The 144,179-nt window shown below is 43.5% G+C and overlaps 1 protein-coding gene across 6 annotated transcripts; it reads left to right on the forward strand.

The window, feature by feature from the left end:
- The first annotated feature begins 8,741 nt into the window (after positions 1–8,741).
- On the forward strand, positions 8,742–96,040 carry LOC123369512. 6 transcript variants are annotated; one of them, XR_006579071.1, is made up of 10 exons: positions 29,569–29,749; positions 33,213–33,261; positions 33,450–33,504; positions 34,333–34,434; positions 36,075–38,262; positions 69,087–69,215; positions 88,660–88,883; positions 89,417–89,488; positions 93,357–93,409; positions 95,470–96,040. XR_006579071.1 is itself a non-coding variant. In XM_045015188.1 (4 exons), exon 4 carries the CDS (start codon positions 36,603–36,605, stop codon positions 37,689–37,691), a length of 1,089 nt encoding a protein of 362 aa, XP_044871123.1. In that variant the 5' UTR covers positions 29,569–29,749; positions 33,213–33,504; positions 34,333–34,434; positions 36,075–36,602; the 3' UTR covers positions 37,692–38,894. The 6 variants fall into 6 exon arrangements, 1 of the variants encoding a protein (XP_044871123.1); XR_006579070.1 differs by lacking the exon at positions 29,569–29,749 and adding an exon at positions 8,742–8,811 and having other exon boundaries at positions 33,213–33,504; XR_006579068.1 differs by having other exon boundaries at positions 33,213–33,504.
- The last annotated feature ends 48,139 nt before the right edge of the window (positions 96,041–144,179 follow it).

Here is a 144,179-nt window from a genome sequence, read left to right on the forward strand (position 1 = left end):
CCCCCTTCATTTTTTCTCACTCCCCCAGTTTTTGTGTCATCTGCAAACTTTATCAATGATGATTGTATGTTTTCTTCCAGATTATTGATCAAAATGTTAAATAACATAAGGCCAAGGCCCAGTCCTTGCAGGACCCCACTGGAACCACTCCCCATATCCCTTGATGAGAATTCCCTGTTTACAATTACATTTTGAGACCTGTCATATTAGCCTGTTTTTAATTCATTTAATGTGTGTTAATTTTATATTGTTCTAGCTTTTTAATCAAAATGTCACATGGTACCCAGTCAAATGCCTTACTGAAGTCTAAGTATATTATGTCAACACTATTACCTTTATCAACCAAACTTGTAATCTTATAAAAATGTTATTTTGACAGGTTCTATTTTCTATGAACTCATATTGATTTGCATGATTTACATTACTGTCCTTTAATTCTTTATTAATCAAGTCTGGTATCCGAAGCTCTATTATCTTGCCTGTTATTAATGTCAAGCTAACAGGGTTATAATTACCCATCCCTTTTTAAAAACTGAAACAACGTTAGCTTTCTTCCAGTCTTCTGGAACTTCCCCAGTTCTCCAAGACCTATCAGAAATCAACAGAAGTGGCACAATGACTTCTTGCTCAGATTTTTTAAAACTATTGGGGGCAAGTTATCTGTACTTGCTGATTTAAAAATGTCTGACTTAAGTGGTTTCTGTTTAACATCCTTCAAAGATACTTGGGGAATGGAAAGATTGTTCTCATCACTAGACAGGGCCGCCCAGAGGGTGGGGCACGTGGGGCAATTTGCCCCAGGCCCCGGGTCCTGCAGGAGCCCCCACAAGAATATAGTATTCTATAGTATTGCAACTTTATGGCCCCCGAAATTGCTTTGCCCCAGGCCCCCTGAATCCTCTGGGCAGCCCTGTCACTAGATTGAGACTATATATCTATTTCCCCCCAGATCCAGAATAGAAATATTTATTGAACACTTCTGCCTTTTCTGCATTATTATTGATAATTTTACCATTTCTATTTAAAAATGGATCAGTCGCATTGTCAGGATTTTATTCTTATTGTCCTTACCTCTACTGGCCAGAGATTTTGCCTTGTGTCCCTTTTCTTTTTTATCATTTTTTTGCAATTCCAGCTTCTGTTTTACATTCATTATTGCCAACTTCCACTTTCCTCCTTAAAAAATTTGTATAGAATCATAGAATCTCAGGGTTGGAAGGGACCTCAGGAGGTTATCTAGTCCAACCCCCTGCTCAAGGCAGGACCAAACCCAACTAAATCATCCCAGCCAGGGCTTTGTCAAGCCTGACCTTAAAAACCTCTAAGGAAGGAGATTCCACTACCTCCCTAGGTAACCCATTCCAGTTCTTCACCACCCTACTAGTGAAAAAGTTTTTCCTAATATCCAACCTAAACCTCCCCCTCTGCAACTTGAGACCATTACTCCTTGTTCTATCATCTTCTACCACTGAGAACAGTCTAGATCCATCCTCTTTGGAACCCCCTTTCAGGTAGTTGAAAGCAGCTATCAAATCCCCCCTTATTCTTCTCTTCTGCAGACTAAACAATCCCAGTTCCCTCAGCCTCTCCTCATAAGTCATGTGCTCCAGCCCCCCAATCATTTTTGTTGCCCTCCGCTGGACTCTCTCCAATTTATCCACATCCTTCTTGTAGTGTGGGGCCCAAAACTGGACACAGTACTCCAAATGAGGCCTCACCAGTGCTGAGTAGAGGGGGATGATCACATCCCTTGATCTGCTGGAAATGCCCCTACTTATACAACCCAAAATGCCATTAGCCTTCTTGGCAACAAGGGCACACTGTTGACTCATATTCAGCTTTTCGTCCACCGTAACCCCTAGGTCCTTTTCTGCAGAACTGCTACCCAGCCATTCGGTCCCTAGTCTGTAGCAGTGCATGGGATTCTTCCGTCCTAAGTGCAGGACTCTGCACTTGTCCTTGTTGAACCTCATCAGATTTCTTTTGGCCCAATCCTCTAATTTGTCTAGGTCCCTCTGTATCCTATCCCTACCCTCCAGCGTATCAACCACTCCTCCCAGTTTTGTGTCATCTGCAAACTTGCTAAGGGTGCAGTCCACACCATCCTCCAGATCGTTAATGAAGATATTGAACAAAACCGGCCCCAGCACCGACCCTTGGGGCACTCCACTTGATACCAGCTGCCATCTAGACATGGAACCATTGATCACTACCCGTTGAGCCCGACCATCTAGCCAGTTTTCTATCCACCTTACCGTCCATTCATCCAGCCCAGACTTCTTTAACTTGCTGGCAAGAATACTGTGGGAGACTGTATCAAAAGCTTTGCTAAAATCCAGAAATAGTACATCCACTGCTTTCCCCTCATCCACAGAGCCGGTTATCTCGTCATAGAAGGCAATTAGGTTAGTCAGGCATGACTTGCCCTTGGTGAATCCATGCTGACTGTTCCTGATCACTTTTCCCTCCTTTAAGTGGTTCAGGATTGATTCCTTGAGGACCTGTTCCATGATTTTTCCAGGGACTGAGGTGAGACTGACTGGCCTGTAGTTCCCTGGATCTTCCTTCTTCCCTTTTTTAAAGATGGGCACTACATTAGCTTTTTTCCAGTCATCCGGGACCTCCCCCGATCGCCATGATTTTTCAAAGATAATGGCCAATGGCTCTGCAATCTCATCGGCCAACTCCTTTAGCACCCTCGGATGCAGCGCATCCGGCCCCATGGACTTGTGCTCGTCCAGCTTTCCTAAATAGCCCCGAACTACTTCTTTCTCCACAGAGAGCTGGTCACCTCCTCCCCATACCGTGCTGCAGAGTGCAGCTGTCTGGGAGCTGACCTTGTCTGTGAAGACAGAGGCAAAAAAAGCATTAAGTACACTAGCTTTCTCCACATCCTCTGTCACTAGGTTCCCTCCCTCATTCAGCAAGGGGCCCACACTTTCCTTGACTTTCTTCCTGTTGCTAACATACCTAAAGAAACCCTTCTTGTTACTCCTAACATCTCCGGCTAGCTGCAACTCCAAGTGTGATTTGGCCTTCCTGATTTCACACCTGCATGCCTGAACAATACTTTTATACTCCTCCCTGGTTATTTGTCCAATCTTCCACTTCTTGTAAGCTGTTCTTTTGTGTTTAAGACGAGCAAGGATTTCACTGTTAAGACAAGCTGGTCGCCTGCCATATTTACTTCTCTTCCTACACATCGGGATGGTTTGTTCCTGCAACCTCAATAAGGTTTCTTTGAAATACAGCCAGCTTTCCTCGACTCCTTTCCCTGTCATGTTATTCTCCCAAGGGACCTTGCCCATCAGTTCCCTGAGGGAGTCAAAGTCTGCTTTTCTGAAGTCCAGGGTCTCTGTTCTACTGCTTTCCCTTTTTCCTTGTGTCAGGATCCTGAACTCGACCATCTCATGGTCACTGCCCCCCAGGTTCCCATCCACTATTGCTTCCTCTACTATTTCTTCCCTGTTTGTGAGCAGCAGGTCAAGAAGAGCTTTTCCCCTAGTTGGTTCCTCCAGCACTTGCACCAGGAAATTGTCCCCTACACTATCCAGAAACTTCCTAGATTGTCTGTGCACTGCTGTATTGCTCTCCCAGCAGATATCGGGGTGATTAGCTGCCTTCACATCCTCTCTAAACCAGGCGGGCCTTCTTTGATTATGGCTTTTGGGGCCTCTAGTAAGGTGTTCTTAAATGATTCTCAATTATCATTCACGTTTTTCTGGTTAAATTCTTCCTCCCATCTGATATGGCTTATAATCAGTTCTCTAAATCCACTAATATAATAGACTGTTTGTTTTTTTCTAGGAGTTCTCATTTATATCTGTTTTATACATTCACAAAGAACCAGGATTATGGACAGAGTATGAAAAAGTTGCTGTGATCTTTCTTGGGATATCTGATGTTTCTGAGCATAACTCTAATTATTCTGTTTCTCTAAAACCAATTCATTAGTTTGTCTACTAGATCCAATTTTTTTATAATGTTCTGGGGCACAGACTAGACTAATTATTCCATATTCTCTTTGATGCCATCATGTAGAAAGCTTAAATAAAAGCAATACTTTGAAAGGGCTAAATTGTTTTTGTTACTAAATGGATTTCTTTGAGACTGGAATTTTTTGTCATTTCTTTTCATTAATAGTAATGTTAATTTCCATGCATGGCTGAGGTATTCTCTTTAAATTCTATTCTGAAAGGCAAAATACATTTCCTCAAGGAAAAAGCTGATAATTATAATTGCAATGAAATGTTCACTTTGCCAGTGAACCCAAGAAAACAGGCAGTAGATCCTTCAAAGTGCTACGCAGGGTGGGCAACAGAATTACTGACCAACCCAATCCCATTGAGAACAAGACTGCTGCATTATCATGATCATGTGCTGAATACGAATGGAAGGGGAATGGAGAGCAAAACCATAGCTCAACCCTGAAGGGGAGAAGGCAAGTGAGAGAAAATGAGGAAATAGGAATAAAGTACATGAGTGCCAGACCCTCAGCTGGTATAAATCAGAATATTTCCATTGAACTGACTAGAGCTATGTTCATTTATGTTAGCTTAGGATCTGGTGCTACACTATAAAATCGAGCATGATTTACTATCTAAAATTACATTAATTTCATTTACCTTGGAGTAAGTGCCTAGTTGTCACGTGACATTACTGATGCACGGTAGGCACATGTTGCAGGAGTGTCAATCAGATGTGTTAAGGTTTCCTATATAACAGTATGTACACTTCCTGATTTCTATCAAGCCTGTGTCTGTTTTCTCTTACTGCATATCTGCATCTCCATAATAATAGAGAACTAATTTTGTAAAGTAATGCAGTGGTAATTTAATGGAAATCATGTGAATCAGTGCAGCACTTACCAGAATTCTGCAAATGGGAGGAGGGAACCACACTGACCCAGAGGAAATCCAAGGGGGAAAAGGAGCCACCAGCCTTTCAGAAGACACTGATAGTAATAAGGTGGGTTCCAGGATCTCAGCATGGAGGCAGATGGAAGGAGTACACAAAATTAAAAAGGAGGTCCCCTTGGCAAATCAGTAAGAGATAATTCATTGCCAACCACTTCAACCAGACCCTGCAGGTCCCAATTCACGTAGTTCACATGAACCATTCTTCAGAATTCATTCAGCTCTGATTACTGCATCAGCACCAAGAAGTGGTGAGCCATGCAAATATATACCAGACTTTTCAAATGCCAAGTTGTTATTCTGTTTGTTTGTTTGTTTGTTTGTGTCAAGGTTAGGATCCATTCTGAGATTATCTGAACCCTTTGCCCTGTTCTTGCTTTAAATTCTCAGTCCTTTTTAAGACCCTCTCTTTGCATAACAGTCCAAATGGCTTGCTTTTTCTTCCAGGCAGTATTTAAATTAACTTGTGGGGATACTTTGTTTCCAAGAAAAAATCAGCATTCTGCCAAGAATGGCTCATTCAAGTCCAACCGCGCCACATGACTGCTGAGGTATACTATTATATGTTAATATGTGCAGTGAGGTCTGCAACAATTTGAAGATTAATTATTTGAGCTATTAATAATGCAAATAACTTGTGTTCTTTCATCATTAATCACTGCTCATCTTCCTGCACATCCTTGGTGGCTGTGCCACGTCCTCTATTTCAAAATAACATTGATAGTGTACGTAGTTTCAGCAAATTAGGACTACTTGGAAACATTGCCAAGTAACTGTCTATAAATCTGAGGCCTCATTCTCTTCTCACTTACACTAGTTTTAGAATTGACTTAAATAGAGTTATTCCTGATTTACACCAATGTAACTGAAGGGAGAACCAGGGCTATCGCCTTTTAATGTCTGATTGACCTGTGGATCTAGACTTTGGAAAGGCCTTATTACAGGGGTCGGCAACCTCTGGCATGTGGCTCACCAGGGTAAGCACCCTGGCGGGCCGGGCCAGTTTGTCTACCTGCCGCATTGGCAGGTTCGGCCGATCACGGATCCCACTGGCCACGGTTCGCTGTTCCAGGCCAATAGGGGCTGTGGGATGCCACGGCCAGCACATCCCTTGGCCCGTAGCGCTTCCCGTTGCCCCCATTGGCCTGGGATGGCGAATCGCGGCCAGTAGGAGCCGCAATCAGCCGAACCCGCCGATGGGGCAGGTAAACAAACTGGCCTGGCCCATCAGGGGGCTTACCTTGGCGAGCCACGTGCCAGAGGTTGCCGACCCCTGCCTTAGTATCACATATGATAGGACTAAAAAAAAATCTCATGTTATCTAGTCTTATTCCATTCTATTTTTGCCTGTGCTGTACAGGACATTTGTGTACCGTAACTCCACTAATGCATTTCTGTATGTTCTACCTCTCCATGGCAGTGGAACAGTGTGTTTCACCCTCAGAGGAGCTCTCTAAACCCCAGATTGTGAAAGGCCATCTGTCATCTGCTCTTAGTCAACTCCCAGATGCTGCCCTTTCCTGAACTGAAGTAATGCGGATATATTTCTTGACACTTTGCTCCTTTGACTCTCCCCACATTTTATATAATGTAGGTCCAGGCTATATTTGAGACCATTTTACTGATCCTTGCCCTAATGTGCATTTTCATTCAGAATCTCACTGTCATTTCTTAGGTCAGCAGATAAATATTTCTTGTTGTGTGGACCTTGGTCTGTGGAACTTTCATCCCTTTCTCTGTCAATCCATTCCCATTTTAAATGAGGCTTTTCTTTTCCAGAGGCGTTTGAAACATGACCATTATTAGTCCCTTACTTACCTTTTTCCCATTTCTATTTAATATTAGAATCTCTTTTTTATTTTATTTAAAAGCACAGCTGAGTGTTTGTACTGTATGTTAAATGTTTTAAAAAGCACACAGTGCCCTGGCTGCAGTTCCACAGCTGTAACTAAGGACAGAACTTGCTCCATTCTATCTTATCAAAAATCCTCACATCTTCCCAGCATAAGCAGTATTAATCATATACAAGTATCACAATGCTTACCGCTAATACCTCTATCATCTTGCTATGCCTGTTAAACAAAATTGGTTGTCTGATGGGATAACGGCATATTGAAAATTTACAGTAGAAAAATCTAAGACCCTGATCCTTCTGGTTTATTGCAGTCATTTCTGTTTGGGTACAGACTGTCTTCTGAGTATCCAGGAAAGCCATAACTACCGTGACAAAGAATCATGCAGTGATGACAAACATAAACAGTGCCATTATCGTCTGATAACATGGCACCATTGTCGAATCATTGAAGAACATAATGTTGCCACAAGTCTGATCTCACAGACGTGCTCTGAGCTCTTATGAAGGGCATTTAGTTAATGGACATCATCACTCACTATTTACCGTGTATTAAAAGTGATCTCCTTAGCCAGGGTTCCAGGCCTATGATTTTCATTCTTAATTTATCAGTCCCAAAGCACTGAAGAAGAAGCCTACAGTCTAGATAGAATAAGACTCGGAGAGTAGATTCAGGCTTATACATCAATGGAAAATTTTTGTTCCTCATTCCAATAGTCATGCTACAAGTACTTATTGTTAAAAATGGCACGTTGCAATAGGGAGATACAGTGCATAAAGATACGATATGGACTATTCACAGATATTCCACATAGTTTCCTTTTAGGCTTTGAAAATATTTATTTACATTTCTAAAATCCCATACCCTGGGGTCATGCACAAATACTACTTGATTTAAACCAAACCAGCCATTCAGAAAGAGTCCTAAACACAATAACAAACTGTCCAAATCACACCAGTTAACTCACAGGTTCCCCCACCACTTTAACCCAGCAATTTATCCTTCCTCACCAGGAAAAAAAAAGGGGAAGACTAAATAGTTCTTGAGGGAAGACATGAAAGTCAAGAGTTTTGGGATCAGGAGAACAAGGTCAGACAGTGAATCCCACAGTTGAGGAAATGCTACTGTGAATGCACTGCCTCCAGAGTCCAGCCACATCTTAATTAAACCAATGGGTGGTATTAGCTTAAGCACCTTAGAGGATCTCTGCTGTATCACATGGGAAGAGAAGTGATCTCAGAAGCAGGTCTAATTAACTGTACATATAAATGGATAGCAATTTATGGCTAGGGGAGCAACCTACCTATGTGTGGAAATATCCAGAAATGTTCAGTGCATCTTTAGTGATAATTTATTTGAATATATACTCCAGCAATTCTTCTTCTTCTAAGTATTTGTTTTTATTCTTATATTGCCTCATATCATGTGTTGTGGAATACAGAATTAGGATTATACTAACAGTCAGGTTACATAATTAGGGGCTGATCTAAAGCTTGTTGAAGGCAATGGAAAGACTTTAATTTACTTAAATGGGCTTTAGATCAGGTCAATAAAGTCCTGATTTTTAATTGCCTTAAGATGATCTACCAGGTACCGTACATTTACAATATTGTTCATTGACCTGGGTGTACTATTAAAACCAAACAATCTGACAAATACAGTCCTCTGTAATCTGACAAATTAGACAGGAAGACACTTATTCAAAATGTGTTTTCAATGACTGTGTATTTCAGACTGTGGGCTGATCGTATTAATTTAGACTATTGCTTCTAACTATTTCTTTGACTACTGACTACTCATTGTTATCTGTGCTGTGCGACTGGTCACCTAAATCATATGGCATTGTTTCTGTTCCCTGACTGGAAGACGGAAAATTTATAAAGAAGAATTTAGCACTTCTGTCATGAAAAGAGAGTATTCTTTTTTTTTGCAGGCGAACATGGGTACTTCCACAAAGACCAGTCATTCCTCTAACATTCAGGAAGGAACACAGGAACAAAGAAATTACTATTTCATACTGGACCAGTGGTCCATCTAATCAGGTATCCTATTTCCAATAGTGAGTGTTATCAGAGGAAGATGCAATGAATCCTATATGGATGATATAGAATGACCACTCCATAGGGGAATTTTCTGAAGCATGACAATTAGTGGTTGGTTTTATGGCTGAAGGAAAAAGGTTCATATCACATTTTTTTTATCCTATCTAATTGAACTGGATTTCCTCCATACTTATGAAGTTGAGAAACAAACTGTTCAAAAACAGGTGCCTAGAGTTTGATTCTCAAGGCTACATTTAGCCATTTAAATAAGTGACTTAGTTTTCAAAAATGCTGTGTGTCTGGATGGAGTACCTTGACTTTTATCTCTTTTGAATGTGTCGCTTTTCCCTTTTTTACTAAATGCTTCCTTGTTCCTATATTTTGAGAAAGTAAATAAAAGTGCATAATTCACCTTTTGTACACTTCTGTTCCATCAGCCTTGTTTTCCCTCTAAATGAAATGTTTCCAGGCTTTCCACCACTTTTCATAATTTTTCCATGTCTGATTATTTTTATTACACATTTCTGGTCACCTTCTTTATCTTTTTTTGAGATAGAAAAAACAGAATTCAATATAGTACTCCCAGTGAGGTTATTCTATCCATTTATAGGATGGTATTATCATACTCTCAGTGTTATCTTCCTCCAGTTATTATGCATTCCCACGTTTTGTTTACTTTTTTGGCTGCCATTGTACATTGACTGGTGTTTTTCTTTTAACTGCCTACAATGGTATGTATTTTCCCTGAATGATTAGTTAATTTAGACCCCAAGTCGTATGAATGAGCAGTGCAGGTTCTTCTTTCTTATGGGCATTTCTTTGCATTTGCCAACAATGCATTTATGTGAACAAAAACTGTTCACGGGACTGCTTGCAGAAGAGTAGACTAAAGGACATGCACATGGTCTAACCATATGGGAATTCAAGCTAAAGTTAATGTATACTGATTCATGGTAGCTAACCAGCTCTAGATTTCCAGCTTAGGGGAAATGCTGTATGAGAACAACAGGCTGTGCAGGCCAGAACTAAGGTACATTGGCATTTCTATCTACTATTGTAAGGCCTGTATGTTTATGGTGCCTAGACAATGCTATCACTGCTATGCATCCCCCAACTCTTCACAGTGCAGACTTACTTTTGACAATCCATGTTACAGAAATTAAAAAAACAAAAATAGAAAACTTATTATAGATAGTAAGATACTTGACAATTATCACCCCCAACTAAGTAAACTCTGTATCTCTTTTCCCTTCCTTCTGATTTTGTATTTTTCCTTTTCGGATTGTAAACCCTTGGCTTTAGCGTATGTTTGTATGACTGCTAACACATTTTGGATGCTAACACAGTATAAACAATTACTGATGATTTGAAAAAAGACTTGGAGAAAATAAATGAAATAGAACTGGAAAAGAAATGGTGAACCATGGTCCTGATTCTGCAATCTGAAGTCAGTGGGTCTTCACATAAATTCAGGAGTCTGCCCACACGCCACCAACTCCAGGATTGAGTTTTTTAAAGGCAAAAATAAGTGAAATTACACTAGCAATGAATTCAGCTCAAAACTTTTCAAAGTATTTTAGAATTTATATTGTTTGACATCTATTGTAAATAGCCAAAACTTTACAAAACACCACACACTTATATTACATTGGTGCTAGATTATCAGTAATAGGTACATATCATGCTGGACATGTGACAGATATGCCAAGATTCCAGGTCAATGTTTCATTGACCATTAGTAATTTGACATGTGGGATATTGTTAACATAAACATTTCCTACTTCTTCAAAGGCAGGCTTGCTATTTTTGATGTTTATTGTAAAGTTTCCCAGGAGATACACTTGAAGTAAAGACTTGAGGGTAAGATTTTCAAGAGTGACTAGTAATTTTTGATCATCAGTTACTGAGCACCCCGATTCAGACACCTTCAAGGAGATTGAGTTTCAGAAAATGCTAAACATCCACCCTTGGGAAACCCAACCCATTTAATTTGTCTCACTAACTGGGCTCACCAAAATTGAGGCATCAAAAATCATTAGTCACTCTTGAAACTCTCAGCCTAAAGGGCTTTGTGAAATAGTGTGGTCATTATCCAACTTTAAATATAAAAATACTCTAATGGTCTGCTGGGTACATTCATGCTAGATCACTTAAAAGAAAATCACATTCTGCTTTTAAATAGTTTTGAGACAACTTGCTAAGCCACAGAAAATGTTGTTTTGTTTTTTACTAAGTAAGCATCAAATCTTGTGCAATCAAAAATGATGCCTCAGAGGATGAAACCTTCTAAAAGTATTAACTTTAAATGAAGCAAGCGTAACTCAATATTTTCTTTTCTATTTAGAGTACACTTCTCATAACTCATGTAGTAATGTTTTGAAGTTAACAAAGCCTTACTCAGTTTGTAGCAAACAGCAGTAAACAAACATTCTGAAACAGTGGTTTGGGAATTGCATTGGGTGTGGGATTTCCATCACAAGGCAATTATGCTAGAAATATACTGAAATACTTGCTCTAATTTACAGATCTCATCATTAACACAGAGCTGCTACATTTTCATTCCACTGTTAAACATTAATTCATGTATTTTAAGATCAGATGGGACCACTATGATCATCTAGACCAGTGTTTCTCAAACTTGGGATGCTGCTTGTGCAGGGAAAGCCCCTGGCAGGCCAAGCCAGTTTGTTTACCTGCCACTTCCGCAGGTCTGGCAGATCGCAGCTCCCATTGGCTGCAGTTCACTGCTCCAGGTCAATGGGAGCTGCTGGAAGTGGCAGCCAGTACGTCCTCAGCCTGTGCCGCTTTCAGCGGCTCCCACTGGCTGCAGTTCACTGCTCCAGGCCAATGGGAGCTGCTGGAAGTGGCGGCCAGTATGTCCCTCGGCCCGCGCTGCTTCCAGCAGCTCCTATTGACCTGGAGCAGCGAATCGTGGCCAGTGGGAGCCACGATCAGCTGGACCTGCGGATGCAGCAGGTAAACAAACCAGCCCACCAGGGGCTTTCCCTACACAAGCGGCATCCCAAGTTTGGGAAACACTGATCTAGACTGACCTTTGGCATAACACAGGGCATAGAGTGTCACTCAGTTTCTGCATCAAACTTCTGTTTGCGTTATAGCATATCTTTTAGAAAGCTATCCTGTCTTAATTTAAATCAGTGGCTCCCCAACTTTTTGCCATCATGACCCCATTTTAATGAAGTCTTTCCTGCTGGGATCCCTGACAGAATGGAGGATGCCATTTTGAAGAACAAAATGGTGTTCTCACCATGACTTCATAGGCACCATACATGCGAGGTCACCCCACATGGAGGAAACCATTTTACTCTGCAAAATGGTGTCATCCACTCACTGTGACCTGATACATATGGTGTGTGTGAGGTCACACCGTGTAGAGATACCATTTTGTAGAGCAAAATGGCATTCTCCATGCATCATGACCTCACATCCACCATACATGCAAGGTCACACTATGCAGAGTAAAATGACATCCTCCACACAATAGAGATCTCTGTGACCTCATCAGCTGATGTCTTGACCCCATTTGGGGCTGCAACCCACAATTTGGGAACTACTGACTTAAACATTGCAAGTGTTGGATAATCTACCAAATACCTAGGCAAGCTGTTTCTAGTCTAGCCTCTCTGTATTCACTAATGACAGTGCGATTAACTATGCAAACACGTCACCCATTTACCACATATTATTATTTAGATAGTGAAGTGCTCCCAAAGTGCAAGATGCTTTCCAAACACAGAGGAAGACAGTTTCTGCCTTAAAGAACCTACTGTCTAAAGCTGTGAATATGCAACTGGATTTGCATGTGCAGATCCCCATGCTTGTACGTGACACCAGTGAGACACTGAATGGGTGCAGAGGTCTGACCCACAGATCATTTTGTGGGATAGGGGAATAAAAAGACTAGCATACAGATTAAGAATGTGGGAAAAGGATGTAAACATACAATCAAGTGCCTAACGTGATGTCTGGATAGTTAACATTTGTTTTTCTTTGATTTAAGAGAATCTCATTAACTTCTCCTCCCTCTAAAAATCAGCACTTACATCCTTCTTCACATATGATCTGCTTTAGGTCCAGTGTCCTTTCCTCACAGCAGAACAATTATTTCATTAAATCAATATTATACATCGAATCCATATGTTAATCTATCCCTTTCTGCATGGAAAGGGGGAAGGTAGAGGAGCTACCTCCACATATTTTTCTTCACTCCCACGGGGAACACTTGGCAGGCATCAATATGCATACATCTGAGTGGATGCATGTTGCATGACCTACCAACTCCCCAGAGAACAATCCCGGAAAGCTACAACAGCTAAGGGGCTGTATGAATTTCCCACTGAGCTTCTTCTATACAGCTGAAACTCCTTAAAAGGGTGGTGAGGCTTCAGGGGTGCCCAGAGATTTCTACAGGAAAAGAAATCAATGGAAGCATGGCTCCTGACAGCCAGGGGCCTGGAGAGAAGGGGGTGTTAGCAGACCATGGAGCTGATTCAGAGGCATAGGGCCTCCACATACATGACAATCTCCCATTGATATCAGTGGTTTAGGATAAAGCCTTTAGTTCCTACCTGTCAAATGCTAGAAGCTGGGAGTGGATGTCAGGGGGTGGATCACTCTGTCATTGTCTGTTCTGCTCCTTCCCTCTGAAGCTTCTACCATGGGCCACTGTCGGAAGATAGGATACCAGGATAAATGGGCCATTGGCCTAACCCAGTATGGTCGTTCTTATGTTCTTATGATATTCATGTGACTTGAGCTTTTAAACTAAGTCCTTCCCATGCAGTCCCCAAAAGAATTTCTCCCTTTCAAAGGGTTCTCTTTACAGACCCAGCCTCCAGACTAATCAGCACTCAGATGCATCTCAGACATGTGAATCAGTACGCAGCCCACCTAATGCACTGTGGCCTCATCCTAAAAGTTGCTCATACTATTCCATCTGCTGCTTAAGGAGGCTGAATATGTCAGCTCCTCCATACAAGAGCACAGAGAGTTGGTAATATCCCCTTTGGCATTATGTAAACAGAATCCTTGCATAAAAATATCCCCTTTTATTACAAGTCATCTCCTTTAAATTTCACCTTTTCCAATTGGCTTTCTTTTTAGTCATAAGGACATTTGTACTTTCTCCATGGAAAGTAGTCACTGGGTTTTGTTCCTCCAGTAGCTGATCAGTGCAGAGGAAAGAGACAGATGAAATAAAGCTCTCATCAAAACCAGGACATGCTTTTCTCTCCAGGGCTTACAGAGATGCTTTCCTGAGACGAAAAAGCCCATGGGAGCCAAAATGCTCCTCTCCCAGAATCTTTTTGAGAGCTCTCATCCCCAGTGATTTCCCTACACCCCCCCTGAATCTTCCCAACACCCCCCCAAGTTTTGTGAGCTAGTTACATACCAATTTAGTGACTGTTTGGAAATCTGAATTTAAACTGAAACATTAATACACACTTTAAAAGCTTATACAGTGTATGGTAAAATATGTCAAGTATCAGAGGGGTAGCCGTGTTAATCTGGATCTGTAAAAGCAGCAGAGAGTCCTGTGGCACCTTATAGACTAACAGACATTTTGCAACATGAGCTTTCGTGGGTGAATACTCACTTCTTCGGATGAAAGTAGTGGAAATTTCCAGGGGCAGGTATATATATGCAAGCAAGAAGCAAGCTAGAGATAACGAGGTTAGTTCAATCAGGGAGGATGAGGCCCTGTTCTAGCAGTAGAGGTGTGAAAACCAAAGGAGGAGAAACTGGTTCTGTAGTTGGCAAGCCATTCACAGCCTCATCCTCCCTGATTGAACTAACCTCGTTATCTCTAGCTTGCTTCTTGCTTGCATATATATATACCTGCCCCTGGAAATTTCCACTACTTGCATCCGAAGAAGTGGGTATTCACCCACGAAAGCTCATGCTGCAAAACGTCTGTTAGTCTATAAGGTGCCACAGGATTCTTTGCTGCTAAAATATGTGTATCTGAAAAAGTATAATATATTTGAAAAGTATGAACATAGACTAGCTTCCTGGCTTCCTTATACAGCTTTTTTTTATGATGTCAGTGCATTCATTTAGTTGATGTTGGCCAACCTAATAATTTCAAATGATGATTTGTAAGCAAAGTCTAAATGAGTTCTCCCTGACAGCTAGTGATGAGCTGGGGGCTAAGGCTTCAGGGCCAGATTATATTTACATTCACACCTAATCTACCTAGGGATACAGCAAACAGAGCTGTGTTGTCCAAGTGATAGATTTTGGCTGGGGTTGGGTTCCAAACCTCTTGAATGTCAGGGAAGGGGGGATGAAATGTTCTTATTGTATGAGTAAAGGGCAGTAGAACTGTACTTAGTCTGTGATGATTTTAAGGCATCAAGAGAGAGGGTGGGGACCTGTCCCTCTCCACTGTTTAAAGACAGAGCTGATTAGGCTCCATAGATAGTCTTTTGTTCTGTTAAGTGACCACTGCAGCTGAAATCACTGACAATCAGGTCTAAGTGCTTAGTCCTGTTGTGGGGACAGTGTTCCTGTGGGGACAGTGTTTTTGTGTAAGAGACAGCCCAGACTGCACTAGCAGCAAGTTTCCCGCACTGAGAGCTCAGCTGAAATCACTGAGAAATGGTGGAACCTCAAGAGACCAACTCTCAGAGGTCACAGTGGCAGGTGACAGCAGAAGGTGACTGTGCAGGGCCATTGGCAACAGAGTGGTGGAGTGAACGGTGGCACAACAAACAGCCGTGGCCAGAGCAAACTGTGCCTTTTTGTCCCTCACCTGGAAGGTGTACTCACGTGAAAGCACCTCTGAACTCTGAGTCTCCACTGACCAAGGACAACACCGGTGAGTGGAGTGCGGTGGAGGGAAAAGTGAGGGGCATGTTAAATAAACATTTGTTTGCTGGACTATATTTTAGTCACTTTGCTCCAGAATGCTGGATTTGTGACTGGGAATGGAAACTTATATAAATATGTTTCCCAGTAAGCCAAGTTTTTTAAAATGCAGTATTTGCCAAGGTTGTTATCTCACATTGTTGCTATCTTGGGAGGTCATTATGTTGGGGAGTTTCTGTACTAAACATTTTTATTATAATTAATTTTTACATAAAAATGGTCATACTGGGTCAGACCCATGGTCCATCTAGCCCAGTACCCTGTCTTACAACAGTGGTCAAGGCCAGGTGCCCCAGAGGGAATGAACAGAACAGGGAATCATCAAGTGATCCATCCCCTGTTGCCCATTCCCAGCTTCTGGCAAACAGGCTAGGGACACTCAGAGCATGGCATTGCATCCCTCTCATCCTGGCTAATAGCCACAGATGGACCTGTTCTCCAGGAATTTATCTAGTTCTTTTTAAAATCCTGTTATAGTTTTGGTCTTCACAGCATCCCCTGGCAAAGAGTTCCCTGGGTTGACTTTATATTGTGTGAAGAAATACTTCCTTTTGTTTTTTTAAAATCTGCTGCCTATTAATTTCATTGGGTGACTGCTAGTTCTTGTGTTATGTGAAGGATTAAATAAAATTTCCTTATTCACTTTCTTCACACCAGTCAAGATTTTGTCAACCTCTATCATATCCGCATTAGTCATCTCTTTTCTAAGCTGAAAATCCCCAGTCACTTTAATCTCTCCTCCTGTTTCATACCCCTCATCATTTTAGTTGCCCATCTCTGTACCTTTTCCAATTCCAATATATATTTTTTAGGATGTGTGACCAGATCTACACACACTATTCAAGGTGTGCACGTACCATGGATTTATATAGAGGCAATATGATATTTTCTGTTTTATTATCTATCCCTTTCTTAATGATTCCCAACATTGTTTGCTTTTGTGACTGTTGCTGCACATGGAGTGGATGTTTTCAGAGATCTATCCACAATGACTCCAAGATCTTTTCCTTGAGTGTTAACAGCTAATTCAGATGCCATCATTTTGTATGTATAGTTGAGATTGCTTTCCAATGTGCATTACTTTGCATTTATCAGCATTGACTTTAATTTGCCATTTTGTTGCCCAGTCACCCAGTTTTGTGAGATCCCTTTGTAGATCTTCGCAGTCTGCCTGGGACTTAACTATCTTGAATAATTTTGTATCATCTGCAAATTTTGCCACCTCACTGTTTACCCATTTTTCCAGATGAATATGTTGAATAGGACTGGTCCCAGTAGTGACCCCTCAAGAATACCACTATTTATCTCTCTCCATTCTGAAAACTGATAATTTATTCCTACCCTTTGTTTCCCATCTTTTAACCAGTTACTGATCCATGAGAGTATCTTCCCTCTTACCCCATGATGGCTTACTTTTCAAAAGTCAATTTAAATTAAATACATTTTTTTTTATTATTATTTTTTTTTTTAGAAATCTAGATCTGTTATGTGTTTTGGTGTAACTTGCATTTTCCTTATGTTAAATTTGGATTATCCTAACAAAACATTTACTTTCTTCACTTTCTTCACATCAGTCAAGATTTTATAGACCTTTAGCATATCCCCCCTTAGTCGTCTCTTTTCTAAGCTGAAAATTCCCAGTCATTTTAATTTCTTCTCCTGTTTCATGCCCCTAATCATTTTAGTTGCCCATCTCTGTACTTTTTGCATTTCCAGTATGTCTTTTTTGGGATAGGGTAACCAGATCTGCACACAGTATTCAAGGTGTACATGTGCCATGGATTTATATAGAGGCAATATGATATTTTCTGTCTTATTATCTATCCCTTTCTTAAAAAAGCAAACGTTTCAGAGGAGCAGCCGTGTTAGTCTGTATTGCAAAAAGAACATAAGCTTTTGTGGGCTACATCCGTTGAAGTGGACTGTAGCCCACGAAAGCTTATGCTCAAATACATTTGTTAGTCTCTAAGGTGCCACAAGTGCTCCTGTTCTTTTTAAAAAAGCAAACAGAATGTTGGGAATCACTGACTGCCGCTGCACACTGAGTGGATGTTTTCAGAGAACTATCCACAATGACTGCAAGATTTTTCTTGAGTGTTAACAGCTAATTCAGACTCCTTCATTTTGTATGTACAGTTGAGATTGTTTTCCAATGTACATTACTTTGCATTTATCAACATAAAATTTCATCTGCCATTTTTGTTGCCCAGTCACCCAGTTTTATGAGATCCCTTTGTAATTCTTCGCAGTCTGCCTGAGACTTACCTATCTTGAATAGTTTTGTATCATCTGCAAATTTTGCCACCTCACTGTTTACCCATTTTTCCAGATCATTTATGAATATGTTGAACAGCACTGGTCCCAGTACCGACCCCTCAGGGATACCACTATTTATCTCTCTCCATTCTGAAAACTGATCATTTATTCCTACCCTTTGTTTCCCATCTTTTAACCAGTTACTGATCCATGAGAGGATCTTCCCTCTTACCCCATGATGGCTTACTTTTCAAAAGTCAATTTAAATTAAATAAATTTTTTTTAAATGTATATTTTTTTTAGAAATCTAGACCTGTTATGTGTTTTGCTGTAACTTGCATTATTCTTATGTTAAATTTGCATAATCCTAATGAAACATTTACTTTATTCATATCTCTTTTACATATCTCATTGGTCCTGACACCCCCCCTGTAAATTCGAACACCCCCCCTAATTTAAATTCCTGGGGAAATCACTGCTCATCCCTCTAAAGGCACCATTAGAACAGCTGAGGAAAGAAATCCTATTCCTCCTGTGAGACAAAATGCAGAGCTCTGCGGGAGCATCCTCACCCTGAACTCATTCCCCTTCTCCCTGTTTGAAACCTTGCCCCTGGCCTCCACTGAGAACAAGTGCTGTACCACTGTTTTCCATTTTACATGAATCCCCACGTGCCTGAAATTCAAATACTTTGCTTAAGTGCTTTATTGAATCACGGCCTAAATTAGCAGCAGCACTGAGTGCCCATATGTTTGAGCAGATCAAGTCCTACATGCCCAAGAGAAGTCGAGCTTTGGTAAACAATGCTCTTTTGTATCCTACATTGTTCTCTATCCATTCTTTACTCAAAGTACAAAATAGTGCTGTCAGGAGCTTGAGCCCAGATCCTCAGAGGCATCTACCTCTTGTTGTTTTCAATGTGAGGTAGGCACCTACCTTAGAGAATCTGGGCCTTGGTGACAAACTGAATAATCCTAGTTAGTGAAGGAAGTACTTAGTTCCTGCAGTTCTCTTGAAACCTGGAGATCTTTCCAGATGATATATCTGAAACTTTGATAGTTTTACTTCAGAAATGTATAGCTGAAAATGAAGGAAATAATGAAGATTGAAAAATGGTGGATCAGTAATAATTATAATTGAATGTTGTTCTGTGTTCCTTGCCATGTCTATCTGCTTTGTTAAATGTTCCACATTGGTTTTACAGAGATCCTTAACAAATACTTGTAATTTTGATGCTGAGGAGCTTCCACTACAGATTATTATAGGGTATCCCCCAAACCATGAGATTCATGCTTAACAGAGAATTAAGGGAAAATGAATGAAATTGTTTACTGATGTCCACAGCAATGCCTTGACTATGCCTTTGGAGACAGGATTTTATTCATGAGTTATTTATCTAGATTAAGATTAATATCATCATCATATGGTCCAGAGTAAAATTTTTAGGGTTTCTATAATATCCTGATTTACCTGTTAAACTATGAACCAATGGGGGTACAGATCAAGGTATATCTGTTTATGAAGACCTTTGATTAATCATCTCAGCAGGCTTACAATTTGTTAATTTAAAATGATTGTATCAGGGAAAGACTTCTATGGTATGTTGGTTTTAATTGTTAAAGTGCCCAGTGCTAGGGAAATAGATACTGCTCTGTATTCCTTGTCAAGTCTATCTGTTTTCAGCTTTATTAAATGCACCACATTGGCTTTACAAGGATCCTAAACAAACTGTTTTAATACTGATGCTCAGGAGCATGAACAAATTAATGTAATCAGTTAACGAAGGGACAGAGTTGGAGACTGACATGGCTATATTTCCTTTTTGTGTTCTGTATTCAGCTGGAAGTGGGGGGAAATGAGAGAAATGGTACCATCCAGTGGTTTCCCCAGGAATTGAAATTAGGGGAGGTGTTCGAATTTACAGGGAGGGTGTCAGGACCGATGAGATATATAAAAGAGATATGAATAAAGTAAATATTTTGTTAGGGTGATGCAAATTTAACATAAGGATAATGCAAGTTACACCAAAACATATAACAGGTCTAGATTTCTAAAAACATATAAATTTTTTAAAAAAATGTATTTAATTTAAATTGACTTTTGAAAAGTAAGCCATCATGGGATAAGAGGGAAGTCCTCTCAAGGATCAGTAACTGGTTAAAAGATGGGAAACAAAGGGTAGGAATAAATTATCCGCTTTCAAAATGTAGAGAGATAAATAGTGGTATCCCTGAGGGGTTGTACTGGGACCATTACTGTTCAACATACTCATAAATGATCTGGAAAAATGGGTAAACAGTGAGGTGGCAAAATTTGCAGATGATACAAAACTATTCAAGATAGTTAAGTCCCAGGCAGACTGGGAAGCGTCACAAAGGGATCTCACAAAACTGGGTGACTGGGCAACAAAAATGGCAGATGAAATTCAGTGTTGATCAATGCAAAGTGATGCACATTGGAAAACAATCTCAACTATATATACAAAATGATGGTGTCTAAATTTAGCTGTTAACACTCAAGAAAGAGATCTTGGAGTCATTGTGGATAGTTCTCTGAAAACATCCACTCAATGTGCAGCGGCAGTCAATGAGTCCCAACATTCTGGTTGCTTTTTTAAAAAGAACAGGAGTACTTGTGGCACCTTAGAGACTAACAAATTTATTTGAGCATAAGCTTTCATGGGCCCACTTCATCGGATGCATAGAATGAAACTTATAGTGAGGAGATATATATACATACAGAGAACATGAAAAGGTGGGAGTTGCCCAACCAATTCTAAGAGGTTAATTAATTAAGATGAGCTATTATCAGCAGGAGAAAAAAAACTTCTGTAGTGATAATCAAGATAGCCCATTTAAGACAGTTTGACAAGAAGGTGTGAGGATACGTAACATGGGGAAATAGATTCAATGTGTGTAATAGCTCAGCCATTCCCAGTCTCTATTTAAGCTTAAATTGATTGTATCTAGTTTGCATATTAATTGAAGTTCAGCAGTTTCTAGTTGGAGTCTGTTTTTGAAGCTTTTCTGTTGCAAAATTGCCACCTTTAAATCTGTTACTGAATGGCCAGAGAGGTTGAAGTGTTCTCCTACTGGTTTTTGAATGTTATGATTCCTGATGTCAGGTTTGTGTCCATTTATTCTTTTGTGTAGAGACTGTACTGTTTTGCCAATGTACATGGCAGAGGGGCATTGCTGGCACATGATGGCATATATCACATTGCTAGATGTGCAGGTGAACGAGCCCCTGATGGCATGGCTGATGTGATTAGGTCTATTATGGCGTCACTTGAATAGCTATGTGGACAGAGTTAGCATCGGGCTTTGTTGCAAGGATAGGCTCCTGGGTTAGTCTTTTTGTTCTGTGGTGTGTGGTTGCTTGTGAGTATTTTCTTCAGGTTGGGGGGCTGTCTGTAAGCAAGGGCAGGCCTGTCTCCCAAGATCTATGAGAGTGAAGGATCATCTTTCAGGATAGATTGTAGATCTTTGAGGATGCTCTGGAGAGGTTTTAGTTGGGGGATGAAGTGGCGTTCTGTTACTTTCTTTTTTGGGGGGCCTATTCTGTAGTACGTGACTTCTGGGTACTCTTCTGGCTCTGTCAATCTGTTTTTTCACTTCAGCAGGTGGGTATTGTAGTTTTAAAGAATGATTGATAGAGATCTTGTAGGTGTTTGTCTCTGTCTGAGGGATTGGAGCAAATGCAGTTGTACCTTAGAGCTTGGCTGTAGACAATGGATCGTGTGGTATGTCCTGGATGGAAGCTGTAGGCATGTAGGTAAGTATAGCAGTCAGTAGGTTTCCGATATAGGGTGGTGTTTATGTGACCATCGCTTATTAGCACAGTAGTGCCAAGGAAATGGACCGCTTGTGTGGATTGGTCTAGGCTGAGGCTGATGGTGGGATGGAAATAATTGAAATCATGGTGTAATTCCTCAAGGGCTTCTTTTCCATAGGTCCAGATGATGAAGATGTCATCAATGTAGCACAAGGAGAGTAGGGGCGTTAGGGGATGAGAGCTAAGGAAGCATTGTTCTAAATCAGCCATAAAAATGTTGGCATAATATGGCACCATGCGGGTACCCATAGCAGTGCCACTGACTTGAAGGTATATATTGTCCACAAATGTGAAATAGTTGTGGGTGAGGAGAAAGTCGCAAAGTTTAGCTGCCAGGTTTGGCATGTAACTAGTTCACAAAACTGGGGGGGGGTGTTGGGGAAATTCAGGGGGGGTGAAGGGAAATCCCTGGTGCTGAAGATATTGTCAGTGCAGCCCCGGACTGCCCGTGCACTTGGATGAGGGACCGGAGGGTGGGTAAATGTAAAGCTTGTGAGAGTGGAACCTCAGACAGATCTAAGAACTGTTTGGAGCTCAAAGCGTCAGGGGCTGGAGGTGTGTGTGTTTTGAATCCCAATTTCCAGTTCAGTCCAAGGGGCCTGCTCTGAAGATTGGATCTAGGCCAGCAGGAGGGGGCTGCTGCCCCCCACTGACACTTAGTGGGGTTTTTGGCTGGCCTCCCCCCAGGGGTGAAAGTAACTTAAAGGACTTGCCGGTACTCTGGAATCCTGAGGAGGGGCGTGGCCTCCACTGGAAGAGGTGGAGCCTTTAAATCCCCAGGCCCTTTAAATCAGGATTTAAAGATCCCGGGGCTAGGTAGCAGGGTTGTGGTAGCAGCAGCTGGGAGCCCCAAGCCCTTTAAATCACCCCCTGAACTCCCAACTGCAGAGGTGGCTGGGAGCCCTGAGGTTTGGGGGCAATTTAAATGGGGTGATTTAAAGGGCCTGGGGATGTGGCTGGGGATGAGGGGTTTGGGGTGTGGGAACAGACTCAGGGCTGAGGCAGAGGGTTAGGGTGCAGGGGGACGAGGGCTCTGGCTGGGGCTGGAGATAAGGGATTTGGGGTGTTGGAGAGGCTCAGGGCTAGGACAGAGGGTTGGGGTGCAGGGGGATGAGGGCTCTGGCTGGGGGTGTGGTCTCTGGGGTAGGGCAGGGCTGGGGATGAGTTTGGGGTGCAGGCAGGCTGCCCTGGGACTGGAGTCAGAGAGGAGGACTCCCTCCAGCCCTCTCCTTTCTGGCAGCAGCAAGCTCTGCCCCTTCTCCCCCCTGCCAGCACACTCACTCCCCCACTGTCACTGCACGTGCTCCTAGGGCCCCTCTCAGGTCCAGAAATCCCCCTTGCCTCTGCTGTGGTGGGTTCCAAGCCGGGGGGGGTGTCTGCCATCACATGTGCGCTTCCTACCCGCTGCTGCACCTCACTGTAGCCTCACTGGGGCTGCCCGTTGCCCAGCGTGGGGCAAGAGCAGTGAATGCAGGCAGGGGGGCGGCTGTACTTGTGGAGGGCCCCACTGGAAAATGAAGGGTCCGAGAGGGAAGGGCAGCCTGCCCTGGCAAGAGTGGTGGTGGGGCACTAGGACCTTGCGGCAGCAGTTAATGCAGGCAGGCAGCATGGAGCTGCAGGGGACGAGAAACAAACGCTCTGCTCCGGGACCCAGGGAGGTGCATGGGGGCAGCAAAGGGGGGCCGGAGCACACTCAGGGGAGGCGTGGGGGGCAGCAGGTGGGGCCAGGTGGGAGACCCGGCCCTGAACATTTGTGGAGCTGGGCTCACGGACTCTCAATTTTGCTGGAGCCAGGAGGCGGAGTCAGAGAGGGAGAGAATGCTCCATTTTCTTGCTGGTAGCTACTGCACCTTTTCTTACCGGTCCTCCGTACCAGCCCGTACCGGTTTACTTTCACCTGTGCCTCTCCCAGTACCAAAAGAAAGGGGAATGGATGAAGAGAAATCAGGATCCTGAGACTGACAGTTCCCAGGGCCAAGGGGGAAATGCCAACGCTCCAGGTGAGCCTGACTGACAGGGCAGGCCAGCCAATGAGGGAGCCAGGAGCCCAGGATCCCATCCTCCATGTGAGGGAAGCTGCCTGAGGCGAGCGGGGCAGAGCTAAGGGGAGAGCAGCAGCCAGAGATAGTGGAGCTGGAGCAGCTGGGAGCTGGGGCAGCGCAGACCAGCTGCGCCATCAGGGAGCCAGGGCCAAGCTGCAGCAGGGAGCTGCGGGGCCAGAGCGCCGGTCACGCTGGAGCCAGGTGCGGGGAGTGGCTGAGGAAAGCGAGGGGGGCCCTGGGCAGGGGCCCAGCACAGGGAGTCGCCCCCAGACACGCAGGCCGGACTCGGGGGAGAGGGAATGTGACCCTGACTGGGGGGGTGGGCAATGCTGGGGAGAAGGGCCCGGCTGGCTAGAGCCTGAGGCCTGCGAGGGAGCTGGGAGTGTGAGGAACAGGCTGTCACCTGCCCTCACATCCCAGAGACGCCGGTTGTGGTGCCCCCGAGCCCACAGGGCGGGTACCTTGTTCCCCTTAACCCTCTTCCATTTTTCCTTACAGTTGCTGTTTAATCAATTGTATTTGGTTTGAACTTAATGTGCTTATCAGGGGTCAGGGAAGCGGCCGGTGCAGAGAGAGTACCCCAGAGTGGGGCCACCCCTGAGCACACAAGAATCTCCACTTTCATTTAAAAAATAGTAAATGTCTAGCCCATCAAGCTTCAAAATGTGACCTCCCTAATGGTTCAAAAAGTATAAGGCAAATCAAAAGAATCCCCCAGATAATTTTCAAATCTCATGATTTAGGAGGCCTGACTTGTGATGTTTGAATGTATTGGGTCAGCAGTACTTGCCGATATGTGGCGGGTATGGAAGCACTTATCTTTACAGCCAAGCAAATAATTCATGGGGAATAATTTAGGCTGTGAACCCCTCCCATTTCCTCTTCACAAATTCTCTGTAAAAAGCTTACAGGGTACTCAAATTTATCCCTATTTCAAAAATAATCACGGAGTGAGTTCAATGAATAATTCTTCTTCAGGAATCAGTTTGCTAGTTAAAACTCACAGTGTGTGGACTGGGCACTCGGGTCATATGACTTGACTTCTGTTCCCTGATTGCATGAGCAGAACTCCAAGAAATCTGATTGCTAGTGTGAATGCTCTCCTTTCCTTATTCAGAATATTTTCAGGGAATATAATGTACTATCGAGGAGAGACTGTGTTCCAATGGGCAGAGCACTGGCTGGGCAGTCAGGAAACCTCAGTGCAGTTGCAGTTCTGCTACTGACCTGTTGCATGAACCTGGATGAGTCGCCTCTCTGTACCTCAGTTTCCTCATGTGTTTAATAGTCTACTAACCCATACTGCCCTTTGAAAGGTGCTCTCATAGATTCCAAGGCCGGAATGCTGTATCACACAGGCCAGAAAACTTCCCCAAAATAATTCCTAGAGCAGCTCTTTTAGAAAAACATCCAGTCTTGATTTAAAAGTTGTCAGTGATGGAGAATCCACTATAACCTTTGGTAAATTGTTCCAATGATTAATTACTCTCACCAATATAAATGTATGCCTTATTTCACACAGGCTCTGTTCAAGATGTTTTCTCTCAGCCACAGTCTCCCAGCAAAATGGTGACTGGCTCTCCCCTTGCTCAGGCTCTCTTCCAGGGGCCCAAAGGTGCTGGTGGTTTTGTTTTCTTAGGTGAAAGAATGTGGGGTTGTCTGCCCCTTTCTTTTCTAGTCCATTGAGTCTTGGAAGCTGATTCTTCTAAAGCAGTGGTTGTCAACCAGGGGCATGGGGTACACAGAGGTCTTCTAGGGAGCACATCAACTCCTGTCAATATTTGCCTAGTTTTACAGCAGGCTACATAACAAGCGCTAGCAAAATAAGTAAAGATTAAAATTTCATACAGACAAAAGGAGAAAGTCAGCAATTTGTCAGTAAGAGTGTGCTGTGACACATCTGTATTTTATATCTGATTTTGTAAACAAGTAGTTTCAAAGTGAGGTGAAACTTGGGGGTACACAAGACAAATCAGACTACTGAAAGGGGCACAGTAGACTGAAAAGGTTGAGAGCCACTGTTCTAAAGGATCCCCTCAAAGCAAAGTTTATCCAAGCTGTGAGGAAGGCGACCTGAAGTCTGGTGGTGAAGGCTCCGTGTGTAACCCACACACCTCCTGGGTGTGGTGTCCTGTCCCATCTAGTGGCACCAAGACCACTTAATGAGAGAGTGATTAAAATGAGTCTGCGCTGCAGCCTTTTAGCTCATGCGGTAGAGACTCATGCAGTAAGTTCCAGAGGCCCTAGGTTCAATCCCGTTCCCCACCAACAGGGGTCTGTCAATGTTACAAGTGGGGGCTCATCTGGGATTTCAACCGGAAAGTCTCTGAGCTCAGGACGTGCTTCCTCAACGAGGGGAAGTATGTAACCCACACACCTCCTGGGTGTGGTGTTCTGTCCTATCTAGTGGCACCGAGACCATTTAGAGACAGTTAAATGAGTCTGCTCTACAGCCCTAGCTAGCAACCAGTTGGATATTAGCTCATGCAGTAGAGGGTCATGCACTAAACTCCAAAAATCCCAGGTTTGATCCTGCCTCCTAACAACCAGGGTCTGTCAACATTATACGTGCTCTTCTTCCCCTCCCCCAACTTGTGTTTGCTGAAATGTAAATTGCTCTGTTCACTACCATCTCCTTCCCCTGCTGTCTTGATGACCCTGTTTGCTGCTTATATAAACCCCCATTCCTTTGTTTAGCACAGACCTCTTTAACAGCGTTTGCCTAGGAGGGGCTGTCGGGTTTTCACAAGTAATGTCGTACAGGGGGAACTCATAACTCTCTATGTAATGTTGCATCATGATCTTATTGACCAGAGAGTTGTTAGTTTTCAAATGGTACCTCACAAGGCATATTTTGTACAAAGATTATTACCATCGCATGCCGGGTGTGACTAGAGGGCTGCTTTGGGTCACACATGCTCAGTAGGGCATCTCCAAGGGTGGAGGGCCAATTCCACTCCCAAGTTTAAAAAAAAGGGGGTGCCAACCTGTTTGGCCAGTTCAGCCAGCCCCAGAGAGAGACAGCCATATCGGAAGGGTGCTGAAGATCTCTGCCCTGAGGGCTGATGTTCTCAGGCTTGCTTTGGCTACTTGCAGCAAGCAGATAACTGCCAGGAGAAGGATCCCAGTCTATTCAAAGAACAGGGTGCTTGCTGCTTGGTCAGCTCAGGAGGGTATGAGGACATAAAAGCCAAATAAGCAGCGCGTGCTTTCAATGCATAGGATTAGTGGCCCATGTACCTTTCAGTACTGAAGAAATCTGTATGTTAGATCCTGTTATTTTTCTTTGACCGGTATGTGCTGTATTGCTGTAATGATAAGAGCATGTTTCAATATATGAGGCATCTTAGTTAACCCACAGATTGTCGTCTTATCAACGGAAGAATATTTTTGTTTAGTCTGAGCAGCTTTACTACACTGTGGTGTCTTTCCTCCAAATCAGAGCAACTCAGGGTACTGGCATCCGCACCTGTCCCAATTTGCATATTTGTGTTGTTCTCCACAGGTGGGAGTTCTGCTGTCAGAACAGACTGAATCTGCTCACTATCCCTGCAATACAATGGAATTATTACGGGTACGGGTGTAGTCAAAGTTTGGTGGGTTACACTCAGGCCAGGCCCTTGTCTCTGGCTCTTTAACGGAGCACGGACTCTGCTCTCCCAGGAGCCCTTCTCTGCCTGAACACAGGTTGTTCTTACAGGCCCAGCTCACTAGGTGACATCTACCCTGTCTTTCCATCCAGACTCCAAGGAAAACTGGAGAACTGAGCAGGATTATGACATCACAGGTACCAAGGAGGCTGAACAGCTGTAACATAAGAACGGCCACACTGGGTCAGACCAAAGGTCCATCTAGCCCAGTATCCGGTTTTCCGACAGTGGCCAATGCCAAGTGTTTCAGAGGGAATGAACAGAACAGGGAATCATCAAGTGATCCATCCCCTGTCGCCAATTCCCAGTTTCTGGCAAACAGAACCTAGGGACACTTAGAGCATGGTGTGGCATCTCTGCCCATCTTGGCTAATAGCCATTGATAGACCTATCTTTCATGAAATTATCTAGTTCTTTTTTTAACTCTCTTATAGTCTTGGCCTTCCCAACATCCTCTGGCAAAGAGTTCCCTGGGTTGACTGTGCAGTGTGTGAAGAAATTCTTCCTTTTGTTTCTTTTCGACCTGCTGCCTATTCATTTCATGTGGTGACCCCTAGTTCTTCTGTTATGAGAAGGAGTAAATATCACTTCCTTATTTACTTTTTCCACACCAATCATGATTTTATAGACCTCTATCATATCCCCTGTAGTTTTCTTTTCTAAGATGAAAAGTCCCAGTCTTATTAATGTCTCCTCCTATGCAAGCTGTTCCATACCCCTAATCATTTTTGTTGCCCTTTTCTGAACCTTTTCCAATTCCAAGATATCTTTTTTGAGATGGGGAGACCACATCTGCATGCAGTATTCCTACCCTTTGTTTCCTATGGTTCAGCCAGTTATTGATCCATGAGAGGACCCTTCCTCTTATCCCATGACAGCTTACTTTGCTTAAGAGCCTTTGCTGAGGGACCTTGTCAAAGGCTTTCTGAAAATCCCAGTATGTCAGTGCACTGCAAGGCCTTCAATGACTTTTAAACTTTCCCATGGGGACATCGGAGACTTGGTCCAGTGAACTTGTGTTCAGGCCTAACAAGGACTCAGATGCAACCTGCTGTGAGAAACTCGTTTTAAAAAGGATGCCCCTGTGCCAGCACAGGCCGCAGGTCAAAATGTGTAACTTCAATAACAATGGTGTTGGAAGAGCCCAAAATAACCACTACAGGAATATATTGACTATGACCCCTTACTTCAAATGCACTGTGGCCTAGTGGATAGAGCACTAGATGGAACTCAGAAGACTTAAGTGCTAGTCCTGACTCTGCTACTGTCTTGCTGGGTGACCTTGGGCAAGTCACGGCGCATCTCTGTGCCTCAGTTTCCCATCTCGAAAAGGGGGCTAATGCTACAGACTTCCTTTGTAAAGTGCTTTGAGATCTACTGATTGAACACGTTAGATAAGAGGTAGGGCTCTTTATTATCTTATGATATAGGGTGCTTTTCTTAAAGCGCCCACTGCTGGAGTCAAGTGATTTATTTGAGAATCTCTGCTCTTTATTTTATTTTATTTTATTTGTTAGCCAATTTTAAGCCCTCGTGGTTTCAAAGACAAGCTGAAGAACGTGAATTGAGAGCACCCTAGCGGCTCAGACACCAGAAGGCAAATGAAGTGTTCCCCAGATGAATGTTTTTTGAAGATCTCATTATTTTGAAGTCAATCTCATGATTTTGATGGGGCCCAGCTCAAGGTTTTGGAATTCTTGGGCTGTCGATACCGTGACCGTTTTTCTGCACTCGTAGCACTAGATAATCACTTCAGGACTGCTTCTCACTTCAGGCTGGTAGAGTCTGCCTCAGTCACAGGGGTTTTATGAGTTCCCACAAGTAGGGAAAAATGTCCCTTGCCTAGAGGCTTGAGAGTCATAGAGCTCAGAAAAGACCCAGGGTTTTCCTGGGAAACTTGATGCCCTCTCTCCTGCCTTATTCTGAGCTCAGCAGCTCAGCCCCCTTGGGCAGTTGCCCCAGCCTATCTCCTGATCTAAGTACAGCATTGACACCTCACAGGCTAGAGGGAGATTGCAGGAGGGCAGCCCCATTGTGACCTAGAGACGACATCAGCGCCTGCCTGATGCCAGAGTAGCAACCTGCCCTCAAGTGTAGTCTGGGTACTTGTTGGTGGATTGAGAGTGTCTGTTTTTCTTAGTGCCTGAGCCTGGGGAACTGAGTTCACTCCTCCTCTATCTCAACTCTGCCTCCTGCCTAATGATCCTGAAATTCACGCTGCTCTTTCTTGTCTATTATGCTGTGATAAGGCTCGCCAGATCTGAGGTAAGTGAAACTCCTAGAGAGATGGAAAGGCTGGATTGATGCCAGCTGAATGCAGGAACCAAACATAAGTATTTTTAAATCAACAGGCTCGGATCATCTCCACCCAAGGGTCCTCAAAGAGCTGGAATTTTTTAACATTAATTTTTTAACAAATTTAGGATTCCTGAGGGAATTCCAGAAGGCTGGAAGTGTGCTAATGTTTTGTCAATATTCAAAAAGCTACGGGAGGCTGGCCCGGCTTCTTATAGCCCAGTGAGTCTGAAATAATGGACAAACTGATATGGGATTCAATCAATAAAGAATTAAAGGACGGGAATGTATTGAAAGCAGGTTAACAATATTTTATGGAAAATGGGCCATGTCAAACATAGATGTGACAAACTTAGACTTTTGTAAGGTGTTGTTTTTCATAGATTCCAAGGCAAGATGGGCCCATTGGCATCTTCTAGTCTAACCCTCCTGTCTAGAACAGGCCAAAGAACTTCCCCACAATAATGCCTAGTGCATATCTTTTATTAACATGTCCAATCTTGATTTTAAAAATTGCCAGTGAAGGAGAATCAGTCCACCATGACCTTGGTCAATTGTTCCAATGGTTAATTCCTCTCACTGTTAAAAATGGATGCCTTATTTCCAGTCTGAATTTGTCTAGTTTCAACTTCCAGCCACTGGACCATGTTAGACCTTTCTCTGCTAGATTGAAGAGCCCATTTCTAATTATTTGTTCCCCATGTAGGTATTTATAGACTTTTCCTCAAACCACCCTTAACCTCTTTAAGCGACATTGACTGAGCTCCTAAAGTCTATCACTACAAGGCATGTTTTCTAATCCTTTAATCATTCTTATGGCTCTTCTCTGAACCCTCTGCAATTTATCAACATCCTTCCTGAATGTTAGACACCAGAACTGGACACAGGATTCCAGCAGTGGTTGCACCAGTGCCAAATACAGAGGTAAAATAACCTCTCTCCTCCAACTTGAGATTCCCCTGTTTATGCATACAAGTACCTCAGGACATTTGGATTAAAAATTAGCATTATACAATATCAATGGAGCACGGGTTAAATGGATTGAGAACAGGCTAATGGCTAACTGACAGATCTCAAAAAGTAATTGTCAAAGGGCTCATTGAATGTGGGTGTTTCTAATGGGGCTCTGCAGGGATCAGGACTAGGTCTGATGCTATTCAATATTTTTTCAATGACTTGGAAGTAAATACAAAATTGCTGCTGATAAAAATGTCCCGATGACACGAAGATTGGCAGAATGGTAAATAATGATGAGGACAGGGCAGTCATACAGAGAGTTCTTGAGAGTTTGATTGGCAAATGGGGCCCATTCAAACAAAATGCATTCTCACACAGGCAGCCCAACACAGAGTTATACATCTGGGAACAAGGAGGGCATATTCAGCTTTGGATTTAACGATCTTTAGTTTTGTATCATCTGCAAAACTGGCCACTTCACTGTTTCACCCCTTTTCTAGATCATTTATGAATATGTTGAACAACTCTGGTCCCAGTACAGATCCTTGGGGGACCTTGCTATTTATCTCTCTTCATAAACTCATCATTTATTCCTACCTTTTGTTTCCTATCTTTAAACCAGTTAGTGGTCCATGTGAAGACCTTCCCTCTTATCCCATGACAACTTACTTTGCTTAAGAACCTTCGATGAGGGATCTTGTTAAAGGCTTTCTGAAAGTTCAGGTACACTATATCCACTGGATCGCCCTTGTCCACATGCTTCTTCACCCCTATGACATTACGCCCCATATTCTTCATAGAAATATTGTTCTATGAATATGGCATAACTACGGTATGTTTTATGCAAGATGGGTCATGTGAGATATCATTGGAAAGGTTATGATTTACTGAATGGGATTATCCTATTTGTATGGATGTATCATTTCTGTATCTGAAGTTAGGAATATGGTCTCTGTATCAATTACAAAAGTGCTTGCACCAGGGGAATGCCCCCAAACAGTAGGCAATCAGCCTGAATGGGCCATTAGGAAGGACAATAGGACTTTGAAGATACTAATCCTCCTTCCTGAGCAGTTTCCTGGGATGCAGATTTGACACTGCAGGGTCATGTGATCATGTCACCTCATAGAATCATAGAATCCATAGAATATCGGGGTTGGAAGGGACCTCAGGAGATATCTAGTCCAAGCCCCTGCTCAAAGCAGGACCAATTCCCAACTAAATCATCCCAGCCAGGGCTTTGTCAAGCCTGACCTTAAAAACCTCTAGGGAAGGAGATTCCACCACCTCCCTAGGTAACCCATTCCAGAGCTTCACCACCCTCCTAGTGAAAAAGTTTCTCCAAATATCCAACCTAAACCTCCCCCACTGCAACTTGAGACCATTACTCCTTGTTCTGCCATCTGATACCACTCAGAACAGTCTAGATCCATCCTCTTTGGAACCCCCTTTCAGGTAGTTGAAAGCAGCTATCAAATCCCCTCTCATTCTTCTCTTCTCCAGACTAAACAATCCCAGTTCCTTCAGATGGACATCATTTTGGTCTGGTGGTATTTTTCCACTAAGAGGGACTGGGGGGTCAAAATGGGAGACAAAGGATTCATGTCATAGCCAAATCCTGTTTAAGGCTTGGAAGTGAGTTAATCTAGGTTCTTCTCCACCACCTCCCTGCCCAAAAAGGAAGACTGCTGAAAACATCTGGAGAAATAAAGGAACTAAACTGTGGGGGAGGAGGGCAGGGGCTGAGCCCAGGCAAGAAACATCTAGCCTGTGAAAGGAATACCTGGATATTTAAGCTGCAAGCAGTGCAGTTTACCTTCAAGAAACTTTGCAGCTCCCAGGCAAGTGGATTGAACTCATGCCAAACTGTTGTTGTTGTTTTTTGGTGTAAAACAGCTGCCGTTTAAGGATGATATAGGGGTTATATCAGCACTTGTTTGGGAGGATTTGCATAAGCCATTCATGGCTTCACCCCTCAAGAGTAGCATGGCCATCCCAAATGCATGCAGATCAAACCCTGATATCATGCATTACCTAAATATGTATATAGGAAACACTGTTGTCCAGATGTCGGATTTCTCCCCCAAGGTCTGAATTCCGTGCATGGTATCTGGGGTTAGTTGCATAGCCTGCAATCCTAAAACCTGCAGAGTTTTATCATCTCTGCAGGAGAGAGAACTTTGCAGGCTCTCTCCTTCAATGCTTATAAACTCTGCAGGCTCCTGGTACCAGCAATCCCTGTTTCTCCAACCCCTGGATTGTTCCAGTGACCCCTGTTATGGGTTGTGCTTTGTGCCCTATATTGGCTGCATCATAGGAAAGCACAATGCCTACCCATGATGCCTCATAGTGCAATACTCTCCCAGAAGGAAAAACTTCCCTCTGGCCCCACATGGCAATCACCTCTGGCTCATTGTTCTCCCAGGTTTATTAAGGAGTTCTCTTCTAACCCTGCTGCTTTCTCTGTGTGTGGCAGGCTTCTCCGAGGAAGAGGAGGCACAGAGAGAAAAAGAAGAAACCAAAAGGTAAGCAGCCCCTGACCCCACAGCTGCGGTGGCAGACTCAGGCCCCAGGCAAAGCAGAGAAATAGGGTCTATTCCCCCACCTACCTCCCCTCTTCCTGCGATGGCAAAGTCATGCCCAGAGTCATGCAGAGGCACTGGCTGGGGCTCCCAAGCAGCTCAATGTCTCCTTTATGTCTCACTTCTGACAGCTTTTGGACGCTGTGAGGAAGAGTTGGAGGAGGCTTGTGCATCCCTAGAGACATGGTAAGCAATGCCCCCCCTCCCTAAATCTGCAGTGGGTCAGTCCCCTCCTTTAGCGTCATGCAATTCATCCCCACCCAGAGGCAGTAGCCTGAGTAATCCCTCCCCTGCCCCGACCTATGTACCATGCAAGCAACTCTTCTCCTTTAGACTCATGCAATTCATTCCCACCCTGCAGAAGTTGCCATCTCTAATCCACCCCCACGCCTTGTACAGTGGGTCATTCCCTTCCTCGAGCATCATACGGCTCATTTAACCTGGGGTAGTGGGTGGGGGGGTAGATTGTGTCGACTGGACTGGACCATCCTCCCCTCCCAAGAGGGGAAAAAAATGTTTTCTGGAAGCAGCCCCGTGCACCCCGAGGAGGTGAGGTGGACAGGTCAGCAGGAAGGCTGGCCTTTCTGATATGGTGAGTAGGGATCCAGCAACACTTGGGTAATGGCCCCTCCTCCAGTCCTCCAGCATAGGTTCTCAGTAGGATTTGAACCCTGGACCTTCAGCTCTGCAGCATAAAGCAGCCCTTAGAGCTAAAGAGGTAGCTGCATTAGTTGGTAGCTATAGTAGGCTGTTATCCTATATGTTGATTAGCTTCTGTGGAAGGGCCATGACACACATGCTGCCAGCAGGATACACTCTCACCTCAGCACTAGACAGGGATCACCTAACAATCCAGCTAACCTAAAACCAGAACATCCAAGGCCCGGGTATTGCAGGGGAGAAGGCTGCCTCAGTGGAGAATGGGACAGGGAACCTTTCGGTGCCGCACCTCTGGGTACAAGAGGGCCTGAGGGCAGGGCCTGCACTCAGCTATCTGCTCTCTCTGTTCCACAGCTGCCCTGTGCCCCTGGAGAAGCTCCCCTTGGTTCAGAGCCTCAGGCTCCTTGAGAGGAGGCTACAGTACGTGGCCAGACACCTGGATGAAGTTCTGATACCGTAAGGCAACTGAACGGGGGGCACCAGACTGGGGGCTGGGTGGGAGGGGAGCAGGGAAAACCAGACACTCCAGGGTCCTAAAATAACAGGTGAGATACCAGGGAAAGTGAGGTGAGGGATTATCAGAAATTAAATGCAGAGACTATAAGTTGGGGTTGTGAGTAGGATCAAATCCTTCTGTATGGCAATATCTGCCAGCAGGCAACTGTCTAGAACCTGCCTGTGCTGTGTTTGAAAGAAAAAGCAATCAAATGACACACTGTGAGGGAGTGTCCACCCCACCTAGGACTGGAAGGGGCTAAGGTGGCCAGGCCCATTAACTCCACAGGGTGCACCTGGAGGAAGAGCCAGGGAACAGGGAATTGATTCCAAGCAGGCTCAGCTGGGCAGGAATAGGTGGAGCCTATAAAGCCAGGAAGCTGGCAACAGACAGGGGCTGCCGCTGGGAAAGAGCAGCCCCTCCCTGGGAAGAGGGGGGAGTGTTTGGAGCTGGTGCACCCAGAGCAAAGAGGGGAACCAGGAAGCACTCTAGGCTGGGAGAGGAAAGCCCAGAACTGCTGGGTTGACGGTCCCTGGCCTGAAGCCTAGTGTGAAGTGTGGTCCCGTGTTTCCATACCAGCCACCGAGGGCATAGCATAGACTGGCGGGGCAGTGAACAGGAAGACTGTCTGGGTCACTGTGGGAGTGACAGGCAATTGAAGGACTGTACCCTGCAAGAGGGGGAAACGCTGAGTGAAGAAGAGGACACTGCAGTTCCCTGAATGAGAGAGAGATGATGTCACTACATGCGACAATTGGAAGGGGAATTGACCACAAGAACTAATCCCCAGAGTAGGCACCACACAAGCAGTGAGTGGGGCACCCCGTGTTACACCCCAAACATGAGTCATCAGCTGGGTTCAAACCCAGGACTTTCAGGACCATAGCACAGACCTCCACCACCAGAGAAACTCCATTACCTGGGAACAATAGTAGGTTGTTAGCCTCTAGTGTATCAGCCATTAGAAGAGGACAGTTTTCCAGTGGGTTAGAATGTAAGAACATAAGAACAGCCAGACTGGGTCAGACCAAAGGTTTATCTAGCCCAGTATCTTGTCTACTAAAACTGGTCAATGCCAGTGCAGCAGAGGGAATGACCAGAACAGGGAATCATCAAATGATCCGTCCCCTGTCGCTCATTCCCAGCTTCAGACAAACAGAGGCTAGGGACACCATCCCTGCCCATCCTAGCTAATAGCCATTGATGAATTTATCTAGTTCCTTTTATAGTTTATAGTCTTGGCCTTCACAACATCCTCTGGCAAGGGTTACACACACATGCTCACATCTTCCTCACCCAAAGCAATTGTTAGCTAATCTTTCTATTAAAATAGCACTAGGTCCCCAATCATGTTCAAGGCCCCATTGTGCTAAGTGCTGCACATGTGCATGTGATGAAGGGGTTATCGTTATAGATAAAATGAGTGCCAGCTCCCCATCTCAGTCCTTCGTTATCCAGTTGATGTCCTTGTGTCAGAGTGCGGTGTGCAATGCATGCCTAGGCACTGCCCCATTGCACTACAGTTGGAAGGCTGTGCCCAAGCCCTGCCTTTGCTCAGCAGGGCCATGTCCCATCTGTCTCTGTCTGCTTTCTCCCACAGGCCGAGTGTGTCGACATCTGCGATGAGCCAGTTCTTCTATTCCTCTATGGAATCCACCACCTCTTCCCTCTGGAGTCCCAGCTCCTTTTCCCTGAGAAAAGCCTCCGTGACTTGGGCAGAGCCCCTCTGCCACACAAGGGAGATCATGCCTGTCGCGAGCTGGGAAGGATCCACTCATCCCATCCAAGCCCAGCCTCTCCCCAGGCCTCCTGCCCACAGCAGACGAGACCGGCGAGAGCAGACCATAGGACTGGACCGGACATCAGCCCAGGGCTCAGATTTCAATATCCAACAGAAGCATCTGGAGAGCCAACTGGGGGCTCCACAAACCCCCATCCCGGGGGAGTCATTGCTGAGTGAGTGGGACACCAAGCAGCAATTGGAATTAGACACAGATCCGCCCAATGTGGATTTCCAGCAAAGGTCCCAAAGCCCCTGAGATGCAACACCAGCCCTCAGCGTGCACAGGAGATCCAGGAGCCATGTGTCTGCCCCTCAGGATCCCTGCCCCAAAAGGCCCACAGGATCATGGCATCCCCTGATGCCATCCTGGCCAGGGTTGTGCCCATGGCGGTGGTCAAGCTGCAGAATCACGTGGCTCAGAAATGCTCAGAGATCCAAATGAAGGCGTTTCCTAAGATGGTGCGAGAGTCGCACAGAGATGCTCCCCTCCTGAGAGAGACTGCCCTGCCTGGGCCACTCCGCCCCCCTAGGGAGCCAGGCAAGCACAGGACAGTGGCATTCTCAACGATGGGACAACAGCCTGCCCACCCCATCGAACTCTACATAAGGCGTCATCATCTCGTCATGCAGAGGGGGCTGCTCACCCTGGACCCAGAGCCCTCGGCAAAGCTGCCTCACGCCGTCCAAGACAGGGGAGCCAGTGTGGAGTTCAGTGAGATGGAGACCAATTTCCTGCAGACATGGAGGCAAAGCACAAGCTCCTCTTCTTCCACACATCCTGCAACGCCAGTGGAAGATACTACCAGGGAGACGGGCAGGAATGATGGCGTGGCAGGAAACCAGATTAACCCAGATCGCTGCACTCTGCCAGCAAGGGTGGATCTGACATCGCCACCTCCAGGAACCGCAATAACAGAGAAGACACTCACAGCGACACTCCACCTATATAGGAGTGAGTTGAGAAAGCCCCTTACCAGTTTGAGTGGCACCAAAGGGACTGAAGAGAAGCTGGAGCTGCACATGGAGAGGAAGGTTATCTTGGGAGAAGGCTCCTGCCTGGGGCCAGGGGCACAGGCAGGTGAGGGCAGGGCAGATCTTCCCAGGACCCAATGCCACCAGGTTGCCCCAGAGGCACCAGGCTCTGAGCAGCTAACAAGATCCACCCTTGACTCTCTCATTGCTGGGCAGGCTGCACATGACCTGCTGATCAAGCACCTGAGGGAAATGTTGAGCAGCTCCTGCCCCTGGGTCTCAGTCTGCCGCAAGGCACATCCAGGAAAGATGAAGGGTAAGAAAACTCAGAAGGAGACATCTGCTGAGCTGCATGGTCTTCGAGACATCATGGATTCACATGGGTTTGATGGAACTGTGAATTCAAAGCTCTCCAGGGACCAGCCGCCAATCAAAATCTGCAAGAAGTGCGGTAAGCTTTGACGGAAGAGACCAGCTGGCTCTGCAGGTGCTGACTTGCCCAGAGGATCCCATGGAATTCCACAGCGATGGACTCCAGGAGACTCCTCAGCATCATCCAACCACAACAAGATGCCAGTGGTGTGGCTCCTTCCAGCAGACAAGAGCAAGACGCAGGATGGAATGGGGAAAAAGGCTCCCACCAAGCAACCAAAGATGGTGTCCATTGCTACGAGTACAACAGGGCTTTCGCAAGCTGGGGAGAAAGCAATTGGGAGTCCTGACGGTTCTCCCCCAAAGTCAACAAAGACCTCCAGAGCTAGGACACCATCCCCTTCAAGGAGCAAAGTTCTCAAACAGATGTTAATGTGCCTCAAGCAAACCTTCAGCAAGCTTCAAAACAAAGTGAAGTCCCGAATGTCCAAGGACTCTCGTTCAGGAACACCTGACACTAAATTTACAAAGCCACCCTTTTGGAAGGCAAGGGCCTCCAAGGGTGTCCGGTGTCCATACTACTGAATCCCACCCTGCCAGCATGCCCACTAACAGAAGGGGCCCACAAATTCCAACATCTTCCTATCATCCAGCGGGTCTGGTAAGCATGGGCTAAAGTGGCTGAGAAGAATGGCTTGTTGTCCTGGGACACACAGACTGATGTATAAGTGAATCTCCTTGGGGTATGACATTTAAACCCAGATTCCAAGATGAAGGGGGACCTGGGGACTTGGATGAGATTGAGGGTGTGGCTAGCTCACTGGATTTGATACTTTACCTCATGCGGTTCAAGAATCAATCCTTCCTTCAAGAAGAGCTGATACTAAATTTACAAAGCTACCCTTTTGGAAGGCAAGGGCCTCTAAGGGTGTCCAGTAGTACTATTAGGGCCCTACCATCAATCAAACCCAAACCGGCTCCTTGACCCCTAAACCCCACGCCGTGACCCCTTAAGCCCCGCCCACCTATCACCAGAAGTCCCACCCAAGGGGGTATTACTTCCGGGGTCAAGGCAGACACATGACCGGAAGCAAAGTGTATCATGTGACCTCTCTAAGAACTCCTCCCACTGCCCTCTACCAATCAAGAGGGGTTTCGCCCCCATAGGTCTTCCCGAGAGGTGATTTGACCAATCGGTGGTGTTCCGGGGCGGGGTGACCCGCCCAGATGAGGGTCGTGTGACCCCTCTAAGAACTCCTCCCAGCACCTTCTGCCAATCAGAGCGCAACACTATCACCCCATAAGTCCCAGCACCAGGGCAGAAGAGGCCATCTTTTACCAAGGATGCGTGCTTTAGAAATCGTGGAAACATGGACTCCTTCACCACCCCTGTGAGCACTTTGGACTTTGTTTTAGCCCCGAGGGCCTTCAGACTTGTGTGGAGAAAGCGTTACATCAGCGACAGTTCCCATGAGGGCTCTTTGACTCAGCTGTTGATGGATACGCCGTAACCCGAAACCCAAACTCTCGTGAGGCAAGCTGATGAATGTGATGGCCTCTCATTGTCCGCCCCCCCAGAGGTGGAAGGCGAATGCAGCTCGGGGGAGTCATCGGAGGACAAGGTGAATGGAAAAGACATTGCTCAGGTAAATGAATGATTAAGAAGTGACGGTTGATGATGGGATGTAATGGGGTTAGGAACTGGGGGGTGGGATGGGTTGTGTATATTTAAAAACAAGCAGTGGGAACTTCATGATATTGTGGAGGCAGCGCATGTGGAATGCTTCTAGCTGCTTGATGTGACGCCTATATAGTGTCCATGTTTCACACCTGTACAAAAGAGGTGAGAGAACAACAGCTCTGTACACAAGCAGTTTTGCTGACATCCGGATGTTGTGGTGGTTTAAAACTTTGACACGCAGACAGCCAAGTGCCTGGCTTGCTTTGGATATTTGTGCATTGATCTCATTATCCAGTAATCACTGGATATAACACTACTCAGGTATTTAAAGTTCTTCACTACGTTAAGCTGAGTCCCATCAATGGAGATACTTGGGACAGAAGCATTTGATCCAGGTGCAGGTTGATGAAGAACTTCTGTCTTTCCGAGGCTGATAGTTAGTCCAACAAGTTGCGAGGCCTCAGCAAACTTGTTGACAATGTGCTGAAGAGCATTTTCAGTGTGAGCCATGAGGGCACTGTCGTCGGCAAAGAGTGCCTAAAGAAGGAGTTTCTGCACTGTCTTAGTCTTTGCATTCAGGCGACGGAAGTCAAAAAGTGAACCATCGTGCCAGTATTTCAAGTATATACCTTGGTCCAGATCTTTCATTGCATGGTAAAGGACGCATGCAAAGAACAGGTTAAATAGGACAGGAGCGAGAACACATCCTTGTTTCACGCCGTTGGTGATGTTGAAGGGGGCTGATGTGGCTCCATCAGACAATACTTTGCCTGTCATGCTGTCATGAAAAAGGCATATAATCTGGACAAATTTTCTTGGGCCGCCAAGTCGCGTTAGAATGGTCCAAAGGGCTTCCCTGTTGATGGTATCAAACGCCTTTGTCAGATCTATGAAGACAGCATACAGGTGCATGTTCTGTTCAATGCACTTCTCTTGTATTTGTCTGACTGCAAACACCATATTGACTGTGCTCCGCCAGGTCGGAAACCACGTTGACTTTCAGGTAGATTTGCCTCGGAAATACTGGCTATTAGGCGGTTCAAGATGATGCGGGCAATGATCTTCCCACCAACGGAGAGGAGGGATATGCCTCTATAGTTTCCACATTCTGCTTTGCTGCCTTTGTTCTTGAAAAGAGGGACAATAGTAGCATCGCGGAGATCCTGTGGTATGTTTTCATCCTCCCAGATGCTGATGATCACACTGTGGAATGCTGCTAGTGCTGCTGGACCTGCTGCTTTGCATATCTCTGCTGGTATCCCATCTTTTCCATGAGCTTTTCCTGAATTCCTCTGGCTAACAGCTTTCTTAATCTCTTCTATAGTGGGAGGAAAATCAAGATCTGTCAGAGCAGGTTGTTGTGGAATTTCATTGAGGACATTATTATTCACGGTTGATGGTCGATTGAGAAGGTAGCTAAAGTGTTCTCACCATCTTTCGTTGATGCTTGAAGCATTCCACCATGCGCTGCCTCCGCAACATCATGAAGATCCTCTGGCAAGACAAAGTGCCCAATCTTGAGGTCCTCGAGAGAGCCCAGATGACAAGCATCGAAATGATGATCATGAAGTCACAGGTACGTTGGACCGGTCATGTCAGCCGCATGGATGCCAACAGAATCCCCCGCCAGCTTCTGTATGGTGAGCTCTCCCACGGCATCTGGCATCTAGGTCATGCACGGAAACATTACAAGGACACCATCAAAGCCAATTTGCAGTAAAGCAGTATCAAACCTAGGGACCTTGAGGACGCCGCCAGCGACAGAACACAGTGGCGAGCAATAGTTAGAAATACCTGCATCCCCTTTGAGGAAGACCGCTGCTGGCGTCTACAAGAGGCACGCGAACAACGTCACAGAGCATCAGCAGCGTACAATCCACCAACTGCGAACTTCCCATGCACCATCTGCAGCAAAATGTGCACCTCTAGAATTGGCTTGTACAGTCATCAGAGGGCACACCATGAGACCAACAATAGATGATCTGCACAGATTTGTCATCATCGGATCGATGGACTACCAAGGCCTGGTCTACACTGAGGGGGGGTTCGAACTAAGGTACGCAAGTTCAGCTACACGAATAGCGTAGCTGAACTCGAAGTACCTTAGTTCGAAGTACTTACCCGTCCTCACGGCGCGGGATCGACGTCCGCGGCTCCCCCATCGACTCCGCCACCGCCGTTCGCGGTGGTGGAGTTCTGGAGTCGACGGGAGTGCGTTCGGAGTTCGATATATCGCGTCTAGATGAGACGCGATATATCGAACTCCGAGAAGTCGATCGCTACCCGCCGACCCGGGCGGGTAGTATGGACGTACCCCAAGAGAGTGGGAACTTACACTGTTTCTTTTCTGAAAATCTCCCGACAGCTTGACGATGCCTTTCTAAAGGACCCAGAGGCCCTGGACAGCATTGCATCAAGCAGCTAAGATGAACCAGGTTCTCCTTGTTTTTGCTCAACGCCGATACAAATTGTTGAAGAGGACTCCGAGGATGAAGGCTATGAGGAGTTTAGGAGACTTGGCATGGAACTGAGCCAGTGCCACGTCGTGAGCATAAAAAAGTCATGAGGACTATTGTACGTGTTGCTGTTTATGCTGTCCTTAATCACTGCCTTAGGGAAAAGCTTTTTGAACATTGTGAGGGCTGTGTCATAGATGCGCCAGCCCAACGGCACCATGACTGTGTGATTTGGACTTCCGTAGATATAAACTGCAAGCTCTGGGGCCTGTGTGCTGAGCTGTGTTTGTGAAGCTTATTAAGCACTGTTCTTGCCATAGGTTATGCTATGCAATGTCTGTGCCTAACCCAAGAACATTTAGCGTAAGGGGTGAACTTGATAAATGCTGTGCAATTTAGTGCAGACCCTGACCGTGTTTTAAAGAAAATGACCAAACCGGAAGATGCCTGTGTCACATTATTGACTTGAACTGGGACCGTACAGAACATGGTTGCAACCAAGGTCTTGTAGTGGCACCAAATCTTATGTAAAGGGGGTCATGTAAGGGGTCTAAGACCAGGTTATGGGTTGCTGGTTATGATTATGCTGTCTGTATGAATGTGTCATTTTGTAGTTGAAGTTATGAATATTGGCTCTATCCTGTCTGTATCTCAAACTTATGCTATGCTTTTGGGTGACATCCCAGACGAGTTGGTGTTAGCTCTGCCTAGCCTGCTTGATGGCCCATTAAGGACCATCAGCTACACAATTGACCCATTGAGAGAAGGCAGATGTGCCTTGTAAGTCAGCAAAGTATGCAGGAACTTGCCCATGTGACTCCAGACTCCATTTTGCTGTAATTTTCCACAGTAAGGACAAACAGGTGTTCTTACACCAGGGAAAGACTATAAAAGGCTGATGCCTCATCTCCATCTTGTCTTCAGTCCTGCTTCTTACCTCTGGAGGGACTTTGCTACAAACTGAAGCTCTGAACAAAGAACTGATGACCCATCCCAGCTGGGGATGTACTCCAGAGACTTAATTTAAACCTGCAGTTTATTCTATCACTGCTACAAGCCTGAACCAAGAACTTTGCCATTACTGTATGTAATTGATTCCATTTAACCAATTCTAGCTCTCATTTGTATCTTTTTCCTTTTATGAATAAACCTTAGATTTTATAGATTCATGGATTCATAGATTCTAGGACTGGAAGGGACCTCGAGTGGTCATCGAGTCCAATTCTCTGCCCTCATGGCAGGACCAAATACTGTCTAGACCACCCCGTTAGACATTTATCTAACGTACTCGTAAATATCTAAACCTCCCTTGCTGCAGTTTAATCCCATTGCTTCTTGTTCTATCCTTAGAGGCTAAGGTGAACACGTTTTCTCCCTCCTCCTTATGACACCCTTTTAGATACGGGAAAACTACTATCATGTCCCCTCTCAGTCTTCTCTTTTCCAAACTAAACAAACCCAATTCTTTCAGCCTTCCTTCATAGGTCATGTTCTCAAGACCTTTAATCATTCTTGTTGCTCTTCTCTGGACCCTCTCCAATTTCTCCACTCTGTCTTGCATCCGACGAAGTGGGTATTCACCCACGAAAGCTCATGCTGCAAAACGTCTGTTAGTCTATAAGGTGCCACAGGATTCTTTGCTGCTCTTACAGATCCAGACTAACATGGCTACCCCTCTGAGGCCTGGTCTACACTAGGCGTTTAAATCGGTTTTAGGAGCCTAAAACCGATTTAACGCCACAACCGTCCACACTAGGAGGCACCTTATATCGATTTTAATGGCTCTTTAAATCGGTTTCTGTACTCCTGCCCAACGAGAGGAGTAGCGCTAATATCGGTATTAACATATCGGAATAGGGTTAGTGTGGCCGCAATCGACGGTATTGGCCTCCGGGAGCTATCCCACAGTGCACCACTGACCGCTCTGGACAGCATTCTCAACTCGGATGCACTGGCCAGGTAAACAGGAAAAGCCCCCGCGAACTTTTGAATATTTCCTGTTTGCCCAGCGTGGAGCTCCGATCAGCACGGGTGGCGATGCAGTCCCGAAATCAAAATTAAAAAAAAAAGAGCTCCCGCATGGACCATGCGGATGTGATCGCTGTAAGGGCAGGCAAATCCGTTCTATCCGTTCTATCAGCGCTCCGTTACAGAAGATGAAATTCAGAATCCTTTTTTAAAAATCTCCAGACAGACGCCATAGCAGGGACTCAGCGCACTGCAGCGTGACAAGCGTAACGGAAAGCCAAAGAATCAAATGGATGCGCATGGACTGGAGGACTGAAGCTATCCCACAGTTCCTGCAGCCTCCTAAAATTATTTGCATTCTTGGCTGAGCTCCAAATGCTTTCTAGGCTCAAACACAGCGCCCGCGGGTCAGGGCATAGCTTGGCAATCTACTCACCCACCCCCCACCCACCCCCAGAAGCGAAAGGTAAAACAATCCTCTGACTCTTTTACATGTCACCCTATCTTTACTGAATGCTGCAGATAGACGCGATAGTGCAGCACTCAACACCAACATCCTTGCTCCCCCCCCGTCATGGGCGGCTGATGGTACAAAATGATGGAAATCCATCCTCATCATCAGCATAAGCTGATTGTGCAAAAAGATGGAAATCCATCTCATCATCAGCCTCAGCTGATGGTACAAAAGGACTGGTAACCGTCTCGTCATCAGCCTATTGGCCCTAATTTTTTCTGGTGGATGGATGGTGCAATATGGCTGGTAACCATCCTCATCATAGCAACAGGGGGCTGAGCTCCATCAGCCCCCACCCTTCATGTGTAAAGAAAAGATTTCAGTTGCCCCTGGACTAGCAGTGGGATGCTGGGCTTCTCTCCTACACACTGCTTAATGTCCTGTCTGGACTATCATAGCAGCTGGAGGCTGCCTTCCACTCAATTTCTCACTAACAAGTCAGTGTGTCTTATTCCTGCATTCTTTATTAATTCATCACACAAGTGGGGGGACAATGCTACGGTAGCCAAGAAAGGCTGGGGGAAGAACGGAATCAACAGGTGGGGTTGTTACAGGAGCACCCCCTGTGAATAGCATACAGATAATAATTTCTGCGGGCTCTGACACAGAGCAGGTGGTTCTCTAGCACACTTGCCTATATTAGGCAGCACTGATTCTATTTTTTTATACCAAAAAAGGAGGGATTGACTCAGGGAGTCATTCCCAATTTTTGCTTGTGCGCCCCTGGCTGATCGGCCAGGGGCACTTATGACAGCAGCCAATGGTACAACACGATGGAAGGTACAATATGGCTAGTAACCACTCTTGGCTTTTGCGCCCCTGGCTGATTGACCAGGGGCACTAGCAGCAAAATGGTACAAAAGGAATGGTAGCCATGATCATCCTCAGTTCCAATTTATGGAAGGGTTTGGATGGTGCAATATGGCTAGTAACCATCTCTGCTGTCATGCAAAAGCAAAAAGCATGCTTCTGTGTAGCGCTGCTGAATCGCCTCTGTGAGCGGCATCTAGTACACATACGGTGAGAGTCACAAACGGCAAAAAAAGCTCCATGATTGCCATGCTATGGCATCTGCCAGGGCAATCCAGGGGAAAAAGGCGCGAAATGCTTGTCTGCCGTTGCTTTCCCAGACGAAGGAGTGACTGACGACATTTACCCAGAACCACCCGCGACAATGATTTTTGCCCCATCAGGCACTGGGATCTCAACCCGGAAGTTCCAAGGGGCGGGGGAGGCTGCGGGAACTATGGGATAGCTAGGGAATAGCTACCCACAGTGCAACGCTCCAGAAATCGACGCTAGCCTCGGACCATGGACGCACACCACCGAATTAATGTGTTTAGTGTGGCCGCGCGCACTCGATTTTATAAAATCTGTTTTACAAAACCGGTTTATGCAAATTCGGAATAGTCCCGTAGTGTAGACGTACCCTGATACTCCACTCTTTCAGTACCTGTTTTCCCTCAATTACAAGGTTTCATCCTGTGAGTTTATCAACGATGAAACCACGTGTGTGTCTTGGAAGCACGCAGAAAACCGGTATTCTGTCTCTGGCAATACCAACGTCTTCATAGCCTGTTTCACCACCGCTTATGCCCGCTTAGAACTATACAACCTCCTAGAGAGGTTGCAAGAGTGGTGCCTGTACCACGACACTGACTTGGTGATATTTGTGAAAAGAGAGGGTGAGTGGTATCCCCCTCTGGGGGATTATTTAGGGGACTTCACGAGTGATTATTTTAATTAAAAAAATAATAATCTGTATACTTTTTTCTGAATTGGTCTTTTTTAAAAAAACAAACAAACACCAAACATCAATTGTCTTTAAACCCCTCGCCTGGGGTGCTTTATTGGGTAACATGGCTATGAAAATCATCACAAGATACACATCTGTGCTTGTTGAAACATGTTTTGAGCAAGGCTAGGCATGCCCAAGGAATATCTCATTGGTAAATGTCTGTTCATAACCTTTTTCAAAAGCTCCTTTGGTTTTAGATAGGTTGTAGATCCTTGATGATGCGCAGGAGAGGTTTTAGTTGGGGGCAGTGGCGGATTAACAAATTTGCCACCCCTAGGCCCTCAAAAAATTGTCGCACATCCATGCCCCCGCACCTCCGCTCCCCCCGCGGCAAGCCTGGGAGGGAGGGGGGGAGAAGGGGAGTTGTGGCACGCTCGGGGGATGGCGGCGGTGGAGCGGAGATGAGCTGGGGCGGGAAGCGGATCCCGGTCCCCCCCCCCGGGTTACTCCCCGCGCCCGCGGGCCCCAGCTGACCTCTGCTCCACCTCCTCTGAGTGCGCCGCTACTCACTTCTCCCTCTCTCCCAGCACTTTCGGGTGACAAGCCTGGGAGGGAGGTGGAAGGAGGGAAGCGCGGCGCGCCTGGGGGAGGAGGCGAGCCGGGGATTTGGGAAAGGGGCAGAGTTGGGGAGGGGGCGTGAGCAAATTTGCCGCCCTAGGCCTAGGCCTTGTTGGCCTAGGCAATAATATGCCGCTGGTTGGGGGCTGAAGGTGATGGCTAGTGGCGTTCTGTTACTTTCTTTGTTGTGCCTGTCCTGTAATAGGTGACTTCTGGGTACTCTTCTGGCTCTGTCAATCTGTTTCTTCACTTCAGCAGGTGGGTATTGTAGTTGTAAGAACACTTGATAGAGATCTTGTAGGTGTTTGTCTCTATCTGAGGGGTTGGAGCAAATGCGATTGTATCATAGAGCTTGGCTATAGAAAATGGATCGCGTGGTGTGGTCTGGATGAAAGCTGGAGGCATTTAGGTTTGTATAGCGGTCAGTAGGTTTCTGGTATAGGATGGTGTTTATGTGGCCATCGTTTATTAGTGCTGTAGTGTCTAGGAAGTGGATCTCTTGTGTGGAATGGTCCAGGCTGAGGTTGATGGTGCGGTGGAAATGTGTAAAGTGGAAGTGTCCCTGTCTGAAAGCCAAGCTGTTACCTGTCTTCTATTTAAAGTTTTACTATGCTTTCTGGCCACTTGAGAAAGAGGGTTCACCCTGCTGAAGCTCCCAACTTCCCCGGGGGTGTAATGTATTTTCGTTAACAGAGCTGCCTGTGTAGAAATGACTGTTACTGGTACCGTCTTTTACTAACACAAATATGAAGGGGGACACATTCATATTGACTCATTTAAATAAATAAGTTTTATTAATCACCTGGTTTAACACGACCTTTTACAGCTGCCTGTAAAAATGGACACCATGACCCCTACCATAAGGGAGTCTGAGCTGGTTCATTCTTCCATTTTGTCCTTTTCTGGATTTTCCTCTTGAGATCTGTCTCTCAGGGTACGTCTTCACTACCCGCCATATCGGCGGGTAGCAATCGATTTCTCGGAGTTCGATATATCGCGTCTCATCTAGATGCGATATATCGAACTCCGAACGCGCTCCCGTCAACTCCAGAACTCCACCACCGCGAATGGCGGTGGCGGAGTCGACGGGGGAGCCGCGGACGTCGATCTCGCGCCGTGAAGTTGCGTACCTTAGATCGAACCCCCCCCGCAGTGTAGACCAGGCCTCATACATGAGCAAAAAGAGCTGATGCAGATATATTTACTCCCATGGGGCTACCGATGTCAGTTCTCAAAGGCCTCTAGAAAGGCATCGTCGAGCTGTTGAGAGATTTTCAGAAAAGAAACAGTATAAGCACCCCACTCCTTGTTTTTAGATTTACACAACCTCCCGGTTCCTAACCTCATTACATCCCATCATCAACCGTCACGTCTTAATCATTCATTTACCTGAGCGACATCTTTTCCGTTCACCTTGTCCTCTGGTGACTCCCCCGAGCTGCATTCGTCTTCCACCTCTAGGGAGGCGGACAATGAGAGGCCTTCATGCTCATTGGGGTGCCTCACCAGGGTTTGGGTTTCGGGTTCTGGCGTATCCATCAACAACTGAGTCAAAGGGCCCTCGTCGGAACTGTCGCTCATGTAGCGCTTTCTCCACACAAGTCCAAAGGCCCTCGGGGCTAACACAAAGTCTGAAGTTCTCACCAGGGTGGTGAAGGAGTCCATGTTTCCATGATTTCTAAAGCACGTGTTCTTGGTAAAAGATGGCCTCTTCTGCCCTGATTGCTGGGACTTATGGGGTGATGGTGCTGCGCTCTGATTGGCAGAGGGCGCTGGGAGGAGTTCTTAGAGGGGTCACACGACACTCTTCTGGGCAGGTCACCCCACCCCGGAACCCCACTGATTGGTCAAATCTGCTCTCAGGGCAGTGCTGTGTGGCCGAAACCCATCGTGATTCGCAGAGGGCAGTGGAGGAGTTCTTAGAGGGGTCACATGAACCACTTCTGGATGGGTCACCATGCCCCGAAACACCCCTGATTGGACAAATCTCCTCTCGGGGTGGGCCTACGGGGGAGAAACCCCTCCTGATTGGTAGAGGGCAGTGGGAGCAGTTCTTAGAGGGGTCACATGACACACTTTCCTTCCGGTCATGTGTCCTCCTTGACCCCGGAAGTAACATTCCCCATGGGTGGGACTTCCAGTGACAGGTGGTCAGGGCTTAAGGGGTCAAGGGGCAGGGTTTAAGCAGCCAAGGGGAGGGGTTAGAGTTTGATTGATGGTAGGTCCCTTAGACTATTTCCGGTTTCCATACTACTGAATCCCACCCTGCCAGCATGCCCATTAACAGAAGGGGCCCACTAATTCCACCATCTCCCTAGCAACCAGCGGGCCTTGAATGCATGGGCCAATGTGGCTGAGAACAATCGCTTGTTGTCCTGGGACACAGAGACTGATGATAAGAGACTCTCCTTGGGGTATGACGTTTAACCCCAGATTCCAAGATGAAAGCGGGGCCTGGGGCTTCAATGAGACTGATGGTGTGACTAGCTCACTGGATTTGTTATTTTACCTCATCTGGTTCAAGAATCAATCCTTCCTTGGCAGATGCATGGCCGAAGTTTCATCCTTACAGATGTTTTGGCCACGTGTGTGAATAAAAGCCAACAACCCATGGAGGAGGAGAATAGCAAACCCTCTAAGTTTTCAGAAACTGACCTTGTGCTAGACATCGAAGGGTGGCAGCAGTGGGCAGAAATGTCCCAGAGATGTTTATACTAGAGGGTGGAAAGCAAGGGACTCCCTGGGGAACTTGGTTTGCACAGGGCTCAGAAGAGAAACTTCCTAGGAGATAAAGGGCAGGGCTTTCCTGGGGTGATGGAAAGTTGGTGTTTGGCATTTCCAAGTTGGCAGACACAGGACCCGAGGGAGGGACTGGGGCAGGAAGGAAGTGAGGCCCTTGAACCAAAGAGCGAAAGAAGGAGAGATCTGCCACAGACCCGAGGGGAGTGCCATCCGAATGGAGTATGACTAACCCCAATTTCCCCTCTCTACAGCACACCATCCAAGAGCTGAGATGTCATGGGGCTGGGGTGTCGGAGCAGGGGAGGAAGATACTAATAATTAAAGGGGGCTTTAGTATAATGAATGGCCACGGCCAAGCTGTGGAAAACAGAGAGCTCAAGAACTGAGGCTTGGATAGTTGAGGTGCCCTGCAACTTAAACACCAGTCCACTGCGCCTGCATTCCAGATATTAGCTGAGCTTCCTGGGCTCGATTACCTGCAGCACAGGAACGTAGCAAGGCCAAGGTTTGGAGAGCAGAACGTGGGCCATCTACCTAGTGTCTGGGAGCAGACAAGTGGCTGGAGAGAAAGTTCTGCTAACCCCCTTAGAGAGGCAGGTACTATTACAGCAGGACTCTCCGGCCTTCAAGGGATAGCAGCCTCAAGTACAAGCAACCCATTGGCTAGCCATCCCCAGCATCACTGGGCGGGGGGAGAGGCTGGATGGGGTGGCACTTGGGCCCAGGGAAGGTGTTGTAGCTGATACCTCTACAAGCAGCTTCTCAAGCCTGGGAATGATTGAGGTATCTAGCCCAAGGAACCTGATGACATCAACTTCTGACAAAACCAAGTACTGGTTGGTTTGCCCCAAGCCATAAAGGCCCGGGAAGGTTATGGGTCTATTACAGGAGGGGATGGGTGAGGTTCTTTGGCCTGCAAGGTGAAGGAGTTCAGACTGGATGATCACAATGTTCCCGCCTGGCCTTAAAGTCTATGAGGAACTTCTTTGCTTTCCAAGAGATGGGAATGGCTCAGAGGGGATCCCACGTAGTTAAGACCCCAAAACTTCTTGAGCCCCTCCCAGTTGTGATTCCTTCTTCCTATGAGTTCATATCCCTTCCCAGCTCTGCGACCTCTTGGGGCCAGATTCACCACAGGGCTTAAATACCTAACTGCTGCTTTAGGCACCTAATGGCCAGAATCAGGCCCCACTGGGCTGCCAAGTCCCCGCCCAGCTGCTGCTCACCACTGCAGGCTCCTAAGCTCGCTTGACAGTGACATTTTTTGTAGTAAAAGTTCACTAGGCATCTGTGTTTCTGAGCATGCTCCCTGCAGCACCCACACCAGGGCGGAAGGAGTCTGGCCACCTAACTTGGCTGTGGCACCCAATCAGGCTCCTCTAAGTGAGCTTACAGAGGGTGAGGGAAGGATTGGGAGGTGGACAACCCAGTGTCCAGGCTCCCTGCACCAATGATTTTTTGATTATTCCGCCCCCCATGGAACAGCTTCAACAGGAGTGATTGAGGGAGCCCCTGTCAGGCTGTCCCAAAGCCCAGTGTGTTCACCTGACAGGTGGCAGATCCCCATTCAAATTCTTCTCCCCTCAGCTAGAGGGTGGGCCTTGAACCTGGAGTCTTCTCCACTGCCAGCTTTTCTGAGTCCCTTTCTCAGGTGTCTGTCTCGCCCCAGTTGTTCTACAGGGAGCCTAGGCATCAACCCAGGTTTTGTGAATCATCCAAAAGTTAGGCATGGTGATGTTCACTGTCATCACACCTCAGTTACATTGTGAATTTAGCTCTTGGTGTTCTATGTCAAACTGGGTGACGTTCTTTGGATGAAGAGGATTATTAAATGAAAAATGCAGTTTCGAGTGACCTGAAATGAATAGCGCATTTGACACATACAGTTTTGGGCAGTCACAAAAGGGCCAGGAGAGAAGGAGAAAGGTGGTGCTGCTGGTGGTGTTGCAACTTCTCTGCCTTTAGTCCAGTGGTTAGGCTGCATTTATCCTCGCTGTAAAAGGCAACAGTTCAAATCTCTGCTCTGTAATAGACCCACCATGGACTGTCCTTGAGTCACTGAAAAGTCTGAAAAATTTCACATTCAGTTTGACCCAAAACAAAACTTTAAAATAACGTATTTCTCATAAGTGCCACTGAACTGAAATATCCTTTGTTTGCCCAGCTCTAGCTCTATATAGAGCCCACTGTGGTAGTGCCTAAGCATCCAATCAGGGAGTCTCTGCCACTGTTTGATCAAGGGGGACCCCCCACCCTTAGCCTGTAGTAAACCCCATGTCCCAGGCGGGCCTGTGCTTCAGACAGGAGGTGCTGGGGCAATTCCACATTTAAGCAACACCCCCACAACCGAGCCCAGACAGAGGCCCCCTGGGCAAGCAGACTTACATCAAGCTGTCTGGGATGGGAACTGTTTCAGCCCTGTCCCTGGCAGCTCTGCTGATTAAATTCTAGTTCTTGTTTGCTTTCCCTCGAATGACCATTTTGATGTACGTGTATCTTACTATGTGAAACACCCATTAACAAGGTTTTGCAAGTTTTCTCAGATCTGTTTATTAATGTGATTTTCCTTAAGTGATCTAGTTCTAATGAAGTCACACAGACACACAGTAACTAGGTATTCTACCTGCAGAGAATTCTACTCAACACTTCCTCTGCCCATAACATCAATTTTATACTATGGACAACCAGCTGCCAACCAGCTTTTTCACTTGAGCGCTGTCCAAAAGGGATGGTGCCAGCCCACATCATGGATGTATTTAAGCAGGGTGTTCATTTTAGCAAGGACAGGAGAAGGAGCTCCTGATGTATTGAAAAATCTGCTGGTCATCTAGCCAGAGCTACCATAATATGAAAGATGTGAGGATTACCTCTACCCATCTGAGTACAGTTTGCATTTCTGATATCCTGTAATGTTTCCTGAATCAGTGTGAGTTTTTCCCCATTACTCAGTGGCCACAACATAGATTCTGCTTGACTCCCGAATGAATATTTGGGACTCAGAACATGAGAGGGGAGCAACAAACGTGCACAGGAAATAACTAGGCACTATAGTCTAGTGTGTCAGATGTTTTCTGTCATCCTGGTGGCTGAGCTCATAGCTAGGTGCAGAGGACCCAGGAAGCTTGCTCACCCAGAGCAAAGCCGGGATCTCCAAAACTTCAGCACAGCCCTCCCGCGTCTTTGCCTTTGTTTTCCAAAGTATCCAAAATTAAGTGTTCATACTAGGTACTGAGCACCAAAATTGCCCTCCCTGATTCCCCTGCACATACCCTTATTCCCTGCACAATAAGGCCACTACTATGAAATATACTAGTCATGTTGATTTTCTGAGGTCCTCGATAGTTCTCCTATAATATTTTTCTCTTTTCAGCGTATGCTTCCACTTATGTTGTCACCTTCTATTATCCATAAACTATTACATAGTGAGATATTATTCACATTATTATCCTCTCCCAATCTTTTTTATTTCATCAGTAATTTATATTTTACTTTTATTCCTTTTGGGCATCTCTTTCTTTTATCTGAGGGCTTTCTGGAAATATATTATTTTAAGACAACTAAATTAACACTCTCTTTTGTTCCCAAACTTTTATCCTGTTATGTTACCATCTTGCTGATCAGTTTTGTTATCTGCAGTTCTTGTTTATAGTAGTTTTTACTTTTATCTCATAGTTGTTTGGACATATTTTTATTTTTAGCACTGCCTTACATAAAATACAGCCTGTTAGTCAAAATGCTGTGCATGAAGAATCTACCTCCTGAAGCGCTCTTCTAAATAATGGAACAATTGATTATTTTGAGTCCTTGTCCTTACCAGTCAATTTCTACAGTGATTAGACTTGATACTTCCATTTATTACATTTTGATTAGCAGTTAAGATTTGCAAGTTTTATTCCCTATGCCACATGTACTTTAGTTCCTGATCATGGTTGCTGATCATATCTGTTGACACACATGGAACATTACAGTTATGCTGAAGTGAGTTATAAAAGGAAGATTTGATACTAACCATGTGTCCAGAATTCTAGAAAAAGTTTGGGGAAATTTAAGTTTGCTAAGGTAGACCAAAGGAAGTCTGACATGATGGAATACATGGAAGTATGGAAGGCAGTTTTCTCTGCACAACTAATATATTACAGGAAGTGGCTTTTGAAATTGATATGTAGCATCTATGAATGATGAGGGCACTCTCATATTCATTAGTGGCCCTAATTCAGAACTGCATTCAGACTCCCTTTCTTGATGACAGGATATAAAATAACAGTTAGGAAATGTAATTTGCTTGCATCTGTTCTGCTTGGAGTATGCCGAAACATAGACTCTTTGACTCAGTACATTACTTTAATCAGAATGTATAATCTTTTAATTAAATTATTTCCCTAAATGATCACTAAGGTTGCCTTTAATTTACATTATGGAGAAGGCCTTTACCTCCTCCACTGTAATGCTTTCAATGCATTGCTGCTTTCAGATTTAGGCTCCAGTTCTGCAACTTTCATTCTTGCTGAATAGTACTCACTCACGCAAGTACCTGCAATAGGATTATCTACACAAGTAAGGGTTACTTAGTATGAGTAAGGGTTATACAACTGGGCTGTGGGATAGCTGGAAACATAGAATCTGTGACAGACCCAAACCAGTGGGGTACAGGAGTCTGGTAGAGGGCAAATATACTGGTCACTGGATGAATAGTTTTCTGTTCCCTGAGTGACCAGAGCAGGGGCTGCACTAGAGTAATCAGGAACCTGCTAGAACCAATTAAGGCAGACAGGTTGATTAGAACACCTGCAGCCAATCAAGGCAGGCTAATCAGGGCACCTGGGTTTAAAAAGGAGCTCACTCCAGTCAGGCGAGGGGAGCCAGAGGAGAGGAAGTGCGTGTGAGGAGCTGGAAGCAAGAGGCACAAGGGGCTGAGAGTGAGAGGGTGAGCTGCTGGAGGACTAAGGCGTACAAGCGTTATCAGACACAAGGAGGAAGGTCCTGTGGTGAGGATAAAGAAGGTGTTTGGAGGAGGCCATGGGGAAGTAGCCCAGGGAGTTGTAGCTGTCATGCAACTGTTACAGGAGGCACTATAAACAGCTGCAATCCATAGGGCCCTGGGCTGGAACCCAGAGTAGAGGGCGGGCCCGGGCTTCCCCCAAACCTCTGAACTCCTGATCAGACACAGGAGAAGTTGACCCAGGCTGTGGGGAAGATCACTGAGGGGAGCAAATCTGCCAATAAGCGCAGGACCCACCAAGGTAAAGGAGGAACTTTGTCACAAATCATAGACTATTAGGGTTGGAAGAGACCTCAGGAGGTCATTTAGTCCAATCCCCTGCTCAAAGCAGGACCAACACCAATTACGGTAAATCATCTCAGCCAGGGCTTTGTCAAGCCAGGCACTAAAAACCTCTAAAGATGGAGATTCCACCTCCTCCCTAAGTAACCCACTCCAGTGCTTCACCACCCTCCTAGTGAAATAGTGTTTTCTAATATCCAACTGTAAACGGGTTGACTCACCCCTGCGGCGCCTCCTACTGGTTGCTCTCCGAAGTTAGCTCAGTCCAGCCCTGGAGCACCCTCTGCAGGCTGGTGATCCACCTGTTCTTAGGTCCCCCCATGTCCCTCCCTGGACCCGGTGCCCTTTTACATGGGGTGCTGCCCCCTAGCAGTAACCCCTTTCTCTCTGGGTCTCTCCTTCTGTCTCAGGGAACCCCCACCCTCTATCTCTACCTTGCCTCAGTATTTGGCTACTGCCAGTCATTGTCTAGCCCCACACTCTGGGGCAGACTGCAGTATCAGCCTACTCATCACAGGCAAGGAGGGTTTGGACGTGCTGCCTTGGCCTACCCCTGGGCTGCCCTCTGCAACCCACAGTACCTGTTGGCCCACTGCTAGGCCGCAGCCTGGGGCTTTCTAGGCTGGAGCTCCCCAGCTCCTCAGCCTTCCCCAGCCCTGCTGCACTCAGGTATCCAGTCTCAAGCTCCTAAGCAGCCAGGCCCGTCTCTCTCTGAAGGCAGAGAGAGACTGCCTGGGCTCCTGGCTCATAGCCTTTTATAGGGGCCAGCTGTGGCCTGATTGGGGTGTGGCCCAGCTGCAGCTACTTCCCCAATCAGCCCAGCTTGAGAGCAGCAGCTCTCAAGCCCTGCCAAGCTGCTTTCAAACCCCTTAAAACCCCGGAGCAGGGAATCCACCCTACACCAACCTAGACCTCTCGCACTGCAACTTGAGACCATTGCTTCTTGTTCTGTCATCTGCCACCACTGAGAACAGCCTAGCTCCATCCTCTTTGGAACCTCCCTTCAAGTAGTTGAAGGCTGCTATCAAATCCCCCATCACTTGTCTCTTCTGCAGTCTAAATAGCGCCAGTTCCCTCAGCCTCCCCTCGTAAATCATGTGCTCCAGCCCCCTAATAATTTTCATTGCCCTCTGGTGGACTCTCTCCAATTTATCCACATCCCTTCTGTAGTGGAGGGGGGAAGGGTGGAACCAAAACTGGACACAATACTCCAGATATAGCCTCACCAGTGTCAAATAGAGGGGAATAATTACTTCCCTCAATCTTCTGGCAATGCTCCTACTAATACAACCCAATTGCCATTGGCCTTCTTGGCAACAAGGTCACACTGTTAACTCATATCCAGCTTCTCATCCACTGTAACCCCTAGGTCCTTTTCTGCAGAACTGCTGCTTAGCCAATCGGTCCCCAGCCTGTAGCAGTGCCTGGGATTCTTCCTTCCTAAGTGCAGGACTCTGCACTTGTCCTTGTTGAACCTCATCAGATTTCTTTTGGCCCAATCCTCCAATTTGTCCAGGTCACTCTGGACCCTATCCCTACCCTCCAGTGTATCTACCTCTCCCCCCAGCTTAGTGCCATCTGTGAACTTGCTGAGGGTGCAATTCATTCCATCATTAATAAAGATATTGAACAAAACCGATCCCAGGACTGACCCTTGGGGCACTCGGCTTGATACCAGTTGCCAACTAGAAATTGAGCCATTGATTGCTACCTGTTGAGCCTGACAATCTAGCCAGCTTTCTATCCACCTTATAGTCCATTCATCCAATCAATACTTCTTTAACTTGCTGGCAAGAATACTGTGGGAGACCGTATCAAAAGCTTTGCTAAAATCAAGATATGTCACATCCACCACTTTTCCCATAGCCACAGAGCCAGTTATCTCATCATAGATGGCAATCAGATTGGTCAGATATGACTTGCCCTTGGTGAATCCATGTTGACTGTTTCTGATCACCTTCCTTTCCTCCAAGTGCTTCAAAATGGATTCCTTGAGGACCTGCTCCATGATTTTGCCAGGGACTGAAGTGAGGCTGACCGGTCTGTAGTTCCCTGGATTCTCTTTCTTCCCTTTTTAAAATGTGGGCACTATATTTGCCTTTTTCCAATCATCCGGGACCTTCCCTGATTGCCACAAATTTTCAAAGATAATGTTGTCACTAAGAGGGTCATTAAGGCAAATCCAGGGGATACTGAACTAAGATGGCTACCTGAAACCAGAGCTCTGAGGGGACAACAAAATGATCTGCTTCCATTAAAAACCCTAACCCCCACCCCTCCAAGAAAGCAGAGCACAAAGTTGCTGTGGATGGACTCTCCTGCCCCCTCTTCAGGAAACAAAACAAAATTAAAAACTCCTCTACACCTCCCTAAGCAGAGTGCTTCAGGATCACAGTGTACAGAGTCCTCTCTGAGTGCAAGTGAAGAACATAGCCACCAAAACACGCAGGAAGGACAGGACTGAAGAAAATTAACTGGCCATGAAGGTGTACATCAGAGAGCTGATCTCTGAGTTTAAGGCCCTGAGAAACAATCTGATGTCCAAGGTTCTAGCAGAAAAAAAGGAAGTTATTGACCTGGAAGATCAAGTTGCTGTTCTAGAAACTGGCTTAGGAGAAACAAGAGAGAAACAAAGGGCTTGGCTACACTTACAAGTTGCAGCGCTGGTGGAGGCTTTCCAGCGCTGCAACAACACCCCGTCCACACTTGCAGGGCACAACCAGCGCTGCAACTCCCTGGTTGCAGCGCTGGCTGAAAACCCATCCCGGCAGGGGTATAAGGAGTGCAGCGCTGGTGATCCAGCGCTGCTCAGCAGGTATGGACACTCACCAGCGCTTTAATTGTCCTCCAGGGAATAAGGAGTTATCCCAGAATTCCTGTGCAGCCACTCTGCACATCAGTTTGCACTCTACTGCTCTTGCCTCAGGTGACCCGCCCTTTAAATGCCCCGGGAAATTTAAAAATCTCCTTCCTGTTTCCTGCAGCCAGGTGTGGAGTGCAATCAGTTAATCAGTTACAGGTGACCATGCCTCCACGCGGCAAACGAGCCCCAGCATGGAGCACTGGTGAATTGCAGGACCTCATCAGTGTTTGGGGTGAGGAATCTGCTCAGGCACAGCTGCGCTCCGGCCGTAGGAATTACGATATCTTTGAGCAGATATCAAGGGCCATGCTGGATAGGGGCCATGATCGGGACGCACTACAATGCAGGGTGAAAGTTAAAGAGCTGCGGAGTGCCTATTACAAAGCCCGAGAGGGGAATCGACGATCCGGAACTGCCCCCACGACCTGCCGTTTTTACAGGGAGATGGACGAGATACTTGGGGGTGACCCCACTGCCAATCCCAGGATAACGATGGACACTTCTGAGCAGGCTGGGGGACAGGCGGAGGAGGCGGCGGGGGGGGGAGAGGAAACCGCGAGTGAAGCTACTGGGATGGGGGAAGACACCCCAGAGTCCCTTGAGGCATGCAGCCAGGAGCTCTTCTCAAGCCAGGAGGAAAGTACCCAATCGCAGCAGCCAGCAGTTGCAGAAGGACAAGCAGAGGAGCGGGTTACCGGTAAGCGGCTTTTATTTTCTGGGTGGAAATGTTTCTGGAGAGGAAGGGGGGTTATGGCTGCATGCATGCCAGCCTCTAGATGTGGAATAGCCTGTTGATGTGGTCTATCACGTCGCGGTAATCTGCTTCAGTTATCTCAGCAAAAGCTTCATCCAGAGCGTGGGCAATATGCCTGCGCAGGTTTATAGGCAGAGCCACTGTGTCCCTTGTCCCAGTGACGGTGACGCGTCCGCGCCACTCTGCTGCCAGTGGTGGGGGGACCATTTCTGAACACAGGCACGCCGCATAGGGTCCTGGGCGGAATCCACATTGCTCTAAAAGAGCCTCCCGCTGTTCCCTAGTGACTCGCAGTAGGGAAACATCTTCCAGGATTAAGTCCTGTGAAAAATGTTGGGAGACTCTTTAGTGAAGAGATAGGGAGATAAGATCACCCCTGCATCTGCATCTTCACTCAACCCCTCTAGCACTCCAGATTACCCAAAGCAACCAGCTCCCCTCTATCACTCAAGCCCCACTTCTATAAGCACCCCTCACTCACCATTTCGTGGCTTCTGTTGTGTTATGCGTGTGGGGAAAAGAATGCTAAAGTGAGAACTCCCTCAGTGTAACAATTCATGTCTGGAGATAGTGGATACAATGCTGCCCGTGTTAAATGTTGTCATTTCTGTGTTTCTACAGTGACCTTGAGTACTGGACTGCCCAGATGTTCAACATCACAGAGGCTTCAAAATTTGAGAAAAAATCCCCGCAAGAGCAAAGAGGACATGCTGAAAACTGTTCTTCATCACTCTGCTACAGAGAGAAAAGAATTGAAGGACTGGAGAGAGGAGAGCAGGATCCGCAAGAGAAATGCAGTGGCCAAGAGGAAAAGCACGGAGCGGCTGCTAAGCATCCTGGAGCGCCAAGCGGACTCTATAGAGTCACTCGTTGCCATGCAAGCAGAGCACTACCGTGCTACTCCCCCACCCGCCCCGTCCTTTTTGCCTTGTGCCCCAATGTCAGCTCAAACCACCTTTCCCCAGCATCCAGGTTCTTACCACCACCAGCTGCCTCCAACACCTGTATGTTCACCAACCAGCCCTGATACCTACTACCCTTACCCTCTGCATTCAACCCCCATCACCATGCAGTATATGCACCCTGAAGTGCAGGATTCATTAAACAGCAATCCAGACAGGACATATGCAAACTTGTGACTGTACAGTTCACCAACCCACACCCCTGCCCTCTTGTGTTCATGAAATGTTGTGTGTCTGTCTGTCTGTCAAGGAAGTTTTTTTCTTTTCAATAAAACAATTCTTGGCTTTGAAAACAGTCTTTATTATAGCAGATAGTGAAAGATACCTTAGCCCAGTAAAGAAAGAGGCACTGCAAATCATTTTAGGGATAATAGAATAACAGTGTAAACAGTGCAATTCACTCCCATGCAAGGCAGCAAACATTACTGTTGGCTTTCAGCCTCAAATTCTTCCCTCAAGGCATCCCTAATCCTTGTAGCCCTGTGCTGGGCCTCTCTATTAGCCCTGCTCTCTGGCTGTGCATATTCAGCCTCCAGGACTTGAACCTCGGTGGTCCATGCCTCACTGAATGTTTCACCCTTCCCTTCACAAATATTATGGAGGGTACAGCAAGCGCATATAACCGCGGGGATGCTGCTTTCCCCCAAGTCTAGCTTCCCATACAGACATCTCCAGCGGGCTTTTAAACGCCCAAAAGCACACTCCACAGTCATTCTGCACCGGCTCAGCCTGTAGTTGAACCGGTCCTTGCTCCTGTCAAGCTTCCCTGTATAGGGTTTCATGAGCCAAGGCAGTAACGGGTACGCGGGGTCTCCAAGGATCACAGTGGGCATTTCGACATCCCCTACTGTGATCTTCCTGTCTGGGAAAAAAGTCCCTGCCTGCATCTTCCTGAACAGGCCACTGTTCCGAAAGATGCGTGCATCATGCACCTTTCCAGGCCAGCCTGTGTAAATGTCAATGAAACGCCCGCGGTGATCCACAAGCGCCTGGAGAACCATGGAGAAATACCCCTTACGATTAACGTACTCTGATGCCAGGTGGGGGGGGCCAGAATAGGAATATGCGTCCCATCTATCGCCCCTCCACAGTTAGGGAAACCCATTTGTGCAAAGCCATCCACAATGTCCTGCACGCTCCCCAGAGTCACGGTCTTTCTTAGCAGGATGCGATTAATTGCCTTGCAAACTTGCATCAAAACGATTCCCACGGTCGACTTTCCCACACCAAACTGGTTCCCGACCGACCGGTAGCTGTCTGGAGTTGCCAGCTTCCAGATTGCAATAGCCACCCGCTTTTCCACCGTCAGGGCAGCTCTCAATCTTGTGTCCTTGCGCCGCAGAGTGGGGGAGAGCTCAGCACACAGTCCCATGAAAGTGGCTTTTCTCATACGAAAGTTCTGCAGCCACTGCTCGTCATCCCAGACTTCCATGACGATGTGATCCCACCACTCAGTGCTTGTTTCCCGAGCCCAAAAGCGGCGTTCAACGGTGCTGAGCATTTCTGTGAATGCCACAAGCACTTTGGTGTCACACGCGGCAGGAGAATCGATATCAATATCATCGTCAGACTCCTCACTGTCACTTTGGAGCTGAAGGAATAGCTCGACTGCCAAACGTGTTGTGCTAGCGACAGTCATCAGCACAGTCCTCAGCAGCTCGGGCTCCATTTCCCACAGAAATCGCGATTCACACACAGAGCAGAAATACACTCACAATGGCGCCAAACGTTGCCAGAAAGACAGAATGCTGGGATGTGAAGCGATGCACCACGGGGCGTTGGAACAGGAAGCGGAATGACCCACACACTTCCTTCCCCTTCCCACAATACTCAGCGCCAAAACGGCGCCAAAACGGGACGAGGTGCTCTGTGGGATAGCTGCCCACAATGCACCTCTCAATACAGCGCTGGAAAGTGCTGCAAGTGTGGCCACACTGCAGCGCTGGTAGCTGTCAGTGTGGCCACACTGCAGCGCTGGCCCTACACAGCTGCATGACCAGCGCTGTAACTCCCAGCGCTGCAACTTGTAAGTGTAGCCAAGCCCAAAGTTAAAGAGCCATATGGCACTCCTAAAAGAGAGAGAGAGAGATGCATCTTAAATTAGGTGATGTAGAAAATAGAGAGATGAGTAACAACATTAAAATTAAGGGGTTGCTTGAAAGTTTCGAAGGCAAAATCTTCATCTGATACATCTGATAAATATCTTATTAAATCCAAGCTCTCTGGAAGAAGTAAAAGCGCATAGGACATTGTTCCCTTCACCTGAGTCTCATAACAGCTCTAGAGATGTGATTGTGAATTTTTACTATTATAAACTGAAAAAAAATAATTATAAAACTAGCCAGACAGCACTTTTGTTACCAATTGGTCGATACTCAGACCAAGTACATTTATCTGCAGAAACACAGCATCCCTGCTGAATGTTTTGATGGTGAAAAAGGGCTCACTCTGTACGATGGTACCACATTGCCAAATAGAAAGATTTGATGATTATATTACTGCATAATGTTTCTCTAAACAAAAATATAGGCTCAGTGTTGTCATGACTGACATTTTATTTCTGATACTTATAGGGGGCTGAGTTGTAAACCTGTTGAAACTTCCTAAATACTAGTTCTTAAAAAAAAAACTCACTGAATGTCAAAACCACTACAGTAATCTATTAATTGTTTCTGGTGTGACAGACGTGGTGATGCTATGCAATAATCTAGGAATACTGAGATGTAATAATTTAGGAATACTGTATGTGACCTGGTCAGTGAGGTAAAATTATTGTATATTGGGTTATAAGACTTTCCTGTATGAATGTATTGTTTTAGCTTAATAGGGGACTGAGGGAAAAACAAGCAGGGAAATAACAAAATAACTATAGATAAGCAACCCCCCAGCAAACCATGGGGGCTGGGAGAGCAGAAGCAGTTACAGGATAATAGCGTATTTCCAGGCCCCTGGCTGAAGCAGCACACCTGGTCTGCCACTGCTGGGAATGAAGAGATCAAAAGAACACTCAACTGTTAAAAAGGTCTTCTCAAAAGAGATGATGTAGTCAGGAGCTCTCTAGGGAGACAGGTGGACATGGGGAGAGACTCTGTGCAGGGAGTGTAAAGAAGTTGGGCCTTCCACCAGATCTAGGGAGTGATAAACCATAGGGAAAGACAAGCGCAAAAATAGATTGATTTATTATTTTAATATGTTTTTCTCATAAATGCTTTGGTTCTAAATAAATAATACTTTGGTTGAAGAAGGCTGTTTGGTTACTGGATACCACTGTCACTGGTCCCAAAGGGAAGAAAATTGCAGGTACTGAACATAAGTCAGACCTACTGAGGTACTCACAGTTGATCACAGGGGACTGAATCTTAAGGCCAATCTGAGTGTAGGAGAATTGTGTCATTTCACCCTGAGACAGGTGACAGCTTGCGGCCTAAATGGGGTGGACTCAAAGAAACCAGGAGGGGTCAGAAGTGAATTAGCCTGGTACTGTAATTGTTATATATATGGTTTTTTCCTCTAAGAAATGAAATTTTCTTGGAGTCAGAAAAAGTATCTAATATTGGATATACTTTGTATAATTTATTCTTTAAATTCATATCCAAGCTTTTGAGGCACGTATAAACTACACAGGAGGAGTGATTCATCTCTCTCCTTCATAAATAGAAAGGCAGGGCCTGTGGGAATCAGGATTGTGAAAGAGTTGGAGAAACTTTTAATTTAAAAATGAAAAACAAATTAAAAGTCTGCTTCTGCTCCCATTGAAGACCAAGCCCCAAATCACACCCCACCCCAATAGTAAATTAATAAAATCTAGGCACATCAAAAGCAAAACCCTTACCCTAGATGTTTTTCAAAACGATATACACTAGGGATTATTTTGGGAAAGTTCTATGGCCTGTGCAATACAGGAAGTCAGATTAGATGACCACAATGGTTCCTTTTGGCCTTGGAATCTGTGAATCTATGAATCCCAAGTAGAGTTTTTACCCCAAAAAGTCAAAAGTTCCAGGGACTCCATAAAGTCCACTAGGGACTTCACTAGTGCTATTGATTTTAAAGGTTCTCAGATATTTTGTTGAAGGCTAACAGTGTAAAACCCACAGATAGAGAAATCCCCATCAACTTTGATGAGGATGGGAACAGGCCCTAAATCAAAGTACAATACTACTCCCAATTGTTTGGGAAACAAAAGACAGTGTCAGCTGGTTTGGAATGGGCTGTGGTAAACACTTTTGCAGATTTTCTGAGAGAGCTATCTTCCCCAAGGGATATTTGTTTTCTCTAAATAAAGATTATAAAAGTGAAAGAGTGGATCACAAAGTCTATTGTAAAGTACTTCATTTCTATTAACAGTTGTTTATTATTTAAGAGTAAGTTGTTGTCAAGGTTTAAAGCAGAAAATCTATATGGCTAACTGAAATTATTGCTTATTTTATTACTATTTTATTACTATTATTTTGTCTTTTCTGAATCATTCAGCTGTTAAAAAGTGATGCTACAGAAAATGTTACCCACTAATGTGGAAAATATGCTGCTGCTGCTATGATTTTATGCATATACATTAATAATCTTGTAGTGCATATTTATCCTTTAGCAGATTGCCAAAGTATTTATAGTGCAACTGTCTGAAAGAACAGAGAACATTTCAGTAAGGATACAATCACAAAATAATTCTAGGCATGCTAAAATGAATAATTATATGTACAAAGATCAATCCAGTTCATGGTGCAAACAACTGAAATTTATGGCTCAACGATTTTCCGGAGCGTGAGGTGGCCTCAGTGAAGATGTATGCTTCAGAGAGATATCCCTGATTGATTGTTTGCTCATGCACTTGCAATATCAATTATACTAACACAACAGTTCCTTCCATGACTGATAGGAACTTGTTGACAGGAAGCCGTTTTCCAGCTGTGGATTGCCCTTCCCACACTGAGCTGATTTTTAACTCAGCAGTCCATTAGTTTAAATGGTCTCATCTAACAGCTTGCATCAATTACAATACAGGTTTCAAGAAAGAAAAGAATGAACTTTTTTTTTAACTCTATGGTTTATCTTTGCAACATAACCACACTCACACAAATAAAAAACAAAAAAGGAAAGAAAAGAAAAATACACCACGGTCAGATTAAGCTAATGCTATTAGGAAAAGCAAAGAAACCATCACCGTATCCTAACTAGAGATGAGGAAGTCTCAGGCAGAGTTGTGAATCAATGTTCTGGACCACACTGAAAATTTCATTTGGTTAACTCTGTGGATGATCCAGACCTCACAAGGTCACAGGTTTGACCTTGACATTTCTCCTGAAGAAAACGCATTTGTGACTGGGACCACTCACTAAGGATCTGTGAACACTTACACACAAGAGTAACTTTACATAGGCTACCCTTCTAAAGGAAAAACCCATGGAAAGAGACTTAGTGGGAGGCAATCTCCACAAGGATCCCTTTAAAGAGATCCCTTCACATTATCCTGTCTGGAACCCAGGAAGCAAAGGCCAGCCATTTGGAGGTCCTGTGTTCTTGTGCCCAGATTTTACCCCACCCCACCCACTGGAGCTGACTCCTCGCTGCAGCTGTCCCCAGGATCAAGCTGAGCTTCACAATATAATGAGAGGTCTGAGAAGAAAACGGTGAAGACCCAATACTCTGTTGATGGGGGAGACACAGGGAAAGGCCATAGCTTGCACAATTTCAAGATCCATACTTACAAGAATTATTGGAACAGCTGGGGACCCTGTGGCATTGGTTCTGTGTGTTTATGTATGTATATGTGTCTGAGGCTACATCTACACTTGGAGCTCAGGATGTGAGTCCCAGCTTATTCAGATAAACCCACACTAACTCTGCTTGAGCTTGCAGGCTAAAAATAGCAGTGAAGCTGAGGTAGCTTCCAAAGTATGTACCAAGGGGTCTGGGCAGGTATGTATTTAATGCAGCTAGCCCAAGCCACCACCTGTGCTACCCCGGCTATAATGGTATTTTTAGTGTGGTATCTTGAGCAGAACTAGTGTAGGTACATCGGCACAGGCTAGAAATTATATTTCCAGCTGCAGTGTAGATGTAGCCTATGTGTGTACATAGATATCAGGAAATTAACAGAAAAAAAGTTTGGTAACTAAGTTTAAATTTCAACTAAGTGTGGATATTAAAGTATATTAGACATAATCCCCCCTTTCCCCCCAAAACCAGCCCTAACTCTTAAAAGTATAGAAATTCATATTTATGGGGAAGTGGATATATATCAAAATACTCTCATAGTGAATACGACCTCTTCATGAAATGAACACTACATATTTCAAAATAACCTTAGTTCTCCCCAACATTCAATGGTTGCCTGTTATCACATCCATCTGTTGACTTCTCCAATTCCTGTATACGATAGAACATATTAGCTTTGCCATAGAATTAAAAGAATTGTGGTTTTGAATGCAAGTCTCATATGAAATGGAAACCATTGTTAGTTGCAGATACTACAAGAAGGATGGTCTTGTGGCCAATGCCTGGTCAACATTACAGAGTTAGGTCGATGTAAGGCAGGTTATGTCAACCTAAATATGTCAGTGTCTATACTACAGCCGTGCTCTAGCTGATATAAAGGATTGTCTGCACTTACCGGGGGATCAACACTGCAGCGATTGATGCACCCAGGGTTGATTTAGCAGGTCTAGTGAAGACCTGCTAAATCAACTGCATATTGCTCTCCCATTGACTCCGGAACTCCACCAGAACAAGAAGAGTAAGGGGAGTCGATGAAAGAGCATCTCCTGTCAACATAGTGTAGTGTGGACCCTGCAGTAAGTAGATCTAGGCTAGTAATGTAACTTAAATTGCATAGCTTAGATCAATTTGCCCCTGTAGTGTAGACAAGGCCTCAGTGCCCTACTACAGTGACATAATAACTCCACCTTCAGGGTGGCTTATGTAAGTGTAGTTAGGGCAACACAGTGAATGAGAAAATGACACAACACCACTGAGACAATACTCCATTGACAGACCATTTCTACATGATACAATATGTAGAGAGTCCACAATGCAATATGGTTATCAACCACATAGCCAAAGAAGAGAGTGCAGAGTAACCTACACACTATATTGGCAGGGGTTGTGCTGAAATCATAGCCAAATCCAAAACCTATAGAAGTCAATGGGACTTATTTTATTGACTATAAAGGGCTTTGAATAAGGACCCTGGTGCAAAAATGAAAAAGTAATAATTATTGAGTCATGTCAGCTTGTGCCACATCAGAAATGGGGTAAAATGTTGTAAAATGGAAAAGTTCAAAACCCACAGGGAGCTGATGGTTCCCATGAAACACTAATCACTTGCCAAGACTGAGCTCGATTGGCATTAAAACCTTTACAGTTTTGCCTTGCAAATAAATAACTGGTGGGATTTTCAAAAGCACCTGAATGATGTAGGGTCATACATCCCATTGAAAATTCCAGCCATTGTCATTACATCATTCATTGTAGTCCCCAAGTTTAGTATATACAGTATTCTCCATACTGTTGTAACAGCAATTATGTGCAAAGGAAATTGTAAATGTTTAGACCCTAGATGTGAGTATTTTTAAACAAGGATTGGACTATGTGAGAGGTAGATGGTCAATATTAGATACACACAGGCTGAATTCTTAAGATAATATTTTTTCTCAGTTTTATTAGTCACAAAGCTTCCAATGAACAATTTCTCTAGAAGAGTGTCCAGCAAAGGAGCTTCCACCAGGAGTCTTTGCTAAAGCACTGCCGACATTACTTATTCGGCAGTTTTTTTAAGATCTGAAGTTGGCTACACTTTATTTGGTGCCTCTAAAACTCCAGAACCCTGTTCACTGACCAAAGTCTGATTCATATGCTGTCACATCTGACCTCATCAATTATTTAAAATGTTTCAATGGGAAGCCTGGCTATTAAAATGGATTTTACTAATAGCCTTTTGAATTTCTGCATTTCAATTTCTGATCCATTTCCCATGCCCGTTTTCAAAGATGTGGTTGCATTGTAAGTCTGCTTAAAACTGTCTCCCTCTTTGATAAAGTGAATGCAATATTTTCTTTCTGCATACTTATTGTACAACTCTCCATTTTTATGCCCAGTCCAATTTGAACGCTGGTGTTAACAGGTGTAGGTGTCTTATCATACAAAACAGTGCTTTACTGTTTGTTTGCAAAGTGTGGGTCAAATTATGCTCCCAATTACATTGAAGTACATCTGATGTAACTTCACTGAAGTCAGTGGAGTCAAGTATAACTCAGACTAGAATCTGGCCTCATATCTCTAAACAATTTAAAGTTAATGGACTTGAAAACGTGAGGAATACATTTAGATGTATGCATATGCACCTAATAGTCTCATTAGATTTTGGATACCAATGTACAAATTCTCTGCTGGCATAACTCCATTAGAGACAATGGCATTACACCAACAGGGAGTTTGGCCCTCAGTCTTTAGTACACAGTGGATGAGATAAAGGACTGCATCTAAGTTTTGTCCCCTTGGTGTATATACGCCTTGATTCTTCATTGAACTCCAGGCTGGCAGACTGCTGTACCTATAAGGAATTCAGTCCAGGGTTGGATCCATAGTTTGTAAAGTGCTTTAGGATCCTTTTAGAGGAAAGATATGGGAAGTCACTGTAAAATGTGCACTTCCTGTTCTACTTCTCCTGAACACCATCCAGTAGAGTGCTGGTCATATACACTGTTAACTTCCCATCATCTTGAATATTACCCAAGAAATCTGTAAATTTTATTGCGAAGATATTGACCGTTTAGAAAGAGAAATCATGTAGTTATACTGCCATTTAGCTTGTTTAGGCATGTGGTTATATTACCTAAAGTTTAAATATAGGTGCCACAACCCTGTAGTCTGTGAGGCGTAATGTATTGATAATTTCAAACCTACTAAATATATTTTTAAAAGGCTGCTCCGTTCCATGTTTAAATTCAGCATTCAAGAAAGCAGTTGGTTAACCCCTACCCAGATGGCACCGCACTGCTGCATTTTATATGGGTTGATGATTTCCTTCCAGCCAATGGACCCATATGGCTCTCTAGAGAAAAATGCATTTAAAAAAATCAACATTTACTGATAGTAGTAAAATATCTGAAGACACGGCTGTTGGCCTTCCTTAAAATTGATTTGGTTTCTGTTTATCTTAACAAATAATCTCATCTTTCAATCTCTTAATTAGGAAATTAATTGTATCCTGTGAGAAATCTTATCTTTTAATGATTTTATAGTGGGGTGTGTGACTTAAAATATACAGTACAAAAGAACAGTAAACATTCAGGATATTAAAGGTTTAGGGTGTTCTCTCTTTTGAGTTAACATCTTCTCTTATTTGCTGGCCATATTCCAGATTAGATATTTGCTAAGGGGGACTTGCACAAGGTCCTCAATTTACCTCTTATTTTTGAGAGCATATTTTATAGCACTTAGAAGTCTAAATTCAAGTTGACCCTGCAAGTTACATGCTGTGCAATATACTTACAAAAATGTAAGTACAAAATTGGAAGTCATTTCTGATAAGTGGGTTCAAAGAACCAAATAGTGAACATCTGGTCAGAAAATCATCCTACACACTTACTACCAGTTTATATGTTGCATTCAGTAATATCTTTGTTATAATATATTGCTAGAGGTGTAGCTAGAGGGTTAATTGGTTGGTTTGTCTGTTTGTAAGTGGTTGTCCTATACAATGAAGATAGGAATTTGCTTTCTCTGGCATTTGGAATCTTCTAACCTAGTATTTTCCATGATGGGTTGAGAAAGGGGAGGGCTGGAGTGCACTTTCTCAGAGGTTTATCATTTGTTCTGAGGGCAACTGGCATTTGTTTATTCTGAGCATAGAACATTGTGTGAATTCTAAAGGAAAGCAATTTTGCGTATTTATTTTCTTCTTTTTTAAGAGGAGTGTACCCCAAAGCTTTTAGAAGTCTTTAAGAACATGTATTCACATGAATGATCTTTGACTGAGCATTCTCCTGAATCACCTGTGGAGTGCAGAGTATAATAACGCTTCAACCGCTACTTACTGGGTGAGCAATTTTCTATTCTTTTCCTCTCTATTTCTAGCTCAAGAGAAATAGAGGTTTCCTGTGAGATTGGCTCTCTACCTGTTTCTTTGCATTGTGTTGAGTAAGTTATTTGTCTTTCCATTCAGTTTTGCAGTGCAACACTACTGTACCAGGGAATGCTTTTAATTTTGCTCCAAATGCAACTGAAATTCAGCTGGGGTTGGAACACAGCAATCATTTTGCAACAAGAGTATTATACAATTTTTTAGGAGGGGGAGGGAGTAATAATTTCTGATCTAGCAGGATTGAGCCAGACATGGTGCTGTGAGCAAAGAACTCAAGTATTCTGATACTTATTTACTGAGTGGCAAAGGAAAAGTCACCTGGGCTCAAAATTAAGTGCTTAAACTTTGTCACCTAAATCCGTATGTAGGAACCTAAGGCTATGTCTACATTGTGCTGGCCCTTGCCACCTGACATAGACTCACGGGGCTTGGGTTAAGGGGCTGTTTAATTGCAGTGTAGATGTTGGGTTCAGTCTGGGGGCCAGGCGCTAGGACCCTGCGGGGTGGGAGGGTTCAGAGCTTGAGCTGCAGCCTGAGCCTGAATATCTACACCACAGTTAAACAGCCCCTTAGCCCATGGGCGATGAGTATAATAGCTAAGCCTGACCTGGTGCGGCTGCAAGACGCCGGTTGTGGGTTTGGCGAGGGAAGTTTTTGCTTATTATTATGCCCCATGCAGGTTCTGGGGCTGCCAAGGCAGCGGTATCTGCTATTCAGGTAGCACGGAGATTACTGCTGAACCCAGGAAACTGAGTAATACATACTGCCTCCTTATCTGCCTCAGAACTTGCATGCCGCACATCAAAACCTCAGGTTCTTCTTCTGGAAGAGAAGAAACAAGAGATTTTCCCATGGGGCGGCTTGGGATCTGGGAAAGTGCAATGTGGCTGGGGGGCTCCAGCTGGCCCAGGCTCCTATGGCTACAGGGTTGGGGGGCTCAGAGCTCAAGCTATCCCAGGGGCTCCTCTGACAGAAGGAAGGAGGGAACTCTGGGCTCCTTCAGGCAGGGGGAGCTCTTGGTTCCGGCTGGGGGGACAGCAGGGGAGCTTGAGGCTTTGGCCCTGGGGAGGGGAGGGTTGTGAGCAGAAGGGGCATAACTGGGGGCTGACCTCCCCGAAAGGGGGGCTCCAGCCTTAGCCCAAGCCCCATGAGCTCGAGTCAGCTGGCCCGGGCCAGCTGCAGGTTTTTAATTGCAGTATAGACATACTCTTCAAGCACTGGGGTTGGAATTTGTGTGTTGGAGTCTGTGTACAGCTATCACAATCACTCCTATGGTTATTACTATACATAGAATGTGCAGCAGTTAGAATTATTACAGATATTACCGTCTGCTGTCCTTGAGTTCCATTGCTTGTGCTGCACAATGACTAGTATATTATTGAGTTAATACCTTTAGTCCAGAAAGACTTTCATTTTCTTTCATTGTAAAAAAGGGGGAAATAAATGCAGCAGTGATAAACAGCAGAGATGCATTATAAGTAAGCTAAGGGATTTGTTTCACAGGATTTTCTTTAGAGAGCAAAGGCAGGTGGTGTTACTAGAGCTGAGTGAATAGTGAAAAAAAAACCCAGTAATTTGTTTGAATGCAAAGGTCTCGTTTGCCTTGACAATGCTCAGGATGCTTTTGTGATGGCATGTGTAAGATAAACTTTACCTCCTCAAACCACAGATGATGATTGTTACACTGTGGTTAATATTTTCATGAATAACCAATTGAAGGAGCATGATTCAAAGATCACAGTAATTAGACTATTATATATGATATCTTTATTGTTATTTCATACATTTGTATCTTCTCTGATATGGCTTAACATTTCAGGGTGCATGTAGATTAATGATACAGCTGTATTAGCCAATTTGCTATATCTTTTTCATACAAGGCAATGGGGATACTGGCTCCGTTTCTCTGTTATGCTATTTTACCATATAAAGCCCTACTGTGGAACAGTATAGTAACTTTGATGGGGTCAACAAACATGTGGGTAAGGGTACTCCAGTGGGTATAGTGTATCTGGACTTTCAGAAAGCCTTGGACAAGGTCCCTCACCAAAGGCTCTTAAGCAAAGTAAGCTGTCATGGGATAAGAGGGAAGGTCCTCTCATGGATCAGTAACTGGTTAAAAGACAGAAAACAAAGGGTAGGAATAAATAGTTTTCAGAATGTAGGGAGGTAAATAGTGGTGTACCCCAGGGATCTGTTCTGTGACCAGTGCTGTTCGACATATTCATAAATGATCTGTAAAAAGGGGTAAACAGTGAGGTGTCAAAGCTTGCAGACAATATAAAATGACTCAAGATAGTTAAGTTCTGCAAAGAGCTACAAATGGATCTCACAAAACTGGGTGACTGGGCAACAAAATGGTAGATTAAATTCAATGTTGATAAATGCAAAGTAATGTACATTGGAAAACGTAATCCCAATTATATCTTTGAAATGATGAGGTCCAAATTAGCTGTTACCACTCAAGAGAGAGATCTTGCAGTCATTCTGGATAGTTCTCTGAAAACATCCTCTCAATGTGCAGAAGCAGTCAAAAAAGCTAATATGTTAGGAACTATTAGGAAAGGATTAGATAATAGCAAGAAACTATCATAATGTTACTATAGAAATTAATGGTATGCCCACACCTTGAATACTGCATGCAGTTCTGGTTGCCCCATCTCAAAAAAAAGATATATTAGAACTGGAAAAGGTTCAGATAACAACAAAAATGATTAGAGGTATGGAACAGCTTCCATATGAGGAAAGATTAAAAGGACAAGGACTTCTCATGTTGGAAAAGAGACTACTAAGGGGTGGGGGGATATGATAGAGGTCTATAAAATCATGACTGGTGTGGAGAAAGTGAATAAGGAAATGTTATTTACTCCTTCACATAGTATAAGAGTCAGGAGTTACCTCATGAAATTAATAGGCAGCAGGTTTAAAACAAATAAAAGGAAGTATTTCTTCACACAAAGCACAGTTAACCTGTAGAACTCATTGCCAGGGCCAAAACTATAATGGGATCCAAGAAAGAACTAGATAAGTTCATGGAAGATGGGTCCATCAATGGCTATTAGCCAAGATGGTCAGGTATGCAACTGCATGTTCTGGGTGTCCCTAGCCTCTGAGTGCCAGAAGCTGTGAGTATACAACAGGGATCAATTGATGATTGCCTGTTCTGTTCCTTCCCTCTGAAGTACCTGGCATTTGTCACTGTTGGAAGACAGGATGTTGGGATAGACGGGTCATTGGTCTGACTCAATATGGCCATTCTTATGATCTTAACTTACAGCACTACAGCCCAGATCTACAGAAGATATTAACAAAAAGAACAGGAGAACTTGTGGCACCTTAAAGACTAACAAATTTATTTCAGCATGAGCTTTCGTGAGCTACAGCTCACTTCTTCGGATGCATAGATTGGAACACACAGACAGGAGATATTTATACATACAGAGAACATGAAAAGGTGGAAGTATGCATGCCAACAGGAAGAGTCTAATCAATTGAGATGAGCTATCATCAGCAGGAGAAAAAAAACTTTTGAAGTGATAATTAAGATGACCCATAGAAGGTGTGAGGAGAACTTAACATAAGGAAATAGATTCAATTATTGTAATGACCCAACCATTCCCAGTCTCTGTTTAGGCCTGAGTTAATTGTATCTAATTTGCATATTAATTCGAGTTCAGCAGTCTCTCTTTGGAGTCTGTTTTTGAAGTTTTTTTGTTGCAAAATTGCCACCTTCAAGTCTGTCACTGAGTGGTTAGAGAGGTTGAAGTGTTCTCCCACTGGTTTTTGAATGTTATGATTCCTGATGTCAGATTTGTGTCCATTTATTCTTTTGCGTAGAGACTGTCCAGTTTGGCCAATGTACATGGCAGAGGGGCATTGCTGGCACATGATGGCATATATCGCGTTGGTAGATGTGCAGGTGAATGAGCCCCTGATGGCGTGGCTGATGTGATTAGGTCCTATGATGGTGTCACTTGAATAGATATGTGGACAGAGCTGGCATCGGGCTTTGTTGCAAGGATAGGTTCCTAGGTTAGTGTTTATGTTGTATGGTGTGCGGTTGCTGGTGAGTATTTGCTTCAGGTTGGGAAGCTGTCTATAAGCGAGGACTGGCCTGTCTCCCAAGATCTGTGAGAGTGAGGGATCATCTTTAAGGATAGGTTGTAGATCTTTGATGATGCGCTGGAGAGGTTTTAGTTGGGGGCTATAGGTGATGGCTAGTGGCGTTTTGTTATTTTCTTTGTTGGGCCTGTCCTGTAGTAGATGGCTTCTGGGTACTCTTCTGGATATTAAGACTCTTAACTTCTACTGATTTCAGTATGGATCTGGGCCTATGTCCTCTGACTAGGTCATATCGACTAATCTAAGCAAACTTTTTGCAGATAATCACTCATTTAAACTATGGTATTTGTATAATGGGAGAAGTGTGGTGATTTGATAGCTGTGTTTAGAGCACTCCTTTTTTTGATAGCATTAAAGATAGAGGAGATATTCTGATAGGCTTTGATCTGTACTGGTAGATAATTAGCACTGGTAGCTGCAGGTTTAGAAAGCTTTATCTTAAATCTCACCTTTTGCATTATATTTTCCTTGGATAAAAATCTTCCTCCCACCCTCCTTCTGGCCAATTCAAGCCTTCCTTAACATCAATCCTTCAAAATGACCTTTACCAGAGATATTTAATCAAGACCTCTCACACACCAAAATCTTTTTACAACAGCATAGTTCTTGCTCACTGAATTCTGATAGCAGATAAAATCAAATTTATTCTTAAGAGACACAGGGCTTTTTGGTGGCTCCATTATTCATTTTTAGAGCAGCCTCTGCACTACTTTACCAATTAATGTATATTGCATGAGTGTGTTGAGTTCATTTATATTACTTTATGTATCCTAATCATGCTTTCTGTAAGCTCCCATATGTATGTAAATAACATTTGAGTCACCAAAGTGGTGTATGTTCCATTTATATGAATGCAGTATCAATGTAAGTGCCTGTCAGAGTGATGTTACAAAGGAAAAAGAAAACAATTGTCTTCTCTTAACTTTAGGTTTGTGGTCCCTGATCTAGCACCCACTGAAGTGAATGCAAATTGATTTCTGGACACTGGATCAAGCTCTACATTAGAATGACATGCTAATATTTATTTCATGTGATTCTAATGTAGAGCTTGATCCAGTGTCCAGAAATCAATTTGCATTCACTTCAGTGGGTGCTAGATCAGGGACCACACACCATTGTATCCTTTCCTTTAATCTAACATGTACTTTACTTCATGTTCTAGGGAAAATGTCAGGAAATCAGTCAGGCTCAAATCCACTGTCCCCGTACTCAGTTAATTGGCTCTATATCTGCATTACATCTGCACTGGGGGAGGGGAGGGCGGGGAATGGAGGAAATAGAATTTTGCTTCGGGCTAAAGGCATGTCAACAGAACTGTTTCACAGCCACCGTGCTCCTTCCATGTGGGAGGGCTTGGCTGATCAATGGTAGAATTGTGTGATCACCAGTTGTACCCTCTTATCCTCTGATGGTGCTTCCACTGTGGAATTCACTGAGACATGGCTCCACCATATACAGTGAGATGGGACCATCTCTGCATTGGGTTTTCACTGCCTGCCTCCCACCACAGAGGGAAGTCAGTGTAGGTGAAGGTGAACTGCATTGGTGTCACTGCCTGTCAGGCTTGGCATGATCATAAAGTTACACGTTAGCGTTTGGGCCTTAAAGAAGTTCCTCTCTCTGACCTCACATTTTCTATCTCCCATTTTGCTCCCAGTAAGAAGATTGTCTGATCATTTAGTGATTTTTATTATGCATTTACTTTACATTGCCCTTGCTTCATATTTAACAAAGATGCACAATAAATTTTTTATTAATAAGCTCTATCATTCATTATAAGCGGGTATTCCCAATTCTAATTACGCTGAGACAGTGGTATTCACCTGGCATATGCTTGAATTCCTTGTGGCTCAAGTTCTTGTACAAGTTCTTGTACTCCTATCTCAAGGTGAATACTCAGTTCCCTCAAATATGGGGTGTCCTTACAAAGGGAAGGTTTTTTGTCTTTGCCTTTCCAGATTAAAAAGTCAATCATTGTGGATAACTTGCACGATTATTATTATTAGTGTTTTACCATCCAACATCCTCACTAATACGTAATCATAATAATACCTAGCACTTAAACATGTTCAGTCAGAATCTAATCTTCGCAACAGCCTGGAATAGGCAATAATATCCTAGTTGTAGAGATGCAGTGTTACACCACATGCCACTTCCGTATTGTTAGCATAAGGCTGCTGCCTTCATTTCCCCTACTTTATCATATGTCAAAGTTTAAAAAAATCCTTCTTCCTTATGACTCATTTAAGTCTTCAAACACCAATTCCAAAATATCCAAAACAAAAGATCTTTGTCCCTTGTAGCCAGGTTTCCCCAAGCCCTTCCCTGAAGTTCCAGGGCTGTCCCTTGGTGCAGGAATTTCAGGCTGTCCCCTCGGCTTCATACTACTTCCAGGATGTCCCCAGCCCACCCACATCTTCTTCCCCTCCACCCCTGCAGTCAGGAGTTTTAATCTTGGCTCCTCCCCACATTCACCCTGTTCTATCCTTGGTCACAGTGGGTTAGTCCTTGAGCTCCTTAAACTCTTTCCCTGACCTCTGGCACTGAGGACTTAACAGCCCAATCTGCTCTTCATTCTTCCCCAGGAAGAGGCTCTCAAGTTCCCAGGCATCTCTCCCCAACTGAAAGCAGGGCCAGCATTTTATATCTTGCCTTAATCTCATCTGAGTCTGATTAATAGTAATTCCCGCCCCCCCATACATTTGGGATTATGTCAGTGGAACTGAACAATGTTGAGAAAAAATTGCATCCCTGAAGCGTAAATTAGAAATTGTGATCAGAAACTAAATCACATGTCTTTGGGGTTAAGGAGAACCAATTGGGAGCACCACCATTAAAGTCACTGATCATAATTGTGATTGCAGTCCAGTTCTGGATCTGTTTAAAAAGACAGATCTGCAGCTTCTATTGTTTGGACACAGCATGGTATATTATTCCTGGGACAGTATTTTCACTCTTTCCTGGTATTGCACAATGAAGGCAGAATAAAAGTATTAATGGCTCTTTAATTAGAATTAAACAGTGTTGTCTCAATAGCTAGTCCCATGTCTTGCTAAAGATGAATATTTGCTTTGGAGAGCAAACTTTTTCAACATTCCGGTTTGGATTAATTTGAGCAGTCCCCAATAGCCTAAATAGTAGACAAGATGAAGAATATATTGCTGGAGCCAATAGTTTATCAGACTCAGATGTGGATTTATTTAAAAATTCTATAATAATGGAACTCCAGAATATATATATATATATATATATGTGTTCCCTGCCCAAGTAAAAAACACAGATTTTAGGCATTTTAACTTTTTTTTAAAAAAGTAAAAAAAACAATGATACTTTGATGTATTTTATGATAGTGACATAATTTATACAACTCTGCCATTTTTACATTTAAATTAATATAAAAAGGAGTAGTCGTATGCTTCAATCATTTCTTTTCTACTCCCCACTTTGTAATTTGAACTGTTTCCTTGGTGACCTTTCAGTTCCCTTTTCCATTGTCACACAAACCAAGCAGCTGAGCTGGCTGGTAAAGTGATGGATGGGAGACTGTAGCCTTCAAAGCAGTGACTCTGCAAGGGATTTAGGGATCATAGTGGACAAGCAACTGAACATGAACTCCCTATGCGATACTATGACCAAAAGGGGTAATACAATCCTTGGATGTATCAACAGAGAAATAGTGAGCAGGGAGGTGATTTTACTTCTGTAAACAGCATTGGTGAGACCAACACTGGAATGTTGCATCCAGTTCTTGTGTCCATATTTAAAAAAATATGTTGGGGGTGTGGAGTGTAAATCCAAAAAAGGCGGAGAAAAAAAGCCATAAAATAATCTGAGGGTTGGAGAAAATGCCTTACACCAAGGGTATATCAACACAGCTGCTGGATTGGGTCTTGCAGCCCAGGTCAACAGACTTGCGTTAGCTCACCCCTAAGCTTCACAACCCGAGCTCCCATCCAAGCCAGAATGTCCACTTTGCTATTTTTAGCATGGTAATGTGAACCTCAGTGAGATTCACTCCCAGCAGCTGTGTGGACACACATTAAGAGACTTAAAGAGATCAATCTATTATTTTATCAAAAAAGAAGATTAAGAAGTGATTTGATTATAGTACACAAGTACCTTCATGGGGAGAAAACAGTGGGAACTAAAGAGTTCTTTAATCTAGCAAAGAAAGGCAAAATAAGAAAAAGTGGCTGGAAACTGAAGCCAGACAAATTCAGATTAGAAATAAGGCATATACTTTTAACAATGAAGGTGATGAACCTATGGAATTGCCAAGGGAAGTGGTGAATTCTCCAACTCAAATCAAGACTGGATGCCTTTCTGGAAGATGTGTAGGAAGGCATGCCTGCCCAGTAGCACCTCATTCTGGCCAAGTGTGTCTCCGCTGAGGCCTGCCTCAGTTTCCCCTTCAATTGTGCAGCAATAGGTTCATTTTAACGGCCCAGGGCAAGACGAAACCAAACACATGAATGAATATAACTGTGTCTCTGTTTAGTGAAGCCCCAAGAAAGAAGTCCTTTTCTAAGAGCCCCCATTTACAACCCCAAAACAAAAGTCTCTGTGTCTGGTCAGGCCAGTCTTCAGGGATCTGGATAGAGATCACTTCTCTTTCCCAGTTGTGCCGCTCCCAGGTCTGGTCTACACTAGGAATTTACTTTGGTATAGCATGTCTCTGAGAGGTGTGAAAAATCCACACCCCTCAGAGATGCAACAATACAGACCTTACCCCAAGGAAGACCAGAACTACGCTGATGAGAGAATTTTCCCATTGACCTAGCTATTGCCTCTTGGGAAGGTGGAATACCTATGGCAATAGGAGAAGCCCTCCCATCAGTGCAGGTAGTGTCTTCACTGAAGTGCTGCAGCTGTATCGCTGCAGTGTTTTAAATGTAGACAAGCCCCCGCTGCTAGCTTCCTCTTTCTGTTTTAAATAGGGTAGTCCTCAGGTGGAGCAGGTCTAGGGATAGAGGTCTCCTTAATTATATGTAGGTGGTTCTGACTGAGACTTCTAGCTGGCCCTTCAAAGGTAGTACACACAAGCTATTGGGTAAAATTTAATAGCCTGTGCTATACAGATTAGACTAGATGATCTAATGACCCCTTCTGGGTTTAAACTCTATGAATCTATGAAATGCTTAAAACAATTATCAATTCAAAAAGATTGTGCAAAGGGTGGGAGAGAGAAATTCTAATCTCAACCCAGTTTCAGATACGATTTGCTGCTCATACATGCTTGCTTATTATATCATTTCTCACTCAAGTTATTCAACAGCAAAATAGAACTATTTGGACTGCACCTGCAAATATTAAAGTCAAGTTGCAAGTGGCAGTACCTTCAACAGCAAGGAAACTGAGCTTTGACTATGATATTAAGGCGATACTGGCCTAACATAATTACTTGCAACTAAATGCCTGCTCTGTGCTACTGGATGAGACAGATGTATTCTCATGCAGTGAATTTTTTAAAACATAGTTTGAGAGCTCAATATTAGCCTGTGCAAAGGAGTTCAAAAGAGCCATCCTTAAATCAACTTGACAGTACCTGTGAGAAGAATTTGTTGGAGAGTATACACAGAATATTTGTGCTAGGAAAACGATAAGGGGGAAAATGCAATAAAGCAATTGTCAACAACATTTACATTCTGTAAGGAAACAATTCAGTTTCTTGAATACTCTGTCATAGTTTCAGGATAAAACTGCACCTGTGTTTCCCCCTCTGTGATCCTTCGAGGGCAAGCTCTTAAGGGTTTCTGTCTCCGAGCTGTAACCTGTCCTGGGCAGATGCCCTTATCTTATTCTCTTCTGACCTGGGATTGTAAAGATGCACAGCTCCCTGTTCTACACAGTCATAACTGGTCTCAACTCCACCCACTCCCTTTCTTAGGTCGGTGGAAACGCTCCTGGTGATGATGCTCACCACCAACCCAAGGAGGGTAGTGTGGACATGCACCACTGCAGTATTTACTCAGGTGGCTGTAAATCAACTTAGTATAGGTCAACTTACATTCCTAGTGCAGACATACCCTCAGATATGCTGAGCACGCGCAATACCTCCTGTAGGCTATGGGAGCTGCAGCTGCTCAGCACTTTTGACAATCATGCAGCCCATGTATTAAGGTGATTAACTTTAGGCAACAAGTTTGAAAATTTTGACCTAAATTCCCAATTGATATTTTTCTAAATGCTAGGCAGGCTTTAGTATTCATTTACTTAAACAGTATGTCAGTTTTAAGCCAATGTTGTTGTAGCTGTGTTGGTCCCAGGATATTAGAGAGACAAGGTAGGTGAGGTAAATATCTTTTATTGGTCCAACTTCTGTTGGTGAAAGAAACAGGCTTTTGAGCTACACAGAACTCTTCTTTAGATCTAGGGCTGACCCGAAGAGCTCTGTGTAGCTCAAAAGCTTCTTCTTTTCACCAAAAGAAGTTAATCCAACAAAAGATATTACCGACCCACCTAGTTTCTCTATTTTCAGCCAAGGCTTCGTGAAAGGTTTTTCAAAATCTACCCATCTCTAAAGAAAATGTTATTAAAATGAAAAGCTCTCTACTTCAAAAATTGTTTATACTTGTGCCCTTTTATCCTTTTGCTTCCACATTGTCTATTGGTGCTGTCTGAAAGCTGAGAACACTTGGATTTTTCTTGCAATGGTTCAACATCTTAGAAAAAAGGAAGTATCAAATACAACCCCCAAAAGAGAACGGAGTTACATTTTGGCCAGGTGGATTTCTTCATGAGCTAATTGTAAGGGAAATAAAGTAGAGAGTTTGTGTGGATTCAGATTAGAATTCTGGATCTTTACCACTTAAACTTCAGAAGTTTATATTTTAATCCAAATCTGAGTATATAACTCAGTTCCCCTCTGTAATGGCCTGGACCTCAAAACTGAATCCATTCCAAGAGAGTTCAAATTTAGATTGATTCTAGAGTCAAACTTCTCATTGTGGGCCTACATCTAGTATATAAAGACAATAGAAATGCAGGAAAAGGCAAATCCTGAATATCCTCCCTCTCACTAACAGGGACACAGCAGCAATGGGAACCAGCTCCAGCCATCCCACATGCCCCCGGAAGCAGCAGGGCAGTGACCATTCTTCACTTTTGAAACATTTGCAAACAGAAATGAAAGATTTTCTAAACTGTGAAAGTGAGGCTGTGCATACACGTCAATCTTAATTTTAATCCCGGCACCATCCTGTAGGGCTTCATCCAGAGCCTCCTGGCCAATGAGCACCATGTGGCAGAGTCTATCAAGGACATCCCTTGTTGGCACCCCAGTCCTATGGAGATAATGAGTTTTATTCTGACTACCTCCCAAGAGTTTCTGTCCACCCGCAAAACTCAGAAAAAAATTACAATCCCTACGGGGCAATCTCTTTTTAAACATCCTGAATCCCCACACTCGTAACACATGATTTGACAGTGTGTGGAGACAGTCTCTTTCCTGTCCTCCATCTTCTTTTCTGGTGTCTTTATCATCATTGGCTCCCTGCCTTTCCTCCCTGGGTTGTGTTCTCTACATGGATGGGTTGATTTATTCAGGATGCACACCTCCACAAACTCTTCAGTGAATTTTATAGCAATGTAGCATGTTGGTGTCACACCCAAACCCTAGTGACATCAGGGAGACTCTGTAATAGTTTCTTCAAAATAATAGAATCCGTGACCTCCCCAATTCCTCTGTCATCTGGCCTCAGCCACCTACTGGCCCAGTGATACTTTTTGAGCAAAGGCCCTAGCTTATATCCCACCGACCACCTGACTGACCAAAACTTCTGTACCATTTGGCAGGTAGCCCCATTTGATCTAGAATGGCAGCTTTATATATCATAGTCAGCAGCTTGTGAACCACTCCCAGTGCCATATACATACTTTGTGCCTCTCCTGAGAGATAGGAAGCCAACTGGAGGATCTATACCCTCTTCTTCCATCCTACTCTTGATGACATCCTTTCAAATGTTAACAAAAAGTTGTCTGGATCATCCATAAGGTCCATTTCTCACAGCTTTATGTCCACTGACAGATTATCTCTCCCTGTCTGGGACTCACCATATTCTCCAAGCTGTTGTTGCACCTGCACCTGGCCCGTACTGAATTGCTGTAGGTGCTGCCTGCCAGGATAACAGGGACTATTTCTCTTGTCACTGGGCCAGGTGAAACACTTGGAGGGATTTCTGCAACTCTTCCTGCTGTTCCACTACTCAATGCATGAGTTCTTCCATGCCGCCTGCTTTGGCACACTTTCTTGTTGGTTCCCTTCTCCAGCCTTTCTCCTACACCAGCGAGTAGAAGATCCAGCCCTTTGCTTGAGTTCCAAAACAAAACTTGTACCTTCTCGGGGCTTTGGCCATTTCGCCAGTGGCCAGTGGGGGGATCCACATCCATCCACTAATCCAGGTCCCAACCCAGAGACCTTACAAATAGCAGCAATGTGCTGATTCCTTTAACAGTTGCTGCTGCTGCTTGTTACTTTAAGGTTATGGTCCTTGGGATCTCTGTCTGTTCCCTGTTTGCCTGGAGCGCTTTTCTGACACCAGCCAGGAACTGACCTGCTCAGGCCATACAGATCCTTTTAACTGAGCCTGCTGCACTCCGATTGGCTGCTTCCCTGCAGCCTTTCTAGGCAGACCGGGAGAACACACCTTCACTGCTCCTTTTCTGGGGCAGGGTGTGGTAGGACCCTGTCACACAATCCTATTGTTACACAGATACCTGCTTTCATTATTTCCGCAGTTAGGAACATTATTTCACTTATGTGATTTTTGCTTTCCAAAGTCCACATTCTGATTGTCATAATGCCTGATGAGGAATCAGATACAGTTACAGCTGCAGCCAGTCACACATCTCTAATCCCGGCTAGTGCCAACATCACCCCACTAGTTCAGCCTTCAGAATGGTCACATAATTTGATAGCCTTTTAGATTTCTGGATTCCAAGTCTAGGAACACAGAAGGCTGTTCCTACTCTACCCGTGCCATCATCTTTTGATCCATCTATATAGACTTGACAAAGTTGTCCCCATTTTTAATAAATAAATTCAGAAATTTCATTGGTCATAATGTGTTTTTCCTACCCTTGCCTTGGTTTTTTTCATATAATTCCAAATCCACAAATCGGGAAATAACTGTCCAGCTGTAATTTGATTTCCCATGACTATTTTTTTTCATTTCTCTCACTTTTTATTTTTTTTACATATCTCCTTTACCCATTTTTTGACCCTGATTGTATGAGGAAGTCTGTGGCAATCCATAACATTTTGTCTACTAAGGTCCCAGCAATCTTCATACATCTGTTGTGTACTTCTATTTTCATGATTCTCTTTTACCTTTGCCCAAAAGGTTAGATCTAATAGTTTCAGCCTTAGATTTACAGATGCTTCTCCAGTGGCTAGTTACAACACACACACAGCTGTTGTTATCATTGTGCCATATGCCAGTCATAAAGCTTGGGTGTGGTGTAGTTCCAAGTTTCTAACAGTTGTTTTTGAGGATGAACCAAAAGCTTGGCATCCGTAGTTTAAAATTAGTTTTATCCGTGCTCTATACGTCATCATCAATACCTTCATATCTGCAGCCCACTTGTTTCCAGCTACACTTTTAGTTAAGTTAATCTTATTTTTACACTTTTGTATATTATCTATGTGACTTTCTTAAGTTAATTTATTATCAAACACTACTCCTAGGCAGGGCCGGCTTCAGACCCCAGCGCGCCAAGCGCGCACTTGGGGCGGCATTTTGCCGGCAGGGCGGCATGCGGCTCTGGCAGACCTTCCGCAGTCATGCCTGCGGGAGGTCCACCGGAGCTGCGGGACCAGCGGAACCTCCGCAGGCACATCTGCAGGAGGTCCCCCGGAGCCGCAGACCGGCGACCGCCAGAGCACGCCCTGCGGCGCGCCGCCCTGCTTGGGCGATGGGATTCCTAGAGCCGCCCCTGCTCCTAGGAACAGAAACCTTTGAACTATCTGGATTTTTTCACCATAAGGAAATGAGTCTCAGTCTTCCCTAATCTTCTTTAGTGTTTGCAAGTGCAAATTTATATCCCAAATCATTTCCCCCTCTTGGAAATTCTCTGGAGTGCCTCATTTGTCTTTTGTCTGCGAAAAGGGAAATACCTATTCCTGCCTGCATGCTTTCTGACAGGTCATTTATCATAATGGAAATGAAAGTAGGGCTGATGATATTCTTTTGTGGAATTCCATTTGTAAGCCTGTAGATTTTTGATAAAGCTGTTCCCACTTTGCCTTGTATAAGCCTGTTACTTAAAAAGTCCCTTATCCACCAAAAAAACTCCCTTTTATTCTAATTTTGGCTATTTTATATATGAGGCCTTCCTTCCATAGCATGCCATATGCTTTTTCAATGTCCATGAAGACCTACCATAAAGTTCAGAGTCCTTATGCTTGTTTTGTATCTCCATTTCTAGTCCCATTATATGGTCAACTGTGCATCTTCCTCTTCTGAAGCCACTTTGTACTCCGGTTATAATATCATTTTCCTCCAAGTATTCCAGTAGTTTTACATTTATAATTTTTTCCATGAATTTCCCCACACATTATCTGAGGACAACAGACAATAAGCATCAGGTTTTGTATATACCTTGCCTGGTTTCCTAATTACTATCACCGATGCTTGTTTCCATTTTATTGGCAGCTGTCCTTTTTCCCATACATCATTACATAACCACAATAGAATCTTTAGACGCCCCTCATACAACTGTTGAAGCATTTCATTACTTATAGTATCTTTACCTGGAGCTGTATTTTCCCATTTTCTAATGGTTGCAATAAGCTACAACATACTGAAACGTAACACATCATTGGTATAGTCTCTCCCAGCATTTAATAGTTCAGAGTTCTCCTCAGGGCTGGCTCTAGGTTTTTTGATGCCTAAAGCAAAAAATTTGCCGCCCCAGGCTTCAAGAGCACAACTGCCCAAGCAATAAATAAATAAATAAAAGCTCTGAGAGCGCAACTGCCTAAGCAAAAAAAAAAAAAAAAAAAAGAATGGCCGAAATGCCTCCCCTGGAATTGTGCCCCAAGCACGTGCTTGCTTTGCTGTTCTCCTCAATGAACCTCTTTCCTGCCCCCATGAAACATACTGTTTTGATTTATACTGACATTTTGGAACACTTTTGCTAAAATGTCTGTCTTTCGTAAGATGGAGACCTCAATTTCATTGTTTATAATAAGACCGGTATACATTTACTTTGAATTCCATTAGTTCTTTGAATGTTCTTATATATTTCCAAAAGCTTTGAATCTTTGTTCAATTTGCCAGCTCTCTTTTTTCTGTCTTTTTGATAATCCTTTTTGCACCACCTTACATCTTTTATAATTAAGTCTTTACTATTCATTGTGTGTTTTGCTTTCTTGTATGACTTACTTCTTTTCTTGATTGCTAATTTCCAATCTTTATTCCATCGGAGAACCTGATTTCTACGTTGAAGAAATTTGATTTTTTGTAGATGGACAGATCAGCTGCTGCTGTAATTTCTTTTATTAAGCTGTTATAGAATGCTCTAGGTTGTCACTTGGACAGTTACTACATAAATATTCATCACATTTAATCTTGAAAAGATCCCAATCAATTTTCCAAAAATTCCAGTTAGGAAAAAAAATTGTGTTTTTGACATTTGCTTGTGTCTGAACTCTGGGGTACAGATGTGGGGACCTGCATTATAGACCCTCTAAGCTTATATTCCACCAGCTTAGGCTAAAAACTTCCCCAAGGTACAAATTCCTTGCCATGGGATGGTATCACTGCCACCCCCAAGTGAGTTAGACAAATATTCAGGAAGAGGACCACTTGGCATTCCTGTTTCCACAAAATATCCCCCCAAACCCCTTCACTCCCTTTCCTGGGGAGGCTTGAGAATAATATACCAATCAAATAGGTACCCAAGGTGAGCACAGACCGGACTCTTGGGTTTTTAGGGCAAAGGAGGGATTTTATGCTACCCTTTGCTGTATGTTTATGACAGCTTGGCTTTGGTACTCAGTAAGTGTATGGCAGTGATCACTTCCCGTTACTTCTTTATAATTTTACCAGCTGCATTTACTAGTTATCGGATTTGGGAATTGCCACAAATTAGAAACTGAAAAGAATCCATTCACTGAAATAAATCTAGTAGGCGCTCCTGTATTCAATGTTACAAAGTTATGCATATCAATAAATTGTTCTAAGCATTTACTATTTAGGTCAATTTTCTTACTTCTCCATAGCTCATTATGACTATTAAAGTCTCTGCAAATTATTAATGGGTTTTTGACATTAACTAGTTTTTCTAATTATAATATAATTATTTTTACTTGGATTATAAACATTATAAATCCATATATGTGTTTTTTCCTGCATGGGAATCTCAGTAATGTTATAATAGTAATTGGAGATATACCTGTCACCTAGAACTGGAAGGGACCTTGAAAGGTCATTGAGTCCAGCCCCCTGCCTTCACTAGCAGGACCAAGTACTGATTTTTGCCCCAGCTGCCTAAGTGACCCCCTCAAGGATTGAACTCAAACCACTGAACTATCCCTCCCCTCTAAATGTTCAAAATTTAGTTTGTGCACATCCATTATAACCTCTCGATCCCTCTGGAGTTTATCATATCCTGGTAGACTGAACACAAGTTTACTTATTAGCCATGTTTCTTGCACACATTTTACATCTGACTTTTTTTTACCATTTCAGAGATGGCTTTCTCAAATTCCTGTCCTTGCATTATTAACTATGTGCATTCCACCTAACGGTCATTAAAAACATGATATTTAAGCTGTATTATTGGTTTAATTTAAAATCATGTGAATGCAGTCTTTAGATATTTTTCTTTGCTTTTGCTATGATTTTAATCCTTTCAGTTTTTTCCCCATCTGCAAGGTGTAGTTAATTACTTTTACATTGAATATTATCAATTTTTCTTCACCTACATGCAATATATCATCTCCCATTCCTCTCATATTCTCCTTCCTGACCAGTCATGTATTTTGCTTCCCCTGTACATTTTCTCTTACTTGAGTATTTCTCTTTTTCTATTTTCTGCAGTGGGTACGTTTTGGTAGCCTCCACATATGATACTTTTTAAATTCTTTTAATTTTTGTATTTCTTTAGCTTGTTTCTTTAGCACATCCTTCACATGTTGCACTGTGTTTTCCCCTGTTATTCCTGCATTTAGGTTCTGTTCCTTCTACACAGTTCTCATAAGTGATTTCCTCCACCTCACTGGTCCCTTACAAATGGCACTTTCATGTCCAAACCTTTCACAGTTATAGCACTTCACCCAGGGAAGAGAGAGGGGAATATATGGTTTAATGTGGAAAGACTGACGCCCTATTTGGATCCTGTGTGAAAGTCTGCCACTTTTAAGTGTTATGCATACAGTCATAGGTGGCTGGTTTTCTCCCTCTCGCCTACTAAATAGCCATTTAGCAATAATACTTCATCTTCACCTATACTGAAGTCATCCTCAGACAATCCTAGCAGCACTCCATACATAATTCTTCTTGCTTCCATCAGGAATTCAGGCAGTTCACAAGTAATTTTAATTTTCCTTAATGTTATGCTTTTAAGAAGTATTTCAGCTTGCTCCTTATATGTACATTCTATCACTAGATCTCCACCCTGCATTATTTTAGTTTTTTGTATGTCACCAACACCTCATTTTATCCATTCCACCATTTTTAGGGGATTAACTTCTCCTATTTTCAAATCTTCTATCACTGATTTGACAGTTATGAAGGTTGGCTTTTATCCTGTTTGGTTTTTGTTTCCATGCATTCCTTCTACAAATCCTGATCTATCTCGTCTTGCAAGGAAATGGAGTCCTGATGCTAATGAGTTCATCACTACCTATTTGTTGAGTTCATCATTACCTATTATTATCGTTATTATTTATTATTTCCATTGCTGTTATGCCACCAACATACCGTCACTAATCCTGGAACAGATCAGTCCAGATACCCCTGTTTCTGGGGCTCAACCAGATTACAGTTCCCAAAGGCATCCATCACACCTACCTTTCCCAGGGCATTTGGTGACCTAGACAACTGTTCTCCATTCAGATCATCCCCTTGCACTACTTCATTTATCACAGTCCAAATAGGGAGGAACTTTCTAAAGAAACAAAAGAGCATAAAACCATATTCCAGACATCTAACTCCTATACCCTGAACAAGACAATTACCTGGGAACAAGCTGGAAGCAGACAGCACAAATCAACATGAACTTAAATTGAGAAAAGATGTTGTTTCTGATGGATTCGCTTTGAAAATTAATGTCAGCTTTGAAAGATTTTGGAAATTTTCACTAGTTTTTTGTTTCTTTTCTTCCACCAGTTTAGGTTTCTGTGGTCCACTTAGTTGGTTATGTTTCATCATGCCCCTTATCTCAGTTATCTGAACATAAAAAAAAATTACACAACATACACTATATATATATATATATATATGAAAGAAAAAAAATGAATCAAGTACGTATAACTCAGAAGAATATATCTATAATAAAACATAAATATATTGCAATACATGACAGAATCTGATTTCCTTGCATTATTTCGATCTATGTTAGTAGGACGCCCCCTTGGTTTAGGTGGGGATAAGTAATAAAAAGAGAACAGAAAAACAGGGGAAGAGTGTGTAATGGAGTGTAAGGAAGTCTAACAAAGTTATGATTTTTCCCATGATGACTACTTCAATGCTTTTTTTGAAATATCAAATATCAATTTTTTTCAAAAATAAAAATCTCATTTTTTTGGTGCCCCCTGCTTTGCTGGTGCCCTAAGCACGTGCTTAGTCTGCCTATTGGGTAATCCAGCCCTGCGACCACACCAGTACCATCAAGAGGGCCCGATGCTTGGACAAGATCAGCTTATAGATGAAAAAACAGCTAGCTGAAGCTGAACTTGTGCAAGACTGGTTATGCTGCTGGGACAAAGAAAGCACTTTGAAGAGTTTGTAGCCATAGAACAGTATCCTTTGGCTGAAGGCTTACACCTATAAGCAGTCAATTTGATTTGTAGCTTAAGGGGGTGCTCTGGGGTTCCTTGCTGACAGGGAGTGCTCATATAGCAGCATCCATGAGTAATGATTTCTACTACCTCCTGGTGGCTAGGAGATTCTATGCCTTTATCACTTTCTGCATGGATCACATAAGTCCAACATAGGTGGGCATGAAGCCTTTGGCCCTTAGGAAACTGCACCTAGTATAGAACACTGTAGTGTGTTGTTCAGCAGCACAGGCCATTACAAACTCATCACATCTGTCCTCTGCTCTTTACACAGGCTTTCCATGAGATATGGAATCAAGTTCAAGGTATGAGTCCTTAAGTTGAAGGCACTCAATGGCCCAAGCCCAGGATTATCCAAAAGACCACCTGGGATGAAGACTGTGGTCAACAACTCCACTCCTCTCTATAACAATGGTAAAGGCTGGACCAAGACTGTGGAACAAACTCTCAAAGGAATTAAGGACCATCACAAATGTTACCACCTCCTACAATTTCAAGGTGCATTTCTTTGACTTTGCCTTCTTGAATTGTGACGGGGTCTACAGAACCCACACTGAACCCAGGAAAGGAATATAGCAATACTGGACTAGGGTGACCCTACCAGGGCATAGTCCTGTTGGATGAATAATTTAATAGGACTCTGGTAGCCTAGGAAAAAGTGGGGAATGAACAGTAGGTTGCACCAGAAACCAAGGCTGATGCTGGTAGCTGTGACAGGAGAGATTACCGCTATGTTCACATTGTTCTAGTAGCAGGATCCAGGTTCCCAATAACCCTTCTTTAGGGAGATGAAAGCCCCAAAAGAGACTACCTTTAATTGGACATTAACAGATCAAATGGAGTTTTCTAACCCAGGAGCAATTGCACTGAAGTTAATGGTGTCACACAGGCAGGGCTGGCCTTACCATGAGGTGCACTGAGGCAGCCACCTCAGGTGCCAGACTGTGTGTGTGTGGGGGGAGGTGCCACTAGGATCCAGAGTGTAGAAAATTGTGTCTGCTGCTGGTGCATATGTATTCTGTCTGCTCTAGATGCAGAGATGGTGGAGTGCTGGGCTGGAGGAACGAGGGCACAAGAGATATAACAGGCAGGCAGGAGAAAAGGTGAGAGGGAATAACAGAAAGCAGCAAGAGCTTCAGGGAGAGAGAGGAGGATGAGCCTCTTATGTACCTCTCTAGCACCTCCAGGAGCCTGGACTGATTAACACCAGCTTCTCAGGGAGCTTCCTGTTTCCTCCTGCTTCCCTGAGACCACTTGAGGAGAACAGGCACGTAGGCCCTTAAGATGCTGATATCTTCCCTCACTCAGGCCCTGATACCAGCCTGCTTATTTGTCCCCTTTAATTGAGTGTTGAGAGCCACTATAGCTGGCATAGAACAGCAGTCATGAATGAAAGAAGAAAACGCCCCTCTGGGGCAGCATTCAGAAAAAGAAAGAAAGCAAAGGAAGCTTTTCTATCTAAGCAGGAAGGAATTCTCCTGAGATACATAGACACAAATGTTCACGGTGAGCCTTCCGGCCCCAGTGAGGATGTGAGTGGTGAGGAGATGCCTGATCTTCCAGTTAGTCAGAGTTCAGGTGACCTGGCTACTGCAGCATCCATATCTCCATCTCAAATGGATGTAACCATGCACATTTCTGGAGAAAAGTGTAGATCAGAGAAGAGTGTGGTGGAAGCACAAGAAACGGTTGCTGCTGAGTTTATTTCCTTACGTCAGGATGATCCAGGACTGTAGACCCACTTGAGCAGTAGCCCAAGGGACTTTCTTGTACTGAATGGGCTACAGCAGGTGAAAAACTTCATATTCCCCAAAGACAATGAAAATAGAAGTTTCCATCCAACACATTACTGACATGAAATCCCCAATGGTGATAAAGTGGAGAGGCCCTGGCTTATGTACTCAAAAACCCAGAATGCTGTATACTGTTTTTGTTGCAAACTCTTCCAGTCTAACATTCCAGCCACATTGTGTTCTACAGGAACAAAGGACTGGGAAAATCTTGCATGCCATGGGAAGGCAGCAAATCACCAGAAAGCATTCCATAGGTGGAAAGAGCTTGAGATGAGACTAAGGTTTAAGGCCACCATAGATGATCAGCATCAAGAGAAAATTGCATCAGAGTCTCTTTACTGGCAAAATGTGCTGAAAACGTTCATTGCCACTGTGAGAATGCTTGCTACCCAAAACCTAGCACTTCTGATTAGCTGTTTGTGCCAGACAATGGAAACTTCCTTAAAATTGTGGAGTTGATGGCTGAGTTTGATGTTGTACTCCAGGAGCATCTAAGAAGAGTCACCACCCAAGAAATGTACACACACCACTACCTTGGAAAAACAATTCAAAATGAGATCATACAGTTACTGGCAACAAAAGTCAAACAGAAGATTGTGGCAGATCTGAAGTCAGCAAGATATTACTCTGTTATTCTGGACTGCACACCTGACATCAGCCATATAGAACAAATTACTTTAATGGTGTGTTTTGTAGCTACAACAGAAGCGAGTGAAAATGTCCCTGCAATGATGACTGTCAGAGAGCATTTTCTAAAATGTATTCACATTCATGATACTACAGGAGCTGGCAGGGGAGGCTCTAGGAATTGCGCCGCCCCAAGCAGGGCGGCACGCTGCGGGGGGCGCTCTGGCGGTCGCCGGTCCCGCGGCTCCGGTGGACCTCCTGCAGACGTGCCTGCGGAGGGTCCGCTGGTCCCGCGGCTCCGGTGGACCTCCCACAGGCACGCCTGCGGATGCTCCGCCGAAGCCGCGGGACCAGCAGACCGTCCGCAGGCACGTCTGCAGGAGGTCCACCGGAGCCGCCTGCCGCCCTCCTGCGGTGCGCCGCCCCAAGCACGCGCTTGGCGCGCTGGGGTCTGGAGCCAGCCCTGGGAGCTGGTATGACAAATGTGCTTCTTAAAAAGCTGGAAGATACGGGAATTGCGATAGCTGACATGAGAGGTCAGGGCTATGATAATGGTGCCAACATGAGAGGAAAGAACAGAGGATTGCAGACACAGATCCGAGAGTTAAACGCTCAAGCTTTTTTTGTCTCATGCAGTTCTCATTCATTGAACTTGGTGGTCAGCGGTGCTCAGTAATGCAGCATCAATTTCTAGTGAGGCTGCTGAATTTTTTAATGTAATTCAAAGCATCTATGTATTTTTCTCTGCATCAGCTCATCGATGGCAAATTTTGAAGCAACATCTGGGAACATCCTCTCTGACACTGAAATCACTGAGTGCCACACTATGGGAAAGTCGAGTGGAGGCGATAAAGCCTATCAAACACCAAATTGGGAAGATAGATGATGCCATAGTTGCCATTATGGAGGATAATGCTATGAGAGGAACTGTTTGTGGGAGAACAGTGGCAGAGGGAAATGGAATCACCAGAAACATACATAACTTCAAATTTCTGTGTGGCTTAGTGTTGTGGCATGAAATACTGTTTGAAATAAATGTTGTAAGCAAGAGACTCCAAGGTGTTGACCTTGATATATCTGGAGCAATGGAACAACTGGATAAAGCAAAATCATACCTACAGTCTTACCAGTCAGATGAGGGATTTCAAAACGTTCTGAAGAATGCACAGAAGTTGGCAGAGGAACTTCACACTGAAGCTATTTTCCCACCCATTCAAGATTACAAGAATCACCAAAGAAGAAGACATTTTGATTACGAGGCATGGGATAATCCCCTAAGAGACCCCAAACAACAATTCAAAGTTGAATTCTTTAACCGAGTGCTAGATTGTGCAATACAGTCAGTTGAAGAACGTTTCATGCAGCTCAGCAGTGTATTTGGGGTGTTGTATGATATTCCAGAACTCCTCACTATACCTGAAGAAGACCTACACCAGCAATGCAGGGCACTAAAGACAGTATTGACACATGATGACATGTGCAATGATGCACGTGATTTAGGCGATGAACTGAAAGCCCTTTCAAGATACATTTCAGCAGGATCAATTCCAAAGTCTGTTCTGGAATATATGTGCACAAGTAAGATGACCACCCAGTTTCTAAATGCTTTTGTTGCTCTGTGCATACTTCTAACACTTCCTGGAACCATTGCCAGTGGAGAACACAGCTTCTCCAAGCTGAAGTTAATAAAAACACATTTAGGCTCCACAATGACACAGGAGAGGCTGATCGGCCTTGCAACCGTCTCAATAGAGCATGAGCTGGCCCAGACTGTGGGCCTTCAGGAAGCAGTTCAAATCTTTGCAACCAAGAAGGCATGGAAAGCACCATTCTGATTATTCAAACAGATAAAAATGCCAGTGTTTACTATGCAGACAAGAAAAGTTACATTTGCTGTTCAGGTGTTTGAAAGTTAAGTATTACTTACAATTTTTGAACAAGGCAATTTAAGCTGTTAGTTCTCCTTTATTGGGGTAGGTAGCAGAGCAGTACCATGAGAGGAGTAGAACAGGAAGAAGGCAGAACTGAGACCTTTCAAAGTTTTGGCCCAAGCGAGGGGAAATGGGGGCGTCATTTGAGCTCCCCACCTCAGGTGCCAAAATGTTGTGGGCCAGCCCTGCACACAGGTATGAAACTGGTGTCACTGAGATCAGAATCAGGCCTAAAGTCTTTCAATCAATTTCCCACAACGAGTCATCAGTATCTGAAAAGAGAGAAAAGTAGAGATGATCAAATTATATCATCAGTGCCTCCTTCTGCTGCACCTGAAGGCAATGATTAAACAAATACCAGGCAAATTGTGATTTTATATCCTGAAGCTATTGCTGCTCTCTGCCAATGGTATTAAATTCACAGATTTTGTTTTTCTTTAGTGTCAAGTTCTGTTCATTTTGTAAACCATATGTCAGCTCCAGAAGAATGCACTAATTGTCCTCTTACCTCTTAATATTAACTGTAAGGCTCATCTTGTATCTTATATCAAGAATGTTTTCCTTGTTGTGCTTTCTCCATCTGGGAATTTAGCACCTTTTTAATTTTTCTCTCTCTTTAGAAGTCAGTTCCTTGTGTGTATGCTGTGGAGGTGAAGAGATAATCCAGCTTTCAGTATCCTCATCGACTAATCCTTGACCAAGCTTGACAAAAGTAGAATGAAATGGGGAATGGGGGTAGCAGGAGAGATCTAGCAGAACTATAACTAAGCATTTTAGCGCCCAGGACAAGCAATCATATTTGTTCCCCCTAGAGGTGACATGTGGGGTGGTCAGCGGGATCACATACCCGCACAGATTTCTGCCTCCCATTTAGCACAGAGATTTTCAAACTGTGGGGCACATCCCCCTAGGGACCCAGCAGATCGGCAGCTGGTGGGAGCGACCTGGCCTCTGGTTTTCCATGCTGTGGGAGCTGGGGCACTGGCTGGGGCATTGCTCACCCAGCCAGGCCACCTCTGCACAGCTGTGAGTTCCCCAGGCAGGGTAAGTGGTACAACTCTGAGCTGCCCCCTGACATGCTCTTGCCTCTGCCCTCAAGGAGCTTGGCGCTGGCTGGCAACACCCCCTGGATCTGGCCCCTGCCCATGGAGCCTGGCTGTGATGAGATGCTCCCCGAGGTATTCCCTGGAATACTCACCCCCTTGGGCACCTGCGTCTCAGCCTGGTCACACCCCAGTTCCCACCCAGGCACCTGCCATTGCAGCTGAATCACTCTCCCCACATTCGCTGCCTGCAGAGTGGAACCATCCCTTGCTCCCCTTGGCTGCCCTGCCCCAACCCAATGGCTACCAGGCTCACGATTACACAGCCTGAACTCTGAGCTCAGCCACTCAAGCCCAGTGCCCAGCCCAGGCACTGGGGGAAGGCGGTTGCTGGCAGGATGGACTGAACCCCACCAGTTGCAGAAACCAGGGCCATGAGAACAGAATGACCCCTAGGGTTACTATATTTCAAGTTCCCAAATAGAGGATGCTGCCGGGGGGAAGGAGATGAGGAGTTGGAGCAGATATTTGGGGGTGCTGGAGAGGTGTCTGTGTATTGGGAAAGATGTTGGGGAGTGCTGAAGTGTGTATTTGGAGGAGATACCTGTAGCAGGGGTACTCACTGGTGGTGTGATGCCAATGCTGGTGGAGGATGGGCCAATTTAACGGAGGAGCTCCAGCTGCTGCTGCTACTGAGGGGATACTTAGTGTGGGGCACCCATTCCCCCCCATTCACCTATCCCCATTGGATTCTCCTTTCACACTGCCCTTCCTCTCCCCATGCCATCCTCTTTCCTCTCCCCACTGTCCCCTGCCCATCCTCCACTCTCATATCCCTCTTCCCCTACCCCATTCGCCATCCCTTTTCCTTTCCCATTGCCTTTTCCCCCAACCTCCCCTCCTCTTCACATATCCTCCAGCCCCGCCCCCTTGCCCTGCTCTCCCATGAGCACTCACTTTGTCAGTACAAAAGCCTTGGCAACAAGGGCACACTGTTGACTCATATCCAGCTTCTTGTCCACTGTAAACCCTAGGTCCTTTTCTGCACAACTGCTTCCTAGCCATTCGGTCCCTAGTCTGTAGCAGTGCATGTGATTCTTCCATCCTAAGTGCAGGACTCTGCACTTGTATTTGTTGAACCTCATCAGATTTCTTTTGGCCCAATCCTTCAATTTGTCTAGGTCACTCTGGACCCTATCCCTCCCCTTCTCCCCTAGCATATCTACCTCTCCCCACAGTGCAGTGTCATCTGCGAACTTGCTGAGGGTGCAATCCACCCCATCATCCAGATCATTAATAAAGATGTTGAACAAAACCAGCCTTGGGACTGACCCCTGGGCACTCCGCTTGATACTGGCTGCCAACTAGATATCGAGCCATTGATCACTACCTGTTGAATCCTTACTTTTTTAACTTGCTGGCAAGAATACTAATTTCATCAGGTGACCCCTGGCTTTTGTACTGACAAAGTTAGTGTAAAATGGCCTTTATGTGTGTGAAAATCAGGCACCTTGTGTTTCTATCTAAGGCCTGGTCTACACTATGGAGTTAGGGCTATATAAGCCACCTTGCTTTGACCTAGTTGTGCGCATGTTTAGATTTAAATTTGTCTCTCACTGTTGTAAGTAACCCATTATGCCAACATAGAAACATCACTGCATTACCTATGTTGACCTTAACAGTTCTTCAGCTGCCGTCCCACAATTCCCAACAGTGGCTGCTCTGGTCAATTGTTAACAATTGTTAATGCCACTTTCCTGGGATCAGGTAGACATGAAGCCCCCAGTACCCTCCCTTTATTGTCCAGTTGAGCAAGCATGCCTAGCAGATCTCCATTGTTGCATGCAACTGCCCCATTGACCAGGCTGGCGACATGCTCCAGATGTGCTCCTGCCTGGAGTAGACAGGAAATAGTGGATCTTCTGGGCCTGTGAGGAGAAGAGGCTGTGCAAGCACGCTATGGACCAGTCATCAACATCTATGCGCAGATTTGTTGGGGGATGCAGGAGGGATATGATAGGGATCACTAGCAGTGCCATACCAGAAGGCCAGGGAGGTCAACAATTGATCAGGTGCCGAGCTGCATATTTGCTCCTTTTATAAAGAGCTGTATGCCCTACTTGGTGGAGACCCCACCATGACTCCACACACCATTGTGGATATCTTCCTAAACCTTTTTTCCAGATCATTTTTGACTATGTTTAACAGCACTGGCCCCAGTCCAGATGGTTGGGGGACCACCTACCCCTCACCATTTACCTCTCCCCATTCTGAACATGGACCATTTATTCCTACTCTTTGTTTCCTATCTCTTGTTCACAATTCTTCGATGGGTATTTGTCTGAAGAAATTCAAATACTTTGGATTGTATATTAATTGGTTGGTTGTGATTTGTTATTTCTGTCATGTAACTGGCTCTCTAAATCACAAGATATTATTTTTGTTCGTTGATTGGATGAACTGTGAGTCATAAACTGGAGTTCCTTATTCTCTTCATATCACAAGTGTGTGTGTGTGTGTTTTATTTATTATACACAAATTTCTCTCTGTTGGTAATTAAGAAATCTTGTGTAAATAAAAAAAGTTTTCCAAAGCAGCTGCAACAGCCCTTCCGATATATAAACTCTCACAAGTAATTAGTCTGGTATTCATACGGATTTAGCTCTGCACAGATTTTGTACTGTGTAACTTGGTTAATTTAGACTTACTGATATTTTAAAGTGGTACAATCTCCATCCTGTAGGAAGTCATGCCACTATAAAGGGTGCCTTATAGCAGGAGCGCTCATTCTCCTTCCCATACAGCAATAGCTTTATACCAATAAAACTACATCCACACTAGGTGGGTTGTACCACTTTAACTATACCAGTATAGTTAAAGGGACACAATGTATTCATAGCCTAAGATGATTCTTGTGATTCTGAGGGCTTTCTGTCTTCCTGTCACTCCCTTGAATGTTCATAAATAAAGCAAATAAAAGGATAATGAATAACAGCAAAGTGGATTTACAGGTTTTATTAATAAAAAAGCTACAGAACTAAGGGCTTGTCTACACAGAGAAGCAATGTGCTCTACAATGTTGTCATTTCTAAATTGTACTAACATATTATGCATTAATTGGTCCGTGTAGAGCCTGCTGGTTGCCACCAACTGTGCTATGTGAAAGCACACTAGGAAACTTTTAGTGCACGCCAGCAGAATCCACACAGACCAATTAATGCACAACACATTGATGCACTTTAGAAATCACACCCCTATAGTGCACATTACCCTACTGCATAGACAGGTGTTAATTGTTGGTGCATTTGCCCAGCTCTTCTACTGGTCACATGCTATAGTTCTGGCTGAGTGCCATTCACTCTAGAACCTTATTTTCATTTGCTCAGATTATTGTCAAAAATACCTGTGTAGCTAAAGCTCCACGTTGATTATCTCAGATGAATGGTGAATTATTTTTTAGAACGTGTGAGGGGGGAAAGTGACTCTGCTGATTTTGAGTTATATGAGCCTTAGGAGCCTAAGTGCTTAAGTCATTTTGAAAATGGGGTTTAGGCTCTCCTGATAGTTTTATCTAAAGTTCCTACATGCGTGTTTAGTAAAGGCAGTGAAAGCATAGATTTTTTCCAGAGGTGGGCAATTCAGCAAACAAAAAGATTTACTTCTTTAAACATTAGCAGTTCTTTAATTAGCGTCTGTCCAGTATTCAATATTATACCAATACTGATAACACAGAAGGGAGTTTGTCATAGATCCAGCAAAGGATAAACAAACTATCATAGGAACTGCCATTTCAATGCAGACCACAAGTCTTCTTGTAAAAATGATGTATGTCATGCCAGACGTTATTAATGGTCATAAAACTGCCACAGGAGGCTAAATTTTAAAGGACTGGATAGTAAGTTCCAGTAATTGTATTTGAGGCAGTAATTATTAATGTTACTCAGCTGAAAGACAGGGCAAGACAGGGAAAGACAGTTTGGATTTTTCTCCTGAATCTATAAACAGAGAAACATCAACTGCTTATGTGTAATAAGTAGTTTAAATGAAGGATGAAGAAAGTTGAAGTAGCCATTCTGTATATACTTTTGTGGCCAGCTTTACACAAAGCAGAGTATATATTAAAAACACAATATGAAATGTTCCTTGTAGAACATAACTAGAAAAGACTCCTGGTGGGATGCAATGGTTTAAGCAGAATGAGTAATCTACATCATGAGTGGAATTTTAGAGATGATAACCATCAACAGGAGTAAGCGTCATTCAAATGTAATCAGACTTTTGGAACTCATTGGAAATCAGCAATCAATCTCTAAGTAAGGCTAGATTCTGATACCCTTACTCAGGTTTAGTAGTTCCTTCATCCATTACTCAACTCTGTAGCCTCTGGAAGTACAAAGTATCAGAATCTGGCAGCTGCATAATTTAACTGAGCCTGAATTGCATCTGCAGAATCTGGCCCTTAGCAAATAAGGCTTTGTCTACACTGCCCTGCGGTTTGGATTGTGGGGATTTGAATAGCAGTGTGCACCAGCATGCTGCACTGCAATTCCCCTGTGTGGACGCTGCAGATGTGAACTAAAGGGTTCCTAGTTTGCATGAATGTAGGACTGATTGAAAAGGACTATGTTAATATGAACTAGGAACCTTTTAGTTCATGTCTGCCGTGTCCATGGGGGTAGGGGGAGTTATGCACTGTGGTGTGCAATTGTGCAGTACTATTCACCTCCCTATAGTTCAAACTGTGTGGTAGTATATATAAGTCCTTAACTAAGCTATCTCTATACTTGCATTTCAACCATCAGTGCAAATCATAAGTATAAACACAATTCAAACATGTAAAATGCTATTTGCACTGGTGCTGCTTACCTTGGTTTCAAACTGGAGTGAGCAGCACCACTGTGTCTATACTGGAGGTTTGCACTGCTGCAGCTACACCACTGAAATCCCTGTTATAGACAAGACCATAGAATATGATACTGTAGACAGGGCCGGCTGCAGCATTTTTGCTGCCCCAAGCAGCGGAAAAAAAAAAAAAAGCTGTGATCGGCACTTCTACCACCGCCGCTTCATTCTTCGGTGGCAATTCGACAGCAGGTCCTTCTGAGGGACTGAAGGACCCACTGCTGAATTGCCACCAAAGAGCCGGACGTGCCGCCCCTTTCCATTGGCCGTCCCAAACACCTGCTTGCTGTGCTGGTGCCTGGAACCGGCCCTGACTGTAGAGATACTGAATTGACTTGATGGTAATGCAGAGTAAGAGGCTGTCAAGCATTCAGACTGAGCATAGCCGCTTACCTGCTCTTGATACAACAAACGGGAGTCAGGAGAATGCAGCCTGCTCAGCTACTTTGCAGATCTTTTATTTATAGCAGTTCTTTCAAAGTGGCATTAAGCCAAGTTTTTCTTTACAAGTGTATCCTCTGAGCTAGAATACATGAAGCCCGGGATTTATGCCAACTGCACAAATAGGACCTTAACCTAGTTCAGGCCGTGAGGCGCTATCATATAAATGTTAAGTAATAATGTTCCTCATGGCTCCACTATGTACAATGAGTTAACATTTTGGAACTAATCAGATGCACAAACAGAAATATTATCAAGTTGAGTGTTGGACCTGGCTTTGCTTGACCAAAAGACGAGTATTATTTGGTCTTACCGTCATAAGAATAATTTAAGAAATGACGTGTAAACAGATGATGCAGAATAGGTAGGTCAAATTTTATCATCAATCTACGACATTTCTGCTTTTCGTTACACATTAATGTATAAAGATGGAAAATAATTGTGCAGATGGAATTAATCATCAACTGACCTGAAAGAAAACAAGAGATTTAACTAACTTATAAATCTTTAGCCAAATGAAAGATAAAAAGTATTCTCTCTATTTTTATTACTGTATTTTACTAACACTTCTATAGCTGACTGACTAACAGGTACCTTGTTAGTAAAATACAGTAATAAACATAGAGGAATAACATGTATCTTCCTCACAGGTGGAAGATACATGTTATCTTAGATACACAGGTACCTTGAAAAATCTGCTAATGCGTATACATTAAGAAGCACTCCTGCCCATATAGATGAGCAGATAGCATGTATGTTCCTCCATATTTGGGGGTCATAATTTGACTGCAATGATATTCATTTAGTTTGCAGTTTTGTGCTGCTGTTTCATTGTGGACTCCTGCTGTTGTGTAACGTTTCAACTGTGGAATTACACAGTAAAATCTGTTGGTAAAAATAATGTCGTAATTTCCTTCAAAAAAATTCTAGGAAAGTAACATAAGAAACAGTTGTAATATAATATTGAAGGGATGATTTTTAGAAGACATCCATTTTCAGGAAGGGCGCTTCGGCATATGCTTAAATCCCACTGAAGTAAATGGGACTTAAGCATGTGTTTAATTTTAAACACATACTTAAGCCTTTTTCCTGACCCATCCTAGGAAAAGCATAATTTAAGATTTACATAGTACTTTTAGCTCACCCACATTGCACATATGGAGTACTTTGGATCACTTATTTTGCAGTCAAACGTATACCTTCATATACGATAGGTAAAACTGGTGAGTTAACACTACTGTACAAATGATAAAATATATTATGAGTTTTATTATGCGATAGAGAATAATTTAGGGTTTTATATATATATAGACAGAGCATTTCATATTCAACGCATCTTAAAATGCTGGTACAGTAACCATTTAAGCAGATGGGGAGCTATTATGTCCTTGTGATAGGGTGCTCAGAGAGCCATGTAGCTTAGCTGTGAGCACATCTGACTTCCAGACCCTTACTTGTCTGGCTTGGTAGCACAGGTGCCTGGTTCCTGACCTTAGACCAGGAATCTTCAGGACTCAACTACATCTGGGTCTCAGCTCTTAAGGGTGCATGGTGGGGGACCAGGTCCTCCCTCTCTACCAGATCCCAGCCCAGGTTTCTGTGGGAAGCAATAGCAGTAGGATCCCCAGCAGCCAAATCCACTGCCCTGGGCTATTTTCTACCGATGTCCCTTCAGCTTGGGTCATGGTCCCTATCATCAAAACAGTCTGCAGGAGTTCACCTGGAGCAGCACTCCCTTGTGGTCCTTTTGCAGCATACCTGTGGGCAGAGGCAGATGTAAGGTTGGAGGGGCCTCCACTCACAATGTCTTTAAAGTCAAAAGAGTTAAGTTCACTCACTGCTAGGTGCTCCCCAGTCTCCCTAAGTTAGGGATACAGTGCTTCTTCCCCAGCAGCAATCTGGCTTGTAGTGATGCTCCCCTCACATCGAGAGTCAGAGCTGCCTACTGCCTCTTTACCAGCCAGCTCTGAACTGATCCGGGTTCTCTCCTTTTCTTCCCCATCCTGTTCTGGCTTTGGCTGCAGGTTGTAGCAGGGTAGGGCTAGCTGGGCCCATACATTCTCGTTAACCCCTTTTCTGCTAGTGTGAGGTTTGTCTGCTCCATCACAGTCCCCAATTCAGCAAAGCACTTAAGTACATGCTTAAGTCCATCCTTATGAAGCAAAAATTTCAACAGGTACTGAACTTGAAGTACCTGCTGAAGCCCTATTAAAAACAGGGCTGTTGTAGTACACGGTAGCACAAGTTTAAGCGTTCTGCTGATTTGGGCTGTGTGGTAGAGAAATCTCAATACTGATGCAAAATGGTTATTCATAATAATAATAATGTGTTTTTATAATGTTATGTCATTACAAACTTTCCTGGGCCTTTACTGAATGTAAGAAAATACCTGCAATTAACTTTTACATGATGCTTGAAGAAAAGTAGTTCACATGCTTACATTTTTGCTTATTTAATTATTTGAAATGTGCAAGCTAATAATCTCTAGGAATTCTGTTGTCTATCAATATGACTGACTCTCCAGTCGATAAGGAAATGTACACTATGTTTTTACTACCCCTAAAAGCATTTATACAAAATCTAAAATTCATTTTTTGTAATTCCTGTTTTACTTTAAATCCATATTGTTGGCTTTAATGCTATGGTTGAAAATCATAACCAATGATCATTATGATTTGTATTTTGTATAAAATATTTAATAAGAAGTTTTAGTTGCAAGTTGTGAATCTATGGCAGATCATACCTCTAAGGCTATGTGCTGGCAGCCACTTCCCGCAGCCCCCATTGGCCTGGGACAGTGAACCATGGCCAGTGGGAGCTGCGATTGGCCTAACCTGTGGATGCCGCAGGTAAACAAACCATCTTGGCCCTCCAGCGGATTTCCCTTACGGACTGCATGCCAAAGGTTGCCAATCCCTGCTCTAAGGAGAGTTTGGATCAAAAGACAAACAAAAACCAAAAAAGATATATATATATAGTTTAAAAAAATTATCTCCGTATGAGGTATCTGTTTAATATTTAGATAATCCTTATTTCAGGAAAACATAAACAGAGCTTGTGATAAATGAAGGTGGGGGAGGGGGCAGCTCCCTTCTATGGACACTCAGCCAGCCAGTTAGTTATATAGTCCTTCTTGGTAGCTGTTCTCTACTTGTTTTACTTGTAAAGGGTTAAAAAAGTCCAGATAAAAGGAAGGGAGTGGGCACCTGACCAAAAGAGCCAATGGGAAGGCTAGAGCTGTTAAAATTGTGAAAAAAGCTTTCCCTTTGTCTGTTGTTGTCCTCGGGGAAAGAGGGGAACAGGGAGCAATTATGCTGTGAGAAGCTGAGGGCCAGATATGAAAATCATCAGATCATATCTAAAACTATTTATTTAACAACCCAGATATGTAAGTAGATCAGGATGCGATTAGGTTTATTTCTGTTTATTTATTAGCTTGTGGACTCCTCTGAACTAACCCCAGATGCTTGTAATCTTTAAGCTTGTAACCTTTGTTTTGGTTGTAACCTTTAAGCTGAACCTCAAGAGAGCTATCTTGATGCTTAATTTTTGTAATTGTTTCTTTTAAGATCTAGCAAAAAGCCTAAGTTCCAAATGTATTTCCTTTCTTTTTGGGTTTAATAAAATTTACCTTTTTAAAGAACAGGATTGGATTTTTGTGTCCCTAAGAGGTTTGTGCATATGTTGTTTAATTAGCTGGTGGCAACAGCTGATTTCCTTTGTTTTTCTGTGTGTGTGTGTGTGTGTGTGTGTGTGTATACACACGCACCCCACAGGAAGGAATCCCCAAGTGCACCATTCTAGTTTCAAAGGGTCATTGTGCACCTGGGTGGTGGCAGCATCTACCCATCCAAGGTCAGGGAGAAGCTGTAACCTTAGGAGTCTAATACAAGTCTGGAGTGGCTAGTATTAATTTTTAAAATTCTTGCAGGCTCCCACCTTCTGCACTCAAAGTGCCAGAGTGGGGAATCAGCCTGGACAGAGCTAATTGAGTAAAATAAGGTGAAAATGTTTTTTTGTGATACCTCAAAACGGAATGTAACAATGTGTTATCAGGACCACAAAAAAAGGTCATAAAGTGGATTTCTTTGCATCCCTCCCTGTGGGGAAAAACAAACAAAAAACCCACAACAAAAACCAATTCAAAATCCTCATGAAAACTAATGCTTTTATGAGCACTTTTAGATACCTTATCCTGAAAACTGTAAGAAAAAAAAGTACAGCTGGGAAATATTTTGTAGGAAACATGTTTAGCTCTTAAATGTTAAAATGGCAAGCCCTCTTGAAATGCATGTATACATATATTTTAGCTAATGGCAAGGCTTGTAATATAATTTCATAATGTCATTGCTATATAGATGGTAAAATGCTTTACATACCAATGTGGAATCTAATAACCTTACTAAATTGATTACAGATACAAAATCCATTTAACTAGATATGGGAAATAATTAATTGTTTGACAATACTTAAGAAATTCTCTCACCCAATTCAGAAAGACACACACAAAAAATCACCTCTGAAGGATTGTTTAAAAAAAATAAAATAAAAGCAACAATGACTTCTTGAATGTCTCTTTGGGTTTGAAGACCCTCTGAGAATTATTTAATTTCAAGGGGCTACTTTAAGAGCTAAAATCTTTTATGTGAATCACAGGATTGTTTGGACTTTTTAAAATCAGAATTTCAATTCCTATTGATACCTAATGAAACTGAAGAAATATTTTAGAAACTTAACTGAAGAAAAAAAATTAAAATGCTAACTTTAAAAGGGATGTGCTGAAAATCTCCCAGCATAAGATAAAAACAAACCAAAAAAAAGTCAAGGCAATCTGTGTAACCATGTGGATTTTAGAGCACTGAGAAGAGTTGAGATTTAAATGGATAGCTTCTTTAAAACTTAGCTAAAGCAGAGCTGGTGGTCCATTCTAATTGCAAGTCTGATGCCCGTTCCTCAAACTGACTGCATGTTGAGGAGCTGAAGGTGTCACCAAAAACATGGAGTCAATGAAAGGATCTCATCAGCCAATTTTAAGTCTAAACAAGCCCTAAAAGAGGTGTGTTTTCCCCTTTCATGAAATTAGAGAGAGGGGTCTAAAACTCTCTCAGCCTTGAATAAGCAGCACTCTCTCTGTGCTCACACCTTATACAACAACCAGCACAGCTCGTCTCTGCAAGCAAGACAGCAGCTACAAAATGTCAAAGGAGAAGAACAAAGAAGCCTCAGAAAGAAGCAACCTTCCAAATGACATCCTCAAGACTTCAGCATGAATGAGTAAAATGAAATTAGCTAAAGCACTAGCAAGGAGTTAGGTTTAAAAATTCTTGTAATGATTTTATTGGGATAGGGAAATGCTATTGTAACAAAACTTTAGCAGTTTCTCCTGTTAAATCTGTTAGACCATGTGTTCCTCGTGAGGAGATAGGGGATCAACATTGGTAAACAGAGACACAGTGCGACTTGATTTGGATTTAAGATTCTTAATATTTATTATTTGGCCTGTCTTAAGACAACTCTGTAAATGACTTCTTCTAAATAACTGATTTAAATACTTTTTTTGATTGGATTGGATTTAGTTAAGATTACTTACTTTACTCGTTTATCAACTGTTTAGGTTATCTATAATAAACTCGACAAACAAAACTCTTGTTCCCATCTATAAACTGTTTTAGTGTCTATGATATACAAGACTGCACTCACTAGCAAATAATGTGGTTTGATCTTAATTTATCAAAAGAAGAGTTCCCACCAAAAGCAGGCTCATTCTCAAAAGCACAATCTCTGTTAAAAGCTCTCCACTAAGAGATACACAAAAAAAGATTATAACAGAAACAACCCTTGTTTGTTTTATGTGTTCCATTTTATGCTGCTTTGTTTAATATTTTCTTTTCCTTTCTTTAATAATAAAATAGCCATGGTTAATAAATGTAATGGTTTTGCTTGTTTTTAACCATATTTTTAATTCGTGTTTCTCTAGACTGTATATTTTTAGCAATTTGGGGCTAGATTCTCAGAGAAACATAGGCATTGTAACATGGAGCGTCATCACCTCTCACTTTTAGGTACCTATAAAATAACCAGGATTCACAAAGCCTAAGTTAGGCACTTACACTTGCTATACAATGAATTGGGTGAGATAGGCACCTCAGAATGGGATTCACAAAAGCCAGTGTAACACCAACAGACCCCAGTCGTTGGTGGGCGGGATCGAACGTGGGACCTCTGGAGCTTAGTGCATGAGTCTTTACCGCATGAGCTAAAAGCCAACTGCAGAAGCAAACTCATTGATCTCTTTTTCTCTCTCTCTCTTGCTAAGTGGTCTTGGTGCCACTAGATGGTTCAGAACACCATATCCTGGAGGTGTGTGGGTTACACCAGCATGCTAGGTGGCGCCTTCTCTAAATTAGCCAATGGGAGAGGCCAAGCCAAGGGGTGTGTGCTAAGCCCTGCCCCATTTCAGAGACAAGCACCTCCCTTGGTTTAGGATTCTCACCTGCAAATCCTCTCTTGCAGTTAGGTGCCTATGCTATTTTAGAAAGAAGCTGGTAGGAGTGTATAGGGGGAAGTGCAGCTCCTTCATAATGTTGAGCCAATGGTTAGAGTACTCACCCAGATTGGAGGAGACCCCCAGTTCAAGTCTGCTCTGCCTGTGGGAAGAATGGTTGTGAACTGGGCTCTGCTACCTCTCAGGTCTCTGCTTTCAATCTGTCCTGTCCAGTCAAAGCTGTTGCCCTGCAGTATCAGAGTTTTCACCAGAGGAAGGCTGTGCTTAGCTGGCCTCTGTAATTTAATTTTATCAGACCTTTATAAACTAGAAGGAGAAACCCTGTACATTTATCTGTCTTGGTGTGCAGAATCACTGTGTCTGTAGGAAAACAGGCCCAGCATGTAGGCAGGTTTGTTGTCTTTATTGTTGTTGCCTTAGGCAAAATATTCCACTGATAGCAATTCCATCTTGAAGTCTAAGTTATTATTACTCACTTTATTTTGCAGGCCACCATACACTGGCTGTCAGGCCACACACAAACACAGCAGCAGAGGACTATAACATAGTTTATCCCTCAGTCATTCTGCAGTGGGTGATTATATCTATATATATTCTAAGATGAATCCAAGATGTATCCCCAAAAGATAGAATTTAAGCAGGAAAAAAAAATGCCAGGAGACAATGATGCAATACTAAGGAATTTAGATCGATCATCTTTATTGCTGCATTTCCCAGTGGCAAGTCACTGTTGCACAGAGAAGCTAATGTGATTGTCATTAAGCAGCAAATAGTAATCAGGGACAAATAGCAGGCCTGATCCTGCAGCCCTTACTCCTATGACGAGACGCCCTGAAGCTAATTCAAGTAATTAAAGGCTGCAAGAATTATGCCCAATAGCGATGCCATGGGATGAGATGGACAAGGATAAGTACAATCGCTTTCTTGCTAGGTGTGCCAAAAATACACAGCATTCCTCCATCTTGTTTTTCACATTCACCTCCTTTATTTCAGCTTCAGGGATCACTCCATGATTTGCAGTTAAGAGAAAAAATGTGCAAGCAAAATGTACAATATACACAGTATAGAAATACATAGGACACCCATCTTGCCTCGTGAGACATCCAGTTTACGTGGAAGCAGACCACTTGCCGAAGCTGGAGCAGCTTGATCACTTCCATCAGATTCCAGAGTCTGCCTATGGTACCCCAGGGAGAGTCTCTACTTCAGGGGGAGGGTAGAATATTAAACTCAATATCAGTCACTAAAAGAAAGAAAGAAAAAGAAAATATGCATTTCATATTGAACAGGGTGAAAGTTTGTAAGGCCACTTTCTGCAGATCTGAAATGAAATACAGTAGTAGTGTAATTTCACATATGTAGCATTTTAAAATAATAAATCACATTTTATTGCACCGGTCTGAAGATCTCTTCAGACAAAGACCCTGATGTCAGTGTTTTATGAACACTAATTGCTCAGAAATAGCCTGAATATGTGGATCTTCGGGACATCTCTCTGGTAGGGCCTCTGAGGAGGGAGGGAGAGCAGGGCTGGAGAGAGAGGACTCAGATTATGTTTTTGCTGTTGCATTCATTGTTGGTATAGTTATCTATATTGAGGGTAGGGTTGCCAATTTTGGTTGGAGGTATTCCTGGAGGTTTCATCACATGACATAATCTCTAATTAAAGATTCATCTGTAATTCCTGGAGACTCCAGGGCAATACTGGAGGTTTGGCAACCCTAATTGAGGGTTGATATAGGGTGACATTCTCATATTAAGCCAAGGTCCCAATCCTGCTCCCAATGGATGCTTTAGCTTTGACTTCAGTGGGAGAGGGATCAGGGCCAATGCTGGCTGTACTCTCTTTACCTTTACTTACTGCTGACACAGGAAGATCAGAAGGTGGAATTCCCCACTACACACACTTCTTTGGACTATGGAAAGGGATAAGATGAGAGGAGTGGGAATTATTTTGAACCATGTTGTGATGATCACTCTCCCTCCACAGGCCCAGAGCCTTCTCACAAAGGATGGCACTGGCACACACTACAGTTCTGAATGACTGGCAGGCAGATGTTTCATCTTGTATTTACTTGTTAGTGAACCAAAAAAGAGAGTTACCTACATCTACTGGCACCAAGATAATAATTATAATTAAGAATCCTTTTCCATACCTCACTCAGTGCTTGAATGAAGAGTCACAACTCCCACGCCCTCTGAATGCTAAATAATTATCCAACTCCCACAGCATTCTCAGCAAACTGAGCAGCACATGGCAAATTAGATTAGGTGGCACCTGCTCCATCAAGGTCTTATGTAGTTGATTGTTTAACAGCTGTGGGTCTAGGGATTTCAAGAGGAAGGAACCTGCACCGTCTACATTAGAGAGACTTGCAGGACTTGCTGTCAGGAAGCTTCTCTTTCTGATAGTTTCCTCACTGCCCCCCCTCCCTCCAATTGTCTGATATTTGTGAGCTCAAGATTAGTTATACACTTACAGCTCATGGAGCCTCACTCAGCTACACAGCGTCAAAAGGTGGGAAAAAATGGGAATGAGAAGATTGTAGAGGTGACTTTAAAAACAACGTGTTACAGACAGATACCAAAACCAGACATACTTTCTGGCTTCGAGAAACCTTTTAAAATATTTATCTTTAGTTCAACTCAATATGCTGCTACTCTTTATTTTTTTTTAAATATGCACTTTCTCTAGTAAAGGTTCAAAACAGTACAGCTCACAGTAGAACTATTGCAGTTCTGGGCCATGATTATAAAAAATATCGGTGTATTGTTGTTATTTTTTACATCATGCTCTACATCACTGGCTCCAATGGAATAGGCACACGCCTTTTCCTAGACCTGTTGTTCACAGCAGGCAACTGTTTAGTCACATATGCTAGTATATGAAACAGAGTTTGAGGTCAGTTTTACTAAAGGTGTGTGAGATCCACGCAAAAGAACAATGTCAGTTTTTATTTCAAAATACTCAGGCAGTCACTGGCACTTTTCATGCCACTACCACGGGAGCAAGCAGGGAAGCTACGATCTGGAAAGACTGATGCTATCTGTTCATCTTTCCTCTGTAAGATGGTTACCTTACCCTAGAATGGAAATGTTGTTTTCATTATTCCTGTTTTCTACCTTTTTTTTCTTAAAAAAAACCCAACCTCTTTTTTTAGTGTCCTGTTGCTAAAATGCATATGAGTGTTTGGAAAAACAACCTGTTTAGACTGTAAACTTCATAACTTTGTTCCCGCACCTTCTGTTGTGAACAATGAACAGAATAAACTAGGATGCTAACAGAAAAGTTTATAACTGTTTGACATTAAAAGCAGTCAACTCCCTTTGAAAAACAATTGCATGAGATTTCATCTGACACTTGTTTGGAATAGGAGATGTGAGGAAATTTATCCATCTAACACAAGACATGCCTGGGAAGCATAAACTATATTTTTTGCCATTTCAAGCTGTCCTGACTGAGAAGTTCATGACAGATTATTATTGTTTAAAATAAAAAGCCCCCCATCCACAATGGCATGATTTATTGGGCGGCATTTACGTACCAGTAGTTGTCTAAGACCTGTGCTCTAGCTCACTTTTCTGGTGATATAGTATTGTCTAGAAGCTTCTCACACTGACATTTAGAAAAGTATATGATATAACTGCACCTTTGTGATCATCCCTTAAAAGAATATGCAAGTACATCTGTATACCTGTTTTACAGTATGCATTTTTAATGTGATATATTAAGTACATTATATGATGATCAAAAACATTTTTGAATTCTTAGGCCTGATCCTCTCTTTTCAGGGTAGAACTTGTAGGAGGCAGCTCTGGTGGAAGAACACTCCATGGAGATCGTCTCACAGTGCTCCCCTAGCTTTCTGCTTCGGGGGATGGGGTTAGCTCCAAGATCTGAATGTCCAAACCTGGCATGTTCCCAGGGATTCATACATAACACCCACAGAGTTTGCCAGCTCCTGGAACTCTGGACTGAGCCTCGATGGACAACAACAATAATGGCTCTCAGAGGCCTCGGACTGCAGCATGTGTGAAGTGAGGGGTGAGGGTCAGAATGAAGTAGAAACTCCTGCCGAGGCTAATTAGGAGGCTTTTGCATAGGGTGATATGGACAAGCTGTTTGTTGGGTCGATGATGAGCCAGGTCTGCCCAGCCCCTCAGTGGGAAGGGGCAGCCCAACTCAGGAACAAAAAGACTAGTTTTAGTCTAAGTTTTGAGCTTTGAAGTTGAAGCTGAGAAAGAAGCTAATAATTTCTTGTTTGCTCCAAAGAATCATAATAAACTTGGAAGTTATTATTTCTTTATTGGGAAATCCAGTTTTGGGAATAACACACACGACATAGAGTAAGTAATGAGATAAACTAATGACCTAAACAAACCAATAACATCCTAACCCGTGTAAAAAACAAAGCACCAAGGATGAAATTCCCTACTTCCATAAAGCAGCCTAACTCCATTGACTTCACTGGAGTCAGTACATTCTGTGGCGTAAGTAATAAGAAAGTTCAAAGTTTGTTAGTACAGGGAAATGGAAGCTCACAGAAGTTTGGGACCCAGTAGCGCTGTTAGACCAGATTATCAAAGGTAGGTGCAGAGGAAGCAGAAATAGGAAAGGAGCAGAGGATTTAGGACTGGGAATTGGGAAAATTAGGCTATGATGGGAGTGGTGAAATCAGGCTTGCATCCAGTGTGCACAGGCAGGATCAAGAAGTGTAGAGGTTGGTGTGATGCTTATCTGAGCTGAACGGATTAAATCTGATGTTTGGGACATCTCACATGGTGGAGTAGCTGATAAACTAAACAGAACCTCTTTTGTACAGTGTTTATAAGTTTTAGGAACAGATCTGCAGCTGGTGTAAATCACCATAGAACAATTAATGTCAAGGGGCCTACACTGATTTGCACTGGCTGAAAATCTGGCCCTTTAACAAATTCAGCTAAGTCTTTTTCTCATATAGACATGCCAGATTTTCAGACAGTGTAAATCAGTGTAGGTCTCTTGACGTTAATGCCTCTATGCTGATTTAGAATAGCTGAGGATCTGGCAGTAAATCTTGTATAAGCACTGTCCTTTTGAACAGGCAGATACTAAGGAAGGATTAACTCTTGGTGGGTGCTTCCCTTTCTCAAAGTGAACACAATCCTCAGGCAGAATATTTCTAAATATTACCACAATACAGCAAAATGCTTTGGTACAAAATGCCTGTATGTTTCATTACAAAAATATGTATTTCCTAGTGAACACTAGCCTAAAGATTGTGTTCATACTGGGTGACATTCACCTCTAAGTCCCATAATATTTAGGCTGAGAATTACCTATTTTAAGGGTTAGTGGTGCATTGTATTGGCCTCTGAGACTGGGGTGAATTTCACCCATTTTAGGTCTTGCCTAGACTAAGAAAATGAGGTATTTCAGAAAAAGTGACCTAATCCATGCTAACTCAACACGTTTTTAAACACCTGCTACTTTTGACAAAGATAGTGCCAGCTGGTTACCCCTTCATTTTCTTAGGCTATGGCTACACGGTGCACCTTGCAGCGGCACAGCTGTGCTGCTAAAGCCTTTCCATTGTAGTGTAGCTGCTCTTTGTCGGCAGGAGAGAGCTCTCGTGCCAACAAAATACCCCCACCCCCCATGAGGGGATGTAGCTTTGTAGGCGGGAGAGCGTCTGCCGCTGACAAAGCACTGTCCACATCGGCACTTTTCGTCGGTAAAACTTTTGTCGGTCAGGGATGTGTTTTTTCACACCTCTGAGTGACAAGAGTTTTACCGATGAAAGTGAAGTATAGACAAAGCCTAAGTATAGACAAAGACAAAGTATAGACAAACCCTATGTCTACACTGGCAATTGAACAACAAAACTTTTGTCTTTCAGAGGTGTTAACCCCATCCCCAAAAGACAAAAGTTTTGCTGCGACAAGTGCCAATGTGGCCAGCTAGTCATTGGGGGTAAAAGTTTTTTGTCGGCAGGAGAGTCGACAAACAGCGGCTCCACTGTGCGACTTTGAGTGGCACGGCCGTGGCGACACAACCATGTTTCTAGAAGCTGTGTAATGTAGACATAGTCTTAGTCTAGGCAGAGCCTCATGGTAAGACAGGGCCTTAGAGTATAAGGATAAAAATACTGAGCATTTTCCTGCAAACACTTTCTCACATGAGTTCTTCTCCTGACTGATGCAAATAGAGGCCTTGCAGTGAATGCGATAACTCCCACGAGTCAGGGCTATTGCTCAGGTAAGAAAGGGTTTGCAGGATCTGGCCTCCCCACCACATGCCCTAAGGATCCAGTATTTTTAATCCTATTTATTTATGCTCTGAGGTAAACAACAACAACAAAAAACAGGGAGGGGAAATAAAATACAGAATCAACCAAAGTGACTGACAGTCTTGGCTCCTAGAGAAGGCCATGGTGCAGAAAAGGATAAAGAAGAAAATGAGCCCTTTCAAATTTGAAGAAGGATGTCTGGCTGGCGGAGCAAGTAGAAAGAAATAGAGCAGCTAAATAAAATGAATCAAGCATGTGCTCTCTCCATCACAGACACACACCTGCCCAGGCCTTTTTGTGTCTCAGTTTTAGATTTTACCACATTTGCAATCATTGTGGTCCCCAAGGAAAAAGCCTCTCAACCAAAACAAAGCTCAGCCTAAATACTCTTTTCCGAAATGATCGCAGATTGCTCACTTAGAGCAGAATGAATGCAGTTGCAGGAGATGAGCATTGTAGGCTCCCATGAGGAGTGCTGTTGCACATTATGTGGTATGCAGCTGGAGATAAAAATCTTTTTTAAGCTAAGAACAAAATATTGATGCTGATCTTGCTTCAAAATTATTCCAGGAAGGAAATGTGTTCCTGTAATTGCCTGATATCAGTTGTTAGACACTAAAATGTTCATATCTCTTTGTCAAATCTGACAGGGCTTTCTAGGAAGGCAGAAATCCTAATTAAAAGATGGTCAGTCAGTCTACACTGCAAAAAACAGACACACAAACCGGGTGGGCAGAGAGTCTTGGAGCCCAGGTCAACTGACTCGGGCTTACATTATGAGGCTAACAATAGCAGTGTAGATGCTTCCACTTGAGCTGGAGCCTGGACTCTGAAATTGCCAGGTGGGGGAGGAAACGTCTACACTGCTAATTTTAGTCCCACAGTGTGAGCCCAAATCAATTGACCCAGTCTCTTAGACTCGCTGCCATGGGGCTTTATTTGCAATGTAGACATACCCTTAGCATTGTATCCATTCTACTTGGTTATCTACAGCTATCCTTTAAATATCTACATATCTCCATGCAGCCCACCCTGAAATCTATATCGATGTCAAGGAAAGAACTATTGCTTCTGTGATGGAGTGGTAATTTTCTGTAATATTTGTATGAATACCATGTGTGCCTCAGTTTCCCTTATATGCTGCATTGTTAACTAGGTGGTGGGAAAGGGCTGATTACCTTCTGCACAGGCCCAGAGATGCAGGTGTGACTGATGCCTACCTATCTTGGGTTTGGGGCCCAGGTCAATGGAGAGTCTGTGAAGACCATGGCAAGTCACTGAGAGATTTGAACTAACCACCATGGATGGACCATCCTCCTTAAGAAGCCAACAGTGTTTGACCAGCTGGAGAACAAAGGAGTGAGAAGAGACCAGATGGGGGATACTCACCTGGGAACTGGGACAAACAGCAGAGAGAAAGACAGAGTGGGAGCCCAGGAGTTCTCTACAGCTTAGCTGGGGCTCCGAGTTAACCAAAAGGAACTATGCTAACTTTCTTTTCTCTATGCTAACCAAGGACTTCTTACGCTGTGCCCAATTGACTAATAAACTCTACTGTTTTTACAATGCTGGCAGAGTGCTACTGCCGGGGCGGCTCTAGCCATTTCGCCGCCCCAAGCACGGCGGCATGCCGCGGGGGGGCGCTCTGCCGGTCGCCGGTCCCGCGGCTCCGGTGGACCTCCCGCAGAGGTGCCTGCGGAGAGTCTGCTGGTCCCGTGGCTCCGGTGGACCTCCCGCAGGCGTGCCTGCGGATGCTCCACCGAAGCTGCGGGACCAGCGGACCAGCTGCAAGGACGCCTGTGGGAGGTCCACTGGAGCCGCCTGCCGCCCACCCGGCGACCAGCAGATCGCCCCCCGCAGCATGCTGCCCCAAGCACGCACTTGGCGTGCTGGGGCCTGGAACCGCCCCTGGCTACTGCAAATGTTGGGGTGCATTGCTCCCTAAGCTTGTACAAGTTTCCTCCAAGGGTTTGTCTCAGTTGGATTTGATGAACGGAGCTCACGGTGTGAAGCTGGGAGCTGAAGGAGCAGAGGTCCAGCCTAAGGAGGTGGTGAAGCTGCCTGGCTTACACTAGAGGAAGAGTGAGACCCCTAGCTGGTCTGGCATACTGATGAAGTTCCACCCAGAGGCTTTTCCAAGAACCGGTCCTGGGTATCCATGACAACTTCTAAAAACAATACTTCCTGTAGTGGTGTCATTTAAGGCGCTGTCATGCTACTACTGCAAGGATTGATCAATTGGATAAACACGCTACTCTATTACTTTATGTGGATACCTCTATATTTGGAAATATCCAAATTTTCCTGAACATGATAGGCCAAACTTCAACTAATGCCCCTAAAACATGTAGTAATAAAGAAATTATGCTCCTTTATTTTAGTTCTGGGTGAATGGAATTTAAACTAGCCACACTGGAGTTTGTCAAGAATGAATGTGAACTTTACAAGTCTGAATTCAGTAGACAGTGTTCTGCCAGGAAAGTATTTTCCTTATGACATCAATACCAATTCATTGTGTTAGCACTTTAAGGTCCTATCTCCAGAGCATAGGGGGTCCTTCAAATTTGCTGAATTTTAGTTGGATTAGAACCCAGACACAGTGAGACTTGCTGATATTTTATGTTCTTTTTTCTTTAGTTTATAGAATTTCCAAAATACATGGGTGATGTGACCTAATGTCTTTCAAATTCACTTGGCTTGACAGCACTGACCTGTAAAATAATATTAATAGGTCAAAATGACCTCTTAAAAACTAAGAGAGACTATCTCTAGATAGCAGCAGAAAATCTTTCACATATAGAAACTCCTCTGTATTCTCTTCTTAATCCTAGCATAAAGAGATGCTGATACTCTATGGCAACTTTATAAAACAGTAAGTGTAGAAAGAATTCTGCTTCTCTAATCATAGAATGATTTTCCATAGAAAAGACACAAGCAACAAGTGGGATGACTGGAATCTTGTGAGTTTGACACCACAGTGGGTGGTAATGATTACATTTAAAAAAAAAGATGATAGTGACCATAATACATCTGTGCCACAATGTCCATAAGAAGCCAGCCAGTTAATGATGGCTAGGTTGAGGGGCAAATATGGATAGCTGGGATTTTTTCATATATGTATGAAATGCAAGTGTATAATATATAAAATATAAAAACTGAATATGTTTGATTCTATCCCTTCCCTCCACCCCCTTACGAGTTATTTGTTTCCTTAGTCAGACTATATCATAGAAATATAGGGCTGGAAGAGATCTTGAAAGGTCATCTAGTCTAGCCCCCTGCACTGAAGCAGGGGGGAAATGTACCAAGACTAGGGTGACCAGATGTCCCATTTTTAAAGGGACAGTCCCAGTTTTTGGGACTTTTTCTTATATAGGCGCCTATTACCCCTCACCCCCTGTCCTGTTTTTTCACAGTTGCTATCTGAGCATCCTAACCAAGACCATCCCTGACAGGTGTTTGTCCAACCTATTCTTAGTCCCTTGATCCTACGATTAGCTCCAGGAGGGCCAACCCCGAAGAAGTCAGAGGGGCTCCAGCTACCCACCTGCATGGAGCTCATTGCAGGACTGGGAACTTAGCATCTTAGTACCTTGTGGCAGATATGTTTTCTTACAGTATGCAGTGCCAAACAGCCCTGAACCTGATTGCTGATTCTGGGCACTACTGCGCCATCTCCAGGCAATTTGGTTATTGCTTACACAGCAAACTGGGATGGCTCATTAACAGACAACAGAATGTGGTTGTGTGCACACAAGAGGCATTATGCGGAAGTGAACTTATATGAAACAAGGAACCTGTTTTCATGCTAATATCCTTGATACGAAAAAATAATAATGCAACAAACCTAAAGCCTATGTACGGCTGCTGAGAAACCTTTTTTTCTAAAGCCAGCAGAGCAAAGAGATGAAACCTCTGAAAGTAAAACCTGTAATGATTTCCCTGAACAGCTTTCCAAATTTCAGTGCAAGGAGAATGTGGATTTCATCAGTGAGGAAGTATCACCCAGAGGGTATTACATGAACTTGGCATATGGGAGAGCTGGGTTCCAATGCCCTGTTCTGCCATGTGACCTTGTGTGTCACAGTCCTTCTGTGTCTCAACTTGCTATCTGTAAAATGGGGATAGCAGCACAGGGGTGTGTTGCATTAATTTATTTGGAGAACATGGGCTAAAGCTGTTAACTCAGTCACTACTCAACATTAAACAGTATTAAGTAAGGCCAGGGGTTTGATATATAGAGACTACAGCCTGCTTAATACCATGGCAAACACACTATGAAAGTCAGACTAGAAATTCATTAATTTAAAATACACAAAAGGAATAGAATTGAAGAGAGGTAGCACTGGGACTGAAATTGATTGTTTATGCAAAACAAACTTAATCAAAACCTATCCAAGTCCATTCTGGGGACAGTTAATGTTTCTTATTGATTCAAACGCCCTTCTTGGTGATGGAGAAAGGGTTAGTTTTATTGCTCAATTCTAAATTGAGAATTGTAGTCACATTCCTACCTTAGACCAAACAGACAGACACAGAAAGGAAAGATAATAAAAATGAAAAATAAACCTTTTGCTGATTTTCTCAGGATGCAGGGTGGCTGGTCAGTCACAGACAGATGCTTTGGGTTGGCAGGTTGCTCATGATATCTGTTGTTCGGGCCACCAGCTCACCTCACCACAGGGGTGAAAGTAAGTTAGGCCACTTACCAGTATAGGCTGGGGGAGGGGGGCCTTTGGCCCCCAGAAGGTGTTATACCAATATAATAAAAACCAGCAGGATCTTATTAAGAGGGATAAGGCAAAGATGCCACATTTATTGTAAATATAATAATAAAGCAAAAGATAAAAGTAAACAATGTTGTTTGACTAATTCCTATTACTACTTATTCCTTATACACACACACACACACACACACACACACACACATACATATATATTCATTCACACGATCATTCATTCAAGTTCTGTATAGGTGTTATAGTTACCAGCCTAGAAGTTGCTCATGCCAGGTATCTTGGTCATGAGGATGGAGCCGAGTCTGTGTCAGATGCACCTGATGCTCCTGGAGGCTGGCAGCGGACCCAGAGACTCAAAGTCGTCAGTCTTTGGAGTTCATTCTTATAGGAATTAATTCCTATGTTAGTCTATGGGAGGTGTTTCATCCTGCTGTTGCTGACTCAATCAGCAGATGGCACATTCCTGGTGGCCCCACACCGTCCAAAATTTGTGTTTTTCATCCTTCCAGGTGTTGGAGCGGATCCCAGTTTACCCTCCGGGGGTTGTCTGGTGGTCCACTTGACACATTCTTCGGCCGATGGATACTCCCTTTCTAGGCTGGCACCTCCCTAACCATTCATGCACATCAAGCATTCATCAACATACATTCCATATCTTAACCATATTTTAATTTACTGTCTCCACCACTTTCGGGGTGTGTGCCTAGGAGCCGTTGCCGCTACAATGAATTGAGTGTTTGTTTACATTGTATCAATTACAGCCTAAGGCTCACAGCGTTCACTTCAAGAACAAAGTCAATTATCTTGTTTGTAAGTTTTACATAGTAATAGAATATCTTTCACAGGACAGATACAATCAATGTTTTCTGCAGACAGGAACTTACAAGTTTTAACAGAAGAACTAAAAGATTTTTGTACTTGGTGAAACTGGGGGGTCACTGTCACTTGGGGGAATCACTGTTAGTACCTTCTTTAATATCCCTACAAAGGAGCGGGTCCTTGGGCAGAAGGGGTGGGGCTGGGGGTCAACATCCCCCAACCAGCCCTTTCAGGCCGCCTGGCCCACGCTGCCCGGGGCTCCTGTGTTGATTTAAAGGGCCCGGGGCTCCGGACGCTGCTGCTGCGCTAGTGGCAGCAGCATCCAGAGCCCTGGGCCCTTTTTAATCGCTGGCCCCAGGGCAACTGCTCCCTTTGCCCCCGCCCGCCTGTCAGAGGCTGCGGGGGAGGGGGGAGGCAATGGGGCAGGGACATTAAAGTGCTGCAGGGCCCTTTGCAATAGTGTTTAGTGTTTGATTTGCCCTGAAGAATTGGAATGCATTCACGGCCAGTACAGCTACTGGAAAAGTCTGTTCACATGTCTGGGGAGGGGTGAAGGGATCATCCCAGAGAATAGCCACATGGTGGAGTGGGGGTGGTGTGTATTGCACATCCACCAGAAAACCACATCCCCTCCTTTCAAATGTGAAACCCAACCCATTGCTTGCTCTGGGAAAGTATTCCCACATGTTATGAAGGCGTAAGAAGCCAACCCCATGTACCAAAAGGCTTACCATGGCTCCTGGAAACCGAATTCTGTTGCCCAGCCATGTGTGATGTGTCACCATACCGGCAGGTGCTCAATATAAAAGGCAAAATGCGACCTTGTACATAAAGCAATGTGCTGTCTGATATGAATTGCTTGATTCACTGTGAAGGAGTCTCCCTTTTGTTCTCATAAATATATCATCTTAAATTTTACTCTCCCTTTTTATCTTCCCTCAGGTGCAAATGTTTCTGCGCTCCCCCTATCACCTCCGTTCCTGAGGTTATTGCAGATTAGAAAGTGAAAAAAACACACTTGTGATGACATGCTTTCCGAGCTCATGCAGTCCTCCCAGCACTGATAGGACACAGCTTAATGGATGGAGGCATTCAGTGGCAGAGGCCAGGAAAGAATTAAGTGAACGCAAAAAGCGGAGGCAGGACGCGATGCTGAGGCTAATGGGAGAGCAAACGGACATGATGAAGTGTCTGTTGGGGGAGCAAATGGACATGATGAAGCATCTGTTGGAGCTGCAAGAAAGCCAACAAAAGCACAGACCCCCACTGCATCCACTGTATAACCACGTGCCCTCCTCCCCAAGTTCCATAACTGCCTCACCCAGATGCCCAAGAACGCGGTGCGGGGGGAGGCTCTGGGCACCCAGCCACTCCACTCCAGAGGATGGCCCAAGCAACAGAAGGCTGCCATTCAAACAATTTGATTTTTAGTGTGGCTACAATAAACAATGTGGCCTTGTCCTTCCCTCCTCCCCCACCCCACCCAGGCTACCTTGTCCGTTATCTTATTTTTTATTTTTGAATTAATAAAGAATGCATAATTTCAAAACAATAGTTACTTTATTTCAAAGGGGGAAGGGTGATTGGCTTAAAGGGAATTAAAATCAACAAAGGGGGTGGGTCTGCATCAAGGAGAAACACGTACAACTGTTACACCAAAGCCTGGCCAGTCATGAAAGCCTATCTGATGCGCAGCATGCTTTGCTGTGCTCTTTTAATAGCCCTGGTGTCTGGCTGCTCAAAATCGGATGCCAGGTGGTTTGCCTCAACATCCCACCCCACCATAAACATCTCCCCCTTAGTCTCACAGATATCATGGAGCACACAGCAAGCAGCAATAACAGTGGGAATGTTGGTTGTGCTGAGGTCTGACCTAGTCAGCAAACAGCTCCAGCGAGCTTTTAAACCTCCAAAGGCACATTGTACCACCATTCTGCACTTGCTCAGCCTATAGTTGAACTGCTCCTTACTACTGTCCAGGCTGCCTGTGTACGGCTTCATGAGCCATAGGAGCAAGGGGTAGGCTGGGTTCCCAAGGATAACTATTGGCATTTCAACATCCCCAACATTAATTTTATGATCTGGCAAGTAAGTCTCTTCTTGCAGCTGCTCGAACAGCCTGGAGTTCCTAAATATGCGAGCGTCATGCACCTTTCCTGGCCATCTCACATTGATGTCAGTGAAACATCACTTGTGATCCACTAGTGCTTGCAGCACCATCGAGAATTACCCCTTGCGGTTCACGTACTGGTTGGCAAGGTGGTCGGGTGCCAAGAAGGGGATATGCATTCTGTCTATCACCCCACCACAGTTAGGGAACCCCATTGCAGCAAAGCCATCCAGTATGACCTGCACATTTCCCAGAGTCACTACCCTTGATAACAGAATGTCAGTGATTGCATTGGCTACTTGGATCACAGCAGCCCCCACAGTAGACTTGTCCACTCCAAATTGATTCCCGACTGACTCATAGCAGTCAGGAGTTGCAAACTTCCACAGGGCTATCACCACTCGCTTCTCAACTGTCAGGGCAGCTCTCATCTTGGTATTCCTGCACTTCAGGGTGGGGAAAAGCAACTCACAGAGTTCCAGGAAAGTAGCCTTATGCATGCGAAAGTATCACAGCCACTGTGAATCATCCCATACCTGCAACACTAAGAAGTCCCATCAGTCTGTGCTTGTTTGCCTGACCCAGAATCAGTGTTCCTCTGTATCAATCAGCCCAAGTGCTGCCATGATGCCCCAATTGCCACAGCCCGTGCTTTCAGGAACGTCTGTGTCCATGTTCTCATCAAAATCCTCCTTGTGCTGGCATCTCTTAGCCTGGTTCTACATATACTCCTGGATAATGTGCGAGGTGTTTACAATGCTCACAATAGCAGCAGTGACAGTGAGCTGAGTGGGCTCTATGCTTGCCGTGCTATGGCGTCTGCATGGGTAACCCAGGAAAAAAGGCGTGAAACGATTGTCTGACCTTGCTTTCATGGAGGGAGAGGCGACTGATGACATGTATCCAAAACCACCTGCGACAATGTTTTCACCCCATCAGGCATTGGGAGCTTAACCCAGAATTCCAATGGGCAGCGGAGACTGTGGGAACTGTGGGATAGCTACTCACAGTGCACCACTCTGTAAGTTGATGCTAGCCATGGTAGTGAGGACGTACTATGCCGAATTAATGCGCTCAGTGGGAATACACGCAATCGACTGTATAAAATCGATTTCTAAAAATCAACTTCTATAAAATTGACCTAATTTCATAGTATAGACATACCCAGAGTGTACATGTGTAGGTCCAATTATCCACAACAGGTGTTGTGAGGATAAATCTACTAAAAGTTGTGAGATGCTCAGATACTATGGCAATAAGGCTCATATAAATAAAAAGATTATTGCAAAGTGCCCTTATATACTTTTTTATTAGAAGTAAAATAAGTATGCATGCCCAGCAGTTTAGCTAGATGAGATATTTATTTGAGCTTTGTATAATTTTACAGTGTATAAATATGCTAAAAATAATCAGTAGTATAAAACTCCATACAATGTGTGAATTTTTTCCTGGAACAGAGAAAGCAACATTTGAAGATATCATATAGCTTTATATTTAACCATAATAGAAGTATGTGATTTCTAGTAAAAAATGCTGCTCGGTTTTATCAAATGATAACTGAAGTTAAATCTGGAAAATTCCTGTATTAACTCCATGCAGCGGACGTCTCTTTGGCAGCCATGGAATAAATACTGATCAACCCTTACAAATGTGACTTTAAAATTAGATAAAGCCAAACTGGTCAGTTGCATGCTCAAAACTATTTGATATTGCAGTAAGATCAGTCAGCAGTAGCAATTATGAGGCAAAATAGTATCCAATGTGTTATTAAAGGGTTTATGCAGTAACTTCTTATGAAACTGTACGTCTAGAAGATACAAGACAAAGAATTTTCCTGCTTATGAATCAGTTTGACACCAAGAAGCAGTATTTAGATGGAGAAAGACTCATTAAAATGATATTGAAGTAAGATCAGTCAGCCATAAGTGATCTCTCTCCTGCCATCCATCTCCATCCTCTGACGAACAGAGGCTAGGGACACCATTCTTACCCATCCTGGCTAATAGCTATTTATGGACTTGGCCACCATGAATTTATCCAGTCCCCTTTTAAACATTGTTATAGTCCTAGCCATAGCAATTATGAGGCAAAATGGCATCCAATGTGTTAGTAAGGGATTTCTGCAGTAACTTCTTATGAAACAGTAGGTCTAGAAGATACAAGACAAAGAAATTTCCTGCTTATGAATCAGTTTGACACCAAGAAGCAATATTTAGATGGAGAATGACTCATTAAAATGATATTAAAATAAGATCAGTCAGCCATAGCAATTATGAGGCAAAATGGCATCCAATGTGTTAGTAAGGGATTTCTGCAGTAACTTTTTATGAAACTGTAGGTCTAGAAGATACAAGACAAAGAATTTTCCTGCTTATGAATCAGTCTGACACCAAGCCTTGGTGACCAAGGAGCAGTATTTAGATGGAGAATGACTCATTACAAATCTCAAGTGGTGACTTTGCTAACTTGCTGTAGATAAGGGGAAGCCAAAAAGCCCACATACTGTCTGCATACTTTAAACATTGTGTCAGTGATCTCTGATAAGCCAATTGTATGTCAAAAAATTCCTGCTTTTTCTATGTTCTTCTTTATGTAGAATTGTTTCCCACAATATTACCTGGAAAATGCAGGCTTTATCTCTGGGTAACAGAGAGAGAAAGAGAGAGGAAGAGAGAGAGAGAGAGAGAGATTTGGATAAATAACTTTTATCTCTTTTTCACTTGAACATATATCCAAAACATTTTCACCAGTCAAAGCCCTAGTCCCTGCATTTGCTATCAGTACCCTGGGAAACTCCTGATGCCGAATGGTTCAGCTTCTATTTGGGCTTTTCCATGTGCTACTCCTATTGTTTGATCCACTTGCTTACAATGGCATCTTTACATTTATCCTGAATGAAAAGTGGCAGTTATGCCAGACTCATAACAACAAGGTTTAATCCAATCCACAACAATACCATAATACTTAGATGCAGGTACCTGAATATTGGGACCTCTGAATCTGAGTATATTCCAGATCCAAATGCAAAGCCATCCTTATTATTAAGGAACATGAAATACTTCCTCCCCCAGGAACTACGGTGTGCCAGAAGCAGCTCTTGGGTGCCCCCTGTTGAAATTCACTCTATCAAAATGAAAAGCATAATTGTATAATTTCCTAGTTCTGATTCAGTTCAGCTTTCTCTGTATACTGTTAAATCCAGGGAGAACTTTCCTAAGGCTCAGAAAACATTTTAGAAGAGTAAACATTTTGCTTTCGAAATGCACCAGATTGCATAAAAATAATAAGACCCTGCCTCCAAGCCCTGCCCTCCTTTACTTTGAAAAGGAACGTTAACTTTCTTTTGAAATTGAACAGGTTGCATTGTGTGCTGTACTATCTGTATATTTTGTGTTACAAACTTTGCCCTACAATACCCTTAATATGTTTGCCTAAGTGCTTTGCCTTCTCCTTTGGTGAAGACTAAATGTTTTTATAAATGGGACAACAAATACACAGATTCCCACTCTTTCACCCTACTTCCTTGCAAGCAAATGGAGTAGGGACCTTATCCAAAGTCCACTGAACTTAGTGGGAAAACTCTCTCAGTGGGCTTTGAACAGGCCCAGGGTGAGTGGAATGTTTCTGGGAGTCCCTTTCTAAAACAATGATAAAATGTTATTGCCTTGGAATGGAGCACAGCTGCCTTTGGAGCACACTTGGTCTCTAATTCTGTACTTTGAAAATCCCAGCCTAAGGGGAGTTAGGTTCCCAACTCCCATTGGATTTCAGAGGGAATTGGGGATCTAACTCACTAAGGTTCTTGTGAAAATCCCAGCCAACACTGTTTAATTTGCTTCCAAGTCAGAAAGAAGTTGGACTTTTCTTTGCCTTTCATATAGATAGAAAATTAAAAGCCGTTCTAACTACCTTGAGTCTGAATCTGGGTTTGGCTATGACAATACCTGTATTTTTTCCTGTTCAAGCCCTTTATTTCCCTGATTAATGTGACATCATATGCTGCTTCTTTTTATGTGGCAGGTAACAGACGCAGGCTTTTTAAATGGCATTGTAACAGGCGGTCACCAGGCCCACACTTAGGCCAGAAGGATCACTTTATCACAGTACAGACACAAACACGGTCAATATCTCTATGGGCATGAACTATAGGCACTCCCAATCTCTTTTCCTATGTTTTTCTTTCCTTCCTCTGGCTAAAGTCTCTTTCTTTTTACAATATTTACCAAACATTTCAATTTAGAAGTGTTGATAAAACAAAGGTCCACCCTTCAAATAACACAGCATTTTGCTCAGGAGATATTTGTATTAAACAATTAACAAGATTACCTTCAAATTCATTCCAGCTGCCAAACACTTAAAATTTCAGGTGCGTAAAGAGGCATAAATGATTCAAACATCGAAGAACACAGGTGCTCAAAAAACAAATCTTAATTTCCTCGACAGTAGGTTGATGGTGACTGCTACTTAATCTAATTCTCTCTCACCCACAGAGATCCTGTATTAAATAAACATGAAAACTAAGCTGACCCTACACACTAGGATGTGTAAAAGGTAACATTCCATTTGGCAAGATGATATCAAAGAGGAGCTCTGGTGTTACCATGATGAATGTTAGTGTCAGCAGTGATTTCAGGGTAGCTAACTGCTCATTGCTGCATCTCCTACAGGAAATCTGGACAGTACTACATATTTATTTGAGCAAAATATTGCTGCCAAGAACAAACCTTCACAAATTTTTGGCAGTTTGGTCAGCAGGCAGCCAATCAAGTCAGATGATTTGAAACTGCTTGCTGACAATATTCCCAGTTTTCCTCTGTTATGTAGCCTATTTCAAGTTTTACAGATTATACTGGGCATTGATTTTAGTAGCTTCTAAATCTAATTTTCTCTGTCCTATTGATCATTATAAGTTCTAAATCCTTAAAAGTCTGAACACATTAATGCATCTAAGAGGAGGCAATATATGGAGCAAAAAAGAAAAAAAAACAGGTTTTCAAATAAGTATCACTATTTCACATTGTTTTAAGCTTTCACTTGTCATGAAATTAATACAATGAATGATTTTCCATAGAAAGGCTTATTGCCATTTATAGTGCAGATGAGATGGTGGTGGTGAAGGAACCTCCTACATGAGGGTATTTGGAGGCCTGCAAGTAGCACTGATATTCTGGTAAGCTTATTCAGACAGGTCACTTCAGCACCACTGGAGCTCTGATCATTGATTGCTAGCAATAGGGTAACTATATTTGAAGATACTATTTGGCAGCAGAACCCCCAGCACTAAAGTTGGTGGGAATTTTTGGAAGGCAAGCAATATATTGCACCTCATCACTTGAATGGGTGAATTAAAAACACTGTTGGTTAGATCCATTTCTGCTTCAGCGTAGTTAGGCAATTACTTTTTAAAGTGCTGAGAAAACTCATAATTGCTTCATTTTAGGACTGCATACTGTCAGGATTACTCTCTAAACCTCCAAACCAGCTACTCTTTGGTAGCCGATTGCCTATCATTTCAATTTAGTGTAGCAAAAACTGAATTCCTGCCTTATCATGTAATGTTACCTTTAAACAATTATCCTTATGGGCAACTTCTGCTGGAGAGAGTGTAGCTTCCTTTGAGCAGCATAATTATGGTAACAGCAATGTGTAACTTGGAGACATCTGCACAGTGAGAGCACTATGCAACTCTTTTCCATTTATATTGTCAGAAAGACAGATCTTATCTTTAGTATTGTTTGTGTCTGAGAGGCAGCATCAGAGCTATTTACAACTTGGGCCAAAGATCTGATGTTTGATCATTGTGCATATGAAGCACTATTCCCTGAGGGAATGGACTGACAATTTAAGAAGTCTTTTCCATCCCTAATTGCTACAAATGGATATCAGTTTGGATAAGCCACTTGTCACAAATTGTGTGTGACAACGGACCTAATGTGGTTTTGTTTTTGGTAGCGATATTCTGAAATGAAGCACAGCGTTGCATGGATTTCAAAATACATTGTTACTCCCCTTCTGTTAGTGGTTATTATTTGTATTACTGTAGCACCTAGAGCAGGAGTAGGCAACCTATAGCACGCATGCCATATAGACATATAGAAAGTCCATATAATAGACTTATAGAAAGAGACCTTCTAAAAATGTTAAAATGTATAACCGGCACGCGAAACCTTAAATTAGAGTGAATAAATGAAGACTCGGCACAGCACTTCTGAAAGGCTGCTGACCCCTGGCCCAGAGGCACCAGCTGAGATCAAGCTCCCATTGTGTGAGGCAGTGCACAAACACATAGTTCCTAAGTGCCTTTGGAGATGCAGCATTTTAGGTTAGGGATACATTCTTGCACAGAGACACATTTATATTTGTTTCTTATATTGATAAAGATGGGCATTCTCCATGTCTGTCTTTGAGGGTTTCATTTTAAATCTTCTCCTAAATTGGATCTCCATGTGGATTAATGTCTCTGAAATTCATTTATCTTTTCAAATGAAGTGTGCGAAATGTATTATCAATTCACTATCACACCCTCAGCAAAAATCCTGTTGTTTACTTTTAAGAAATGAATTAGCTCATTAGAGTAGTTGTTAATATTCTCTGAAGCCAATCTAATAGTGAGCTACAATCTTGCAATACCAGCCAGCTGTTAATTAGTCAGATGTACACAAAGCACAGTATTAAGCCTCAGAACTCTACTAAGGAGATCACTTTTCCTGGAATGTGAAAGGTGCTGAAAAGCAAACTTGTCATAAGACATATATGCATTGAAGATGATGCAGAGCAGAGCTTCCAGGAAGATACAATCTCAGTCCCTGTTGGGCTGAGCATCATTAACAGGCTGCAAGAAATAAAGCAATTTAATTTGAAAGGGAAAAGAATTAGGAGGCAGAATATCTAGGTTTATTGAATATTAAAATGGGTGAGTAAATGAGATTCAGGTAAAATGTATCTGAATTAGTCTTGGGACCTGATTTATATAAAAAAATTAAAATATTCTTTGCATAAGAAACAATTTGCTGTGGATTAGGAATAAAATGAACCAGAATGTGAATGGCACATTCACTGGTCAGGGAGACTGCATAAAAGTGATCCCTAGGCACTTATGCCATACAGTCTGATAGTTTGGGTAAATGCATATTAATAAAAAATAACACGTGTTCTTGGGCACAGACTAACTTTAGAGCGTATACCTTCTTACACTGTGTAGGTATACACTAGATACCCAATTATTACAGGTGAAGTTGTTTGCTGTTTTAAAAATGAAAACATCAAAAGATCTGCAATAATCTACCTCTTTCCAGTCTCTAGCGCTTCAAATGCACATTCTTTCCAGGGAGGAGAGGCTGTGGTTTTGATCCACAGCTGCTCCTTAAACACAGCAAATCAATGTTGTTACCCTTTGAAGATAAAATGACAGAGTCCATAGAAGATGCACCAAATGAAAGCAACATCTGAAACTCAGAATATATGTTGTTTGCAGGTTAAGACAGGTAGGACAGGGAATTCCATTTGAATGCACTGCAGCAACAAGCTATTAACCTTCACCGCACTAAGTGTTCTATTTAGCTGGACAAGAAAGGCTGATAGAAGCAGCAAATGTATCAGAATCACTGGTGCCCAATATAGTTCTCAGTGCAGTACACAGAATCACAGAAATGTAGGGCTGAAAGGGTCATGGGAGTTTTGCCACAGACTTCAGGAGAATTGTCCCAAGCCCTGACCTTTCTCAATCAAGAGAAAAGCCTCTAATCAATCAGTAAGAATCATATGTAAGAGAGAAAGTCAAGCCCCTTCTCTCTGTCCACTCCCCATTATATGTATTCTGGAAAGTGCTTGAGATTGATTCACTGGTAAAAAATCATAGAACCATAGTGCTCGAAGGGACTGCAAGGGTCACTGAGTCTAACCCCCTGTCAAAATGCTGGATTTGTTCCTGAGCTACACTAGTGTGAAGCTGAAGTCGAAGTATCTTAGTTCAACTTACCTGGCTGTCTTCATGGCGGCAAGTCGACTGCTGCAGCTTCCCCGTTGACTCCGCTTATTCCCCCTGCCGAGGTGGAGTACGGGCGTCGATTAGCAGATTGATTTATCGCATCCAGACGAGACGCGATAAATCGATCCCTGATACATTGAACACTACCCACCGATCTGGTGGGTAGTATAGACATACCCTAAGCCATGCAAGACAGGCGGCTATCCAGCTTCCTTTTGAAAACCTGCAGTGAAGGACAGTGGTGCTGATCAATGTTTCTAGAGGAAGCTAAAGGCAGAAACCATGTAAGTGGGTTGTTATTACCACTTCAAGCCAGGGGGTGCGGCAGGACCCCCAGCACCCTTAGTTCCAGCACCTCTGATGAAAGAGTTTCCATAACCTCTTTAAGCAGTCTCTTCCATTGTCCTGCTGTTCTTGCAGTAAGGAAGTTTTTCTTGAGATTTAATATAAATCTGCTATGCTGTAGTTTGAACCCATTGCTTCTTGTCCTGCCCTCCGTGGCAAGAGAAAACAATTTTTCTCCATCTCTTTTATGGCAGCCTTTCAACAGCTGAATGGTTAGCTATGGTTTTATTTATGTGTTTGGAAATAAAGCCATGGCTCTTTAATTCCAATTTAAGAAATGCACCCATTGTATCTGCAAAATGTAAACAATACAATATTATTATAACAAATCTGAAATACAAGGTAGTCACTCCAGTGGCTGACATAAATATATCTCTGTGTCACTTAGCCGACAGCCTCCACTTTTAATAGATGAGCTTAAAAGAGGAAAGCGGCAAGCTGGACAAAGGAATACCACATAATTTGTGATACTCTGAAAGAGACTCTGAATTCAGAATCTCTTTTTATTAAGTTGGACTGTACTAAATATTTCACAGAGCAGGCAAACACATTTGAGGTAGGTTTGGAAGCAGTTTTGTGCCAGGAGAAAGGAGAAGAACAATATCCTCTGCCGTACAGAAAATTGTTGACTAATGAAGAAACAGTACAGTAGAGCTGAAAATAATGTCTTATTTTGAAGTGGCAATGTTGAGTTATTACTTCCTAGGCATCACTTTCACAGTTATTACAGGTCACCGTCCACTCACTGGAATTAATAAGAAGTGGGGCAAAAAAGCATGCATCGCCAAGTGGCTTTTAGAACTACAATCTAAACAGTGCAAGGTGAGGCATAGAGAGGGAAACAAGCACAAAAGCACAGATCATGTACTTGGATGGGTCTGAAGAAATGAGAAAATCAGAAATCGATTTTTCCTATTAAGGGGCAGGGAATGTAACAAGGTGGTCTCTGTGTACACTCTGTGTCCAGGTCTGGAAAGGGAATTTACCAGATATTTATTAGTCATGAGCAGTCATTAGAACCTAACTTGCCCAACTTTGGTTAGATGAAGGGTACAGGTGCAAGCATTTGCAATCGGCAGAATCTGAGGAAACATAAGACTTCTGCCATATATCTTCAAAGCCCAGCAGAAGCCTGGGGAAAAAAGGATAGAAATAATTTTAGGATGGAAGCCTTAAGAATTAGTTGTAAATAACTTGATTGTTCTTGGATAATGAGTGACGGCTCTGTTGAAGTGGATTTTTTAATGGCCCACAGTTGGGCAGGTGTTTGCCAATACCAGTGAGAATTTGGAAACCAATATGCTTAATGCACAGTTATTTATTTGAGAGAGAATCACACAAATAGTTAAGGTTACTTAGTATACATTATTTTCCATAAGCTTCAGTTCCCCAAGCATAAATTCTCAGTAACTATGTTGGCTTTACACAGTATTCTGATTGGCAAACAAAGCAGATATCTCTACCAGATCTAGACGGAGGCTACTTCTTTTTCTTCTTTCCCCTCTCAGACACTTGGTCCGTCCCTCAAAGTTGGGCCTTGGCTACCACGAAAACCTCTGGTTCAAAGGTCTCTTGAGGCGGAACCTTGGTTACCCCGATGACTTCTGTCTCACAGTCTTGAACCTCTTCAGATGTTAATTGGGGAATTGATCTGATTTCATTCACTTTGCTTAGCATTTATATATCTTTTTTGTTCTCAAAGGAGTCACATGGTCCAGAAATATGCCTCGTAGGCGTTTATTACTGGTTTACTTCATAATTTTGGAAGGGATTGCAAAGCGGACACACAGACAGAACAAAGCTCATCCATAGATTATCCTCTCATAAATCATTCACTCAAGCTCTTAGCATGAGGTTATCCAAAAAGGGTAATTCTGACCCATGTCAGCCATGTCACCAAGCTCACTGATCACATGATCTTATGTGTTTTTCACTTTTTGAGCAGGTTCTCTGCTGATATATTCCAAAGTTCGGGGTTAAAACACACACGCCCATCGAGCCTTTGTTAACCATTCCAGTGCAGTTTCAGTACCTTCAGTAGTATTCCACTCCATTTGTCTAATGCTAAGAGGATCCTGCTCCCAGAATCCTCTAGTATGTTCAGACATACCAAGGCATACCAAACTCATGCTTGCCACATTTATCCAAATCAATCATCGCAATTCCTAATAATTTTGCACCGTCTCAACAAGCTCTACCTATAAGTTGTTGGGCTGTTTTTTATTTATTTTGGTGTACGTTGATACATCCTAAACATTTTATCTCCTTCTTGATGCATCATTTAGCAAGCCAATCCAGCATGGAGGTACTGCAACATCTGGGTCAGGTGAGAAGGCTTTATACAGCTGTGTCTCCCCATGTATTGATGGCAATAGATTGCACATTCAGCTGCAAGAGAAAATGATTGTGTTGGAAAATAAGCTATCTACAATGCTGTCTCCTTCCCTGGGGGCTGCACCTTGACTCAATGAGCAAGTTTGTGAGTTCCAATGACCCTGATAGCTATCCCGGCAGGAGTTTAACCCCTGGTATGGCCACTCTAGCCAGACAGGTTAGAGGTTAGGGACCAGAAAAAAATCAGTCCATTATTGTGGTTGACCAGACTCCTTAGCCCCGGCAGGGAGTTTTTCTAGGAGAAGATATACTCTGTATTCAAAATGGGCTGTCCAGCCTGCTAGCCAATCATGGGCAATGAACCTCAGTGGAACAATGGCTCGCTGCTTCAGTCTACAGTGGCAATAGCAAGCAAGCTTTGGCACAGCTGCACAGCCCAGGCAGTTGGCTGTGGTCACTTTGGCCTTTAAGGGTTCTGCATGAGACTGTCTAAACTACTTCACTTGCACCTCACAAACTGCTGCATCTTCGTTTGTCAGCTGACACACCTACTGCCACCTTCTCCCCTACTGGACGAAATGGACAACAAGGACAAGAGAGGTCAACTAGTCATGCACACCCTAGTACCAATTCAAACAACCTTTGGTCTATGGTCCTTATTCTTTGCTGAAATTATGTGGTCCATATACATGAGAATAGAATACTAAAGGCAGTCTTTTATGGAGAATTGCAGACTGGTACTCGTTTTAGGGGCAAACCAAGAAAACATTACAAAGACACTCTCAAGGCCAACCTTCAATCTGGCAATGTTGACCTCAACACCTGGGAGCTCTTAGACTATGACAAGAGCCAATGAAAGCAGCTCTGCCACCTCAGTCTGAGAGGAGATCATAATGCCAATGAAACTAGTGAAGTCTTTAATACCATATTAAGGCTTTCAATTACATTGATGGATCTAAGGTAACAGAAGACTCCAAACATTGCAAGAGATGTTTCTCTATCATGGTGCCAATAGCCTTGCCACTCAAAAAGGGTAGCATCAGGAAATAAGGGGTAATTTTTAATGTAAGAGTAATTAACCATTGGAACAATTTGCCAAGGGTTGTAGTGAATTCTCCATTACCGATGAGACATTTTTCTAAAAGATATGCTCTAGGAATTATTTCGGGGAAGTTCTCTGACCTGTGTCATGCCTTCTTGTTACCATGCCTGAATTATGCTAAAATCCCTTATCTGAAAATAAGCACTGCAGTATGCTGCCCAGGACCATATTTCTCTTTGATCAATCTCTTCCTATCCCCACCACCAACCTGTGCAGACATGAACACATTATTTGCTATCCATGGCATCTATGGATGGTAGTGAATCTACAGTTTCAGAAATGCCCTGTTAAAACACCAGACTCTGAAATGAAATTTACCTAAGTCCTATATTAGATGAAACATACAAATATTTTACAATGAAAGCAAAATATTTTGAAACTACCAAAGATGTGCCAGTGACAGCATATTCTCTGTCTTTGACATATGTATATTATTTGGACTCAAATATCTCTGGAAAGTGCAAAATGTTGTCAGTCAGTTCTTCATTGACACATGGTTTATTGATCTGACATGTGAAACCAATAGTGAAAATTCAATGCTTTTGGAAATGAAAGCACACATTATTAATGTTGGTATTCCATTCCTGTTCTGTTTAGTTATTGGGGCTGGTTATGATAGTTTCATCTAAATTGCATTATAAAGTATCTCACAGGCAGCCCCATGTGAAACAGAGAAAGCTCTGGGTAATTAGTTGAGTTACTTAATGAATTATAGATCTGTTTTGAATTAGGTAGCCATCATCTGGTTGAGAGTAGTAATGTATTTATGAAGGCTGGGATTGTAATGTAATGTAGCTTCAGTCTAACCTACAGAGTCTAACATTATTACTGATATAATGCTTCCACTGAAGTCAATGGCAAAATTCCCCTTTACTTTAAATGAGATCAATTTCAGGTCTAAGATGAAACTGAACTTATTTTTCAAGGTGTAGCTCTGATGTTTTGATGCATGTCAATTGTGGACAAAAATACTCACCTGTCAAAATACTCACCCGTCAAATGCAATTTGATGAATGGGTTATATTCATATCTAATTTTGAAAACAAACAAATTTGAATTTAAAAAAGAAGCCCATCCTTTCAGCAAAGCTTGAAGCATAAATACATAGAAGTGAAGGCAGCACCAAACTGAAGGCAGCAGCCGTGGAGCTTCTTGCAGCTGTGGGAGGTAGCCGGAAGTGGGTCTGATCTCCTCCCTGAAAGCAGCCATGGAAGGGAAGAGGAAGTCCTGTCCCTCCCCAGCCCGACTGGGATTATCAGATAGGAGCCTATGGCTGGGGCACTCCCAGCAGCACGGGGGAGATCAGACCCACCTCCACCTCTGGGAACCGCCCCCGTCCCAGCTGCAGAAGCTCTGAAGGCAGCACAGAAGTGAGAGTGGCAATCCTATGACACCCACTACAACAGACTTGCAACTCCCTATGACCCTGTTTTGGGTCTGGACCCCTATAGTTACAACTCTATGAAATTTCAGATGTAAACATCCATGAGCGGACCTTCCCTCTTATCCTATGATTGCTTTGTTTAAGAGCCTTTGGTGAAGGACCTTGTCAAAGGCTTTCTGAAAGTCCAAGTACACTATATCCATTGGATCATGCTTGTCCACATGTTTGTTGACCGTCTCTAAGAATTCTAATAGATTGGGACTCTTACTCAACAACTCGTGTTCATCTATATGTCTGATAATTCTGTTCTTTGCTATCATTTGTACTTAGCTCTTAGTTGTTACCAAAGATCACTAACTATATTAGCTTAATTGAAGTCAATTTACAACAGCTGAGCATCTGGCCACAGGGGTTTAAAATCACACACAGCAAAACGAAAAACAAGCTTGCACAAATCCCTGCAGACCATGTAAGAATTCTAGGGAGGACTGAATACTAAAAAAAAATAAAAATGAATGAATGAATTATTAACTGATGGGAAAAAAATGAGATCAGTTTACTTGTCTCTAGACAAGCATCCCCATTTTGTCCAAAGTAAACTTGCTGTTATGACCTTCATGGTACCCTGTGAGGAACACCATTTTTGCCACCTGTGACAATGGGTGGATTCTGATGGGGGTTTATCTAGGAGAGATGGGGAGTTTTACAATCTGCTGAATGATCAATTTTATTTCTGTTTTTGTCATCATTTATGGCAAGAGCACTTATGCTGTTGGATAAGTGCCCCTTTTTATTTTGGGGTACAAATCTAAAATCAATACAAATATTAATTATCTGTAGAGGTGATCAGACAGTAGGAAAAGATAATCACTAATAGTGGATATGATGATCGATGGGAAAAAATTGCATAAACTATTTCCAGATATATAATTCAACCAGTTTATTTAATTTTTTGAACTTGCAGGCCTTTCTTAGGAACTAAATTGATTAAAACTTTTCTATAATATATTATCTTGGCTTGCACAATGTGAACAAAACCATACGGATATTGCTATCCTGCAATATAGCTAGTGCAGTCCTATCTTAAGTGAGCTGTCCTTGGCCATGCATGATGCTTTACTAGCCATCTGGTAAACCTACATCTTTAAATTGGAAAGATTAACGAGAATGCTCTTAGGATCTAAAGTGTTTTATTTTTACTGATGGTGCTAAAATGGGACTCCATATTTCCATCTGTTTTCTTACTAACGGGTATTGGAAGTACCTGTCATATACTTGTTAACATTTTAGTGCTATTGCACTTTGTTAATCTGCCAGGATGATGATTCTTACACCCATCACAGCAGTCTCATGCCACTTCTCAGCACTGTGCAGAGGCCTCAGGTTACTAAAACATCATGACTTTTACAAAATTATTCACTAGTGCAGTGCATGTCACTATGTAACTATTTTGGTTTAGTTTTTTGTGTGCTGCTCCTTTAGAGTTTTAGAAGTCTTTTCTCTCCACACCAAAGAGCAAAGGGATAGCATTGGAGGTGGAGGGGTCAGAGAAGGGACATGGGTGTAACCAATGGCTCCACAGCCATTTGGATTCACTGGGTAAACCTGAGAGAGAGAGAGAGAGAGAGAGAGCAAAGCCCAAAGATTTGTTGGGGCCTATTCTAACTCCAGTGGAAAAAATCCTGTTGATTTAAAAGGGGATTCAATGAGATCCCTGTTGCTGTGTAATTTACGAGTAGAGCTGGACTGGCTAGGGCAAGGGACTTGGCTCCTTCAAACCATCTCTCATGGAAAATGTGTGCTTTGGAGTCAGGTAAGAATACAGCCTCAACACAGCTTCCTTTTGCCTCCCCATCTTTAAATCTGATCAACAGATTGGTGGATCGTTTTTGAAAACAACAACATAGGCATATATAATCTGTAAATTAAGAAACAACAATAAAATCAATTTGTATAAACAGAACCCCATCAAGTACTCTATAAACTTCACTGAATGGTTTTGCAACTGACTCTTGCTGAATTGTTTACATCCAGTCACTCCAGGCTATACATTGCCTCCATCTTTTATCTTGAAGGTACAGTACATTGTTTATTCAGAACCATTAGTAACAGCTAAAATATACACTATGATTAAAATATTAATGAGATAACATCCAAACACCCCAAGAAAGATAATCCTATTAGATTGTGACTAGGCCACTTTGCTGCTATATGTGTGAGTTAGGACCATATATGAATAGCGTGAAATACTCTGATGGGATGTAATGTGATTATAGGGAAGGAGTTATATTTGCAAATCACTCAGCATGGGTCAACTTCATGAGGTTTGGGGATGAGGACGGCAGGAGGTAGAAGAAAAAGCCTTTTATAGATATTGAAATGTGTCGACAACTATTGTTTCAAAATAAGGTCAGGAATTTTTAAAGTGCTCTTCATTGGCCTAACTCCGCTCTCATTGGATGTTGAAAGGGGAGTTTTACCACTTACTTCAATGAGTGTTGCATTAGGCCAACACTGATTGAGTTTGAAAATTCATCCTTAAGAGTTTTAAGAAAAAATGTATGTCTTCAGAAAAAAAAATGTAGTCAACATTTTACTAACTATTGCAGATTACTTAGGGCTAGATTTACAAAGAGTTTTCTGTACTTAACTGTCACTTTAGGCACCTAAGTCCAAAAGTTAAAACCTCAAAACTCCTGCTCAGCTGCTGCCTACCCCTGAAGGTGCCTAAAATTCTGTTGCTGCTGGAGACCACATCTCAGGTTAGAGGGGGAGACCCAGGTTTAAATCCCCACTCCTCTCAGAGCAGTGTCTTGAACTCACATATCTCTCATGAGTGCCCTAACCACTGGGCTATAGAATAGGCTGGGATAGGTTTCTAGCTCCACGGTTGAAGCCCCACTTTGTATAAAATATTTAAATATTCACTAGGCCAGAGAGACTCTATAACCTAGTGGTGAGGGGATTTGTCAGTTAGGCAGCAAACTCCAAGAGACCATTCATGGCTTTGAATTCAGAGTCAGGAAAGATGCTTGGTTTCAGCACAGGAATTGCCACAAGTGTACATTTCAGTATCCCTGGGGCAACAATGCATCACATTTTAGTTTGGAAACTTTAGTTTTGATCTTGCTCCATAATCTGAACATTGACTCCTAATAGCAACAATGATGTTCCACTTAATAAAGTTTCATAGACTAGTACAGGGGTTCTCACAACACAATTTTTTGGTGGCCTCAGAGTGCGGCCACCAGCTCTTGGTGGTGGCCGTGCTGACAATTTTTCCAAAACTACTTAATTTACTTTAGGAAAAACAAATAAATATGCACATATACATGTCCAAATCATTATAATTTATTTATGTAGTGGTTTTTCAGACTTAGTAATAAAAATAATGTACAGTGGTCTCTACTCTTTACTGGACCTAAACAGAATAGAAACACGTATAGGGTGCTTTGCATGTTCTTGTCTTTTTGTTGTTTCTTTTGCTTTTTTGGTTGCTTTTTTTTTTTAAACCAACTTGCTAGATAATAAGTCTGCTGCTGTGAAAAGAGATATTTGTTAATATCACTTTTCACAGCAGACTTACTCAGCCCCAGCAAGCTCTGGGACAATTTAAGCCCTGGATGGGGAGGTGGGCAGGGAGGCCGCAGGGCCCAGGGATGATGGCATGGGTGGTGAGCCTGGGACCAGAGCCTGGAACAAGAGCCTGCTATTGCATGGATGAAGCCTGAAGCCCTGTGGCCGAAGCCTGCTCCCCACACCCCAGCGAAGTGAGGAATTCACCAGCTACCTGCACCTCCAGCATTTGTGTCTCCATAGGGGGGCAGGGCCCAACCCCCACTGGTGGCCCTGGAAAAGGGGCCACTGCTTCCCTCCCCTGATTACAGCCCAGGACGCTGTCGCCACAAGAAAAGCCCCTGGTGGCCGCATTTGAGAAATGCTGGACTAGTATCTACTGCATCAAAATGCTTCATGATGAAGCAATTGCTAACAGTTATGAGGTGGGGATTGCCAATAGATATTCTATTTTGAATGACTAGCTGTCTTATGCATAGGAAGAGTGGACTTTATTTCAGGATTCTGTTACAGAGATTGTTAGGGAACAAGGAGGATTAAGGAGCATGAAAAAGCAAATCTGGATTACAGATGATACCATCAAAACTAGGGTGAGGGGAGAGAAAGAGACAGTGTTGAATGGATGGTCAGAGGTGAGTTAGTGAAGAGAGGAGTAAACGGGCAATTGAGGAAATGGGCAATAAATGTCTTGAATGAGCAGTTAAGAGGGGCTGTTGGAATGACCCTAATCAGTGGTGGGTTAGTATGGCACAGCACATTGAGGAAGTCTCTGAAAGGCATGACCAGAAATACATCTGAGCCTCTGAATGTCCTAATCGGATGTCCATTCTCACCGATTCCACCAACGAAGGACAAAAATGAAAAATACTGCCAGGATATTGGTGCTCAACTTAAGCATTGGTGTGAATATTTTTGTGAATTAATTAACAGATCCCCATCCAGATGTAAACCACAAGTTAATCCAAAAATGAACCCAGCAGAAAATAGGCCAGTGACATTAGAGGTAATGATACTTATGGTCAAGAATTATGAAATGGCAAATCACCTGTCCTTGAGAGCAGTTCTGCTGAAATGTTAAAGAATGGATGCCCAGATTTAGTTCCCCGGCTTCATAAAATCATCTTAAAATTTCGGGAAACTGATCACATTTCATAAGACGGGAAAAGGGGCATACATTATTATTTTTTTTAAAGTATTATTTTTACATGTACGGTAAACTTCAGTTTAAACCAGCTAAATCAAAGCTGAGAGATATGTAACATATGCACATCAAGTATGTCCTCAGTCCTAATGGACAGCTATAAATAATAGGTAGCTTTTAAAGTCTGCAATAAGATAAGATTTTATGTGGATATTTCTGTACTGGTAAATGTAATACTGTTCCTTGCTATGTTTTGAATCTTGCAGAAGTAAAGGGCTCTTTCATCCAAAATTCTTCACTATAGCAATTTTACTTCATTGTATTCTTGTCCTGTTGACATTCAGAAAAAGCAATTTCTCTATACTGTATTGGTTTTTACTTATAATGTAAAGGCAAGGAATTGGAATACAGTCATGTTTTTTCTTGTGGGAAGCAGCTTCCCACTTGCCCTGACACACAGCAGATCTGCAAGAATGGTCTTAAAATTAATGCTCACCATTCTCTATTAATATGAAATTAAATGCTGATATATGACATAACAGTTTAAAACATGTACACATGTATGCAGAGACCTGTAAAGATCTCCCTCTTCTACAGTAGCCTTTTTATTATCTTTCTGTGTTAATTTTACCATTTTCAGTTTTACCATTTACAATTCAGCATTCTGAAATACATACAAGTTGATCTCAAGACCGCATCTTGTATAGTCATAAATAATAATCAGGCACTTATCAATTTGATTTAAAAGTATAAATCTGCACTCCACTCATTTATATCCTTCTGTTAATGCAGTTCGCACCAGCCCCAGCTTTAGAACATGATCTCTTACCCATGTGTAACCCACACACCTCCTGGGTGTGGTGCTCTGTCCCATCTAGTGGCATTGAGACCACTCCAAGAGAGCTTAATGAGTCTGCCCCGGCATTTTTAGCTCATGCAGTAGAAACTCATGCATTTAGCAGAGGTCCCAGGTTCAATCCTGCCTGCTGACAACTGGGGTCTGTCGGTGTTACATATGCGGACAAAAATATTCAACTAACATGACCACCCCAGAAGTAATTTGACTTCCAACCCAGCTTCATTTCTGTCACAGCAGATTCTTTTATGCTGCATCATCTCATACAAGACAATAAGCTAGGGCTGCATGCTTCCCTCCACTCAGATAGACCAGAGTGGAGAAAAAGCAGTCAGAAAATCTGCAGTGAATGCAGAAAAGGTGAGCAGCTGCTTCATGACATGCTTCCACCTTTCCATCGCCTGCAAGAGCCTCTTCTGAGGCATATTTTGTGGCTGGGATATCTGTGGTTTAGAAGTAGGAAGGGACCAGCTAACCCAGGTGGCACGCTCCACTCTGACTACAGCAGATTTCCAAGAGAAAACACATGGAATTTAATGTAGCATAACTTTCACTTCATAGTTCACCCCCAGAGCAGTGTGCAAGCATGTTCTGTGATGGAGAGCCAATAGCAGCATGATTTCTAAGCAAGCTGTATTTCACTGGCTAGAACAGAGAGCGAAGGAAGAGGACAATGTTGGTTCAGTAAAATATAAGCCAACTTCTTGTATGGCTTAGGAGAGAGTAGAATCCATACAGAACATATGTTTATTTAGAGAAAGCTGACAAAAGCCATTTTCTGTGTGAAATGGAAAATGCAATATACAGTAGGATGTGTATATAATATATTTAATGTATCTATGCATAGAAATGTATAATTAGATAATATGGTCAAGATTTTCAAAATGACTACTAAGTTTGTGTGTCTTGATTTTTTTCAATGGCAAACTTGAAACATATTGAAGGGGTCTCTTTTTCCAGAGGATAGGCCCTTAGCATTTTGTAAAAATTAGTGGCATCCATTAGTGTGAATGCAATATTGTGACCACAATTCGGGGATGGAAAAAGAAAAGGCCAGATTTTAATAAGCTGGGGTACAATTCTCGAAAGTACCAAATGACCTAAGCACCTCTGTCCCATTGACTTTCAATGAGATTTAGGTCTCAAATACCTAAGTCACTTTTAACCCTATTTCTTAAGCTAAAATTTTAATGAGTGTTATTTTAGACTTTCATTTTTTATTAATCATCCGATTGCCTGTATCTGAGATATCAAAAGCCTTTTTCTACCTAGCTGTAAACTAATCTCTTTTTTTTCGCAAGTTAAATAAGAATACCACAATCATCACTGCCTTCAGAATGGTTTGAAATCAGCATGGTATAATTTTCACCTAGATATTGCTTGTAAGAATATAAAACTATTACTTCCTTCCATCAGTCTTTTGGAATAACTACAATGAATCAAACTTTGCAATGTTTTTGTCAGTTTACCATTTTTAAGCATTCAGCCTAGCTAGTCATATAAAAGGCATGAGCCATTTCCTGAAGAGATATAGCTAGATAGCTGACAGTGATTTATGGCAAAATGAATAGTATGATTTTAATTCTAAAAGTGTAATTATCTTTCAAGGATAGGTTTCCTTTCTGATTATCTCATGCTGTCATGAGTAAGCAGTAAACCTGATTACATTAATGAATTGAACTCTGAATTATAATAATTTATATGTGCATAGCTAAACAATGTTAACAATTTATAGATACAATGTTTGCACAATTATGTTAAAATGCAGGACTAACTTAAAATGTTAGTCTCAAAATTAGTTATTAATCTTCTATTCAGAATAGGTGCCTTGATGGTATAATTTCCAGATATGTAATCCTCTCCAGTGTTGTATTAAGCATCTAAGCATTAGTCTGAAATACTTAGTTTGGAACCTGATGTTCCAAGCCTGTCTGGGTCAAGTCAGCCTTATTTCCTACAGTCCCAAGTTTAAATATATTGAATTCTCAAAGCTTTATTGTGTGGGTATCTTAAAATCCAAGTTCTCTCTTTGCTGTATAGCATGCACTTTAAAGAATCAATGGTACTTTTTGCAAGTTTAGTGTCCTTGCCCATAACTGTCTACTCTCAGCTCTCCATTCTGCTGAGCAGCATTCAATGTGCTATTTGTCAGCCTAGCTACGCATCACTGGATGGTGTAGAAGAATGATTCACCAGCTGGTGTGCCCCCCTCATGGCAGAAGAGGCAGGTTCTCCTCCTCTGGTGCTGACAGCCACTCCGACCTTGCAATGGTCCACTCTTTCTTGTGTCCCAGCCCTACCAGGGTAACAGAAAGTCCTACCAACAAATAGTCCAATGGCCTTCAGTCAGATCTTTGGTTTCCAACTCTCAGCCCAGTGCAGTGGCGTAGCTAGAAGTGGAAATTTGGGTGGGCTGTGACTTTCAGATGGATGGGCAATGACAGACTGTGGGAGCTCAGCTTCTCCCCCAACGCCATGCCCTCTTCATAGCCCTGGTGCCCCCAGACACAGGGCTTCACCTGCCAAGCTGGGCACGCGCATGGGCTGGCTCAGGAAATGGCAGGGTAGAGCAGCTGGAGCATAGCTTTCTGAAGGGTGGGCGCATAGCTCAGTCCTGTATTTCAGGTGCTTGAGTGATGCTCCAGGCTGCTTTGGCAGCACTACATCCTGCTCAGATTTGGGTGGACCTGGATGCTAAGTGAGAGGGGCTGCATTCCATCCAGGCCCACCAGTGGCTTCGCCCCTGGCCCAGTGGTCTGTACATCCCTGCCATCCGTGGGGCCATCTTTCCTTGATGACCCAAGAGAGCCAGACAGTTCACCTTCTCTGCAGCCCACAGAGGTGAGAGAGCAAGAAAAGAAGAGACCCTGCTTAGAGAAGACCAAGTTTCTGAGGCAGTTTTCTATTTTCCCAGGGGAGAGCAGGGACCTCTTGATCTATGCTAACAGCAGAGGGGTGGTTAAGTGCCTTGACTTCCCCAGGGAAGGCTAATGCAGAAGAGTACCCCAGATGGGACTTGAACCCACAAATCTTGGCTTAGAAGGCCAATACCTTGTCTATTAGGCCACTGGGCTTGATATTGTGACCAAGGACAGTTGCGGGATACTGCCACTTCAGTCCATGCATGTCCCTCCGCTCTGGATACAGACAAGTTCTTTCATTTGCAAACTAAACCAGGTCATTTTCTGGAAGCCTTGCCATATTTCTAGGGTGTTGATGACTATCTTTTCTCAGATCTAAGGCTCTGGTCTTTCTCTTGGGATGACTTTGCCTGTCATCTTAAGGCAGCCTCATCCATTCTGGGGATATAGAAAGACACCGAGGTGAGACACTGCAAGAGGGGGAGAGCAAGCTGCTTGGATAGAGAGGGTCAGGTCTTGCAGATTCTCTCATGTAGGCTGTAGCTCAGTTGCACTTGGGTAGTCAGGGCTGAGAGGTTATGGTGATAGACTATAAATCTACTGAACAATAGCCACACAGCTTTGAATCCTTATGACTATGGGCTTTCCACTTTGTGTGCTCTACTTTTGCTGGCCTTGAGCTTTCCAAAAAATAGCATACAGGCCTCTGGACCTCAGTTTCATTTGTTAGGACCCTTCGTTGCTCCTGTGGTGCCTTGCAGAGCCACTTGCTTCCAATTTTGTACTTGCCAGGCAGGGTTTCCTGAAGTAGAAGAGGGTGGTGGTCACTGTTTGGTCTTCCTCCATGTCCTGCCTTCTTTGGGGCTGTCTTTCCCTGACAACTCAAGAGAGCCAGACAGCCCCCCTTGTCAGCAGCCCATGGAGGTGGGAGAGCCCCACCTGCAGAGACTCCAAGACAGACTTCTATTTTTCTAGGGGATGGCAGGTGCCTGCCAAGCCATGCCAGCAACAGGAGCTTACCAAATGCCTTATTTTCCCCAGGGAAGGGCAAAGAGAACAAGGGAGAGGCTAAAATGAGCACCCCAGCTGGGATTTGAACCCACAATTCCTGGTTTAGACCACCTATACCTACTCTTTAGGACACTGCTGCTGAATTGGAAGATGCTGCCCCTACCTGTGAAAGAGCTAAGATCACATACCAGCTGCTGCAACACCACTGATGGTCTCGTTCAGCTGGAGAGGGCAGGAGCAAGCTTTTCCAGACTTCTCCAAGGACAACTGCGAGATGCTGCCACCTTCAACCCAGACAAGCTCTTTCATTTTCAAGATGAGCCAGGGCATACTTCTAGGATATCTATTGCTAGCTCTTCTTGGATCTAAGGCTCTGGCCTTTGTCTTGGGATGGCTTCACCTGCTATCTTAGGGCAGTCTCATCCACTCTGGGGACATAGAAAGAAACTGAGATATGATGCTGGACGAGGGGGAGAAAGTGCTTTGCTTCACGGTCAAAGGGTCAGGCCTTGTAGGTTCTCTCACAAATGTTGCAATGTAGTTGTGGCTGAGAAGCTATGGCAACAGAGTAGAACTGCACTGGGCAATTCCTGTGTAGGTTTGAATCCTACTGTCTATGAACCATCCCCTTTGCATGCTTGCCTTAAGATTTCCAAAAGTAACAGACAGACCTCTGGATTTGGCCAAGGCCCTTTGCTTCTCCTGTGACACCTTGGAGTGCTGTCTACTTGCAAGGGCTTCCTGAATTAGGTCTTCTTCCAAGTCCTGCCTTCCTTAGGACCATCTTTCCATGGTGAATCAAGAGAGACAAACAACCCACTTTGTCTTCAGTCCTTGGAGGCAGGAGAGGCCCACCTTTCCTGCAAGAGTCTCTGAGGGTGGGTACTTCTTGTATAGGGTGTGTATATAAGGTATCTTCCAAGCCATACCAGGGGCTTGACAAATGCCTTGTCTTCCCAAGGGAAGGGCAGTAAGCACAAAGAACCCCAAGTGGGATTAAATCCACAATCCTTATTTTAGGAGGCCACTGATTTATCCATTAGGCTATTGGGGCTGAACCCAAGCATCCTTGCTCACTGGTGGAAGAGCTGAGATGGCACATGTGCTTACGCATCGCCACTGATAGCATCATTCAGCTGGGAAAAAGTGAGCCTTTCTGGCCTTGGCTAAGGACAGCTGTGGGATGGTGCCACCTTCATTCCACATGTGCCCCTCCGCTCTGGATGCAGACAAGTTATTTCATTTATAAGCTGAACCAAGTCATTTTCTGGAAGCCTTAGAATACATCTAGAGTGTTGATAACTAGCATTTCTTAGCTCTAAGCCCCTGTCTAAGCCTTTGGATGGCTTTGCCTGACATCTTAAGGCAGCCTCATAGCCCATAGGGATGTGGAAAGACACGGAGCTTACCTCAATGCTTCTAATACTCCATACCTATTGTATCGAGGAGGAAGGGGAGAGGAGTTCCATGACACTTTCCTTAGTGGCTGGTAGGGCAACACAGACTCTTCCTCTACTCTGGGTTCTGCTCCAGAAACCTGTAGAGATGAGTCAGGTCTGCCCCTTCAGACTCCTTGATGTCTCCCTAGACTACTTTCTATCTTGACCTGTTGTGATACACTGCATACCATGTAACACCCATTAGGCCCCTGTATTCACCACTTTTATATAGTTATGGGATATTTTGTACAAAGTATGCCTTATGAGGTTTCATTTGAAAACTCAATCTGCTGAATATCATTGTCTTGTAAAAATGTGTGTAACAACACTGTGTGTAAAACTATGAGATTTTACGGAATGATTGTTACTGAAATGTGTTGTAATTCTGGGGGACACTCACAAGCCAATTTCTCAGAAGTGAAGGCACACTGGCTTGCCAACAAAATGCTGGAGCAATTACCTGTTTAATTGGAAATTCAACAGAAATGGGGGGAAGGATAACAAAAGAATTTACAATTCATATGAAGGACTGATTGCTGAGCATTATGCAATGGAACTGCCTAACCTCAGGGGCTGGAA

Source organism: Mauremys mutica, chromosome 1 (assembly GCF_020497125.1).
Source record: "Mauremys mutica isolate MM-2020 ecotype Southern chromosome 1, ASM2049712v1, whole genome shotgun sequence".
NCBI lineage: Eukaryota > Metazoa > Chordata > Testudines > Geoemydidae > Mauremys > Mauremys mutica.

Bases quoted from the DNA above. Each gene is read 5' to 3' on its own strand.
- LOC123369512 (XM_045015188.1), top strand. From the start codon at position 36,603: ATGGCATCCCCTGATGCCATCCTGGCCAGGGTTGTGCCCATGGCGGTG.